This window comes from Amblyomma americanum, chromosome 1, assembly GCF_052857255.1.
Source record: "Amblyomma americanum isolate KBUSLIRL-KWMA chromosome 1, ASM5285725v1, whole genome shotgun sequence".
In the NCBI taxonomy this organism is placed as follows: domain Eukaryota; kingdom Metazoa; phylum Arthropoda; class Arachnida; order Ixodida; family Ixodidae; genus Amblyomma; species Amblyomma americanum.
The window spans coordinates 393,946,790-394,090,968 of record NC_135497.1 but is presented as its reverse complement, the minus strand read 5'-3'; the positions used below and the strand labels follow the sequence as shown (position 1 = coordinate 394,090,968).

Here is a 144,179-nt window from a genome sequence, read left to right as displayed (position 1 = left end):
TGAGCAAGTTGATTCCCTCTCCTCGGAAGGTGTTTCAGAGCCCCTTTAAAATTTACGTATAGCAGCAACAAACTGCAACTACTTATCAAGTAAACATCCGAAGGATCGTGTAAATGACTTCTATTTAGAAGATGAGTTTACTGCTGGTGGCAAGATTTGTCTCCACAAAAATGGCGGACGACGTGCTACCCCCCCTTGGTGTTTCGCAGAATATAATTTACTGTACATGTGATATGGCATCAAACAGTATAGCTTATTTTCCAGATGAAAGATGTGAAATTCATCTGAAACAAGGAATTGCTGACAGATAGCGCCCACTCAGAAAAAGCTGGGAGTTCAGTTTGTAAACAATTGTGCGCATAGCGTGTCAAAGAGTTTAGATACCCAGTACCGCGCAAATGGACACGAAGCTATTATTTTCTTGGGAGTGGCCCTAAGTTGAGGTATTTATTTATTTTATTTCATAAATACTGCCGACTGCCCTTTGGCGGTCAAGGCAGGAGTGCACAAAGGAAAAAAATACTACTCGTCCTCCAGTCCGCCTAAAGGAGAGCATATTTGTTGGAAAGAGGTTGCAACGAGGGTCAGAAAGGTTGGAATGTTTGCAGTTGTCTAAGGGAGAAAACACACTAAGATTATACTTTCTCAATAATGCGTTTGACCAGCACAGTTGCATGCTTTTGCAATTTGTGCTTCTGCAGCAGGAACTGCCTGGCGTCATCATGACGTCCGTTGCTCCTGAGGACTCTAGTTTGTCCTGTTCTGACCACTTCTTTCGTCAACCTGGCGAACTCCATATCGGGCTGTTTGTAGCTAAGCCAATCACAAGCATCGAGTACACATGCCAACTACGAGCGGGGAGCCTGCCTTCACATGTCAAGGACGCTGTAGGTTAAAACTGAGTCGCAAAAGTGGTCCACACAGTCCGCTCACATTTTGCGACTATTGTTGCAAGTCGGCATCTTTTCTGACTTTGTGAAAAACTTGTGAGAAGAGATTGCACGTCACGAAGAATGTTTATTAAAAAATTTAAATCTTACCTTACCGGCTTAGCGCATTATCATCAAAAGCTGATTGGCATTACCGGTCGGCAGGTCTGGAGTGGCAGGCCCGTTTTGGCGTTCCACAGGCGTCTCACAGGGCCGTTTTGACATCTATAGACGTGGGTATGCTCACGTACATACTCGGCCATGTTCCGCGTGCAGTCCGGTTCGATCACGATCCCGGAACTCTTCACGGATTCCGGCAACCTTTTGCACGAAACAAATAGTCTAGTTCCCAGTGTTCTGTTACTCGCTACCTAAAACCTCCATTCGTTCTTAGTAAAGGAAAGGCGCACAAATGGTTCACTGGGTGAGTGCAACCTCAGTCGCGTTGTGAGGTGAAGTCCATCTACAAACTGAGGCAGTTATGTGCCATTCCTTTCCTCAAAACCAACGGAGCATTTATACTCCGTTAGTTTTGAAGAAAGAAGAGTCGCATACATGGCTTCCTTGGTGAGTGGGCACCTTAATTGCGCTCTGAGTTTCGTGGCGGTGGTGTCCATCCACAAAGACTCGTTACGCGTAACTCTTTAGAAATGCAGATTGGGCTAGTTGGTGATGCATAGTGGTGGTTCAACAGCGCAAAAATACACACAGACTGTTGAACCACCACTATGCATCACCAACTAGCCCAATCTGCAGTTCTTCTACAGTTTATTTCTTATACATGGGCGTCTTTTATGTGTCACAATTTGGACTTGTCTAACCCAGCTGTCCTATCTTCGCTTATAGCTGTGTGTATCTGCCAGGCGCGCACTGCTTCGTGGCACTGTCGCAAGATATTTGCCCTCAGGATGTACAGGCACTTTGCAGTTGGCTGAGACCATCCACGGGGCACACGAAGAGAGTCTGCAAGATTCTTCGAAGTGAATGGATGCGCCAGGCAAGATTCTTCAAGGATGTGTTGTGGACAAGATGCGCCAGCGGGACACCTCGCCATAACCAGCGTGTTTTTCGTGATTGGTGTATGACTACTGACCAGCTTACGGAATTCCTGTGGAACGTCGTCCGGCCTTGTCTTCCCAAAGCCAAGAGGCGTTCTTCTGCGGGAGGGAAGCTTTTGGTACTTGGATACATCGCCGTGGATCCAAGGCGTGCACAAACTACGTGTTGGACCGACGTTTTGCCCAGAATCGGGCATGATGACTGTCGAAAGGTTGGCGCTTGCAGGAGATGTCTCTTCTAAAGCCCTAGCTGCAGATCGACCTAAGCGCGAGTCAGAGTCCATTGATGCTGTTTCTAGATGCGTTAGTTCGAAGGGGAAGTCTAAGCAGTTTCGCCCATTAGTCAACTATCTGTACGATAACCGCTTGCGCACAGCTCAGTCGGATAAGGAGGGTTTCTTTGTAGTAATGTCAGAAGACCAGTTTTCTGAAAAGACCCATGAAGCAGTTATGAAGAACTTCAAAAGTGTCACTAAGAATCCGGCGCAGAGCAAGCAGAAGGCGGTGACTATACTTGGGAAGTTTAAGCTAGAAGGAATAGCAAAGAAAGTGAAGGAAGCTGAACACTCAGTGCTAGAAATTCTCTTTAGTGCTAAGACGCACAAGCCTAGCGTTCCTTTCCGGGCAATCGTCTCTGAGAACAATTCTTGGCAGTTTGTTGTATCTTCCTACCTTTGGAAATATTTGTCGTCACTTCGCGTAAAGGATCCGTTTCTCGTTCCTAATTCTGAGGCAGTGGCTGATTTCTTCCGAAATGAGAGCCCGGCACTATGTAATGGTTTTAGCGTAGTTGTGGTTGATTTGTTTTATTCTCTTCCACACTATGAACTAATTCAATATGTTCAGCAATGTATTACGGAGGACAACGATGAATGCGTGTTCCAAAATGAGTGTGGAATCACAATAGGATCCTTTGTGGAACTGTTATCCTACTACCTGGGTAACATGTTTGTTGAGTAGGATGGCCGACTTTATATGCAAAAATCGGGTGTGTGCATATGTGCGAGAGTAGCCCCCATTCTCAGTAACATTTATCTAAGCCGGGTTGATATGAAAGTTGAGACATATCTAGCCGGTTGTTGTATACGCATTTTTCGTTATGTGGACGATTACCTAGTGCTGGCTAGGTCCGTGAATCCAGAATTTGTGTCAAATGTTCTTGATGTTTTTGCACGGAATGGGTCGGGGCTGAGGTTCACACATGAAGTCCCTGAGGAAACAGTCTTGTAATTTCTTGATTTAAAGCTGTCTTTCGAACCCAATCATGTCTGTTGGCAGTATTCACCGAGGAGTGAAGACTCTTGAATAACAGGTCCTTTCATTCAAAGCTTGTAAAAAGTGGTATCGTTACGGGATGCTTAGGCATGGCAGTAAAGAATACTTGTTATCATAAAATGATGCCCAGTCTCTTAGCCCAGGCAGACAGATGTAGGGAAGCTGGTTTCCCGGACTCAGTTCTCGTTTCGAGTGCAGACAAAGCCCGCCGTTCCCTGAAATCGTCTGCAAGTACCTCTGGGCTGGAAAAGGGTTTGGAAGAAGGGAGAAGAAGAGTAGGGGTTATGCCATAAGCTTTCGCATTGAATTAAATGAGTGGGGAGCAAGCATGGGGCAAAGGTTCTGTTCTCTGCACCTAATAAGCTAGAAGGAGTGGGGGCGGCGGTTCAAAGAAGGCATGAAGGGCGCAGAAGAAATGCTTGCAGCATAAATCATGAAAATAAATATGTTCCCTGCAAGACTGGCGTAGTGTATCAATTTCCCGGTCCTGTGGCCTTACATACATACGCCAGACTGGCCGCTGCATTAACGTGCGGCTCATGGAGCACTCTAATTCTTGAACAAAGAAAGAAACCAACCTAGCTAAACATTGTTTCACGTGCAAATGCACGCCGCTTTTTTGATGATACTGATGTCCTGTTCAGCCATTCTGACCAGCGCACTCGAGAAGTAGCTGAGGCATTTCATATGATCAGAAAAAGTGGAGGATGCGTGAGTGCGCCATCTGTTACATTATCGCCTCGAGGAATCAATATGCTACATAGTGGGCAGCGGTCCTGCGGATGCACACGTGCTTTAAAACTGTTTTTACCATGTACTAGCACTATGTGTCTTGTTGACATTGCGCATGTGCGCTGTTTTTTCGCGAATGTATCTATGACATGCTTCTTCCTAATAAAAAATCAGTCGTAAGTTCAGCGCTGGTTTGTGTGTCTCGTCTCCTACTTGGTCTGTGTGTGTTTTTGCGCTGTTGAACCACCACTATGCGTAACTCTTTACACGGCTACCGCTGTAACCCATATGGAGGTGTGTCACTGCGCCACGCCTCTCTAGGCGGATGCGGATTTAGCTGCCGGTGTCTGTCGTAGTAGGTGACGTGTTCGCTTGGTTTGGTTTATCGGGTTTAACGTCCCAAAGCGACTCAGGCTATGAGAGCCGCCGTAGTGAAGGGCTCCTGAAATTTCGACCACCTGGGGTTCTTAAAGCGCACTGACATCGCACAGTACACGGGCCTCTTGAATTTCGCCTCCCTCGAAGTTCGACCGCCAGGACCAGGATCGAAGCCGCGTCTTCCGGGTCGGTAGCAGAGCGCCATAACCACTGAGTCACCGCGGCGGCTATAACGCGTCTGTGTAATCGTGAACCAATTTCGCAATATCAGCCCACAACCGACCGACGGTCGTGCTGCATGGGCTCTCGTAAGCAGCCAGCTGCCATACCTGCCCACTCTTTAGTAAAGAACTCAATGCTTAGCAACCATGACTTTCTTGATTTTTTGCACGCTTATTCCAGGTGTGGTGTTTCGAAATGCCTAGAATGCGTCACCCTTCGAAAAGGGTGACGCTTAGCAAGCGTGAATTTCTTGAACTTTCCACGCTTATTTAAGGCGTGTTGTTTCTACACGCATGAACTTCACGCTTACTAGGTGTTATCACACACTCTTCTTCAGGCATTGTAGGCATAACAACGTGCCCCACTTCACGCTTGGCAGGCGCGAGGGGGAACCATCCGGCCATCCGACTATTGCAAATTACTTAGGAAATCAATGACATATAAAAGAAACATACGATACATGCAAGGCTTGCTGCTGGAGGTCTCTGCTAGAGCCAGAACGTTAACAGGCAACGCCAGTCCCCAATAAAAAGAAGTTCACCTGAAGGAATAGCTGTCTTTTATTATTCTATGCACTTCGCGGAAGAAAAATGCACTTCCAGCGTATTGACAAGTCAAGTGCAGCTTAATAATCAGTAGAAAAAAAATTAGATATCCCTATGGCTACCCACATTGGAAGAATGCGAAAGCGTTGACGCCTCGACACTCGTCGCCTTTCAAATTTGGTGCCATGGTTGTTTTCTCGTTCACTTAATTGATTGGTTATCGATTATCTCTTATTATACCCTCGTTTCATCCCCGCAACCATTTCGAGATTTCAGATTTTCCGCCCCGCTTAGTTCCCGCCTACTGACTATATACCCGTCGAGTCTATTTCATCATCATCAGCCTAACTGCATCCACTGCAGAGCAAAAAGGCCTCTCCCATGTGTCTCCAATTAACGCGGTCCAGTCTATTTACCCGTTCATTACCTTCTGCTTCTAATTAATTACCTAATAGCCTCTAATTTATCATTTTTTCTATCCCGTGGTTACGTATCGATTACTTATCACTGGTCACGTGATTGTACATTACGAGTTTTCAAACTTGTCGCCGCGCTTGAGCTCTGTCCACACTTCCGGTTTTTCAAATTTGGCGCTACGCTGTAGCTCCGCCTACTTCCGGCGTTTTCAAATTTCGCGCCACTTTTGCTCAGGCCTTGCCCACTTTTTAGACATTTTTGGGTCTAATTAATTAAATATTCATCCGATTTCAAAAAAATCTTTCTTCGGGCAGCATCCTCACATCACCCTATTTCCATTGCAACCACATGTTTGACGCTACCTTTTCTGAGATCCCCACAACTGCTGCGGACACATTTTGCGCACAGGATCACCGCCGACATAGCCTACTAAAGCTGTAGCTTGAATAATACGCTTATCATTATTCTGAGCCCAAACTGTGCATCACGGAGAGTAGGTGACACAGTTTTGTTTGCGCCCACGCGATCTCAGCGCTGCTGGTCGCCTTCTGGGCTGCTTGAATGGAGCCAAGGCGCTGCCTGTACACAGCTGGATAGGAGATGTTCTTGATGTGGAAACTTGTCGAGCATATCGTTAGTGCTCTTTCCAGTGAAGTATCTTGACTGAGCCGCCCAGTATATGACGAGGCTTATGAGCGCAAATGGTGCATCACACATCGCCCTACAGGATGCAACGTCCACAAGGTCTGTTGGCTGAGCCTGGCTACGAAAGTAAAGTTTAATCTAAGCGACGAGGCTGCAATGATATACTGGGTAGAATTTTAAACGAAAAATTCAGTGCACAACTACTGTTTGCATTTTGTAGGGCCAATGCTAAACATTCCTTGCTTGAGAGAGCTCCACCGTTAATTCGGACTCTACTCACCATGGAAATGGGAGCAGGCTTCACAAGTCTTGGCTGTAGTACTCCTGCACAAAAATGTATGTTGGTTCAGGAAGTTTGATCACTTTCTGTACCACCAAGGCGAGGTTTTTCAATCGTTTTAGCAGTCTCGCTTTCAAAGGCCAGCTGAAATGAAACAAATGCGGTGCCTATTCCACATATGCCTCTAAATATTGGTCAAGTGGGAAATATTGATTCAAATTGCTACGTTCTACATGTAAAACGTTCTTACGGAGCATGCTTGCACTGCATACTGCTACAAGAGGATGTAAATGCTTGGTTATCAAAAGCTTCAGAAAAATTACTTATCTGTTATTAGAAATGAAGATAAACATTCATGTATGAATAAATGACGGGTGCATTATTATGGCGCTCGTCGCTGCGGTTCCTCGGTGGTGAGAGCGCTCGATATCAGATCTTGAGGGCAGGAGCTCCGCACGACTATGTTTCGATGGAGGCAAAACGCAAGGTGCCCACGGACTCCGCGACGTCAGAGCTCGTTAAAGAACCCCAGGTGTTCGAAATATCAAGACGCCTCAACTATACACGGCATCCGTTATAGCCCATCTCGCTTCGAGACTTTAAACATTACTTAAGAGAAGTTCTTTTTGGGCTAGTTAGTAATTGATCATTGTAATTGAAAGGTGCCAAAATCACACACACAAACACAACTGGTTTAATTTGCAGAAACCACACACACACACACACACACACACACACACACACACACACACACACACACACACACACACACACACACACACACACACACACACACACACACACACACACACACACACACACACACACACACACACACACACACACACACACACACACACACACACACACACACACACACACACACACACACACACACACACACACACACACACACACACACACACACACACACACACACACACACACACACACACACACACACACACACACACACACACACACACACACACACACACACACACACACACACACACACACACACACACACACACACACACACACACACACACACACACACACAGTCAGCCAGCGCCTGCGCAAGGAGCATATTCACATATCAAGTCTTACACGATAAGCATCGCTGAAAAAATTTTTTTCCGCCTTATACCAAGACATAGGTAATTCGCTGACGCACCAAACTGCCTTTCTTGCTGATATTGAACGCTTCAATCAGTTCTCTGGCTTTCACATTGCTACTGCTGTGAAGAATCCGCACCTTTGAAAGACATGGCTCACAAGAACGTGAAGGGCAGGATCTAATATGTTTAGGTAAATTTGGGCCCTCTTTATTTTATTCAACGTTTTGTTTGTGTTCTCTGGTAAATTTGGGCCCTCTCTATTTTGATCCACGTTTCGTTCATGTTTTCTGACATTACACTCTTAACCACGTAACGTCTGTGTATATCTTCATCGGTCCTTAAGCTCTATCTTTGAAGTATAGACGGCTGCATGTTTTTATGTCTTCATTCTTTTCCAATGTTTAAAGGTTAGATGCTTGTTCACAGAGATGACAACTGACATTTAGACGTATACCTCAAGCGGTAACCTCTACAGCTGACCGATTGTGCGCCGTATAATTTTAAGCTTAACGAATAATGCTCTGCCAACACTCTGTGAGGGTTCGACTTAAGAGCGTTAGCTACGGGAACTTCAAGTGTTCACATCGGTGTGCTTAGCATATATGGAGAAGACCAAATCCAAACATCCGCGGATGTTTCTGAAAACATCCCTTCTAAGACACAAGCAGCGCCATCTACCTCATGCATTTTGCACTATTATTGCGATTTGCAGCCGCCTTCGGTATATCCAATATATTTCCTCTTTATATCAGTTAATATTTTAGAAAAGTGCGTATCACAACACGACAAATTTTTTGACATCATCTGGAACCCCTTGCGACAAACGGTTCGGCCGTAATGGACGTCTGAAGGTTGCGTTCGGCTTCTGAGCCGGGGTACCCGGGTTCGAACCCGACCGCGGCGACCGCGTTTCGATGGAGGCGAATAGCAAAGGCGTCCGTGTGCTTTGCGATGTCAGTGCATGTTAAGAATCCGCAGGTGGTCGAAATTATTCCGGAGCCCGTCACAACGGTACCTCTTTCGCTTTCTTTATTCACATATATTCCTCATTTCCCTTACGGCGCGGTAAGTGAGACAATTACAGCGCCATTTCCTTTCTAAAAAACAATTTGCGTCTGAAGATCCTAGGAATGGATGGATTGGGGGCGGAAAGGTCGTCGTTGCGAATCCCGCACTTATTTTTGGGCTTCATCTCAATTAGTAATTCAATACTGTGGAACATGTCAAGTCATTTGACACCACTTTGAACATCCTGCGTCAAACAAGTGGCGCCCAAATTTTATGCAAATTGTGGCCCCCGGGGGGAGGGTCCTACTTCGATGGCCGCTATATTTGCACATAAATAACGGGTCGCATATATAGGTATCAAATGAGGCGCTACACGCCCAACGTTGCTATGCGATCAGTGCGGCCACGTGGTAACTGTTTTGGTCTATTTTATCTTCACTGCACACAGACGCGTCCTTGACAAACGTTAGTAGTAAACACTAACGCTCTTAAAAGGGGGCGAGGGTTGTATAATTCGGCGAGGAGGCCGCGCCGCGCCGGTTTCGCCGGCGCAGGCGAGGGACCGCGTCTCTCCGCTATAGGGGAAAAACCCATGGCTTGGTTCGCACAGAAAACTTCAGCCTCGGTTCTCTATTGTTTCGTTTGAAGTATCTCCCCACTGCCTAAGCATTGCGCACGTGCCATTCGCTTTGGACATTGTGAGTTTGCGATGCCCGCCAGGTACAGACACGTTTTCGTGTTTTACGCGACCACTGCCATGAGCAGCAGTGCGACTGCAAGGGGGGTGCATAATGGTGTGTCCCCTCGACATGGCCGAGGAGCATAATTGATGCGACTGCTGTGATCACATCCCCAGCAGTCAGAGTAGAATCGCCAATCAAGCTAAGTATAGTTTCTTTCTGTAGCAATTGTATTCCAGATTATGTGCCCCGACAAGCTATGTTGCCTTTTGTATACGACAATTATGTCTCCTAGAAGCAAGACATTCCAAATTTTATAGTTGTTTTGTGTTATATTTTGTGTCACATTTTGTTTTCGCCTGCAGTTGACGAACTTTTCTCTCGTGCATGTATTACGTGCGCTGCTTTCACGTGCGCACGTATATAGCTTCTGTCGCTAAAGATATAAACGCCGCGAGGTACTTTTCAAGCAGGATGTTTTGACTGGTGTGGTGATTTGCGGTGCTGTTTGTGCTAAAGACGTCGGTCGCCAGCAGACTGTTTTGACACAGCAGTCAGGCGCATGTGCCTGACAAGAGATGGAAGCTCTTTGTTCTCTCTGCGTTTCATGTCTCTCGCCTCCCGCACTCGCCGCGTCCGCCTAGGCCTTGTCGCGTTTCCACGATCGCCGTCGGGAAAAGATGCTGGTATAAACGGATCGACTTTTGCTACTCTGCTCCTTCACCTGACAACCGAGTCGTCGGGAGCAAAACAAAAAGGTTGCTCCTGTGCTTTTCACCCAAGCGCAGTAGCCGAGACGGCGCACACGTGTCATATACTTGTTACTGCTGTGGAAAAAGTCTATAATCTGCTGTCAGTGGTTTCTGCTCATCTACAGGGTCAATCACACACAGCGGTAACACGGCTCTGCGTGGCCACTCACGTGTGGAGTGCCATTGCATCTTACGCGGTCATGAATCACTGCAGAATGGCGCAAGAGGAGAGCGACCTCGACGTGATGCTTCGCGTCATGCGCTCCTTCACGAGTTTGCTACCGGCTTCGCCGCAGTGGTGCTCCGCATGCGCCAGCCACGCGGAGCCGTGTTCGCAGTGTGTGTGACTGACTCTGTACTGCGTGTTTACTGTACTCCTGGCTCATGTGTTTGAGTTGCGCGAAACGCACGTACTTGCGGCTTGCAAACTTAACTGTAATTTACAGCGTCGAAACAGAATAATCTAGATGATCGAGTAAAGCATTGTCATGAAAAAAGAAGAGACGCCCAGATAAGCGCGGTCGAGTTTGATAGAAAATTCGTGAAATCTGAGGCCAAAAATCAAATTTGAGCATTTTCAGAAATTTCGTATTGACTGAAGGATACTTTTGTGCTGTATAGAAAATGCTGTTTTTTAAGCTGTCTCGCTCATTAGTCCTTGGAAAAATTTATGCAATTCCTTGAAAGTCCTTGAAAATCCTTCAACTTTTGCTCTCAATGCCAGCATGAACACCGCAAACACTCGTAAATGTGGAAAAAATCACGAAAAAACATCTGCGAGGAAAGAAAAACAAGCGAAAGAATTATTTTTCTCACAGCCTAGAAAAGATATCAGCCTGTGATTAGGAAACAAGGAGAGCATAAGCATAGTGCCAAGAAAACACACAGCAGACTAATTTCTACAGATTAAACAACAAACACCTGTATGACTAAAATAAAGCCACAATATCATCGTTATAATGATTGAGGAATGCTTTTACTGACAATGTTGAAAAGTTTAGTCGTTCAATTCACAGCTGAGCGCGTCGACGATAAATTGGGCGCAGAAAGCGCGCTGGCCGAGGTGGCGCCACGAAAAACCGGTTTGACCGGTTTGACCGGTTTGATCACGCGCGCTCCTTCCTCAGCACTGCTCGTCCGTACCGAGAGCTGCAACGGCAGAAACAGGGCCGTCGCTACCTTGACGTCACTGCGCTGCCCTAGACGCTTACAAGGTCGGTGTATAAGAACGCTTTGAGATGCGTACATTGCTTAGCAATCACCTTTATAAACCTTACACAGAATACTTACAAACCGATTCAATGGTAATAAAGAAGACATAGAGGCGGGCGCACAAATCCATTGTACTTACCGTAGCCGCAGCAGTGGCTCAGTGGTTATGGAGCTCGGCTGCTTCCCGAAAGACGCGGGTTCGATCCCTGCCGCGGCGGTCGAATTTCGATGGAGGCAAAATTCTTGAAGCCCGTGTGCTGTGCGATGTCTGTGCCCGTTAAAGAACCCTAGGTCGTCGAAATTTCCGGAGTTCTTCACAACGGCGTCCCTCATAGCCTCAGTGGCTTTGGGACCTTTAACCTTCATAAACCATAAACCACGCATTGTGCTTACTGAGATACTCGAACATTCCATGAGGAGCTAGAGAATGGCCGCGGTGGGTGCACCATCCAGCTGTTGTGTCATCAGTTGACGGCCTAGTGTCCCGTTGGTACTGAGCGCAGTCAAATAGCTTTTCTTGCATTGTACTCGCGAAACGCCAGAAATGTCGACATACCTAAGCATCCTGACGAAGTATCACAGCACTAAGTACAGACTTTCGAAAATGACTGCTCTGGTCAGGTTAGGTTTGCTTCCTGCACGCGCTAATCGAGTCAGACGGGAGAATAGACTGAGCTCATTCTGTCTGAACGAAGGAAAGTTCGCGTGTTCTGCTCAAGACGGAGGGAGCATGGACCAATTAACGCGTGACGGGAAAGACTACGGCACGAATCCAAGCGTGTGTTTTGCCTTCTTCGCGCGTAGGCTGTCGCCCAACGCTTGCAGACAGGTTGAGTGGACCGGAAACTGTGGTGCTCACGCTTGGAGGAAAGACGCACACGCGTATTTTCGCTCACGTGGTGCTTAAAACGCCCTTGGCGCCTTAACATGGCCATCATGCCTAAAACTGGGCGTAAGCGTGTGACCACTAGTGGCCTTTTTTTAGTCTGCACAGACAGATCTCGGCGTGCACTTCCCTCTGCTAAGGTAGACAAACTTGACAACCCAGGCTCGGTGCAGCAGCGAAGTCTTGTCTTTTGGTTTAAGCCATTTTCAAGCAGCATGCTTTCGGATTCAGGTATACAGGGTTGCTTTTGCCAAGGTATGGGTGAAGGGGAGTGGTTAAGATAAGGGTTTTAGTGGCATTGCGGTGTCCTTGCTTGGCTATTTCTCTGTGATTGAAGGCTCCAATGGGGGGTCTCTTTGCTCATTGAAAGGCTAAATGCATTCTCTGCGGATGTCATCCTGCATGGTCCTGGTAGTCCTTCGCAGTGAGAAACATTGTTGCTTGCGTTCCCTGCATGCACAGGTACCCACACGCTTGTCGCATAAATCTTTGCTCAGTAGCAGTTTTCTAAACGTGGAAAGATGATCATCGACCGCATTCAGGTATTGTGAACGGCGCCCGCTCACTCGCCTGCATGGTTTGCACGCGCAGCAATAGGTGGTGAAGAGATGGCATTCTTCACTTGTACCTTTCGGGAAGTAGCTTCTCGGAGAGAGAGAGAGAATAAACATTTGATATGTAAAAAATAAACCGTAGCGGAGAGTAGGTGGGGTCCTCAGTCCAAGACTCCAGTGGCTTCAGCCGACGCTTTGGCAATGGCGACTAGCGCTTCCTGGTCTTCCAGGGTGCCGCTGGCCAGCGTCACCTCCCACTGCTCCAGCGCCGCATTGTGCGGCTTTAAGTGGTGAAATAGAATATTTCACTCTACTAAGCATCAGTTAAGACGGCCATAGTGAAATAACTTCTTTCAACACTGCGAAAGCAGTTTGGCTATTTGTGAGTGTGCTAAGTTGTGTGTTTGCATGGAGCCCGATTTTTAAAGCAGTCTAAGTGATGTGCATCGTTGTGTGTGTGATTCAAGGACTCTATGTGCTACGCGTCAAATCATCGCGAGAGTCGAATTCCAGCCAGTTTGTGCGTGGACACCTCTGTTTCCTGGGTCACCTCATAAAATACATTGTATTTTGACATTAGCACACTCCATTTGCTCTACCTCACTCTTTCCGTTTATTCACAGCAGAGCAGGGTCACGTCAACCCTGTCCTCCATTCCTCTCATTAAACTTTACTTGCTCTGCACCTCTTGTCGATGTAGTGTAAATAAGCGAGACTCTCATTTGACGCATTATCAATTCTCTATTACTGAAAAGTTCTCAAAGGTGAATAGTGTAGTCCGAAATTCTTCATCAGCACTTCCCCCGAACACCGCCAAGACCACGAAGAATCCGGCCGCTCCACCTGGACCAAGCTGCATAGAAGAAAGATTAGACGGGCGGCGCTGATTCCCATTTAGAATGGTTTTAGTGCGAGTACACTCCAGTATAGTAGCCCAAAGCCACAGACAAAAATGACTTCAATGAGTAGATCCAGCAGATGCCGATACAACAATCGCACTTAAGTATATTCGTTTTTCACAAGAGTTCCAATATCTCATTTAAACTTCTCCTACAACACGGCTGTACAAACAAGAGTCACTTCAAAGTACGTCTAATCAAACAAACTTTAAAGGCGGTTTCTCATGTCGCTTAGAGGGCTTCCGAGTTTTTTTGTGTCCTTGCACGCGATCCTTCATGATCGAAAGGCCTGGCTTGCAACGTTGCCATCCATATTAGGCTTGTGCCCTTGCTGCTGAGTTAAAGGCCAGCTTCAGCATGCGTTCCCTTCAATGGAATCCACTACTTTGCTTTTGAATGGCCGTATTAGGTTACCGTGGTCACTCCATTATTTATTTATTTATTCATACTGCCGGCAGAGGCCATGGCAGGAGTTGCAGTTTTGCAAAGTACACATCTTGTTAGAACTTTTGCATGTAAAATACAATCAAAAACAGAAAACTCTTTGAACATTAGGAATTTTTGCACGTCACTGACGGCAGGAAAAAAAAAGAAAATATTTGAATAGCGCACAAAAACGTCAAACGCTGTGGTGCAATGTGAAGAACAAAAGGCGCGTGGCCGTAATAGCAAAGTACAACAATTGTAATTAAGAGTAGGTCCGACTGGCAAAAGTTAAATAAATGGATCATCGTTACCGACTCGCCCAAGTTTCCACCCTTGTGAAAAACAGAGAGCAATGTACATAGATCACTTAGAGGGTGACAGGTGACAAGGCTAGTATACAATACATTTTTTTATGCACTCAGAATATTCCCGTTGCATAGAATATTGGTCGATATGTAGTATAAATAGAAGAACCACATTGGGAAACCAGAGAAAGTAAAGCAATTGTGATGTCTTGTAGGAGACAAACGGATAATCCAAGCCACCAGCAGGAAAACGCATAGTAAACCAGAGCAGTGACAGCGTCGAGCGCAACTTCTCACCGAAATATGACGCTTCGTCCTGAGCAGCGCGCGGTAAAACTTGCGAGGCGTAAAAACTTTCATTTCGTTCGAATGAAGTAAGGCAGGCACGGGGAACCTCTAAAGCGTCGCCGATGCCATACAATAACGACAGTAGTTACCAACAGCGGCACAAACTGCATGGCTCTGCACTACGCGAAAAGGCGCTCCGGCTGCTTTCGCGAGCATATAGCTCAATTCTCGGCAGTCTTCGACGGCTCCTCCCAAAAGACGACGGCGAACGTTCCTTTTTGCGACGTCGCCCCGCTTGACGCGGTGATGGCGCGGCGAGACTCCTTGTTCATCTTTGTATGGGCCTCATCTGAAAATCTTTCATATGCAAAAGAAAAGGAGGATGTTACCGTTACGTAGTAAAAGTAGCAGCAGTCGAACTTTATGGTGAATGCATGAAGTGACCCGAAAGGCAGGAGCTTTCCAAAGTAGAGTGTTTCGTTTGGTTCTCTCAGTTCCTTTTCGGCGTTTACAGTTGGGTTTAAACCTTGGCCCGGCCATGATTCGCGTACTGGTCTAGGCACGAGTTGGGAGAGCGATATTTTGGCAAAGCGGGTTGATCTATAGTTGCGCAAATACCGTAGGTAAGATGATGCACGGTTAATATATATTGCACTAAAAACGGTTCTAAAACGGCGACCATGCTATATCCTTAAATCTTGCTCTAGCCTCAGCTTCTGTTAAATGGCACAATTCTGCCCTATATTGTTAGTTTGTCGAAATTAAAACACCCATTTTATTCTCCCTTTAGGCTTCAGGCTTTTTTAGGTGTATGAAAGACCACAATATTTTGATTACCGACCAGCTCATGCGACGGTTTAATGGGAGGAATACCTAGGCATAAAAAAGCCACCGAAGTCTTTATTCTTCACTCTTAGAAAAACCTGTCTAGTGAGATAAAAACTCGACATACGCCACCTAGAAGTGCACCGGTGCGCACGCTCCAGGCGTCACTAGCGTAATAACCTTGGCACTATGTCCGGCGCGCAGTAACGAGCAGCTTTCAAAGCAGGCCCGATTACACGAGTGAAACGTTGCACTGAAAACAGATTAGGAGTAATTCTGGAAGATAGGAAGAGTGAAAGCTGATAACCTCATTGCAGTTCAGTGAAGGTACAGGTGGCACTAAATGACTGAAAACTCACCTGGAATGCCACACACTACAGAGGGAGATAATGTCATCATCATCAGCCTGACCACATTCACTGCAGATAAAGGGCCTCTCCAATGCCTCTCCATTTAACCCGCTCTTTTGCCAGCTGCGGCCACCGTAACCCCGGAACTTCTTTATCTCATCCGCCCACCTAACTTTCCGCCGCCTGCTGCTTGCGTACTCTTGGAATCCACTGCGTTACCATTAACGACCAGCGGTTATCTGGCTTTCGCATTATACGCCTCGCTCATGCCCCTTTCTTCCTTTTGATTTCTACAAGAATGTCATGAACCGGCGTGTGCCCCCTCACACACTTTGTCTGGCTCCAGTCTCTTTACGTTACGCATTATTTTTCGTTCCGTAGCTCGCTGCATTGTTGTTTTCATTAACCTCCAAGTTTCTGCCCCTTTGGTAGGTACCGGCAAGATACAGGAACTGCATACTTTTCTCTTAAAGGGGCTGTGATGGGGGCTCTAATAAAGTTGCGGCATGCCTGGGATATTGAAGCACACTGCTTCACGAATAGCGTCCAGCAAGAATTTTTTAAATGCGCTTTGTAGAAGCTGATCTTTAGTTAAAATTTGAATTTCAGCGTCTTCGCGCTTTTCCCTCTTCTCTCGTCACTTTTTGCACGCTGGAAGGTAGGCGCTCCTTCGCCGACCCTCCCCCTTGAAGCGGAGCTTCCCGGACCGCCGGTGCTAAGCGGCTTATTGACCGCGGCCTCGGTAGCTGCCTGACGTCTGCAAGAATCTAACCAATGGCCACCTATCGCCATGTCTGCGCAGATGCGGGGGACGGAGGAGGGAGCGAGCATGAAAATGTCGCCGGAAAGGGCTCGTCAATTTCAACGCGTGATTGTGGGTCGACTGCTGCGTGTAGAAGAGTATTATTTGGCTCTGGCTTTCATGGCAACGCAGTGCAGTGATTAAGTAAGTTAATGTGCTCCCCTCGGAAGGCGTTTCAGAGCCCCTTTAAGGGATATTAGTAAACTGCCATTCACTATCTGCGAGAACCAGCTATATTCGCTCCACCCTGTTTATATTCTTCTGGTTGTTTCCCCTCTCATGATACGAATCAGCGGTCACTACCTGCCCTAAGTAGGTGTGTAACCTCACCACTTCCAGCCCCTGGCTGCCAATTGTGAACTGCTGTTCCCTTGCGAAACTGTTGAACACTACTTTGGTTTTCAGGATGCTAATTTTCAGACTCACCGTTCTGCTCTGTCTAACTAATTGATCATGACTTTTAGTAGATCATCTCTTGAGATAATTAGCAAGGCAATGTCATCAACGAATCACGGATTACTTACGTATTCTTCTTTACATCTTATGAACAAACTATTCCTGACCCAGGCCACGGAACACCTCCTGTAAGCAGGTGGCGAATAGTATTGGCGAGATCGTGTCTCCTGGCCTTCCTTATTCGAATTTTAATGCTGATTTTATGGAGGACTTTGGTAGAAATGCAGCCGTTATAAATATCTTCCACTATTTTCACATAAACTTCTTGTACACCCTGATTCCGGAATGCCTATATGAGTGCTGATGTTTACACTAAGTCAGCTGCATTCTCGCAAACAATAAAGGCTATATATAGGAGTTGGTTATGCTCTGCGCCTTTCTCAATCACCTGATGGATAGTGTGAACATGGTCTATTGTGGAGTATCTTTTACGAAAGCCTGCCTGATGCTTGGGTTGATTCAAGTCTAAAGTTATCCTGTCTGTATTGGCGATTGCCGTAGTAAATACCATGCAGGCAACGGACAAAAAGCTGGGTCAGTAATTTTTAAAGTTCTTGACACCTGCCTTCTCATGAATTAAGATAATGTTAGCATTCTTCGAAGCATCCGGTACGTTCGAAGTTATAAAGCATTGCGTACAGAGGGTGACTAGTTTTCGTATAACAATCTCCCCTCCGTCCTTCAACAGATATGCTGTTACGTGATCCTCACAGGCTGCTTTACCCTTTTGCATTCCTAATAAGGCTTTATTTACTTCCTCTTTACTTACTGGCGGGATACCAATGGATAGCTATGCGCTACCGCGTCTTTCATTATATTGATTCCGATTAAATTGGTTAATGTACACATTTCTGTGGAACTCTTCTTTTAGTTTAACTATCTTGTCCATATTGCTAATGACCTTGATCTCTTTGTATCTTAAGGCATACGTCTGGTTTTTATCTATGCCTAGTCTCCTCTTCACCGCTTTTAGGCTACATCCGTCCCTTTGGAACATGCTCAACTTTCCATATTGAACTTCCTTATGCCGGCTACCATGAGCTTATTTATTAGCTTTTCTTTATTAAACGTTTATTGACTCTATTAACAGTTTTTCTCTCTGTATGGTTAGACACTTTCATGCTTTGAAGTTTCTTAATGAGATCTTTCGTCTCCTGACATAGCTTGTCGGTATCTTTCCGAACCATCCTACCACATACCTCTAATGCGCACTGCCTAATGAAAGCTGCGAGATTGTCGTTCATTTTAACGTTAAGATCATCTTTCTAAATTAAAGCCAATTATCTATTGTGAGGGATATCATGAATTTGTCTACTTTCCCTTTTACCGCTAAGTAATTAATGAGGTTCAGATTCAATACTTTCTTCCGTTTCCTTTCGAGTCTGAGCTAATTTGAAACCTTACCATAGGACATCCACATCCTACACGATGCAATGCTGAGCGCATAGTATGAAGTCTATTTCGTTTTTACTTTTACCATTGGGACTCTTCTACATCTAATTCCCGTTTTCTCGTTCGCGAAACAAGGTATTCGTAAATTATTTCTCTCAGCGAACTCTACTAATAACTCGCCCGTGCTTTTAATAGAGCCAATGCTATAGCAACCTTCTGCCTCGTCCTTGCGTCCCTTCCCATTGAAGTCCCCTATCAGTACGCTGTTATGTGATTTTACTTTTTCATCGCCAAAATCACGTCTTCACAGAAGCTTTCAACGATCATGGCTGCATATAGGTGCTTAGGCCTGCACCACCTTCAACTGGTACCTGTTATTGAGCCTAATCACAAAAGCTGCCTCCCTCTCGTCAACACTCTAGAACTCATTTATGTTGCCAGCTACAACATCCTGACTGATTAGGAATCGCACACCTAGTTCTCGTTTCTCCGCTGATCCACGATAGCACACTACGTGCCCGCCCCTTGGTACTGTGTACGCCTCATCTGTCCTCACCTCATTAAGCCCTATGACATCCCATTTAATACAGCACAACTAGGCTAGCTTCATTAGATAATGTGCTGTCATTAAATGTTGCCAGGTTCAGGTTCCATGGGCGGTCTGTCCGGTGCCAGATATTCTTAACACCTTCCGCTGCGTCACAGGTCTGACCTCTGCTTTGGACAGTTCCTCCGCAGCCGCTGGGGGACTGGTCTCGGGAGGGAGCGCGTTGTCAGCTGTGGTCACCGCGATCAAGACGCACTCCTGGTCTGGTTGTGCAATTATATAGACATGCGGAGTTTTTTGTTTTGAAAATCTGGCGGAGACTTGCGTGTCACCGGGATGCGAGCCTTTGTCATCTTATACGCGAAGCGGATGCTCTACCTCTGCGCCATCACTGTATCTGAGATATATAATGAACTTTAGGCTAAGGTAGAAGGACACCTCCTTCGCCGCTACTGTGCAGCAAGATGTCAAAGACTGTAGGCGCTGCTTTCCTCTGGCGTCGACCATGTGCAAATGTAAAGGCGAGATGAAACTGCTTTCGAGGTCAAGGCGGCTTCTATGTTGCAAGCGAAATCATCGAAAAATTTAAAGATGTCCGAAAGCGCATGCTGATACTTTTCGCCCTCGGAGCTTTTAAATATGCCCACGAGCTAAAGGTCCCTCCTGCGGTTTGCTAACCGGCAACACACTCTTCTTTGGCATGCTTGAGACGCCCAAATCAACGCGAAGGAATTTCGCCAGACAGTGTGATGGTGATAGCAGCCGTTGCTGCCCCCTTTCCTTGTTCTTGAAACTGCTGTAACATCTGTATGCAGGCACCAGTTAGATGCGGACGCAGTGCGAATGCGCGCATTGCACGTACTCGCAGCGTACAGGCCGCAGCAGCATCACCGCAAATCCCCGTCCTAGGACCACCGCAGCTGAACGCGTTGTCCAGACCGGCGCGCCTTCAGCAGCGTGGTGGTGGTGGAGGTCGGCCACGCCAAGGCCATCATTAGCGGGGCCGCCACCACGTACACGGTGCTATGAAGGACGGAAACCATTTGTTTTGCGCTAGAAAAAGTAGCGGGCGTTGTCATGGTGGTGTGCTGAAACATAAAAGTTGTGACGATTTTTATGGCAACCTCTGCAACGAATACCTAATCGAGGCTATCTTAGCATAGGCGAAAGGCACCTGCGTTCTATTACAGAATCCGTAGTTTATAGATTGGACACTTGCGCTTGTCGGTGAATTTTTCTGTTTTACAAAACAGGTACTTCTCAATAAGGTGGCATTCTTAAGGAAGGAAAATCAGATTCTGTTTCATGTAATTTATTTCGTACGCGGTCGTTATAACGCGATTGCATTAAAGGACCCGTGTCGCATACATTCCGGCATCGTGGTTGGCGGCCGGCGTCAGCGGCCTCGACTGCGACCGAAAAACCCAGTCCAGCTAGATGACGCGATCTTTTGGCGTTATGGCAACCTTCCATCGGATTGTAAGAAAACTGGTCGGTAGAGGTTGCTCGGGAAGAGCCGTCGGTGTCGCGCGAGCCCTACCAGTGGCAGCACGTGTCATCGAAGGACAGTGGCACATCGCTTGACGGCAGGACCACTGTGCCAGAACTGGCATGAAGATTTCCGGTGATCTATGGATGTGAAGTTGAGAATGATCAATTGCGCGAATATGGGCGCGAATTCATTAGCGCAATTGCGTCATAGTCTTAAGGCGGAGTTTCACTGTACCCTCAATTTTTTTTAGTGCAGTAGCACTATAAGGCTCTTTTTTCAATTTCGGCCATGCGTACGTACACTTAGTAGAGTCGATCACACTCGTCTAGGGCGCTCTGGCGGTGTGCTGCGGAGTAAATGAATTCTTATCGCAGCTGCTTTCCTAGAGGTAAGTGCCCGTGCGGTTCACGTGTATTTTGCTACTCTCCAGCGCAATCATTATCAATGAAAGTCAATACCTGCTTTAGAATTCCGCTTTATTTCCGCCAGATGTCGCCTCTCGAGCACTCTAGACAAGTGCGATGGACTCTGCAGGTATTTACGTCCCTGAAGCCTGCTGTGGCAAGCGGCCACCTGCTCTCTGACTTGTGGGCAGCCTGCCAGGTGCTCACAACTGGCAGGCCTTCACGAGGGTGATGGCTTGGGTGAAGGCCTTGAAGGTAAATGCCTTGTGTGTAAACGCCTCCAGGTGAAAGGCCTTCAGCACGTAAGGACCTTAAGCGCATACCGTAACTAGTGCTACTGTATGATATTCCGCGCTTAGCCATGTTGAACCGTCTGCTATTTCTTTTTGTGTGTCAAACCCTTGCTTGAAGGAAAAACCAGCCTCTTTATCTGACAGAGAGCTGCCGCAGTGAGCAGTGAGCTCTTGATAGCAAGAGCGGTCTGCTTAAACTAAGGTCAAGGGGCCGCAAGGGCTCCTCCAGCAACCTTCTTCTCAAAGATGTGTATCGGCGACAATAGAGCAAAAAATGCTCAATAGATTTAGGCAGACAGCCAAATGCACTAAGGGGAGAGAGCGCCAAACCCGACCTGTGTAAATAGAAATTTAGAGGACGGATACGGCACCGCAGCCTCGTCAGAGATACTTCAAGCTGCTGAGATCGACAAACTTTCCTGTTCCAAGAATTTCTGAGGGGCTGATAATCCGCCGATGTTACAAGTGTTGTGTCTCGCGTGCATAAATGCACACGTCGCCGAAACCTAGATGCTGCAATATAGGCTGCAGCCCGGATGACAGGCAACAGGGGGCTGCTTAGGGAAGCCTTTGCGAGTGTATCAGCAATCTAATCGACTGTCACGCTGCTGTGATCGGGAACCCATACTAAATGAACAAGACTCAAATGCGAAGGAAGCAGGGACAAGAATGCGTTGAAAATAGGACCGTCATCATGCGCGGCGAGGGACGAACACAGAGATAAATTCGGTAATTACTGCCACGGCGGTAATAGAGGGGTGTATCTTGCTTAGAGCAAGTACTACTGCCAGAAACTCTGCTTGAAAAATAGGGGTGAAATCTGGAAGGCGCAGTGAAAAGGACCAGTCTAAATGCGAACAGAATATTCCCAGACCTGCCTTTTCATTGCACTGCGATGCGTCGGTTGCTATTGCAATATTTGTAAGTAGGGTCCTTAGATGATCGTCTAGTAGACCATATAGAATACAGGGTGGCAAAAGTTTTGCATTTTGGGGGAAAATATCGTCGAAAACAATGTGGACAGCGGGCCCTCTGCATAGCGCAGGAAGGATGTCATAAATTTTCACATCTAAAGGCTCAAGTAATATTTGCACAAACACTACCTGTGGGGTAGGAAAACGAGACCAGAGGGCACTACAAAAGGAGATCGGCTGGCAACAGAAAATGCTTTGTGAACGGTGTAAATGAAATTCGTAGATTCTTAAGTAAGTCTGCACAGTGAAAAATTGAAGTCGAGATAAGAGAGGGGGAATGCGGGCTTCAAGGTACCGCACATTGGTAGCCACAAATTTTGGGAGGCCGAGGCACATCCTAAGTGCTTCCCTCTCCAGAAGGAAGAGAGGACGAATTTTGTATGTAGCCGAGCCTGACAACAACACAGATCCAAATTCTGAAATGGACCTGACATACATTTTGTAAATCATTAATAGCGCATCTCTTTGTATGCCGTACCGGTGACTACATAGTCTACGTAACATGCGCACGGCACGAGCCCCTTTCACCACGACACGGTCAATGTGTGGTCGCCAGGTGAGTTTCTCGTCATAAATGACCCCTAGGTAATTTAGCGATTGAACCCGCGGTATTGGTTGTAAGTGGCAAATGAGAGAGACCACTACAGGATTCTGTAGAGGGAAAACAAGGATGGCGCACTTGCTAATATTTAACTTCAGCTGTAAACTGCTCAGACAGTGCTCAAGTGTACTCATATATGACTGCAACAGACCATACAGGGAATGCATATCCGGCACAGCCGCAAAAAACGCAATGTCGTCCGCAGAGACGTAAGAGCGTACATGGTATGGAGAGGAATTGAGCTGAACACAATATTAAAGAGCACAGGAGAAAGAACAGCTCCTTGCGTTACACCTCTCGTTTGTTTGTACCTCTCTGAATGCACACCATTATGGACGCAAAATAATTCCCTGTTATAAAGAAATGCACATATCCAAACAACTATATAATCTGGAAACTGAAGAGACTGTAGCCTATGTATTACGATTGAGTGTTCTACACTCTCGTAAGCTTTGGCAACGTCTAACGTAACCAAAGCCGCGTCCTGGCGTTGACGACAAGCAAGGAGAATTCTGTCTCAAGACAAGCGTGTGGATTCCATATCGAACACCGTGGCCGGAATCCGAGTTGACACGGGCTGAGTATATTTTTGCTGTTCACGAAGGCTGATTCCTGAATTAGTAACACCCTTTCTATTAGTTTTACCACGTTTGGTATTAAAGAAATTGGCCTAATATTATCCATTTCATAGACTGCACCTTGATTTTTCAGTAAAGGAATCACCTTGGCCAGCTTCCACTCAGGAGGTATCCAAGCGTGTTTGATATAGTAGTTTATGAGGTGCAATAAGGAGTCGGGAGACTCCTCATAGAGAATCTTGAGAATCCTTGTAGTGACACGATCAGGGTCAGCAGCAGCCGCTGGTAATCTCTGTTCAACATGGGAAAGCTGCGATAGATTAACTTGTGAGGCATTATTATTTTGCACCCCTGACGCAAAAAACATTGGTCTCAAAGGCAGTAGAGACGAAAACCACTTTTGCAGGCCCATGACAATTAACTCAACCGCCTGGATAGCTTCTTTAGGTGACATAACTAACGGCTGTAAATTACTTGAGGACGTGAGCAGTTTTCTAGACCATAGAAAGCCAAATAGTGCACGTCGGTTGCCCGACTTCGAAAGATAATCGAAATGTTCTGAGCCAAATTTTCCCTACGCACGAGCAACTGTGCGTTTAAAGGTGGCTGTAAAAAATTTATAATCACCCCGGTTATTTGGGCATTGGTTATGAAGAACCTTTTTCCATGATACCTTCCTCCGCCTGTAATCTCTTGTACAGTCCGCATTCCACCAGGTAGAATAATTCCCTTTTGTTGGCCGCACCAGAAACTCCAACTTTTTACGGCAATCTTCTATAACCAGGCATATGCTTGTTGACTGGTGGGCCTCGGCGATGTTAGACACTGAAGCAAGGGCAGAGCGCAACGCCGTATGAAATCTGTCATAATTTACATGTGACCGCAAATGAGAAGACGCAGGAGTTACACGACATACGATATCAAAATGAAATGAGGCGAGCGGGTGCAACGAACGCCACGAGGGAATCTTCTTTGCTTTCTGCTCCGTGTCCTTTGCGGCGCGTGTGCAAGATTTAATGCTGGGAATAACTGGGACGTGCAGGTAATACAACAAATTTTAAAAGCCTGAAGCAGGAAAAACCGAAGAGGAAAAAGAGAAGGTAGGTCTGTCATAAAAAGTGAAGGAAAATCCATGTTTAATCAGAATGCGTCTCTAATTTGATGACTGAGTGAAACACATCTTTTACTGAAAGTCCGCACGTCCACATTGATCGAGGCCCCTGTGCGCACTTGTGGCTCACAGTTGTCACGACGACGGAGACGAATTCTGACATTTCGCACAGTGAACTTAGCAATGTCTCCCTCTAATGGGCCGTGAAATATAAAGTAGCTTGTAAAGAATAATATAAATATGTGTGGAATCTCTTCCTCATATATGTACAGAAAATTGCGGGAGCAAAGTTTGTTTGCCAGCATGTTACAACATGAGTGCCATTTTTCACCACACAGGTTTGAAAAAGTGATGATTTTGATGCAACTCTGTAAACGTAGATATCAAATCAAGTTAGTAAACAGCACACCAAAAATGATATCGATCAAAATTTATGCATTAGAAGAGACAAGTGTTCCCATTGCTTTGCTGATGACTCAAGCAGCAGGCCTGCAATCAGCCATAGATATCACGTCGACTTTTGCTTCTTCAATTGGTTTGAAGCTTTCAGTGAGCAAAACCACGTTCGTGTCAGTCGCCAACCGCTGGGGACGCCGTAAACTGGCTGTAACACCAATTCGTCTCCATCAATCCGGAACTCCAATTCAAGAAAGTTCGACCGTAAAAATATTGGGCTTGACAATACACGAGTCAGGAACAGGTACTGATTGGCTTTCTCGGGCTAAAAAGCAAGCAATTCAGGCGTTGGGTCTGATTAGACGCATTGCTCCTAAAACAGGCGGAGCTCGCTCTCATGTTGCACGACAGTTGGTGCGGGCGGTTGTACAACCGCGCCTCATTTACCAAGCCCAATTCCAGCATTTGACGGGGGCTCAATGGGATCGTCTTGAAGCTGTTAATCGACAGGCAATGAGGGTCATCACTTGCCTTCCCCGCATTACCCCGATCGTGGCGCTCCAAGAACATGCGCAGCTGAATACACTGGATGAGCTGGTGCAGCAACGACGCGATGCTCGCCGCCTAGTCAATCCTTACACACACCACGTATGCACTCAGGGCATATGCTTCATCGCACTTCATTCTACAGCCGCCCCCGCCAGTTCTTCCTCCCTGGTGTTTTGTTCAGCTAAGTGACAACAAGCCAACTGATCTACGTCGGCCATCATCTACCCGCGCGGCATCGTCATTTCGCGACCGAATTATAGAGCAAGACGCCAATTTGCCTCATGGCTCCATCGTTATGCACGTTGACGCAAGCATTCAGGCCTGCGAAACAACAACAGCAGTTTACTGTCCTTGCAAGCCTGCATGCTCTGAACAAAACGTCAACGTTTCGCCTCTCAGAACCTCCTTCCTCCTTCTGTGCGGAGATGCTTGCGGTTCAAGAGGCACTTTGCTCTTTGGCCGCCGTTCCCATGCTGCCCACGACCCGCATTGTCATTCGCACCGATGCCCTTCACGCCATACGCTTACTACGACGAGTCAGTCGCACCCCAGAAATCTGCCAAGACATCCATCGTCTAGCGGCACGCATCCCGCAACAAATCCGTATTGAGTGGGTCCCGCGTGACCTCCTGAGCGCCCAAAGCCGCGCAGATTCTGCGACCCGCCTTTCGAGCCCAACCTCGTCTTTGCCTCGAGTCCTCACTCTGGATGACAGCACCCTCCTTTTAACAAGAAAGGAACACCTCCGGCGCTGCACACGTGCTCTAATCCCTCCGTGTGCGGTAACCTCCCCCGTGGTTTTACCCGTGCATAGGAGGTTGTGTTTCGGAGGATACGGGTCGGGGTTGCCCTAACTCCAGCTTTGACACGCAAGTGGCCGCATTTCAAGGATTTATATCCCCGCCTTGGGTGTCCAGTCTGCAAGAACAGAGACTGTGAGGCGGATATCCACCACCTGTTGTGGGACTGCCCGGCGCTGAAGCCGACGAGAATGCGGCTCCTGGCGTCAGTGGGACTCTCATCGGACAATCCGAACTCATATATTGCATGGACACAGGGTCCATATCATCGTTCACTTCTTGATTTCATCAGATCAGCTCAACTTTTTCATTTATTTAAGCATGTTACTCATCTTTCCCTTCATAGTTTGCATGCCCTGAGGAAATAAACATAGCTTGAATCAAAATATGTAACAGGTTCTTTTCCAGTACATTTGCAAAGACCCATTACAATGCCAGCTAGTTGCTTTCTGACCTGCTACGTAATGAAGCGTCGACCAAAGCTGGCCCTCACTGAAAGCTTAAAGCAGTTTGAGATGCGAAAAAAATTTACACTGAGATATAAACGCGCTAACTTTTTTCAATATGAGAAACTGTGATCTGGACATCTTGCATGGATTCAGTATAAATAACACCGCAAACGAAAGATTAACACGGAGGTGAGCACGCAGCCAAGGAAGTGCTGTTATTAATGAAGGATTATAGAGAGCAGGGCTTCGTGATTGTTATCTTTGGTCTTGGTTGCTCTGTCGTTCTTTCAAGCAGGGACAGCCACTTTCGCAATGGCGCACATTTCACGTTAGGTTACTGTCGAATGGTCCTCTTAGTAGCAACTGCCGCTTCACTGCCGCATTTTGCGCCTGAACTATATTTTAATGCATGTTAGTGTGTTTGGGAATGGGCAGAAGACATTTTAAAAATCTGTGCAGATTTTTCAGGACGACAAAGTTAAGGGTCACCAGTCACAATAGATCACACTCCCCAATGGTTTCTGCTTCGTGCGTCGAGCCTATTCAGACGCAATAGAGAAGAAACGATCCTCCAAGATTCACGATATGCAACTTCATACGTCCCACACCTTCTGAGAAGCGGAGTAAATACAAGGGCTAGGCGACGTCACCCAGGGCTGCGTGGTTGGCTCGCAAGCGCGAGAAGTGAATACCGTAGTGGTTACCGCCACCGCGTGCTCCTAGCGTTCAAATAAACGCGAACAAATTGTGAGACGAAGTGTAAATTCATTCATTCCACCACAACAGAGTGGAAGCCATATCCTCTCACTGTACTTGCATCAAGCAACACTGCCTGCTTCTCCAGAGTTATCCGGAGTTAGGCCTCGGCCGGAGCAGCCATCCGAGCTGCAGCCCATTACAGCCTCGTTGCCCGATTCAAGGACTCATCCGAAGCGCAGGGGCGCGCCGAGCCAGCCCAGACAGTGGACAGTGGCAGGAGCGAGGAACTCGCTGCGTCTGTAGAGAGACGCAGGGACCCCAGAACAGGGGGTGCAAGGGGGGCGGACGCCCCCCCCCCCCCCATCTTTCCAGAGGAGGCAGCGCCCCCCCCCCCCTCGGTCTCGAATTGTTTGCACTTGGTTGATTTCTGATAACTGAAACACGTCAATTAAAGCACTCTTTTAATGGAAACCACAGTGGGGCTGAGCTGCTTGGCTTCGTAGCCGGTTGTATAGCATTTCGTGTATGAGTAACCTAAACCAGGCATTCAGATCTTAGTGAGCGTGAGTCAGCTTCTTAGTTTCTTTTGGAAGCCTTTTAGTTGTCTTCCCGACTTCTGGAATGTCGTCACTACGAGGTGACAGTTTGCATCAGTCTTTAAACATTGAAAAAGAAAAATATTATAAAATGTACAATTTATTATGTAAATGAGCATTAAATAAATTAATAAATAAAAAATAGGCTTGAAGCCTTGCCCTTCCTCTGAAAAAGTTCTGGAGTGAAAAATAAAAATAATAAAAGTATAAAATTCATTAAGTAAATGAGCTATATTTAAATAAATAATTAAATAAGCTAGAGGTCTTGCCCTCCTGCTCAAAAAGAAATTTCCGGAGTCCCTGGAGAGACGGCGACCTCATAGCAGCGGCGGTAGGCAACGACACCCTCGTAGGAGCGCGACGATGGCATAGGCCCCCGAAGAAAGTCGCCCTTGGTAGACATCGCGACTTGACAATGCATAGATCTTGTCGCTAGAAAGCGATTGTTCCATTATATATTCCGTCTGTGTCGACAATATTCAAATAGCCTGCACGTCATCCAACGTAATAACATGCGAGAGGCAAATACTGATGACAATAAACAAACTAGAGACACGGGCAGACAAAAATGGGTTCCTTGTTATCCACACAGAAAACAGTGGGTGTTATGTTCTCAGTAAAACTAGGCCTATAATCCAACCCTACCTTGCACTTAAATGAACCACACTACCTGTGAAAAATGCAATAAAATTTCTAAGCCTTATTTTTCATAAAATACTCATATTCCTACCTCACAATAATGCTCCCAGAAAGAAAGCTTCCCTATCCTTAAACATATTTAAATTACTCTGCAAATTTATCGCTCTGTAGTACGATCTACCTTAGATTATCGACGTATAGTGTATGGGTCAGCGAGAGCGTCATATATTCAACGACCTGTTCCAGTGCATACTTTAGGTTGGCGTCTTTTCATTGGTGCTTGCAGGACATCTTCCATAAAAACCTCTATGTATAAACAAACGAACCATCACTTACAGACAGAAGAGCCATACTTACATGCTTGTACATTCTAAAAATCCGTTCGCTGCAGAAACGTCTATATTACCTTATAGCTACAAAGTCCCTATATCGAACGCTCTTTAACAAACCGCAAACTATAAGGCCACTCCTGCGTTTAGAAGAGACGTGCCAGAATTTTGGCGTAGTAAACACATCACCTGGTACTGTGCAAAGACGAGATCCACTGCCTCCACGGCGCAATATTCCTGCTATCCGCTATTTCACGCTTACATAGTTTTGTAAAAAACGAACTACACGACAACAAGAATTTCTTGCACTCAAGGAAAAGTACAGAACTTTCACAGCTTTTTATACCAATGGTTCAAAAACAGTTGTTTATCTTGGAATCACAGTGGTACAAGGGCATTGGAAGGAAATAGTAAGACTACCACAGTGTGCCTCTATTTTCACTGCCGAATGTTACACCATCTGTGTAGCCGTACAAAAATAGTAACCTAGAACATGCAATCACTCTGCTCTTTCGTGACATTATACACAAGATAAGAACAGCCACATCTCAGGGACAAAACAAAACTCTGCCGGGTATAACAAGCCATGTCGGAATAAAAGGCAACAAGAGAGCAGACTTGTGCGTTCCTCAAGCTCATTGCAAGCAAGTAAACAAAGTAAACATACCCTTTAAGAATTGCATGCACCTGGTACTCAGTAATTTAAGGAAAAAATGGCACCAAACTTGGAACACCAAAGCAAAAAACGAACAAAATCTATTAACACTAAATCTCATTTTCTATCATATACGAAAGTCGAAAAATGACGTAAAAAGTATTTGACACACTTCAATTCCAACCACATTCCTTTACACCCCATAATGCTATTGGGTAAATATTCAGTTGTTGACATCTCTTGTGTGTTATGTTTTTATGAGAAGAGAAGCAGGTTTTCTTGACAAACTCTAAATTTTTAACCACTGTTTCTCTCCATTTTTCGATGCATCTCATCCACCTTTTCGCTCCTGAGAAGAAGTCTGAGGTTTTTATTTGATGAATAGAGAGGCTCCAACATCCTTGCCCTGTCAAGGATGACTGCTGAGGCTACCTGAGCTTCTTTAAAGCTTGTATTTAAGCCATTTATAAAATTTCTTTACTCTGTCATCACTAGGTAATAAAAACTAATGTTGCAGGCCCTGTACATCCCCGATTATTTTATTTTTTCTATAAAACTCCGCTGGAAACAACCTCCATATACCTTGACCCTGGCGCATGATGGCCTTAGTTGCCATGTGCCATAAAACACAACACAACACATTTCTGAAATCTTTGCTCCTTAGCTTCACTGGGTAGTACAGAATAACTCTTTATGCACTTTACACTACCGTTCCTTTACACTTTTTCCAAAAATTCTGTGCAAAACAATTTTCTATACCTTGTCTTTGGCGCTTGACAGCCTTAGATGATTATGTGCCACTAAACCCAAGACAACACAACAGAAAGCGACAGCGTGGGATCGACAGGAAACACTTTCAATAAACTAAGAGGAACGTGAACTGCTCACAAGGACCAGCCCTAAACTTCGCACCGTGAGTCTTCGGACATAGTGGATGACATGTAGTGGATGACATTTCGTTATGGTAGTGCCGGAGACTATCAGTTTACCTTGCGTATCCACCACCGTTACTGCGAACGCTTGTTTCTGGGGATATTCTGTGGCATCTACATATACTGCATGCTCATCTTGGTTGTGTATGTTGTGTAGAGCTTTTGCCCTAGCCCTTCTACTGACATAAGCATCCTTCGACTGACGTAAGCATCCTGACGAAATGTAACAGCACTAATTACAGATCTTTCGAAAATAAATGCACTGGTCAAGCGAGGTTTGCTTCGCGCACGCGCGAATATAGAGTGCGAAGGGAGGGTCGACTCAGCTCCTTGTGTCTGAACAAAGGAAAGTAACCGTGTACAGCTCAAGGCGGTGGGAGTGTCGACCGACTAACAGGTGACGGGGAAGACTGTGGGGCGAATCTGAGCGTGTGTTTCGCGTTCGTCAGTCGTAGACTGGTGCCTCACACTTGCAGACAGCTTGAGCTGATCGCGAAGTGTCGAGCTCACGCTTGGAGGAAAGACCCTCCCGAATATTTTCGGTCAAGTGGCGCAGAAAACTCCTTTCACGTCTTAGCATGCGCATCACGCCTGACACTGTGGGTGAGTGCGGGTTTATCCGTGGCCTTTTTTCAGACAAACAGATCTCAGCGTACGCTTCCCTCTACTAAGGTAGGTAACCTTCACAACCAAGACAGTGCGGCAGCGATGCCTCGTCTGTTCGTCAAGCCATCTGAAGAAGGACAGTTCTGGGAGCCAGGTATAACGGATTACTTTTGCCAAATTATGGGAAGGTTATAGGAAGCCGGCCCATCGTTGGGTGGGACGAGAGGCATTAACTTAAAGTTAACTCGTGTCAACGCAGCGAAAGCTGTATGGCTACGAGGTTTGTGTGTGTGAGAATGTAAAAGACGGACTGCGTGTGCTAAAGTGAAATCGCTGTGAGTGTTGAATGCCAGCCAGTGCGTGCGTGGACATCTTTCTTGCCTGCAGGGGGACATCGTAATATTCATTGTATTGTGACATTATCCTCCTCGATTTGCTCTAGCTGTCTTTCCGTTTCTTCAAATTTCCTCTCTGTGTAGTAGCATGCCGGGGACATGTCAACCCCTGTCCGCCTTTCCTCTCATTAAACTATACTAGCTCTTACCTCTTGTAGAGGCAGTTTTAATAAGCGAGACTCATTTGATACATCAATCAATTCTGTATTACTGAAAATTTCTCAAAGGACAATAATATAGTCCAAAATTCTTCATCGGTGCTTCCCCGAATGCCGCCAAGACCACGAAGAAGCCGGTTGTTCCACCTGGCCCAAAGCTGCAAAGAAGTAAGAGTACAGATACGACGCTGATTCTCAGTAAGGAATGGTTCCAGTAAAAGTACCATTCTAATACAGTATCTCAATACCCAAGAAAAGAAAAGATTTTAGTTGAGTACTTGCAGCACATGCCAATACAAACATCACACTTGCGTACATTGCTGCATTTTTCATAACAGTTCCAATACCGCATCTAAAGTTCTCCTGCAACACGCCAGTACAAACAAGTCACTTCAGCGTACGTCTACTCAAACGAACTTAAAAGGTGATTTATCACATCATTAAGAATAGCCACGAGAACACGGAGCCCGCAATTATATACAAGGCTTACGAGATTTTTTTTTTTGGTCTTGACACGCGATCCTTCATAATTGAAGGGCCCGGCCTATACATAATAGGTGCTGTCTTGTGCTTTTTGCTATTAAAGAGAAGTACCCCTTTTATCATGCGTTCCCTGCAATGGAAGCTATTAGCTTTCCTTGGCCCCTAGGCTACTGTATTCACTTCAATATTGGTCGATGTGTAGTACAAATGGAGGCCCTAAATTCGCATAGCAGAAAAGGAAGAATAATACGAATGTTGTGTCAGAGAGAAACACAGGATCCAAGCCACCAGCTTTCAGTTAAGGCAATAAGCACAACGCATAGTACATCAGAGCTGTGACAGCATTGTGCTGAACTTTCCGACCGAATTGTGAAACTTGGTCCTGAGAAACACGCTAAAATACACGAGACGAAAGAGGCTTAATTTCGTTCGATTGAAGTTAGGCAGGCACAAGGAACGTTCGAAGCATCACCGATGCCGTACATTACCAGCAGTAGTCATCAACAGCGGCACAAAACGAATGTCGCAGTAGCACGCGAAAAGCACTACCTGTAGCACTACTTGGCTAAAGCATGTGTATTAGCTTACCTCTTCCAGCACCTCTCTTTCAATTGTGAACTGCAGTTCCATTGCGAGACTGTTCAATATTACTTTGGTTTGCTGCATGTTACTTTTTAGACCAACCATTCTACCAACTCATTGATCATGCTTTGCAGTTCACCTCCAAACTGACTTAGCAAGGCCATGCAATCAGCAAATCGCAGATCATTTATATATTCTCCTTTAACTCTTATCCCTAGCTGTTCCCAACCTAGGCCTCGGAATACCTAATGTAAACAGGTTGTGAACAACTTTGGCGAGATCGTGCCTCCCTGCTTGACACGCTTCTTTATTGGAATTTTATTGTTGACTTTATGGAGGAGTAAGGTAGATATCTTCCAATATTTTCTCATAAGATTCTTGTACACCCTGATTCCGCAATGCCTACACGTCTGCTGAGACTTCCACTGAGTCATCTGCATTCTCATAATCAAAGTAATGTACACGTGTTTCACCTAAGATTTTTAAAAATTTTAAAACAGGCTTTTTGAGTTAGAAGTTTTTCCGTCATTGCATTGTAAGCGGTGCCATGCATCATAATACAGCTAGGATGCGCTGACTAGCAGTCTGGTTATCTAATATTGAATGCTTAACTTTTAAACTCTTACTTCTAGGCTGTATAATCACCGACAGTCATTTAGGCCGGCGTAAGATCCCGATTAGTTTTTAGTTTCAAAAAGACGGTTACCCTTGCCGCTGTGGCCCTAGAAATCTTGGATCTTTCGATAACTTACATGCACTGGACAGGTTGCTTTCCTTGCAAGCATCTAATGTGCATGCATTATGCCGCGATGTATCCAAATATTTGTTCAGCTACAGTGTCCTCAGTAATTAGAGAGCCTAAAGTAATAGTAAGAAAGGTAGCTATTCATTATCAATTAACCGGCCTCAAATAGCACATCTTTTCTGTATTCTGGTGTACTGCACTGCTGACAATGCTTTGCCGAAAAACTGCTCTTCTAGCTTGTTTAAGGATTTCGGTGAAACACGCTGTATAGGGCATGGTTATATTCTGCGGACTTCTCTATCACCAGATTGCTTGTGTGAACATGGTGTGTTGTCGAATATACTTTGCTAAAGCCTGTCTGATCATTTGATTAATTGCAGTCTAGGATTGTCCTAACACTATTAGCAATTGTCTTAGTTATTATCTTGTAGGCAACAGACAGCAAGCTGATCAGTAATTTTTCAAGCCCGTGTTGTCTCCCTTCTCATAAATTAAGATAACTTCAGTGCACTTACAAACATCTGGTACGCTCGAGGTCGTAAGACAATATTTATGCAGGGCGGCGTGTTTCTAGGACAATCTCCCCTTCGTCCTTCAACAGACCTGCTGTTATGTGATCCTTACTGGCTGCGTTCCACCTTTGCTCCTAAGGCTGTCTTCCTGTTTCGTTTCTGCTGGGATATCCCATTGCTGTGAGCTTCTGCATCTCTGATTAACTTTCTTTTTATATTCGCTTCAGTATAAATCTGAGTAGAACTCTTCGGCTACTTTACCTATCATACCCTTAATCCTATTGACATTGCCCTCTGTCTCTGAACGCATACATCTGGCCTTTACCTATGCCTACTTTCCTCTTCGCCGCTTTTAGGCTACTTCTGTTCTTTTGAGCACACTCGATTTTCCCCATATGAAACTCCCTTATGTCAGCTATCTTCTTATTTATTAACATTTACAGCTCTGCCCTTTCTATTTTGTCTCTAGGGCTAGATGCCCTCAAGCTTTGGGGGTTCTTAATCAGATCTTCCATCTCCTGAGATAGCTTGCGGGTATCCCGTGGAACCATCCTACCTGCTACTTATAATGCACACTCTGTAATGATAGCAGTCAGATTATCGTTCATTGTTCGAATGTTAAGATCGTCTCCCTCAGTTAAAGGCGAATATTTGTTCTGCAGCGATATCCTGAATTTTTTTTCCCTCTAACTGAGAACTCGTTAATAGGCTTCCGCCTCACTCATTTCTGTTCCCTCTTCAAGCCTGAGCTAATTTGATACCTTACCATTCTGTGGTCGCTGCAAAGCACCTTTCCAAGGACCTCTGAATCCTGAACGATGCCAGTGTGAGCGCATAGTATGAAGTCTATTTCATTTTTATTGTCACCATTGGGGCTCTTCCCCGTCCACTACCTGTTATCTGGTTTGCGGAGGAACGTATGCATATTCCGCAAATTATTTCTCTCAGCGGACTCTACTAATAACTCCAGCCGGCTTCTTGCCGAACTTCTCATTGAAGTCCCCCATCACTACAGCATACAGTGATTTTACATTGTTCGTTGACTGTTTCACCATTTCACATCTTCATAGATTTCAACAATCATCCTGGCTGTATGTAGGCCTGCGCCACCTTCAGTTTGAACCTCGTATTAAGCTTAAGTATGATCTCGTTAATACTTAGAACTCATTTATTGTGCCAGCTATATAATGATTCATGAGGAATCCCACACGTTCTGCTTTGTGCTCTAATTGACGATAGCAAAGTACGTGCCCGCCCCTCTGTACTATATACGCTGCATCTGTCCTCTGCTCCCTAAAGGGCCTGTCACACTAGGCCAACAGTCGGCCGACTCGGTCTGCCAAAACCATGTCGTCGTGATGTCTGGCTCTATGTCACACTGCGCCGACGAAAACAGTCGGCCGACTGTCGGCGTCGGCTCCCTCTCGCTCGCCAAACAGGTGTTGGCCGATGGTCTGCAAACTCCCATGTCACACTAGCAAGACAACGCTCGGAAACCATCGGCCAACTCCGTGCCCTCTCTTCTCGCGTTATCACGAAAACGGCGCGCCGCAGTGGTAGTTTGTCACGTGACCTTCCCGGGGGAATTCCGCTCTCGCTGCCGCCCTTCTGCGCTTCGGCATCGACCAAAGCATCCACACTCCGGCAATCTCCGCGCGTCTGAAATGGAAGCTGAATCGGCGGCTGCTGTTGCTACAGCAGCTCTAGTAATACTGGAGCTGTTGGAGGAGCCGCCTGCAAAGAAGCCGCGGACTTCCTGGGTGTCGCCGTGGCTGCAGCGCAGGAAACAGCAGGGCGCCTATGAAAATCTGATGCGGGAGCTGGCCCTTGAAGACAGCGAAAATTATCGCCGCTGGATACGGATGGACACGGCCACCTTTGAAGAGCTCCTTGGTGAAGTAAGGCCGCACATCACCAAGAAAGGTACGCCTTTCAGGGAAGCTATTCAGGCAGGAGAACGGCTGGCCATTACTCTACGGTACCTTGCAACAGGTGAGCGATCGAGCGCGTCGCACGCTATGACATCCGGCACATTTTAAACTCAGCAGAGATTCAGGTGCCGGAGCTGGAGGCGACGTTTATTACCATTTGCGCTTTATGTCTAAAATCGCGTAAGAAATTTAGTTGAATGACATGATTTGCAGCATACTGCTCGATCGCTGCCGTTCAAGCGCTGTCATGTCTAAATTCCTCAAGGGCTTCCACTTGCGCATCAGCAGCAATCGGTTCCCTGTAATAAGTGCGCACAGTGATCATCACATGCACTTAAGCATCTTAATTATTGCTGTTAATGCTAATTAGTGTGACCCAGCCTAGCATTTTAATTACGTTTTCTGAGTGAGTTAATTGAAGTCAATTAAAGCGATTGTGGCGAATAAAAAAAAATCAAACAGTGCGATAGACTGCATTTATAGGGCCTACTGCAGAATATCATGGCGGGAGATACAAAATAACAGGGCTGAATTGTGTTTAGGGAAACAAGCCAGGCAGACGAATTTGACAGTTCGATCGGGACTCACCACTGCAACATAGTTTTGGCGTTAAAAGCATCTGCTGCCTGCATTTTTTTTGCCGTTTTCTGCAGGTTACATTTTAAATGGCATCTCAGCACCTGCACCTGCCAGCACTCGCACCTAAAGTTGTCTCTGGTATGCAGTGATTGAATGCTACTTCTTTGCAAGGACAGCTGGGAAGTTTTTTTTTTTTAACCATTTTCTGGTGTGTTTTGCAAGCTGGGTTAACAGATAATTTTGCCGTGTGTGTATGCCACATATTCAAATCCCCTTCTGGAGAAAATGTAGTTGTCCACATTACACTAATGCCCACATTCTCTCTTTCAGGAAACAGCGAAATGTCGCTGCAGTTCGCATTTTATGTGGCACATAATACCATATCCGGAATTATATCTGAGGTGTCTCAAGCAATACACAGAGTTCTGAAGCCAAAAGTGCTGAAGGTATGTGCACTTTACTGTAATTTTCAACACTTTACACATTATCAAGGATGGAAACCAATGCTGAAGTGTTGTCGTTTATGTAATGCTGCAGGCAATCTGCAGATGTACACATTCAATCAAAATACTTTGCTTTGCAAAGGTTCCTTGACAAGCAATAAAAAAGTGCAGGTGTATAAATTATGGACTACACTAAAAGAAGTTGTCATGGAGAGTACACTAATTTTTACAGTGAAATTGTGTGCGTCCACTAATATACAGTTGAGCAAAGCATGTCTCAACGTTGCACTTTTGGTTGTTTCCCTTCTACAGGCACCCACATGCCACGAAGAATGGCTACAAATAGCGCAAGGCTTTCAAGAACTGTGGCAGTTCCCACATTGCATAGGGGCACTGGATGGCAAGCATGTTGTCATCACGCCACCACCAGGGAGTGGAGCTGCGTACAGGAACTATAAGGGAACATTTAGTATAGTTCTCATGGCACTTGTGGATGCTGACCTCAACTTCATCTTTGCTTATGTTGGCAAAAACGGACGCCTAAATGACAGTGGGGTCTGGACCGAGGCAAAGCTGCGCTTAAGAATCGAGTCAGACCCAACATGCCTTCCCCCTCCTGAGCAGCTGCCCAACTCTTGTACCAGTGCTCCCTATGTAATTGTGGGAGACGAGGGATTTGGCCTCAAGCCATATCTCATGCGGCCATATCCAGTCGCCGAGCTGCAGCACGACAAGAGGATTTTTAACTACAGGTGCGGCCTGCGTAAAATCGTACACAATATCCATTCCTGCACCTGTTTTGGTCACTTAAGTTTATTTTTTGAAGGCGTACAATTATTTTCAAAAGTAGTTTCGCAGCAAAGGTACCTTCCTGGTGTGGGAATTGTTTGGATCTCGGGCAGAGGATGATGAGGGTCAGGGTGCGGGTTGCACAATGACGGAATTTGCTTTCATCCAGCTGATTCTCCATTTTTCCGGGTGCAGTTCGGGAGTGGTGGCCTTGCAACCTACTTAATTTGCATTGTAACCAACTTTCTTGCATCCAGACTATCTTGTAATGCAGTAAACCATGCTTCCGCTGTTCCTTTGGAATATTATGTACTTAATAGGAGCATTTACTGCCCAGTCACAGTGTCATGAACGGATGAAGCAGCTATGAAAGGGTTTTTTTTTTTTTTCACTTTTGTCCTCATTCTTGAACCCATTCATTTCAGGCTCTCTCGTGCCAGGCGCACTGCAGAAAACGCTTTCGGCATTTTAGCCAGCCGCTGGCAGATATACAGGGCGCCGATGCGACACAAGCCCCTCAAGGCAGTGCAACTTGTGCTTGCCACAGTTGCATTGCACAATTATCTTCGGTCAAGGGGGGCATCAAGACAACTGTATACTCCACCCGAGAGCCTTGATGTGGAAGATGTGCTAACAGGCAAGACACCACTTTCTCCTACTTTGCGAAATTCGTGGCAATCTTGGCTTGTGTCTTGAAGCTGTTGCACTGCTAGGAACGCACAAGGCCTGCCTAGTCTGTATAACTGTGTATGCCGTTGATGACTTGACAGAACACATTCTTATAAGCAGCAGTTTATTAATGCGCTTCCAAGTATTTATTTGGAATACTGATCATGAGAGTATGCACAGGGGCAGACATCAGTAAATGGAGCACTGTACCCTTTTGCAAGTGTGATCGTAGCTCACCTCTTCAAACAGCACCCGCAGGCTCTACCAGGCTATGCATCTGATACCTGCCAGTTTTAGACCATGTGTGAAAAAGGCAAGGAGGCCAATAGCCTGTCCTGTTCACCTCTGTTGAAACCTGTGCATATCTGTAATCATGGCAGCATACAGTGCTCTCCTTCTTTTACAAGTGATCAGGACAAAGAGCAGGAATGCTGTGCCTACAATAATTTTATGACTTGGAATAGATGTCACGCAACATTTTCCCAGCTTCTTTTTCTATTTATGCAACATACATGGGTCTGGTTTGTCAAGATTGCATATCTGAACGGCCCTCCGCTTCAGTGTTTCGGTTCGTCATGAACAACTACTTTCAACCCAACAGATCACTCCCGCTTGTGTACTGCTGTGTGCAGTGCCTCATTCAATATTTGAATTTGTTATATCTGTCTTCTCTACTTTGGAACGTTTATTCGTTTTGCAAGGTCTTGAAAGGAGGGCCACTGCCAAGCATTTACTCTGCAGTCAGATCAGCAGTGCCAGTCTTCAAAGTGCTGTGTGAGCTTTGCCAATGTGTAGGTTGAGTACAGTTGTGTCCTATTAATGCGACCCCAGTTAATGTGGACGATTCAAACTATGGGCAGCTTTTCTGGGGACCAAGGTTTTTCAGTATATTTTGTGCCTTGTTAATATGGAAGCTCGTCCAGGCAATGGACGGGGGGAAGTATAGCGCCCATTGCAGGTCATGTACTTTTGCCGGCTAATATAGAACTGAACTATCCATATTAACGAGCCACTGCTGTAGCAGAATGTTGACTGTTCAATCTGGAGCTTTCCAATATTTTGACCACAGGGTACTATTGAATGGCAGTGAGAAAGGGGAAATGTTTCTAGTCACGGCTTCTCTTTTGTGGTTTCATGCTTTAGGGTGCCAAGAGTCCAGTTGACACCCCTTACTGTCTGCTATATTCATTGAATGGCTGTGAAGACATCTCTGTCTACTTTATATGCTGCATATAAATTAGCTTTTAGCAGCTGTGAACTGACTGAGTACAGATGTGCACAGTGGTTTGAGAGATCTCAGCAGCCACAGTAGGAGGTGTATTATCACTGACACACACCTCATGGACCACTAGGTGCTTCAAACCGCACCACTTTAATTTAGTGTAACGGCTCTTTCGTTACTACAATTGGTGATCTGGAGATCTTAACCATAGAATTGTTTTCTTTTTCCTGAGCTTTTTTCCCTTCACAATTCACTGGACTGGCTGCTCTATGAACAGATTTGCTCAGCAACCAAATTGTTCACATTAACAAGGCTTGACTGTATTCCTGTCCGTGCAGTGTGACAGTCTGAATTTTTTTTCAAAAGAAATTTACTGACGATTACAATACTCGGTAATGCGAAGTTTGAGTTGTCCTTACATTGTGATCGCGTTAATGGTTCTTGTCTACGGCTCTTTTCAGATTTACGTTCACCTTAATGCACTTTGCTGCCTGCTTAATCACTACACCATTAAACTCCCTCTAAAAAGTATGAGATCACTGCGGCACCTGCATTGGAGGAATGCGCAAACATTGACTCCTCCTCGCACCTCCTTGCCTCTGTTTACTCAACTCGTCACCTCTCTTTCAAATTTGGCGCCACTTTCGCTGTGGCCCCGCCCACTTTTTCTTATAACTCAATTTGTTCGAACGTTATCGTGATGAGAAGCTCGTGAGGGCACAAAACCGCAAACATAGCCATAAAATGCTTACGCATTCAAATTCGCTCATTCTCATCTTACACATTATCTGAAACATACATTGAATACACTCGTAAACTAACGCACTGTGTGAAAGACCACCTGACCTAGATATAATGCCCCACTTTAACTAAGCTGTCCTAATGTCCATGCATGACCTAAGGGTTACATGTCTTATTCGGGATCCAAAACTGCCAGGTTCAAATTCAAGGAGGGGATTTCCATCTCTCCAATCTACCACCTGCTCGCCGTGGCATTTCGCTCTGCTACTACCTGCCACAGCTGGCAGGTGGCGTGTGAGGCCACTGACTAGGAATCTAGAAAAAGAAGCCTGAGCTACGCTTTAAATACAGCAGGAGTTAAGGAACGGCACCTAAGAGCTGAGCTCTAAAAACAGCAGTGTGTATTTCTGACCAAATGGCCTAACGTGTAAAGACAGAAGGATGATGCTTTCATTTAAAATGGAGATTATGCGTGTGTTAGAAATGTCATTAGTTATGCAAATAGTCACATTAACATTCTCCTCTGTAATGCCAAATGGCCCTGGGGGTATTAATAAAGGAAAAGAAATAAAAACACTTTATGAAAGAATAACGTTGACTTGGTGCACTTAAATTGCTATTTAAGTATTGCAAAAATATTTTAAGGTGGGTCCCTTGAAACAAAGCATGCACCATCATGTGGACGTTCTTATTAGCCTTGCCTAAGGTAGTGTTGTGTTCTTATGCTACAAGAAATGCTTCATGCTGCTGCCGTACATTGCATTCTTTGCTCATGCGCAGGACATGTCCATCAAGGATCCTGGCGCGACCGGGCAGACCCTTGTGGTGCCATGAAGCCGCTCTCAAAAACTGGCGGGAACTGCAGCAGGAGTGCTCGGGAAACTAGAGAAGTTTTCAAGAGCTACTTCTGCAATGAAGGCCAAGTTAGCTGGCAGTGGAAACTTGTGTCCAGGTGAAATAGAAATCTGTTTTTATTCCTGCATGTTGAGGACGTTTAACATTTCCACTGGAACACTGTGCCTAGATAAATTAATTTTTACAATTGCCTGATGGGCATTTAGCATGGCCAACTGACGGTCTGGGCCTGGCGGTATTTGGCGGACAGCATGCGCCATCATGCTGCCAAATGCGTCGCATTCATCATTGGCCGCCAGGCGTTGCTGACTTCTCTGTAATGTTTCCACCGCTGTTGTCAGCAGAACTTTCCTTTGTTCTGTCTCGTCATCATTTCGCCTTCTCTTTTTTCCAGGCCTTGAAGTCCCCTCTCCAATCTGCTGTGCTGGCAGACTTGGCTCTGCACAATTTTGTGACGAACAAGGAAAATCCATTTCTTGATCTGCGGATTCGTTGTTCCAGTGCTCGCACTGCCGTTCAGTCTCCTAAAACAAAAGGACACAAAATCTTAAGTCAAAACTACACAGGCTAAACTGTATCTTATTTAACGTATGGGGCCACAATTGAAACATAGTTATGCTTGTATTAAAATTCCCAAGGCGACTCAGGGACGCTACAGTGAAGGGCTTCGGAAATTTCTACGACCTTGGGTTTTTTAACGTACACTGTCACTGTAGTAAACAGCTGCTTTGCTTTTCGCCTCCATCGAAAAGCGGCCATGGCGGCTGGGATTCAGCCCGTATCCTTGGGTTCAGCAGTCGGGCACCCTAACCACTGAGCCATCATGGCAGTACTAGGATTTAATGACTAATTTATCCCATACAGTAATCCCCAATGCTCAAAGTTGCACATTGTCACATTTCATAGGCAGTTTAAAATAAAATTATGGAGGCAAGAGGTTGGCAATAAGGATAACGTGGATTAACCGAAGACTATAGAAGATGAAGAAGCATTCGGTAAGGTGGAGAGAGATGATTGGTGGAGAAGAGAAGAAGACGACAAGGCTTACATGGACTAACGCCAAGGCTATAAAAGGATGACGGAGAGTGAGGCACAAGGGGGAAGAACAGAGAAGCGGAGGCTCCGGCGGGTCAGGGACGCTTTGGCTTGAATAGTGCGACGCAGGCTACTGCTCCGGTGAGCTCGCGTTCTACGGCAATGCATCGTGGGCTTCCTGCTGTTCCTGAGCCCGTTCTGGGGAGTTAACTGAGGACGCTACCACCTGCTACAGCCAAGTGTGTCTCCAGCGCTGTTGCCACCCATTCGGGTGGTGCCCCCAACGCCAACAACACTGGCGTCACCTCCAAGGATGCTTGGACCGGGAGCTTATACGACACCGACGCCAGCCTCAGCACGTCGAATGCCATCTAGAAGCCGGCTACTGGACGCATGCAACGCCGCATCCGGACAGAACGAACAGTGAGCACGAACGCCGACCGTTAACAGTAGAGTGCTAGTAGTTGACGCTGGTAGCAGTGGTTCCGGGTCGTGTGTATTTACAGTCTGTTTTGTGTTAGTTTTGCGTGCTAGTGTGCATGCCACGTAGGGTGTATTAAATGTGCGTCTGTGTGGGCCCAGCTGTCGCCTAGTCCATTCTTTCGGTCCGAGTGTTCTCCGGGGAAATTCGTGACACAAATCGATTATGAGAAATGGTCTATTGCAGGGTTACTAATTAATTTTGACCACCCGAGCTCTTCTGCACTAGTATAACCCAGTAACATTGCCATTTTTATGTGCTGCTTTCCCCGAAATGCAGCAGCCGTGGCCAGAACTTGATCCTTCATCATTGGCCTCAGCAGCCATTTGCCACTGATAAAGATATTGAGATGAATACTGTGGATGTAGTCATGGAAAAACTGTACGATGTAAAGAAAAAAGGTTGAACATTAAAGCCATCTATGGAACAATGAGTTGATAATTGATAGACATCAATGTCTTTTGTATCCATTTGTAATCCTTTGTGACAAAAGCTCTTACTATGAGTAACCTGGCTCTCTGCCACCTATTTTAATGTACCCGGAGTACGGCTTTTGTTTCTGAAGTGAGCTACAGTATAACGCAAGACACAGTCTGTTAGATGCGGGCGTTGAAACAATCATTTATGAATAAATTTTTTGCAAAACAGTAAGAGATTCGGTTGCACCTCATGCGTTCATGTCTTTATTTCATTACCCTTTTTTACAGTTCATAGAGTTCTTGAGTATTGACTGGTTATGCTTTGTTAAACTTGTTTCCTTCACTATTGTTTGTGCATTTATTTTTGGGTGTAAGTTTCTTTATGCACTGTTATATCCATATTTTCTGTGTTTCTTTTCTTCTGCTGAGATCTTGTTTTTGAGGTGCACTGTAGTTGTTCAATCTTGATTATATAAAAAGCATCTGCTGTTCTCCTTACACAATGTTCTCTTTGTGGTTTTTAATGGAGTGTCCCATTGCTGTTACAGACTGTGGAACCCTTATCAGTACATCTTAAGGAGTGTGTGTGACTGGTACACCATAATTGCAATAAACAAAGGTGTACCTTGCGCTAACGTTACTCAAGCGCAGAAAGGTAAAACACAGTGCAAAGGCTTTTAATAGCTACACGGCATGATTACTGCAGTGTCACTGGACACATGTGAAAATGTCATAGTGCAAGTGGTCACATTCGTTGAGGATGTAATGCCGTAGAGAAACACCAGTATGTTGAATATTCAAGTTCTTTTTTTTTCATATTGAGCAATGCCTGTTCTGATGCTTTTTTTAAGAAATAATGCTAAAAGGCACACTTTTTGTTCTGTTCAACTTAACGTTTTGCAAATTTTCCATAAATGAATGGAACACTAGCCAATGAACGCCAAGAGAAGTCCATCGCCCCTAGCCGTCGGCCGGAATCCCTTGGGACACAGCAGCAGCAAAGACTTGACCAATGATGTCCTGCTGGAAGTTAGGGTCTGGGCTACAGAGCAAAGCCTCCCAAGGGTTCTAGAGTGCGCGAACTCTCGTACTTAGCCAGACACGTCCACACTATGTGGACCAATGTTGCTGCCTTGTCGCAAAATTTGCACTGTGATCTGAAGACTTCAGGGTGCCACTTGCTGTATAGTACTGGGTTGGGAAAAAACCCCGCCTGTAATTTTCTCCACACAACCTCCTCTTTCTTATTGAGCTTTCTGTCCACTGGCGGATGAATTTGTCGATTTAGTCTGTAGTATAGTGCGATTTCCTGGTACGAGCACATATCCTCTCTGCTGTTTATAGTTTCGGTGACTTGGGAGGTTCCAGGAGTCAACCGGCAATTGAGACTTCGGGCGACTAAATGAGCCTCCTCGTTTCCTCTAAGTCCTTGGTGAGCTGGTGCCCAAACCAGCAGAACCAGTTCTCTGGGTCCTCCTTCCCTGTTTAATATACGGACGGCAGTCTCCATCACCGTCCCCAATTCATTTACAACGTTTTTTGAATCACTGATGACCACCCTAAACCCCCTTAGCTCATGGCCAAGGCTATGGCCACTTCCTCTGCTTCTGCGGTCTCAGCGCCACAAACTGTGCAGCATGCCACCAGGGTTCAGTCTTCCTCCACAGGCGCGTATGCCACTTTGATCTCGTATACTACAGCGTCTGTATACAGGACATCCTGCCAACCTGTATACCTAGTTTGTAATGCATCCGTTCAGTCTTTACATCTGCCTTTGTGAAAGGCAGGGTGCATGTTTCTGGGCAGCGGAGCGATTTTAACCTTGTCCTTGATTTGTCGCGGTATGTCTCTTGAGTGCACATGCTACTGCTTAAGCTCGTACCCCAATCTGTCTAAAATTTTCCTCTCCATTTTAGATCCGAGTAGTCTTTCATGCTGCACTGTAACGGCAGCCTCAGTCAGCTCCACGAGAGTGTTCGAGACCCCTAGCTTCACGTCTGTCAGTAGACATGTTCAGGGGGAATCCGAGTGCCACCTTGATGCTTTTCCTGATAATAACATCTAGCTTGTTCCGTTCCACTGTGTTCAGATTGAAGTAGGCTGCCACATACACTATCTAACTGAATACGAAGGTTTGTGCAAGTCTCAAGAGATTCGCCTCCTTCATCCCAGCGTGCCTGTTTGCTATTCATCTGATAAGATGACGTGTTTGATTTGTGCTGGCTTCTAACCTAGCAAGCGTTTCGTGTTTCGTCTGTTCGCCTGAATTCTAAGCCCGAGGACGTGGATACTGATGACCGCGAGGATCTCTCCGCCGTTGACATACAAGCGGATGCCTGCCTCGTGCTTTTGGTGAAGCCGTCATTTTCCGAGGGGCATGAGGAACAATGCTTCCGGCTTTTCTGCTGAACATTTAACTCCTTTAGGTTTCAGGTACTCTTCAATGATGTCAATTGCATTTTGTAGAGAGCTTTCAATTTGCCGGTCGCCTATCTTGTTTATCCATAATGTTAAGTCATCTGTGTAACTGGTGTGGTTTAGATTTCCAATTTCCGCCAAATGGTCGGGGAGTCTCAACATTACAGTGTTGAAGAGGGTTGGTGATAACACCGAACCCTGTGGAGCCCCCCCTGTCACCCACTGTAATGTCCTCGATGGAGTCTTCCCCTAGCTTGAGAGCGGCTTTCCTGTTTGTAAGAAAGTCCTTGATGTAGTTGTTCACTCTCCTCCCGACATTAAGTGAGTTCAACTTCTCCAAGACCGACACGTGCCTCACATTGTCAAATGCCTTTGCCACATCCAACACCACGACCACTCGAGTCTCGGGTTTGCTTGTCTATGAATTGCTCCTTGAGCTGCAGCATCACGTTGCATGCTGACAGCTTTGGTCTGAAAACGATCATGGTGTCCGGGTACAGCCCACTGTCCTCTGTATACTTATTTAGCCGAGTCTGAAAGATGTGCTCCATAAGCTTACCCATGCAGGAGGTTAGCGATATCGGTCCGATGTTCTCGGAGCCCGGTTTCTTCCCTGACTTGGGAATTAAATAAGGTTTCTGAGTTTACACTCCTGCGGTATCGTCCCCTTCTCCCAGCAGTCCTGCATGTATGTTGAGAGGTTGGAGAAAGACCTGTCGTCTAAATTACGCAACATTCTGTTTCTCACTCTATCAGGCCCTGTTGCTGACTTATACCCTGTTACACGGGCACCGCAAAGGCCTTTGAGAGTCAGGTCTTTATATCCAAAGTCATAAGGAGTGCAGCTACACGGCACAAATGTTGTGCCTTTGCTGCTAAGGGCCTTGGCCCGTCCAAGACCTTTGGAGCCCAAAGGCGCGGCCTTCGAGAACCTGTGATCGCAGTGCCATCCAATGTGAAAAAGTAAAATAAATTAAAAAAGAACGTAGATGCAGCCAAAAATGTTTGAAAACATCTTCAAGAAATACGAAAGGTGTGTCTGGCTTTGCTTTTTGTACGGGTGTTTATCTTTTATGCCCAGATTTCAAGACAGTGAAAGTGTTGCAGAACACCGAGTGCCCCTGGTGGCCAAGGCAATGCACAAAACCTGCTGCTGCTGATGAGAGTAGCTGTTGCAGTCCTTTTAAGGAAGCAATCAGAATAAAAAAAATTGCCTGAGCTCAACGAATGAACAGAATACCCCACTTTAATTTTAAAACATTCACTTAAGCCGCCTCGAGCACAGCAGCGGGTGCTAAGTCTGAATGGCTGTTCCACCTTTGGGCTGCACCGTGTAGCTGCGTCACTGCTCCTTTAAGCTTTCGCTCCTTTGGTGAAAAAAGGTGCCTTTGCTGGAAAGGCCTTCGAGGAATGCCGTGTGACAGGGGTATTAGCCCAATATCTGTTTCTGTGCATAGGGGACGGCAGTGAAGCGGTGATTAGTCAAAAGCTGGGAAGTTCCAAGTGTGTTATTGTGGTTGCCATTACTTTTAAAATATTTAGATACAGTTCGATGTGCTCCTGAAGGAGGCTTTGATGTAACAAAGCAGCACAGAGGACAGTAACTCATGCAACATGGCAAATGATGGGGCCTTCCGGCCAAGCACCATGATACTGAAAAGCACTAAACCAAAGAACAGCCATCATGCTAGCTTTTTTACTCCTTTGCGGTGGTGTTCAGCAATAAAACACAAGAATAGAAATACTTGTCAGGGGAAGTCGATATTGTGTTCTCAGTGCTATTAATTTTAATGCGACAAGATTTCCAAGAGGCTGTGCGCACTTTCACCCTGTTTACCGTCTGGGCAATGAGTTTCCATTAACAAGGTTAAAATGAATGCAAAAATTTGGGTTTTTAAGAAAATGCTCATAACTTGAGCCGCGCATGTTAAAGAATATTGTATTGATGGGGCACAACTGTACACCAGTGTAGACATAATGTAATATTGCCTGCAGCAAATTTCGGTTGTCTGTGTAGGCCACGATTTGCTTCAGGCCAGCTTGATTGAAGATGTGATGCACTGTTGATTTCAAAAAGCATGCCAGTTTTCATCCTGTAACATGCTTTATCAGAATGAGTTTTGAACATTATTTAAAGATTCGGTGACATAACACTTTATCCTGGATGCTCAAAAAACAGATGTACTCAAAATGCAGCTTCAATACAACACATTTAGAAATGCCCCTGCATACTCGCCAGCTATCAAGGAATAAACACAACATACCTCCTCTTCTTCCTGCGTGTGGAGTGTCGAAAAACTTGGCTGCGAGGAGCAGGAGGTATCCAGGAACATCAGGCTTTTGTAATGAGCCCACTTTGGCTGGTAGAGCTCGTCCGGGCTTGCGCCAGAGCGGGCCTTGATCTTGCGCCTCTCGCGCATAAATTGTGTGCGCAAGTTAGCGAACCGCACGTGCACTTGGGCAACTGAAAAGTAACGTCAGAAAAGGGAGCATCGGTACAGCGTGGCAGTCAAATAAAGTTTTGTGGCTGCTGTTTGACTTCTCGTGCGGACGACGCCAAGCCACATAGTTAATGCAATCGACGGTCGGGAAGTCACGACGCCACACTAACCATAAGCAGTGCTAAAAAAAACAGCAGACACCACAGCATCAGATATAGTCTCCGATACTCCGCGCAACGTGGTATGTTCCCGTACGTACCGGTGAATTGGCCTCCCAGTGCCTCGCATACCTCCGCGTATGCTACTTCTTTAAAGTCGCGGCGGTGGTAATGGGGATGTTTAACGTCCCATATCAGGCGACGCTCTTCTATTAGAGAGATCAGCTCCGTCTCCACTTCCAAGGAAAATGCTGCAGCAGTCATTCTCGTGCGAGGTGGCGATTGAAATGACCAGCGCACGCTTAAAAACCTGACCAAAGGAGGGTTAAAGCAATGTGGACACGATGTCAATTCGGCTGTCATAATAATTTGAACGTTTTGTGAGCGCCGAAATGTATCCGAAATTTATTCTCCGCAGGCTGGATATGGAAGCAGGGCCTTGTTTCGGTAATGTTTTTGCTCGGCGACCGATCTCGCGACGACACGGTCGGCAGACTGGTTTTGTCGGCGTCGCGGTCGTCAAAGCTTGTCACACTACGAAGACATCCGGTCGTCGGCCGCGTTGGTGTCGTAGTCGGCCTAGTGTGACAGCTCGGTCTGCCACAGACAAGGTCGGCCGACCGGGTTGGCCGATCTTTGGTGTCTTTGTCGTGTCGGCGTCGGCGGCGTGTCGGGCTAGTGTGACAGGGCCCTAGGCAGTAAGATATCGCATTTAATGTCCGCCATTCCACACTAGCTCAGTATGTGCCCGCCCTTTGCTCTGTATATGCCTCATCTATCCCAACCTCAGGAAGCCCTTTGACATACCATTTATTACATGCTAGTAACAGCACTGCTAGGCTAGAATCACTGGATAAGGTTTTAGCATTAACCTTTGGCAGGTGTAGTTTCCAATGGCGGTCTGTCCGGAGCCAGAGATACTCTTCACCCTCCGCCGCGTCACAGGTTTGAGCCCCCCACCTTGGTCAGTTGCTCCGGAGCCGCTGGGAAGTCGGGGCCGATGGTTAATTGGTTTGATCATAGAAGGTTGTGGCCGACTACTACACAGAGTGGCCAAATCCTGCTCTGGTAAGGGAGTGTGTCATCGACTCTGTTCACCGTGATCAGGTCACACACGTCCTGGTTGTGCAATTATAAGGACAAGTGGAGTTTTCTTTTTCAAATTCGGTGAAGACTTGCGAGGCATCAGGATTTGAACCCCAGTAATATTATTTGCGAGGCGGATGCTTCATCTCTACGCCATTGTTGCGGCAGAGACAATGGACTTTGGGGCTAAGATAGAAGAAGGCCTCCTTCTCAACCACTACTGTGTAGCAGGATAACAGACAACAGGCACTGCTCCCACCTGGTTTCGTTTATATGCAAATGTAAGGACGAAATGAAAGTTTTCGAGGTAAGAGCTGCTTCCACGTCGCTAGCGGGACCATCGGAAAATTGAACTAAGAGGTACAAAAGCACATGCTCGTACTTTTCAGCCTTAAAGCTTGCAGATACACCAAAAAATTTAAGGACTCTCTAGCTATTTGCTACCTCACGGCACACACTTCTTTGGCACAACTGCTTCTGGGTTTTAGGGCGCAAGCACATGACCCTTTACCTGGACCATCTGAACACCACTGAACCCTCAATCAAGTTCACTGTTGAGGAAGAAAGCAACGGCTGCCACCCAATCCTGGACACCACGGTATCCACTCACCTCTGGGGCATTGTACCAGCACTGCGCAGGCTCAAGCAGCTAGCTCGATGACCTGCGTCCGCCACGAGATGCAAACATGGGAGCCACCTGTCCCAGCTGTCTCTGCTCTGCACAGCCCCTGGTCAGCAAGTTGCTGTCCGTCGTGAGCATCACCATATGATTGCTGCCAGAGGCTATCTGTGGAAACACAATACAGCATAGACCATTTATAACGCATACCGCAGGCACTCTGGAAGATACATTTTGGTTCTTTTCACCCAGTCACTCACAAACAGCCTGTGGTTGTCTCCCTGATCAACCAAGCCAGACAAGTCTGCAGTCAAAACAACAATCTAAAAAGTGAAATGAAAAGAATAGAGTCCGACCTGCAATCAAACGCAACCCTCTTTCCTTCACCAGGAACACCGAAAGAAGAATGCCAGCAAAACAGCCTGCCTCTGAAGCGAGAGCACCGAAAAACCAACAAAAAAACAGCCTCCTGTCCCATACATAGCGGGAATTAGCGAAGCGCTTGCACAGATTTTCCGCAAGCATGGCATCAACATCACGCACGTTGCAGCTGGGTAGGTGAGAACAGAACTGGTGAAAGTGAAGGACAAGCTCCTTCGTGAAAGATTTAAAGGCATCATGTACGAAATGGACTGCGCCGTTTGCTGATCAATATATATTGGTGAACCAACAAAGGCGTTCAGGAGATGCTAGAGAAAGCACCAGAACAACGTCCGAAACCAAAAATGTAAAAATCCCATCGCCGAGCATGTGCAAGAAACCAGCCACGAGATCAACTGGTATCAAGTGAAGATATCAACAACAGAAAAGAACACATCAGCACAGCAATCTTGAGTCTCTTATCATATAGACATTTTCGAACACACTAAACAGGAAAGACTAAACTCTACATTCCATTTATGCTAAATCATTAAACACGCTGCTGGGTGCTACAAAAGAATGGATCCGTGCACTGATTCCTTCATAGTGACCAAGGGAGCTGCAGTGCTCTCAAAATGTCTTTCCATCTTTAGTGAGTTTAGCTGGTGACCAGTAAAATTATCAAAGTGGCAGATGCGCAGAGGAACCACGAGGAGGTGCTTCGCATCCTCAGCTGTAGCACTCGAGGGTGCACTGGCCTCATCGACTGAATAGAGCACGCAGATGACTACAAGTGTCCAATATATGCCTCTCAACACCTGCGCCGGTTTTCTTCGTCATGTGCCCGCAGCGGCTGCACTGGCACACAAGAGCGCACTCGCATGTTCACCCTAAAATAATGCTCGAGAGGCGCGTGAAGCTTCCGGCATTTAAATCAAAGAGGCGTTCACTCGGTACATAAGAACAAAAACTAATTATGAAAATGTCACGAGTCCAAATATGGCACGTGCAAACACTTCATCGATCAAAACAGAAGTCTATTGGACCCTGTTCATGAGACGACAAAAACACCTTGACCAGGTTCAGGACGCTTACTCATCGCACTTAGCCACTAGAGATGGTGGAAATCGCAGTAAACTATCGAGCAAAAAATGTTGAAGCTTTCCCGTGAACGCCATGACGCGATATGTAGATGTAGAGTGGGGAGACGGATATCTCACAAGATCAATGGAGAATGTCCTGTAAATGTACCGGCACCCGCTGACTTAACCCGAATGCACGAACACGTGGCTTGGACTGACAGTAGTGCGACTGATCTTCGGTCGGTGGGCCCAAAACAATTTTAGGGTAGATGATGAGCTGCCACAAACATACCGAGCATAAACTCCTAATGGGCACTGAAACTTCTTTGGATGTTCTAAGGATGTTTGAGACGTCCTGCAGACGTTCAAACCAAGTGGCCATGGGAGCTCAGACAAGGTGCCAGCGCTCAGCGGCACAAGCCAGTCAAATCCGCACCCTTGATCATGCGTGTCAGTTCTGCGCATCCACACAGAATTGGTTCGTAGCTTTCGTGGTTTCTGATTTGTTGCTCTCCCAGTGCGTGAGCAAACCTTGTAGGACCCAGGTACTGCAACTGAACGAAGCGCACATTTCGATGCTCTAATGATACTGGGACAGGGGCACGGCTCTGAGCTTCCGATTATCTAATGCGGGCAACCTGCAGCAACAGGTTTTTTTTTCCGGAAACTGCAAGAACTGTACACGACAGGACCGAACTAACGACACGACAGGAACGAACAAACGACTGGAATGTGAATATGTCACTGAAATTGCCACAGGGATTAAACATAGCACGTATGCTCTAAAGAGCAGAAAAAAGCATTTCTTATCCTAGTGTACCGAACGAAGAAGTGGCAGGGGTATTTCTACGAACCTGATGAAAAGACGCCGGCGTCGAGATGACGGGTTTGGAGGTGGCCCTCTGACTCCCTCAACTCGTGCCATCGCGCATCTTCCTGCTGAGCCTGGCAGTCACGGTTGTCCCACACTCGGGCTGTGTGTGGCCCCTGGAGTCAAGCCGGCTGGGCAACTCATGGTAGCGGAGCGCACAAGAGACGCAGCCTGAAAGCAAAAGCGTGTACGCCGCTTTTCACGCAGTTCGAACGCCAGGAGGTGCGGTGGCGATAGTGGTGGTGATGATAGCGGGAGATTTGTTTAATCTACCCCAATTACAACGGAGCTATTAAAAGCTTTCCTATGTGCGTCATATCCCTTTTTATTGAGGTTGATTCTTTCGACTCCATTATCAGCTCAGTCTAAGCTGGGGCCAGCAAACGCTGATAAACAGCGGGCAAGGCCAGATGCCGTATCAAAGGCATGTCTGAATAACCAAGGAAGAAAAAATGTGCCGAATTGTTACAAAGTTACGGCTGGCCTCTCCTTCGGGTTCATTTTTTTTTCAGTTCTATTTTGTTCTAGAACTTATATGCGTAAAATTCTGCAGCTTATCTATGTCTCTACTATCATTTGTTTGGCACTGAAGCAACAAGAACAAATCATTATTGTTTTTGTTATGACTACATTGGTCTAAAGGAGAGACAAAGAAATAGGCACAGAGAAAGAGAAGGGATTTCGGGCACGCATGTCTCTGGGTCCCCGCATGACCCTACTGCACTACACGTTCACGAGTTTATGGAGCTCTAGAGGAGTGCCGATCGAGAAGCGAGAAAATTGAACAAATTACACATTGCACACTTACCCGTAGCAACAGAGCTGCTCCCAGTTGAAAGGGATCGCCCCAGAATATCGCCCGTGAAGGAGATGTCAAGGTTGACTCCTGCCAACGACGTAGCTGAGAAGATTCCTTCTTGTTAGTTCATCTCTGAGCGCGCACAGTGATCGGTATTTCAGTGACGAACACTACAGAAACACCCAACAGCTGGCCATATGACCTCCCGAGAGCAGGAATACTAACTGTGTCGCTGATTTTTCTTTTCAAGCGCTTAGGAAATGAAAATTTCTTGGATGACAAGATTGCCTTGATTCATTTCGAATTTTGACTGCGGGCTTGGAAATGACCAATATGGAGACGAGTACGAAATTTTAGAAGTGTATAGAAAAATTAGAGATTGCTCTACACTGAAATGTGCATTTATGCTCGTTCGTTGCACTGATAGTGTTATTATCCTGACATTTCTTTACTGCCTCATTGTGAAAAAGCTGTTTTTTTTAACACGCCTGTGAAACATGCTTGCAGTGACCTTCACCTTCCTGAGAGCTTGAAAGAAGGGAATGATCTGACTTTGAGGACACTTGCTAAATGCCACTGCAGGTACCAAATGTCTGATAAAGGAGTTTTCCAAGCTTTCTCTCACTCCGTGGCTGCCACATTTGCAATCACATGCTCGTTTACATTGCACTAGTATTTTGTAGCCATAATCAAGAAGCTGTCTCACCGTCCTTTTACAGTGCTTCATCCTATATCCTGCGCTTCGCGTTGATCTTGTTGATACTGGCGAAATTATGTGTAGTAGTGTAGAACTGTAGTTATGAAGATATGGTCTCGTCAAGCACAGGAATTTCTGCTGCATCGTTTTTCTGCTGTTTTAACGAGAAAGATTTCAGCGGCACCGAAAGACTCAGTGCTATACTTAGGCAATAGACCCACGAAGAGACTTCGCCCAACTGACTTGAGCGACATGTGGTAAAGCTCTCCTTTCCAACTCCCTTACACAACACAAAACACACACAACGCACTATGCACATATTCATCACCATAAACAGCTTCAGCAGAGCCGTGGGTGTCTAGAGTTACGAGATATTATGTCACTGTTTCCCCCGTGGAATGTCCACATGTCGATAGCTTTAACAAATTTCGTCCAATATTTTACCAGAAAAGGTTTACCACACTTTGACTGGCTGTGTACAGCCTAGGTGGATATATGTATTGTGAAGGTCCTCTAGCATCCTGTTCTTACGTCTTGCTCACGCAGAGGCAGATACAAATGTACAGATACTAGCGAAGGTGCTGCTTTGGTGACTTCACCTGCCAGAAGTGCGTAATTCCGCCAATCACACTCAAGGAAGGCTGAAAATATTCTGGTTTTGTTTATGGTTTCAGGGGGTTTAACGCCCTAAAGCGACTCAGACTATAAGAGATGCCGTAGTGAATTAGGGCTTAGGAAATTTCGACCACCTGAGGCTCTTAGACATGCACTGACATCGTACTACTGTGCACGGGCCTCTACAATTTCACCTCCATCGAAATTCGACCGCTGCAGCCAAAAAATATTCTGTAATTACCCAATACAACTGGTTTTCTATAAAAGGTGTTCGCTAGTTACGCTCTGCGTATTTGTTGTTTAAAGAAAGTTTTTATGTACTTCACTCATGTAATGTCTATTGGAAGCTATCCTACGAAAGCGCTTGTCTCGTGCCGGTGGTTTTCTTTATGGGGCTTCTTGTCCACCAATAAGTGCCGGCTCAGCAATGTGCTCAAAAATTCAATGCTGCTAGAAGCGGTGCATTTCTTCAACCCTTCCAAATATGTCGTTATTTTGAACATGCCTACAGGGAGCGTATCGTACGGCATGTTTTAATATCATCCGCCTCACGTCCAATGCAGGACAAACGCCACCAGCTTCTTTCCAATAAACCCTGCCCTGTGCCAGCAGCGGCGACTCTATATCTCAAGCTTCATCTCATCCTCCGACCTAACTTTCTACCGCCCTCTGCTACGCTTACCTTCATTGGAATTACATAAAAGACTATCGGTTATCTTCCTTTGACATTATATGGCCTGGCCGTGCCCATTTCTTTATTTTGGCAAGGATGTCATCAACTCGCGTCTGCTCCTTGATCCATTCTGCTCTCTTCGTGTATCTTAGCTTTAATCTATCATTATTCTTTCTTTAGCTTTCCGCGTTCTCAACTGAAGGTGAACCATTTTCGTAAGCCATCACACATCTGCTCCGTAGGTGAGTTCCGGAGGTATGCACCATTTATCTGCAGTATTAATAGATGTATTTTCTAATTACGGTACTTAATCACTACAAGTGATGCATCTCCAACACAAAGAGTATGTATTGGGTTAAAACAGTAGCCCGGTACACATTACAATTCGAATGTCGAGAGTGAGAAATACTTCTTCAACTTGAAATTATAATCCCCATTTGGCAAAAGGAGCCTCACTGACGACAATGCACACATGGATGGTTGACCACTACACTTTGAAGCGTAGTGGCGGGGACACCGCAGAGCTAGAGTGGCTAATTTCTTTGCGCTTTTCTGCTCTTAGATTCCATGGTGCTGACAAAGTACAGAATACCGTATGTACACGATTGTAAGTCGACAATTTTTTTTAAATTTAAAATTCCGAAGTGGGGGGTCGACTTACATTTGAAACGAAACCTTGAACTGCCAATAAAAGCAAGAAAAACAATCTATCAGGGACGCTACAGCTATGTTAGAAGTTTTTGTTTGCTCTACGGCTCCAAGCGTAGCATTCAGGTATTCCGCGGGCTTTTTGGCCAGGATTTCTCATTTTTTATTTTTACTGCACACATAGTTACCCACCGCGATGGTTCAGTGCTACTGAACAGGATACCCGGGTTAGAACCCGACAGCGGCGGCAGCGTTTCGATGAAAGCGAAACGCAAAGGCGCCCGTTAGCTGCGCGATGTCAGTACAGCAGGTTAAAGATCCCCAGGTGGTCGAAATTATTCGGAAGCCCTTCACTACAGCACCTCATTCTTCCTTTATTCTTTCACTCCCTCCTTTATCTCTTCCTTTACAACTGGGTTTCGCCAATATTTGAGACAAATACTGCACCACTTCCTTTCCTCCAAAACCACTTTCATTTCATTTCACTCGCGGGAAGGGCCACTGTCCCGCTGTTCCAATCGCGGAGTCTGCGCCAGTGCCCGGGAGTGTCGCTAGCTGATGGAAGAGCCGCTATTTCAGTTGGTTGCGCAATACCTGACAGCGGCACTTCTGGGGAATGCCGATGTTTGCTGGAAGAGCCGACGCCGATTACTCTTTGTTTGGCAGTGCTTCGAGTTGGTGCTTTTGACTTGACTGCCGGTCGCGTGCTTCGCCATGAGCTCTCCAGGTTCGAAAAGCATTCGGCGCTCATTCACTGCAGCGTTTAAGAGGGAGGCCATCATTTACGCCGAAGAAACCAACAAATGCGCGGCGGGCCGCAAGTTCGACGTTTCTGAACGGTTGGTGCGGGAGTAGTGAAAGCAGAGAGACAAAATTTTCGATTGCGACTCCAAGCGAAGAGGTTTCCGCGGGCCGAAGTCTGGACGCTTTCTGGAGCTGGAGGTCAAGCTTGCAGCGTATGTCACCGAAATACGTGATCGGTCCCTTCCAGTGACATGCGAAATGATCACGCAACAAGCCCTGCTCTTTGCTGCAGAAGCTGGAATACTCCGAACAGACTTCAAAGCCAGCAGGGCTTGGGGTTCGAAATTTATGGAGGGCTGGCTTCTCTCTTCGTCGGCGTACTAGTGTATGCCAGCCAGAAGCTGCCTGCTGCTTACGAGAAGAAAGTTCTCGCCTTCCATAGGCACAACCTCAAGCTCCGCGACTCGCGGCGATACCTGCTTGTCAAATCGGCAATGCGGACCAGACTCCCGTCTACTTTGACATGACGAGCAACACAACAGTGAGCGTGAGCGGAGCTCGGGAGGTTAAGCTTCTCACGACAGGAAACGAGAAACTTCGGTTCACTGTTATGCTATCACGCTTGGCAGATGGCACTAAGCTCCGAACGTACATCGTCTTCAAATGAAAAACTATGCCAAAGGAAATGTTCCCGAAAGGAGTTATTGTGCGAGTGAACGAAAAAGGTTTTATGACGAATGACTTAGTTATTGACTGGTACCGCCGGGTGTGGCTTTTGAGGCCAGGGGCATCCCTCAAAAATTGCAATCCGAACCTCCTCGTGCTGGATTCATTTCGCGGCCGCCTTACCGCGAAAGTGAAGGCAGAGCTCCGAAATGAAGATACAGATATGCTGGTGATTCCCAGCGGTCTGACGGGGCAGCCGCAGCCCCCAGACGTTGGCATTAACAAGCCATTCAAGGACTTGCTCTGGCATGAGTACGAGTGGCTGGCGGCAGAAGGGCGGGAACTTATTCCAACGGGTACATTAACTTCATGAGTAATCATTTTTTTTACAACTTCATCACACTTACACCTTTGACATTTTTGTTATTAATGCTTCCATGGATGGAATAATACTTTTTGTTTTGCTTTGCAGGGAAACAGATAGGGAACATCTAAATGAAATCCACTGCTCAAGATTTCCTCCAAAATTTTTAGTACTCAGTGTCTAAAAGTTAAATGTGATTTTCGCAGGTTCATGTTTTTGGACATCATCACCAGCATTATGGAACTTTTCATTATGTTCTGAAGATGCACTTTTAATAAACTTTACACCGTTGACCTTGGAAAGAATTGAAATGTGGAGCTATGCTATTATGTGGAAAAGTGAACATATCAAATTTTGTTAACAATAACACCAGCAATTAATATTCTAGATTTGTAATGCATCAACATAATTGAACATTTTTCTAGGGGTGCGCGAATACTGAAATTTTCGAATACGAATCGAATCCGAATATGTAGAAAAAATGGCTTCGAATATCGAATATATGGTCAGCACACAAAATAAATTCAGAAAAGATAAACAAGCAAACATTGCTGCTCATATTTTTTTCAAAATAGTGAATGGCCTTTGCAACTGCAATAAACAAAACTACACTGCCTGAGCACCGTATAAAAAAAAAATTCATGATGTGCGCAGAAATGCATACTACTTAATTGAACAGCATAACAGTATCCAACCTGCAACGTGGTCAGGCAAAATGAAATCCATAGCATGACAGGACTGGAAACAAAAATAACACGATGCAGTGGTGGAACTGACAACTGGCTTCTTGTAGCAGCTATTGTAGCAGACGAAATTGCAGTTTGTAGCAGCAATTTCAAGTTTTGTAGCAGGAAAAATGGCATTTTGTAGCAGATATTTGAGCTTTTGTAGGAGGAAAAAAACTTTCTTAGCAAAATTTCATGTCTCGAAGCACTTAAATAAAGAAGGCTTGTTTTATTTCTGGAACAGTCAATTGCTCCGGTGTTTATGACGACCATAGCCATGCAAAAACAAGCTTCAATCCCAAATTCAGTCTAAATTTTGTTCTTTCCTTAAAAAGCTGCAAAAATATGCAAACAGGAGATTTTGCTAAGAATAAAGCCTTTTTTATTCATATGGACGACATAACGAGATATGCAACAAAGCTATAAAAAATTATACCATTCTTAGAACTGCAAAATTAAGGTACTATTTCTTTTTTTTCCTTGATGACTCCATCTCAGACAGTGCCGCTGCGAGCCTTTCCTGTCCATTCTTCAGAAGGGCTTGCAACATCTGCAAAATTTTTAGACTTGACGCCTGTTGCGAAAAGCAGCTCGGCATTCGTGATCATATTCCTGGCCAGCCTGATCTTTTCCAGTACCTTCTCTTCATTCTGACCTCTTTTCTGGGTGTCCTTGTGCGGTACAGCAGCCTTTTGCTTGTTTTGCACATGTCTCCTCTGCTGCATCTGCCTCCAACCACTGCAGCTGTCACTTCCGCGATACTTTCAGCGCTCCGATTAATCGTTGTGTCTTGGGAATGGCAGCTGGATTTCGGCCGAAACGCTGGCAATATGTCATTAAAGACCTAAGCCCATTTACAATTTGTATTGAAAAGGACGATCGCCCTCTCAGCACTTGCCGATTTTCACTGAAGCCCCTCTCCAAATGAGCATTGCTGTGCGAGAGGCACAGAAGTGCTTTTACGGGTGCTGCCAACAAGGGATATTTTCGAGCCCCATCGTCTTGCTTGAGTTCGAAAAATTTTTGCCAGAAGTCATTTTGCCAAGTCATTCGGATTGTCTGGCTAATATCTTCCGAGACACAAAGACTAAACTCATCCATCAAGGCGGAGACCTCGTGAACTGCGATGACCTCCGGCAGCGATGACAAGCATGGATGAAGATGGACACTTTCGTCCCGCCATTTTCTTCCAATCAGCACAGGTTTTGAACAGTGCTGCCGGCAGATGTCGGGTTCCGCGACAGTGAATTTCGGTTCTGCTCTCGGCAGAGTTATTCAGCGGCGTTTTGGCGCAGACGTGGCGCAAAAGTAGGCAAAAAATCGATTTTGTAGCAGCATGTAGCAGGATTTCTGATTTGGCGCAGTTTGGCGCAACCGGCGCAACAGTTCCACCACTGCATGATGGCTAGTAAAGCCTCATTAATTCGAAGTTCAAAGAACCGACACAAACGCCCGGGTTATTCGAAGGTCGATTTATAAAATGCCCCGCGGTCCCGGAAAAAAAAAAACTAACGAAAATGCGGTAGTCTTATGAGGCGGCTCTATCGTGAAAGCACCTGTAATCATGTGACGAGCACAGAGTTTCGGCATGCTGGAAGACATCGCGAACGTAAGCGAGATGGGAATGCACATTGACATCGGAATGGCCAGACTGCTTCTAAAAAGGAAAAAAAAAATTGACCAGCGACGCGTCAGTCAGCGTCTGAAAGCGGCACGGTGCTGAGATTGGACTACTGGCGAATGCACGGACCGACAGTTGCCACTGCCACGGGCAAGAGGCAAAACTCAGAAACCAAAACTACGCGGCCAGGTTACTTTTTTGACCTAGTGACAGGGGCCCTCCAAAAGTTGTCACGCCTGCCGTTACGCCCACTTAAGAGCTGCATGGGTTACAGTGCACCATGCAATAAATAGGCGGGATTTTTACAGGATCGCTTGCCCTGTTGTGACACCTCGACTCGCCCCTTCGGGACCCTCACGTGAAATTCCGCAAGTAGGCTTTCCCGCATAGCGTAGTTGACCAAAACAAGATGGCGGTGGTCACGGTCGGAGAGTTAAGGTGAAAAAACGAATGTCATAGGTGTAGGCAATAATTAGATAACACATTACAGAAGGATAAAAAAAGTTAACGTGCTTTCGCGTTGCAATTGTTAGAAGCGGGTTGTCCTCCATCTTGTTTGCAGCACGTGTGGTATGTGGGAAAGCCCACTTGCGGAATTGCGCACAAGGTCAAGCCTGGCGGCATCGGAATGCGATCGGTCCACGCGATAAACCATGGAGAAGAAAGAGAACAGGGCCTTTATATTGTTTTCCTAGAACTTTAAACTCTATATTCAGATAATTTGCCCAGATACTGCGCATTTGCCAAAATCAAATTAACAAAAGTCGGCGCGGTATACGATCGCTGCCGGGTATTTGGGAATTTTCGAATATTCGGAAAATCACGAATATCATTTCTCGAATACGAATATGAACCGAATATGAAACATATTCGATTCGTATTCGAAATATCGAATATTCGCACACCCCTAATGATGATGTACCTTAATAACAATATAAATAGAATAGCTCATGTCAGGTTTCAGCTATGGCTACAAATGTTGAGGGAAAGTGTCTTAATGACCCGTAAGAAATTACCTAATTAGGCTTCAGTTAATTTCTCAAAAGTAGAGAAGTAATTGAGATAAGCTGAAACTAATTACGCTTTTGAAAACAGAAAGAAGAAATACATATGCATACCCAATTTCGTGACAATATCTCTAATAAAATTTTTGTTTTAAGACCAGTGTCTCCCCTTAACAAGGTAAAAGCCATTATCCCCGAAGACAACGGCATGCTTGTTTCTTTCGATCTCTGATCACTCTTTACCAGCGTACCGGTCAACCTGGACATTGAAGCTTGCAGGCAAAGTCTCGAAGATGAGGACTCATGGCAAGATGGGACCACTTTCGAAGCAGCACAGCTATGAGACTTATTGCGCTTCTGTCTCGCTAAGACCCATCTTACATATAATGGCGACTTTTACCAACAGATTTTCGGCACAGCAATGAGAGGAGCATTCTCGGTCCCAGCGGCGAACATCACGATAGAAGTCATTGAAAACAAAGCCTTAACCACTTTCCAGCCGAGACCAATAATATTTCTCGGGTACGCGGACGACTGCTTCAGTGTTCTAGAGCGCAAGCACACAGCCCTTTTTCTGGACCACCTGAACACCACTGAACCATCAATCAAGTTCACTGTTGAGGAAGAAACCGACGGCTGCCTCCCATTCCTGGACACCACAGTATACACTCACCTGTGGGGCGTTGCACCGTCACTGTGCCAGGCTCAAGCAGGCAGGTGAATGACCTGCGTCCACCACGCGATGTGAACATGGGAGCCACTCGTCCCAGCTGTCCCTGCTCTGCACATCCCACGGTCACCAAGTTTCGGTCCGCTCTCAGCATCACCACAATGTCGTTGCCAGAGGCTATCTGCGGAAACACAATACAGCACAGACCACTTACAGAGTACACAGCGGGCACTCTGGAAGATACATTTGGGTCTGTTCACCCAGTCACTCACAAACGGTCTGTGGTTGTCTCCCTGATCAACCGTGCAAGACACGTCTGCAGCCAAGACGCTAATCTAAAGAGCGAAATACTAAAAAGAAAAGAGACCGAGCTGCGGAGACACGGCTACATTCTTTCCTTCATCAGGAACACCGAAAGAAGAATGCCAGCAAAACACCTGTCTCTGAAGAAAGCGAGAGCACCGAAAAAACCAGAAGGAAAACGAGCTCTTGTCGAATACGTAGCAGGAATTAGTGAAGCGCTAGGAAGTATTTTCCGCAAGGATGTCAACATCGCGCACGTCTCCACTGGCAAAGTGTGAACAGAACTGGTGAAAGTGAAGGACAAACTCCCTCGTGAAAGATTTCCAGGCATTGTGTACGAAATAGGCTGCGCCGAACGACATAGCTGAAAAGATCCCTTCTTGTTAGTTGATCCCTGAGCGTGCACAGTGAATGGTATTTCATTGACGAACGCTACGGAAACACCCTACAGCTGGCCATATGACCTCCCGAGAGCAGGAATAATGTGTCGCTGATTTTTCTTTTCAAGCGCTTAGGAAATGAAAATTTCTTGGATGACAATATTGTCCTGCTTCATTTCGAATTTTGCCTGCGGGTTTGGAAATGACCATTACGGAGACAAGCATGAAATTTTAGAAGTATATAGAAAAATTAGAACCTGCTCTACACTGAAATGTGCATTTACGCTTGTTCGTTGCACTGATAAAGTGTTATTCTCCTGACATGTTCTTTACGGCATCATTGAAAATGCAAGTGAAAAAGCTAAGTTCTTTTTTAACACACCCGTGAAACAAGCTCGCAGTGACCTTCCCCTTATTGAGAGCTTGAAAGAAGGAAAACGATTTGAATTTGAGCATGCTTGTTAATGCCACTGCAGGTATCAAATGTGTCTGATAAAGGAGTTTTTCGGTGCGAAATCTCATTCCATGGCTGCTGCATTTGCGATCCCTTGCTCGTTTACATGGTACAAGTATTTTGTAGCCATGATCAGGAAGATTTCTCGTCCTTTTACAGTGTTTCATCCTGCGCTTTGCACCGCGTTGAAACGAATGAAATTATGTGCAGTACTGTAGAACTGTAGTTATGACGATATGGTCTCGCCAAGCACAGGAATCTCTGTCGCACCATTTTTCTGCTGTTTTCATGACAAAGATTTTAGTAGCACCGAAAGACTCCGTGCTAGTTATGCAATAGAGCCGCGACGAGACTTCGCCCAAATGACAGGAGTAGCATGTGGTAAAGCTCCCATTTCAAACTCCTTTACACAACACAAAACACACATATTTTTCACCATTCACAGCTTCGTCCCAGCCATGAGTCTTGAGTTAAAAGATATTATGTCACCATTTCCCCTATGGAATGTTCACATGTCAATAGCTTTAACATATTTCGTCAAATATTTTACAGAAAAGGTTTACCACACACTTTGACTGGCTGTACCCCCTTGGGTGTATATATGTATCATGGTTCTTTAGAAACCTGTTCTTACATTTCTTGCTCAGGCAGAGGAAAAGACAAAAATTTACCGATACTAGCACGGGTGCCGCTTTTTTCACTCCACCTGCCACAAGTGCATAATTTTACCAATCACACTCAAGGAAGGCAAGAAATATTCTGGTTTGGTTTATAGTTTAATGCCCCACTGTGACTCAGGCTATGTATGAGAGATGCCGTAATGAATTAGGGCTTAAGAATTTTCAACCACCTGGGGGCCTTTAACATGAACCGACATTGCACAGTGTACGGGCCTTTAGAATTTCACCTCCATCGAATTTGGAGCGCCACTGCCGAAACCAATAATATTCTGTAATTACCAAATACAAGTGCTCTTTTATAAAACGTGTTCGCTAGTTATGTTCTGCGTATTTGTTGTTTTATAGAAAGTTTTCATGTACCGTATAAACCGGAATATATGTCGAGATTTTTTCTTAAAAACAGCGAGCGAAAGTCGCCCCTCCTCTTATAAAGCGGCCTTAGCAGAATGTGAGTCGCAGTCTGGCAACCCACGGAGCCTGTTCGCGAACGGATAGCCAAAGCCGTATCGACATCCAAACGCGATTGCTTTTGATGTTTTCTTTTCGTTCAGAGCCACCGGATTGTTGGTCTTTGCGTGCACTGCTTTGTTTGACCTCGTGCGCAATTCCATGTTAGCAATGAGTACCAGCGGCACGCGGAGGCAGTTCACAGTGGCTTTCAAGAATTCGCTGAAGCGAACGGGAACATGGCCGCTAAGCGCATGTTCGGCATTTCGGAGAAGAGCGTGCGGTATTGGCGCAGACAGAACGATAAGTTGTTCGCATGCAAACCAAGCAAAATGTCCTTTCGCGGATGTCGTGCAGTGCATCCAAAACTTGAGGACGCACTTGCGGACTTTGTGCGGCACCTTCGTGCGCGGTAACTACCCGTGACTGTGCATTCCATTAAATGCAAAGCTTTGGACCCTGCGCGGGAAGCTGGACTACACCAAGAAGAGTTCAGTGCACCGAAGTCATGGGTGTGCCGTTTTTGAGGCGCAAGGAATTTTCTCTCCGTCGCCGCACATCCATATGCCAGAAGCTGCCAGAGGAGTTCGCCGATAAGATCGTCAGCTTCCAGCGGTATGTGATTCGGCTTCGAGAGGAGCACGATTACATGCTCGGACAAACTGCGAACGCTGACGAGACCCCTGTCTGGTTTGATATGCCTTCGGCTACCACAGTCGGCGAACGCGGCGCCAAAGAAGTAAAACTTCTGTCGACAGGATGTGAGCACTCGCGCTTTACTGTCATGCTTGCGTGGACGGCAGATGGCAGAAAGTTGCCTCCTGTTGTCATTTTCAAAAGGAAAACCATGCCGAAGGAAGCCTTCCCTTCAAATGTTGTGCACGTGAATGAGATAGGGTACATGGACGAGGCTATGATGATTGATTGGATTCTTGTGGTGTGGAATCGTCGGCCCGGTGCATTGCTGCATCATGTGAGCACGCTGGTTTTGGATGCCTTTCGCGGCCACGTCTACCCTTCAGCCACTTGACGTTGCACTCAACAAGCCCTTTAAGGACCGAGTGCGACAGGAGTACAATGAGTGAATGTCCGGCGACAATCCAAAGATGCCGACGGGCCGCCTGCAAAGGCCTCCGATTGCGACCGTCTACACCTGGGTGTTGTCGGCCTGGCGTTCTTTGCCAGATGCCATGGAGCAAAAGGCTTTCAAGAAGTGCTGCATAAGCAACACGCTGAATGGAACTGAGGACGATGCACTGTGGGAGGCGGTGAGCAACAAGGAATCGTCTTCCGACGACACTGATGAAAGTTCGGAGTGAAGTCGCTGCTCCGGTGGTCCAGGGACGCAGCCGACGTTGCAAATAAATGCGTTTCGGCAATATTTGCTTCTCTATTTTTTCTATTTTCTTCACTTCAAGGTAAGGGGGTCGACCTATATTCCCATTCGACCTATATACGGTTTATACGGTACTTCACCACTCGCGTAATGTATACAGAAGCTATCCTACGAAAGCGCTTGTGTCGTCCCGGTGGTTTTGTTTTACGGGGCTTCTTGGCCACCAATACGTGCTGGCTCTGCTATCTGCTCACTAATTCAACGCTGCTAGAAGCGATGCGTTTCTTCAACCCTTCGAAACATGTCTTTAATTATTCGAAACATGCCTACAGTCAGCGTATCATACGGACCGCTGTTTTAACGTTATCATCAGCCTCACGTCAATTGCAGGACAAACGGCTCTACCTTCTTTAAAATAAACCCTGCCCTGTACCAGCTACGGCCACCCTATATCTATTCCGTTACATTTAAAGACTACTGGTTCAGTACAGTTCAGTTTATTTACCCTAAAAGCCCCCTTGTATCGGGGGTATTACATAAGGGGTGGGATTTTAATGAAATGAGCAAACAAAACAGCGAATATTATTTAGCACTGAAGGTGATCGGTTACATGTTCTTGAAAAGTAGAGGATGAAGCGATGTTGACAATGTCACGGGGTAGGCCGTTCCAGTCCGTTGCTGCTCGAAAGAAAAATGAAGCAGAAAAGGTGGCAGTATGCGATGGCGGCCGGGCAACTTGTAGGGGATGACTGGTGCGGTGAGATATGCGTGCGGCAGTTGTGATATACGGTGACCGATTGAGTGAAGAATAAAATAATTTGTGATAAAGGGTGAGACTTGAAATGCGATGACAGAACGAAAGGGGCGGTAGTCCTGATAATGCTTTCAATGAAGAAATGCTGACGTCATATGAGTATGAAGAGTGGATGAATCGAGTGGCACGGTTTTGGACAGCTTCTAATGCATTAATTAAATTATCTTCCCTTCACATTACATGGCCTTTCCGAGCCCATTTCTTTATTTTAGCTAGGATGTCATCAACTCGCATTTGTTCCTTGATACACTCTGCTCTCTTCATGTATCTTAATTTTGAGCTATCATTTTTCTCTCTTTAGCTTTCAGACTTGTCCTCAAAAGTGAACCATTTTCGTCAGCCATCACATATCTGCTTTATAGGTGAGTTTCAGAGGTATGCACCATTTATCTGTTTTATTAATGGATGTATGTTCTTATTAAAGTATTCCACCACTACAAGTGACGCATTTCCAACACGAAGAGTACGTACTGGGTTAAAACAGTAACAGGGTACACATCACATTTTGGATGCCTATATTGAGAATTAAAACTTCTTCAACTTTAAATTATATTCCGCATACGCAAGAAGGCATCTAAAAGGTGCCTCACTGACAACAACGCATCAATGTATGGTTGACCACCACACCGCAGAGCTAGAGCGGTTAGAGTTCCTTCGCGCTTTTCTGCACTTCGTGTATCTTCAGTTCCAACAAAATACACAATATTTTCTTACATGTGAATCAGGGCCAAGAAATTAAGTAGCCTAAAAATATGCAAAGCTATGCCAAAATTCTTCTCCAAAGCACAAGTCCCACGCAGTGAACCTTACTGTGTGGCATATGCATTTGAAGTATTCCTGATGCCGCTTGCGGAATGTCACGAAATCTTCAAGAGGAGGGAATGGACGTGGGTCTCTGCACGGCAGCAAGTACGGCGCCCGGCTCTTTCGGCTCAGGAGCGACCTCTGCAAACGTCTCCTGAGCAGTCCGCAAGGTTAAAATGCATCACATAAAGTGCTTTTATGATTCGCGATGTGCCGCACAGATGACCGAAGACCAATACAAGGAGGACCTGAACCACTACTGTCGTTTTGTAAGTGCACGTACAGCACCGTCCATTCTTGATGTGAACACACGAGCGCATGGCTGCACTCCACAGACTGCAAGCAAAGCCGTACATTGAAGCAAAGTGGTACATGTAGTCGAGGTTTTACGGCATACGTCCCCGCTGGCAAGGTGCGAACAGAATTGGTGAACGTGAAGGACTAGCTCCTTCGTGAAAGATTTCCAGGCATTGTGTACAAAATTGACTGCGCCGGTTGCTCATCAATACATATTGGTGAAAAAGACTTCAGGAGATGCCTGACAAAGCACCAGAACGACCACCGAAACCAAAAAACCTATTTTACATATAATGGCAACTTTTACCAAGAGCCTTTCAGCAACAATGGGAGCAGCAATCTTTGTCCCAGTGGCAAACATCACGATGCAAGTCATTGAAAACAAAGACCTAACCACTTTCCAGCCGAGACCAAAAATATTTCTAAGGTACGTGGACGACTGCTTCTGTCTGTGTCCTAGAGCGCAAGCACACTGCCCTTTTTCTGGACCACCTGAACAACACTGAACCATCAATCAAGTTCACTTTTGAGGAAGAAACCGACGGCTGCCTCCCATTCCTAGACACCACGGATCCACTCACCTCTGGGGCATTGCAGCCTCACTGTGCCAGGCTCAAGCAGGCAGGTGGATGAGCTGCGTTCGCCACGCGATGCGAACATGGGAGCCACCCGTCCCAGCTATCCCTGCTCTGCATATCCCATGGTCACCAAGTTTCCGTCCGCCGTCAGCATCACCACAATGTCGTTGCCTGAGGCTATCTGCGGAAACACAATACAGCACAGACCGCTTATAGTGTATACAGTGGGCACTCTGGAAGATACATTTGGGTCTGTTCACCCAGTCACTCACAAACGGTCTGTGGTTGTCTCCCTGATCAACCGTGCAAGACACGTCTGCAACCAAGACGCTAATCTAAAGAGCGAAATAAAAAGAATAGAGACCGACCAGCAAAGACACGGCTAGCCTCTTTCCTTCATCAGGAACACCGAAAGACGATTGCCACCAAAACAGCCTGCCCATATGTAGCGGGAATTAGTGAAGTGCTTGCATGTATTTTCTATAAGCATGTCGTCAACATCGCACACGTCCCCCGCTGGCAAGGTGCAAACAAGACTGGGGAAAGTGAAGGACAAGCTCCCTCGCAAAAGATTTTTCAGGCATTGTGTACAAAATGAACTGCGCCGGTTGCCCATCAATATATATTGGTGAAACAAAGGACTTCAGCAGATGCTTGAGAAAGCACCAGAAGGACGTCCGAAAACAAGAATATAACAAGAAACGCCATCGCCAAGCTTGTGCAAGAAACCGGCCACGAGATTTACAGGGATCAAGTAAAAAATATTGAGAACAGAAAGGAACACATCAGCATGGCAGAATCTTGAGTCTCCTATCATACAGACATTGTCGAACACACTAAACAAGAACGACAACTCTACAGCCTATCTATGCTAAATCATAAAAAACACCGCTGGGTGCTACGAAAGAACGGATCCGCAAGACGATTGCTTCACAGTGAACAACGGAGCAGCAGTGCTCCCGAAACGTCTTTGCATCTTTACTGACTGGCCAGTGACCAGTTCTCCTGATCACCATGATTCCTCACAAGACGCTATGCCATCAAACCCTCAACTACATCAATCTGTGCCACCAGTTTGAACAACTGGCCAACACCGGAATTCATAGTTTTGTAAGGATCTCCGTGAGACTCGCTGCATTCTGCACGCATTTGCACTTCAACCTAAATTGCAAGTTTTTTCAAGTAATCCCGAAATCATTGCGCCTGAAGAAACCCATCAAAACCCGCTTCGGTCTCCAGGTCATCGCAAAAGCCGAACGTCAAATCCTTCAAGCACGGATAGAAGAATGCAAGCTAACAAAGAAACGCTGGAAACGGACTTGTTCTTCGCAAAACGTCAGCTGGAGTTCATCGCTCCGCACATTCTTTCCAGCGTTCAATTACTTTCCAACCAGAAAATGGGCAGAACAGAGGAAAAGCACTCGAAATCACAAGAACAGAATTTGCCAGCATTACTTGCTGTAAAAGAAACAGGCACCACGTCAGCTATGATCTTCGAAACAAAGAACTTGTAATCCTACAGTCTGAAACCTGCTGAGGCCAGGTTACTAAGCCGAGGTTTGAACTTCAACCAAGGGAATGTTCCCAACCCACGAAAGGCTGCTTCAGCCGTCGGAGGAGTGGTGCGATTTCTCGACCTAGACGTTCAACACAAAGTTAGAACGAATGCATCTCATATGAAGAAGCCGTCAAATGACTAGCCCCTGACTCATGACGAATGCAAGGCAATGCACAGCCTATAGGCCAACGATGAAATTGTAATCCTACCTGCGGATAAAGGCAGTCAAGAGTAATCCTTGCCCACTCTTCCTACCAGGAAAAATTGGAACCCTTGCTGCAGCACGAGAATACCTATCGTAGACCACCAAAACACCCCAAGTCAAAAGGTGCAGGCGTCTCTACAGAAAATGCTCGAAAAAATCTTCCAAGGGCCTTCCACTATCCATGAGATGCCTCTACCATCAGCTACTATCTACGAACTGCTCGGCACCCGCCACATACGGGCTTCCAAAGGTTCATAAAGAAGGCACCCCTCTATGCCCAATTGTACACTTCAGGAGGTCTCCGCTGCATTCGCTGCCGCAGTACTTTCATGGTGTATTGGCTCCACTGGTTGGAAATACAGAAACGAATGTCAAGCACTCCTCCGATTTTATTAACAAGCTACAAGCCATTGTCCCTCAAGATAACGACATGGTTGTTTCTTTCGATGTCTGCTCACTGTCTACCAGTGTACCAGTCAATCAGGCTGCTGATGCTTGCAGGGAGCGTCTCGAAGATGAGGACTAATGGCAAGATCGGACCCCTTTCGACGCAGCAACTGTGCGAGTTATTGCGGTTCTGTCTCGCTAAAACCTATTTTACATATAATGGCAACAAAAGCTATTTTACAAATAATGGCAACCTTTATCAACAGCCTTTCGGCACAGCAATGGGAGCAGCAATCTTTGTCCCAGCGGCGAACATCACGATGGAAGTCATTGAAAACAAAGCCCTAACCACTTTCCAGCCGAGCCCAAAAATATTTCGACGACTGCTTCAGTGTCCTAAAGCGCAAGCACATGGCCCTTTTTCTGGACCACCTGAACACCACTGAACCCTCAATGAAGTTCACTGCTGAGGAAGAAAGCAATGGCTGCCTCCCATTCCTGGACACCACGATATCCACTCACCTCCGGGCATTGAACCCTCACTGTGCCAGGCTCAAGGAGGTAGGCAGATGACCTGCGTCCGCCACAAGATGCAAACATGGGAGCCACCCATCCCAGCTGTCCCAGCTCTGCACAGCCCCTGGTCACCAAGTTGCCCTCCGTCGTCAGTATCACCATATGGTTGCTGCCAGAGGCTATCTGTGGAAACAAAATACAGCATAGAATGCTTATAAGGCACACTGTGGGCACTCTAGAAGATACATTTCGGTTCTGTTCACCAAGTCACTCACAAACGGCCTGTGATTGTCTCCCTGATAAACCGTGGCAGACAGCTCTGCAGTCAGGACTCCAATCTAAAGAGCGAAATGATAAGAGTCCGACCTGCAATGAAATGGTACCCTCTTTCCTTCATCAGGAACACCGAAAGAAGAATGCCAGCAAAACAGCCTGCCTCTGAAGAGAGAGCACCGAAAAACCAACAAAAAAACGTCCTCCTGTCCCATACGTAGCGGGAATTAGCGAAGCGCTTGCATAGATTTTCCGCTAGCATGTCGTCAACATCGCGCACGTCCCCGCTGGCAAGGTGAGAACAGAACTGGTGAAAGTAAAGGACAAGCTCCCTCGTAAAAGATTGATTTAAAGGCATTGTGTACGAAATGGACTGCGCCGGTTGCTCGTCAATATATATTGGTGAACCCACAAAGGAGTTCAGGAGATGCTAGAGAAAGCACTAGAACGACGTCCGGAACCAAAAATGTAACAACATACGCTATCGCCAAACATGTGCAAGAAACAGCCCACAAAATTAACTGGTATCAAGTGAAGATTATGACAACACAAAAGAACACATCAGCACGGCACAATCTTGAGTCTCTTATCATATAGACATTGCCTAACACACTAAACAGGAAAGACGAAACTCTACAACCTATCTATGCTAAATCATTAAAAACGCTGCTGGGTGCTACAAAAGAACGGATCCGTGCACCAATTGCTTCAGAGTGACCAAGGGAGCTGCAGTGCTCTCAAAATGTCTTTCCATCTTTAGTGAGTTTAGCCGGTGACCAGTACTAATTATCAAAGTGGCACATGCGCAGAGGAACCACGAGGAGGTGCTTCGCATCCTCAGCTGTAGCGCTCGAGGGTGCACTGGCCTCATCGACTGAATAGAGCACGCAGATGACTACAAGTGTCCAATATATGCCTCTCAACACCTGCGCCGGTTTTCTTCGTCATGTGCCCGCAGCGGCTGCACTGGCACACAAGAGCGCGCTCGCATGTTCACCCTCAAATAATGCTCGAGAGGCGCGTGAAGCTTCCGGCATTTAAATCAAAGAGGCGTTCACTCGGTACATAAGAACAAAAACTAATTATGAAAATGTCACGAGTCCAAATATGGCACGTGCAAACACTTCATCGATCAAAACAGAAGTCTACTGGACCCTGTTCATGAGAGGACAAAAACACCTTGACCAGGTTCAGTACGCTTACTGATCGTACTTAGCCACTAGAGATGGTGGAAATCGCAGTAAACTATCGAGCAAAAAATGTTGAAGCTTTCCCGTGAACGCCATGACGCAATATGTAGATGTAGAGTGGGGAGAGGGATATCTCACAAGATCAAAGGAGAATGTCCTATAAATGTACCGCCGCCCGCTGACTTAACCCGAATGCACGAACACGTGGATTGGACTGACAGTAGTGCCACTGAGCTTCGGTCGGTGGGCCCAAGACAATTTTAGGGCGGATGATGAGCTGCCACAAACATATAGAGCATAAACTCCTAATGGGCACTGAAACTTCTTTGGACGTTCTAAGGATGTTTGAGACGTCCTGCAGACATTCAAACCAAGTGGCCATGGGAGCTCAGACAAGGTGCCAGTGCTCAGCGGCACGAGCCAGTCAAATCCGCACCCTTGAGCATGCGTGTCAGTTCTGCGCATCCACACAGAATTGGTTCGTAGCTTTCGTGGGTTCTGATGGGTTGCTCTCCCAGTGCGTGAGCAAACCTTCTAGGACCCAGGTACTGCAACTGAACGAAGCGCACATTTCGATGCTCTAATGATACTGGGACAGGGGCACGGCTCTGAGCTTCCGATTATCTCATGCGGGCAACCTGCAGCAACAGGTTTTTTTTTTCAGGAAACTGCAAGAACTGTACACGACAGGACCGAACTAACGACACGACAGGAACGAACAAACGACTGGAATGTGAATATGTCACTGAAATTGCTGCAGGGATTAAACATAGCACGTATGCTCTAAAGAGCAGAAAAAAGCATTTCTTATCCTAGTGTACCGAACGAACAAGTGGCAGGGGTATTTCTACCAACCTGATGAAAAGACGCCGGTGTCGAGATGACGGGTTTGGAGGTGGCCCTCTGACTCCCTCAACTCGTGCCATCGCGCATCTTCCTGCTGAGCCTGGCAGTCACGGTTGTCCCACACCCAGGCTGTGTGTGGCCCCTGGAGTCAAGCCGGCTGGGCAACTCATGGTAGCGGAGCGCACAAGAGACGCAGCCTGAAAGCAAGAGCGTGTACGCCGCTTTTCACGCAGTTCGAACGCCAGGAGGTGCGGTGGCGATAGTGGTGGTGATGATAGCGGGAGAATTGTTTAATCTACCCCAATTACAACGGAGCCATTAAAAGCTTTCCTATGTGCGTCATATCCCTTTTTATTGAGGTTGATTCTTTTGACTCCATTATCAGCTGCAGTCTAAGCTGGCGCCAGCAAACGCTGATAAACAGCAGGCAAGGCCAGATGCCGTATCAAAGGCATGTCTGAATAACCAAGGAAGAAAGAATGTGCCGAATTGTTACAAAGTTATGGCTGGCCTCTCCTTCGGGTTCATTTTTTTTCAGTTCTATTTTGTTCTAGAACTTATATGCGTAAAATTCTGCAGCTTATCTATGTCTCTACTATCATCTGTTTGGCACTGAAGCAACAAGAACAAATCATTATTTTGTTATGACTACATTGGTCTAAAGGAGAGACGAAGAAATAGGCACAGAGAAAGAGAAGGGATTTCGGGCACGCATGTCTCTGGGTCCCCGCATGACCCTACTGCACTACACGTTCACGAGTTTATGGAGCTCTAGAGGAGTGCCGATCGAGAAGCGAGAAAATTGAACAAATTACACATTGCTCACTTACCCGTAGCAACAGAGCTGCTCCCAGTTGAAAGGGCTCGCCCCAGAATATCGCCCGTGAAGGAGATGTCAAGGTTGACTCCTGCGAACGACGTAGCTGAAAAGATTCCTTCTTGTTAGTTCATCTCTGAACGCGCACATTGATTGGTATTTCAGTGACGAACACTACAGAAACACCCAACAGCTGGCCATATGACCTCCCGAGAGCAGGAATACTAACTGTGTCGCTGATTTTTCTTTTCAAGCGCTTAGGAAATGAAAATTTCTTGGATGACAAGATTGCCTTGATTCATTTCGAATTTTGACTGCGGGCTTGGAAACGACCAATATGGAGACGAGTACGAAATTTTAGAAGTGTATAGAAAAATTAGAGATTGCTCTACACTGAAATGTGCATTTATGCTCGTTCGTTGCACTGATAGTGTTATTATCCTGACATTTCTTTACTGCCTCATTGTGAAAAAGCTAAGTTTTTTTTAACACGCCTGTGAAACAAGCTTGCAGTGACCTTCACCTTCCTGAGAGCTTGAAAGAAGGGAATGATCTGACTTTGAGGACACTTGCTAAATGCCACTGCAGGTATCAAATGTCTGATAAAGGAGTTTTCCAAGCTTTCTCTCACTCCGTGGCTGCCACATTTGCAATCACATGCTCGTTTACATTGTACTAGTATTTTGTAGTCATAATCAAGAAGCTATCTCACCGTCCTTTTACAGTGCTTCATCCTATATCCTGCGCTTCGCGTTGATCTTGTTGATACTGGCGAAATTATGTGTAGTAGTGTAGAACTGTAGTTATGAAGATATGGTCTCGTCAAGCACAGGAATTTCTGCTGCATCGTTTTTCTGCTGTTTTAACGAGAAAGATTTCAGTGGCACCGAAAGACTCAGTGCTATACTTAGGCAATAGACCCACGAAGAGACTTTGCCCAATTGACCTGAGCGACATGTGGTAAAGCTCTCCTTTCCAACTCCCTTACACAACACAAAACACACACAACGCACTATGCACATATTCATCACCATAAACAGCTTCACCAGAGCCGTGGGTGTCTAGAGTTACGAGATATTATGTCACTGTTTCCCCCGTGGAATGTCCACATGTCGATAGCTTTAACAAATTTCGTCCAATATTTTACCAGAAAAGGTTTACCACACTTTGACTGGCTGTACAGCCTAGGTGGATATATGTATTGTGAAGGTCCTCTAGCATCCTGTTCTTACGTCTTGCTCACGCAGAGGCAGATACAAATGTACAGATACTAGCGAAGGTGCTGCTTTGGTTACTTCACCTGCCAGAAGTGCGTAATTCCACCAATCACACTCAAGGAAGGCTGAAAATATTCTGGTTTTGTTTATGGTTTCAGGGGGTTTAACGCCCTAAAGCGACTCAGACTATAAGAGATGCCGTAGTGAATTAGGGCTTAGGAAATTTCGACCACCTGAGGCTCTTTGACATGCACTGACATCGTACTGTGCACGGGCCTCTACAATTTCACCTCCATCGAAATTCGACCGCTGCAGCCAAAAAATATTCTGTAATTACCCAATACAACTGGTTTTCTATAAAAGGTGTTCGCTAGTTACGCTCTGCGTATTTGTTGTTTAAAGAAAGTTTTTATGTACTTCACTCATGTAATGTCTATTGGAAGCTATCCTACGAAAGCGCTTGTCTCGTGCCGGTGGTTTTCTTTATGGGGCTTCTTGTCCACCAATAAGTGCCGGCTCAGCAATGTGCTCAAAAATTCAATGCTGCTAAAAGCGGTGCATTTCTTCAACCCTTCCAAATATGTCGTTATTTTGAACATGCCTACAGGGAGCGTATCGTACGGCATGTTTTAATATCATCCGCCTCACGTCCAATGCAGGACAAACGCCACCAGCTTCTTTCCAATAAACCCTGCCCTGTGCCAGCAGCGGCGACTCTATATCTCAAGCTTCATCTCATCCTCCGACCTAACTTTCTACCGCCCTCTGCTACGCTTACCTTCATTGGAATTACATAAAAGACTATCGGTTATCTTCCTTTGACATTATATGGCCTGGCCGTGCCCATTTCTTTATTTTGGCAAGGATGTCATCAACTCGCGTCTGCTCCTTGATCCATTCTGCTCTCTTCGTGTATCTTAGCTTTAATCTATCATTATTCTTTCTTTAACTTTCCGCGTTCTCAACTGAAGGTGAACCATTTCGTAAGCCATCACACATCTGCTCCGTAGGTGAGTTCCGGAGGTATGCACCATTTATCTGCAGTATTAATAGATGTATTTTCTAATTACGGTACTTAATCACTACAAGTGATGCATCTCCAACACAAAGAGTATGTATTGGGTTAAAACAGTAGCCCGGTACACATTACAATTCGAATGTCGAGAGTGAGAAATACTTCTTCAACTTGAAATTATAATCCCCATTTGGCAAAAGGAGCCTCACTGACGACAATGCACACATGGATGGTTGACCACTACACTTTGAAGCGTAGTGGCGGGGACACCGCAGAGCTAGAGTGGCTAATTTCTTTGTGCTTTTCTGCTCTTAGATTCCATGGTGCTGACAAAGTACAGAATACCGTATGTACACGATTGTAAGTCGACAATTTTTTTTAAATTTAAAATTCCGAAGTGGGGGGTCGACTTACATTTGAAACGAAACCTTGAACTGCCAATAAAAGCAAGAAAAACAATCTATCAGGGACGCTACAGCTATGTTAGAAGTTTTTGTTTGCTCTACGGCTCCAAGCGTAGCATTCAGGTATTCCGCGGGCTTTTTGGCCAGGATTTCTCATTTTTTTATTTTTACTGCACACATAGTTACCCACCGCGATGGTTCAGTGCTACTGAACAGGATACCCGGGTTAGAACCCGACAGCGGCGGCAGCGTTTCGATGAAAGCGAAACGCAAAGGCGCCCGTTAGCTGCGCGATGTCAGTACAGCAGGTTAAAGATCCCCAGGTGGTCGAAATTATTCGGAAGCCCTTCACTACAGCACCTCATTCTTCCTTTATTCTTTCACTCCCTCCTTTATCTCTTCCTTTACAACTGGGTTTCGCCAATATTTGAGACAAATACTGCACCACTTCCTTTCCCCCAAAACCACTTTCATTTCATTTCACTCGCGGGAAGGGCCACTGTCCCGCTGTTCCAATCGCGGAGTCTGCGCCAGTGCCCGGGAGTGTCGCTAGCTGATGGAAGAGCCGCTATTTCAGTTGGTTGCGCAATACGTGACAGCGGCACTTCTGGGGAATGCCGATGTTTGCTGGAAGAGCCGACGCCGATTACTCTTTGTTTGGCAGTGCTTCGAGTTGGTGCTTTTGACTCGACTGCCGGTCGCGTGCTTCGCCATGAGCTCTCCAGGTTCGAAAAGCATTCGGCGCTCATTCACTGCAGCGTTTAAGAGGGAGGCCATCATTTACGCCGAAGAAACCAACAAATGCGCGGCGGGCCGCAAGTTCGACGTTTCTGAACGGTTGGTGCGGGAGTAGTGAAAGCAGAGAGACAAAATTTTCGATTGCGACTCCAAGCGAAGAGGTTTCCGCGGGCCGAAGTCTGGACGCTTTCTGGAGCTGGAGGTCAAGCTTGCAGCGTATGTCACCGAAATACGTGATCGGTCCCTTCCAGTGACATGCGAAATGATCACGCAACAAGCCCTGCTCTTTGCTGCAGAAGCTGGAATACTCCGAACAGACTTCAAAGCCAGCAGGGCTTGGGGTTCGAAATTTATGGAGGGCTGGCTTCTCTCTTCGTCGGCGTACTAGTGTATGCCAGCCAGAAGCTGCCTGCTGCTTACGAGAAGAAAGTTCTCGCCTTCCATAGGCACAACCTCAAGCTCCGCGACTCGCGGCGATACCTGCTTGTCAAATCGGCAATGCGGACCAGACTCCCGTCTACTTTGACATGACGAGCAACACAACAGTGAGCGTGAGCGGAGCTCGGGAGGTTAAGCTTCTCACGACAGGAAACGAGAAACTTCGGTTCACTGTTATGCTATCACGCTTGGCAGATGGCACTAAGCTCCGAACGTACATCGTCTTCAAATGAAAAACTATGCCAAAGGAAATGTTCCCGAAAGGAGTTATTGTGCGAGTGAACGAAAAAGGTTTTATGACGAATGACTTAGTTATTGACTGGTACCGCCGGGTGCGGCTTTTGAGGCCAGGGGCATCCCTCAAAAATTGCAATCCGAACCTCCTCGTGCTGGATTCATTTCGCGGCCGCCTTACCGCGAAAGTGAAGGCAGAGCTCCGAAATGAAGATACAGATATGCTGGTGATTCCCAGCGGTCTGACGGGGCAGCCGCAGCCCCCAGACGTTGGCATTAACAAGCCATTCAAGGACTTGCTCTGGCATGAGTACGAGTGGCTGGCGGCAGAAGGGCGGGAACTTATTCCAACGGGTACATTAACTTCATGAGTAATCATTTTTTTTACAACTTCATCACACTTACACCTTTGACATTTTTGTTATTAATGCTTCCATGGATGGAATAATACTTTTTGTTTTGCTTTGCAGGGAAACAGATAGGGAACATCTAAATGAAATCCACTGCTCAAGATTTCCTCCAAAATTTTTAGTACTCAGTGTCTAAAAGTTAAATGTGATTTTCGCAGGTTCATGTTTTTGGACATCATCACCAGCATTATGGAACTTTTCATTATGTTCTGAAGATGCACTTTTAATAAACTTTACACCGTTGACCTTGGAAAGAATTGAAATGTGGAGCTATGCTATTATGTGGAAAAGTGAACATATCAAATTTTGTTAACAATAACACCAGCAATTAATATTCTAGATTTGTAATGCATCAACATAATTGAACATTTTTCTAGGGGTGCGCGAATACTGAAATTTTCGAATACGAATCGAATCCGAATATGTAGAAAAAATGGCTTCGAATATCGAATATATGGTCAGCACACAAAATAAATTCAGAAAAGATAAACAAGCAAACATTGCTGCTCATATTTTTTTCAAAATAGTGAATGGCCTTTGCAACTGCAATAAACAAAACTACACTGCCTGAGCACCGTATAAAAAAAAATTCATGATGTGCGCAGAAATGCATACTACTTAATTGAACAGCATAACAGTATCCAACCTGCAACGTGGTCAGGCAAAATGAAATCCATAGCATGACAGGACTGGAAACAAAAATAACCTGATGCAGTGGTGGAACTGACAACTGGCTTCTTGTAGCAGCTATTGCAGCAGACGAAATTGCAGTTTGTAGCAGCAATTTCAAGTTTTGTAGCAGGAAAAATGGCATTTTGTAGCAGATATTTGAGCTTTTGTAGGAGGAAAAAAACTTTCTTAGCAAAATTTCATGTCTCGAAGCACTTAAATAAAGAAGGCTTGTTTTATTTCTGGAACAGTCAATTGCTGCGGTGTTCATGACGACCATAGCCATGCAAAAACAAGCTTCAATCCCAAATTCAGTCTAAATTTTGTTCTTTCCTTAAAAAGCTGCAAAAATATGCAAACAGGAGATTTTGCTAAAAATAAAGCCTTTTTTATTCATATGGACGACATAACGAGATATGCAACAAAGCTATAAAAAATTATACCATTCTTAGAACTGCAAAATTAAGGTACTATTTCTTTTTTTTCCTTGATGACTCCATCTCAGACAGTGCCGCTGCGAGCCTTTCCTGTCCAATCTTCAGAAGGGCTTGCAACATCTGCAAAATTTTTAGACTTGACGCCTGTTGCGAAAAGCAGCTCGGCATTCGTGATCATATTCCTGGCCAGCCTGATCTTTTCCAGTACCTTCTCTTCATTCTGACCTCTTTTCTGGGTGTCCTTGTGCGGTACAGCAGCCTTTTGCTTGTTTTGCACATGTCTCCTCTGCTGCATCTGCCTCCAACCACTGCAGCTGTCACTTCCGCGATACTTTCAGCGCTCCGATTAATCGTTGTGTCTTGGGAATGGCAGCTGGATTTCGGCCGAAACGCTGGCAATATGTCATTAAAGACCTAAGCCCATTTACAATTTGTATTGAAAAGGACGATCGCCCTCTCAGCACTTGCCGATTTTCACTGAAGCCCCTCTCCAAATGAGCATTGCTGTGCGAGAGGCACAGAAGTGCTTTTACGGGTGCTGCCAACAAGGGATATTTTCGAGCCCCATCGTCTTGCTTGAGTTCGAAAAATTTTTGCCAGAAGTCATTTTGCCAAGTCATTCGGATTGTCTGGCTAATATCTTCCGAGACACAAAGACTAAACTCATCCATCAAGGCGGAGACCTCGTGAACTGCGATGACCTCCGGCAGCGATGACAAGCATGGATGAAGATGGACACTTTCGTCCCGCCATTTTCTTCCAATCAGCACAGGTTTTGAACAGTGCTGCCGGCAGATGTCGGGTTCCGCGACAGTGAATTTCGGTTCTGCTCTCGGCAGAGTTATTCAGCGGCGTTTTGGCGCAGACGTGGCGCAAAAGTAGGCAAAAAATCGATTTTGTAGCAGCATGTAGCAGGATTTCTGATTTGGCGCAGTTTGGCGCAACCGGCGCAACAGTTCCACCACTGCATGATGGCTAGTAAAGCCTCATTAATTCGAAGTTCAATGAACCGACACAAACGCCCGGGTTATTCGAAGGTCGATTTATAAAATGCCCCGCGGTCCCGGAAAAAAAAAAAAACTAACGAAAATGCGGTAGTCTTATGAGGCGGCTCTATCGTGAAAGCACCTGTAATCATGTGACGAGCACAGAGTTTCGGCATGCTGGAAGACATCGCGAACGTAAGCGAGATGGGAATGCACATTGACATCGGAATGGCCAGACTGCTTCTAAAAAGGAAAAAAAAAATTGACCAGCGACGCGTCAGTCAGCGTCTGAAAGCGGCACGGTGCTGAGATTGGACTACTGGCGAATGCACGGACCGACAGTTGCCACTGCCACGGGCGAGTGGCAAAGCTCAGAAACCAAAACTACGCGGCCAGGTTACTTTTTTGACCTAGTGACAGGGGCCCTCCAAATGTTGTCACGCCTGCCGTTACGCCCACTTAAGAGCTGCATGGGTTAAAGTGCACCATGCAATAAATAGGTGGGATTTTTACAGGATCGCTTGCCCTGTTGTGACACCTCGACTCGCCCCTTCGGGACCCTCACGTGAAATTCCGCAAGTAGGCTTTCCCGCATAGCGTAGTTGACCAAAACAAGATGGCGGTGGTCACGGTCGGAGAGTTAAGGTGAAAAAACGAATGTCATAGGTGTAGGCAATAATTAGATAACACATTACAGAAGGATAAAAAAAGTTAACGTGCTTTCGCGTTGCAATTGTTAGAAGCGGGTTGTCCTCCATCTTGTTTGCAGCACGTGTGGTATGTGGGAAAGCCCACTTGCGGAATTGCGCACAAGGTCAAGCCTGGCGGCATCGGAATGCGATCGGTCCACGCGATAAACCATGGAGAAGAAAGAGAACAGGGCCTTTATATTGTTTTCCTAGAACTTTAAACTCTATATTCAGATAATTTGCCCAGATACTGCGCATTTGCCAAAATCAAATTAACAAAAGTCGGCGCGGTATACGATCGCTGCCGGGTATTTGGGAATTTTCGAATATTCGGAAAATCACGAATATCATTTCTCGAATACGAATATGAACCGAATATGAAACATATTCGATTCGTATTCGAAATATCGAATATTCGCACACCCCTAATGATGATGTACCTTAATAACAATATAAATAGAATAGCTCATGTCAGGTTTCAGCTATGGCTACAAATGTTGAGGGAAAGTGTCTTAATGACCCGTAAGAAATTACCTAATTAGGCTTCAGTTAATTTCTCAAAAGTAGAGAAGTAATTGAGATAAGCTGAAACTAATTACGCTTTTGAAAACAGAAAGAAGAAATACATATGCATACCCAATTTCGTGATAATATCTCTAATAAAATTTTTGTTTTAAGACCAGTGTCTCCCCTTAACAAGGTAAAAGCCATTATCCCCGAAGACAACGGCATGCTTGTTTCTTTCGATCTCTGATCACTCTTTACCAGCGTACCGGTCAACCTGGACATTGAAGCTTGCAGGCAAAGTCTCGAAGATGAGGACTCATGGCAAGATGGGACCACTTTCGAAGCAGCACAGCTATGAGACTTATTGCGCTTCTGTCTCGCTAAGACCCATCTTACATATAATGGCGACTTTTACCAACAGATTTTCGGCACAGCAATGAGAGGAGCATTCTCGGTCCCAGCGGCGAACATCACGATAGAAGTCATTGAAAACAAAGCCTTAACCACTTTCCAGCCGAGACCAATAATATTTCTCGGGTACGCGGACGACTGCTTCAGTGTTCTAGAGCGCAAGCACACAGCCCTTTTTCTGGACCACCTGAACACCACTGAACCATCAATCAAGTTCACTGTTGAGGAAGAAACCGACGGCTGCCTCCCATTCCTGGACACCACAGTATACACTCACCTGTGGGGCGTTGCACCGTCACTGTGCCAGGCTCAAGCAGGCAGGTGAATGACCTGCGTCCACCACGCGATGTGAACATGGGAGCCACTCGTCCCAGCTGTCCCTGCTCTGCACATCCCACGGTCACCAAGTTTCGGTCCGCTCTCAGCATCACCACAATGTCGTTGCCAGAGGCTATCTGCGGAAACACAATACAGCACAGACCACTTACAGAGTACACAGCGGGCACTCTGGAAGATACATTTGGGTCTGTTCACCCAGTCACTCACAAACGGTCTGTGGTTGTCTCCCTGATCAACCGTGCAAGACACGTCTGCAGCCAAGACGCTAATCTAAAGAGCGAAATACTAAAAAGAAAAGAGACCGAGCTGCGGAGACACGGCTACATTCTTTCCTTCATCAGGAACACCGAAAGAAGAATGCCAGCAAAACACCTGTCTCTGAAGAAAGCGAGAGCACCGAAAAAACCAGAAGGAAAACGAGCTCTTGTCGAATACGTAGCAGGAATTAGTGAAGCGCTAGGAAGTATTTTCCGCAAGGATGTCAACATCGCGCACGTCCCCACTGGCAAAGTGTGAACAGAACTGGTGAAAGTGAAGGACAAACTCCCTCGTGAAAGATTTCCAGGCATTGTGTACGAAATAGGCTGCACCGAACGACATAGCTGAAAAGATCCCTTCTTGTTAGTTGATCCCTGAGCGTGCACAGTGAATGGTATTTCATTGACGAACGCTACGGAAACACCCTACAGCTGGCCATATGACCTCCCGAGAGCAGGAATAATGTGTCGCTGATTTTTCTTTTCAAGCGCTTAGGAAATGAAAATTTCTTGGATGACAATATTGTCCTGCTTCATTTCGAATTTTGCCTGCGGGTTTGGAAATGACCATTACGGAGACAAGCATGAAATTTTAGAAGTATATAGAAAAATTAGAACCTGCTCTACACTGAAATGTGCATTTACGCTTGTTCGTTGCACTGATAAAGTGTTATTCTCCTGACATGTTCTTTACGGCATCATTGAAAATGCAAGTGAAAAAGCTAAGTTCCTTTTTAACACACCCGTGAAACGTGCTCGCAGTGACCTTCCCCTTATTGAGAGCTTGAAAGAAGGAAAACGATTTGAATTTGAGCATGCTTGTTAATGCCACTGCAGGTATCAAATGTGTCTGATAAAGGAGTTTTTCGGTGCGAAATCTCATTCCATGGCTGCTGCATTTGCGATCCCTTGCTCGTTTACATGGTACAAGTATTTTGTAGCCATGATCAGGAAGATTTCTCAACGTCCTTTTACAGTGTTTCATCCTGCGCTTTGCACCGCGTTGAAACGAATGAAATTATGTGCAGTACTGTAGAACTGTAGTTATGACGATATGGTCTCGCCAAGCACAGGAATTTCTGTTGCACCATTTTTCTGCTGTTTTCATGACAAAGATTTTAGTAGCACCGAAAGACTCCGTGCTAGTTATGCAATAGAGCCGCGACGAGACTTCGCCCAAATGACAGGAGTAGCATGTGGTAAAGCTCCCATTTCAAACTCCTTTACACAACACAAAACACACATATTTTTCACCATTCACAGCTTCGTCCCAGCCATGAGTCTTGAGTTAAAAGATATTATGTCACCATTTCCCCTATGGAATGTTCACATGTCAATAGATTTAACATATTTCATCAAATATTTTACAGAAAAGGTTTACCACACACTTTGACTGGCTGTACCCCCTTGGGTGTATATATGTATCATGGTTCTTTAGAAACCTGTTCTTACATTTCTTGCTCAGGCAGAGGAAAAGACAAAAATTTATCGATACTAGCACGGGTGCCGCTTTTTTCACTCCACCTGCCACAAGTGCATAATTTTACCAATCACACTCAAGGAAGGCAAGAAATATTCTGGTTTGGTTTATAGTTTAATGCCCCACTGTGACTCAGGCTATGTATGAGAGATGCCGTAATGAATTAGGGCTTAAGAATTTTCAACCACCTGGGGGTCTTTAACATGAACCGACATTGCACAGTGTACGGGCCTTTAGAATTTCGCCTCCATCGAATTTGGAGCGCCACTGCCGAAACCAATAATATTCTGTAATTACCAAATACAAGTGCTCTTTTATAAAACGTGTTCGCTAGTTATGTTCTGCGTATTTGTTGTTTTATAGAAAGTTTTCATGTACCGTATAAACCGGAATATATGTCGAGATTTTTTCTTAAAAACAGCGAGCGAAAGTCGCCCCTCCTCTTATAAAGCGGCCTTAGCAGAATGTGAGTCGCAGTCTGGCAACCCACGGAGCCTGTTCGCGAACGGATAGCCAAAGCCGTATCGACATCCAAACGCGATTGCTTTTGATGTTTTCTTTTCGTTGAGAGCCACCGGATTGTTGGTCTTTGCGTGCACTGCTTTGTTTGACCTCGTGCGCAATTCCATGTTAGCAATGAGTACCAGCGGCACGCGGAGGCAGTTCACAGTGGCTTTCAAGAATTCGCTGAAGCGAACGGGAACATGGCCGCTAAGCGCATGTTCGGCATTTCGGAGAAGAGCGTGCGGTATTGGCGCAGACAGAACGATAAGTTGTTCGCATGCAAACCAAGCAAAATGTCCTTTCGCGGACGTCGTGCAGTGCATCCAAAACTTGAGGACGCACTTGCGGACTTTGTGCGGCACCTTCGTGCGCGGTAACTACCCGTGACTGTGCATTCCATTAAATGCAAAGCTTTGGACCCTGCGCGGGAAGCTGGACTACACCAAGAAGAGTTCAGTGCACCGAAGTCATGGGTGTGCCGTTTTTGAGGCGCAAGGAATTTTCTCTCCGTCGCCGCACATCCATATGCCAGAAGCTGCCAGAGGAGTTCGCCGATAAGATCGTCAGCTTCCAGCGGTATGTGATTCGGCTTCGAGAGGAGCACGATTACATGCTCGGACAAACTGCGAACGCTGACGAGACCCCTGTCTGGTTTGATATGCCTTCGGCTACCACAGTCAGCGAACGCGGCGCCAAAGAAGTAAAACTTCTGTCGACAGGATGTGAGCACTCGCGCTTTACTGTCATGCTTGCGTCGACGGCAGATGTCAGAAAGTTGCCTCCTTTTGTCATTTTCAAAAGGAAAACCATGCCGAAGGAAGCCTTCCCTTCAAATGTTGTGCACGTGAATGAGATAGGGTACATAGACGAGGCTATGATGATTGATTGGATTCTTGTGGTGTGGAATCGTCGGCCCGGTGCATTGCTGCGTCATCTGAGCACGCTGGTTTTGGATGCCTTTCGCGGCCACGTCTACCCTTCAGCCACTTGACGTGGCACTCAACAAGCCCTTTAAGGACAGAGTGCGACAGGAGTACAATGAGTGAATGTCCGGCGACAATCCAAAGATGCCGACGGGCCGCCTGCAAAGGCCTCCGCTTGCGACCGTCTACACCTGGGTGTTGTCGGCCTGGCATTCTTTGCCAGATGCCATGGAGCAAAAGGCTTTCAAGAAGTGCTGCATAAGCAACACGCTGAATGGAACTGAGGACGATGCACTGTGGGAGGCGGTGAGCAACAAGGAATCGTCTTCCGACGACACTGATGAAAGTTCGGAGTGAAGTCGCTGCTCCGGTGGTCCAGGGACGCAGCCGACGTTGCAAATAAATGCGTTTCGGCAATATTTGCTTCTCTATTTTTTCTATTTTCTTCACTTCAAGGTAAGGGGGTCGACCTATATTCCCACTCGACCTATATACGGTTTATACGGTACTTCACCACTCGCGTAATGTATACAGAAGCTATCCTACGAAAGCGCTTGTGTCGTCCCGGTGGTTTTGTTTTACGGGGCTTCTTGGCCACCAATACGTGCTGGCTCTGCTATCTGCTCACTAATTCAACGCTGCTAGAAGCGATGCGTTTCTTCAACCCTTCGAAACATGTCTTTAATTATTCGAAACATGCCTACAGTCAGCGTATCATACGGACCGCTGTTTTAACGTTATCATCAGCCTCACGTCAATTGCAGGACAAACGGCTCTACCTTCTTTAAAATAAACCCTGCCCTGTACCAGCTACGGCCACCCTATATCTATTCCGTTACATTTAAAGACTATTGGTTCAGTACAGTTCAGTTTATTTACCTTAAAGGCCCCCTTGTATCGGGGGTATTACATAAGGGGTGGGATTTTAATGAAATGAGCAAACAAAACAGCGAATATTATTTAGCACTGAAGGTGATCGGTTACATGTTCTTGAAAAGTAGAGGATGAAGACAATTTCACGGGGTAGGCCGTTCCAGTCCGTTGCTGCTCGAAAGAAAAATGAAGCAGAAAAGGTGGCAGTATGCGATGGCGGCCGGGCAACTTGTAGGGGATGACTGGTGCGGTGAGATATGCGTGCGGCAGTTGTGATATACGGTGACCGATTGAGTGAAGAATAAAATAATTTGTGATAAAGGGTGAGACTTGAAATGCGATGACAGAACGAAAGGGGCGGTAGTCCTGATAATGCTTTCAATGAAGAAATGCTGACGTCACATGAGTATGAAGAGTGGATGAATCGAGTGGCACGGTTTTGGACAGCTTCTAATGCATTAATTAACTTATCTTCCCTTCACATTACATGGCCTTTCCGAGCCCATTTCTTTATTTTAGCTAGGATGTCATCAACTCGCATTTGTTCCTTGATACACTCTGCTCTCTTCATGTATCTTAATTTTGAGCTATCATTTTTCTCTCTTTAGCTTTCAGACTTGTCCTCAACTGAAAGTGAACCATTTTCGTCAGCCATCACATATCTGCTTTATAGGTGAGTTTCAGAGGTATGCACCATTTATCTGTTTTATTAATGGATGTATGTTCTTATTAAAGTATTCCACCACTACAAGTGACGCATTTACAACACGAAGAGTACGTACTGGGTTAAAACAGTAACAGGGTACACATCACAATTTGGATGCCTATATTGAGAATTAAAACTTCTTCAACTTTAAATTATATTCCGCATACGCAAGAAGGCATCTAGAAGGTGCCTCACTGACAACAACGCATCAATGTATGGTTGACCACCACACCGCAGAGCTAGAGCGGTTAGAGTTCCTTCGGACTTTTCTGCACTTCGTGTATCTTCAGTTCCAACAAAGTACACAATATTTTCTTACATGTGAATCAGGGCCAAGAAATTAAGTAGCCTAAAAATATGCAAAGCTATGCCAAAATTTTTCTCGAAAGCACAAGTCCCACGCAGTGAACCTTACTGTGTGGCATATGCATTTGAAGTATTCCTGATGCCGCTTGCGGAATGTCACGAAATCTTCAAGAGGAGGGAATGGACGTGGGTCTCTGCACGGCAGCAAGTACGGCGCCCGGCTCTTTCGGCTCAGGAGCGACCTCTGCAAACGTCTCCTGAGCAGTCCGCAAGGTTAAAATGCATCACATAAAGTGCTTTTATGATTCGCGATGTGCCGCACAGATGACCGAAGACCAATACAAGGAGGACCTGAACCACTACTGTCGTTTTGTAAGTGCACGTACAGCACCGTCCATTCTTGATGTGAACACACGAGCGCATGGCTGCACTCCACAGACTGCAAGCAAAGCCGTACATTGAAGCAAAGTGGTACATGTAGTCGAGGTTTTACGGCATACGTCCCCGCTGGCAAGGTGCGAACAGAATTGGTGAACGTGAAGGACTAGCTCCTTCGTGAAAGATTTCCAGGCATTGTGTACAAAATTGACTGCGCCGGTTGCTCATCAATACATATTGGTGAAAAAGACTTCAGGAGATGCCTGAGAGAGCACCAGAACGACCACCGAAACCAAAAAACCTATTTTACATATAATGGCAACTTTTACCAAGAGCCTTTCAGCACAACAATGGGAACAGCAATCTTTGTCCCAGTGGCAAACATCACGATGCAAGTCATTGAAAACAAAGACCTAACCACTTTCCAGCCGAGACCAAAAATATTTCTAAGGTACGTGGACGACTGCTTCTGTCTGTGTCCTAGAGCGCAAGCACACGGCCCTTTTTCTGGACCACCTGAACAACACTGAACCATCAATCAAGTTCACTTTTGAGGAAGAAACCGACGGCTGCCTCCCATTCCTAGACACCACGGATCCACTCACCTCTGGGGCATTGCAGCCTCACTGTGCCAAGCTCAAGCAGGCAGGTGGATGAGCTGCGTTCGCCACGCGATGCGAACATGGGAGCCACCCGTCCCAGCTATCCCTGCTCTGCATATCCCATGGTCACCAAGTTTCCGTCCGCCGTCAGCATCACCACAATGTCGTTGCCTGAGGCTATCTGCGGAAACACAATACAGCACAGACCGCTTATAGTGTATACAGTGGGCACTCTGGAAGATACATTTGGGTCTGTTCACCCAGTCACTCACAAACGGTCTGAGGTTGTCTCCCTGATCAACCGTGCAAGACACGTCTGCAACCAAGACGCTAATCTAAAGAGCGAAATAAAAAGAATAGAGACCGACCAGCAAAGACACGGCTAGCCTCTTTCCTTCATCAGGAACACCGAAAGACAATTGCCACCAAAACAGCCTGCCTCCGAAGAAAGCGACAGCACAGAAACACCAGAAGAAAAACGAGCCCCTGGCCCATATGTAGCGGGAATTAGTGAGGTGCTTGCATGTATTTTCTGCAAGCATGTCGTCAACATCGCACACGTCCCCCACTGGCAAGGTGCAAACAAGACTGGGGAAAGTGAAGGACAAGCTCCCTCGTAAAAGATTTTCAGGCGTTGTGTACAAAATGAACTGCGCCGGTTGCCCATCAATATATATTGGTGAAACAAAGGACTTCAGCAGATGCTTGAGAAAGCACCAGAAGGACGTCCGAAAACAAGAATATAACAACAAACGCCATCGCCAAGCTTGTGCAAGAAACCGGCCACGAGATTTACAGGGATCAAGTAAAAAATATTGAGAACAGAAAGGAACACATCAGCATGGCAGAATCTTGAGTCTCCTATCATATAGACATTGTCGAACACACTAAACAAGAACGACAACTCTACAGCCTATCTATGCTAAATCATAAAAAACACCGCTGGGTGCTACGAAAGAACGGATCCGCAAGACGATTGCTTCACAGTGAACAACGGAGCAGCCGTGCTCCCGAAACGTCTTTGCATCTTTACTGACTGGCCAGTGACCAGTTCTCCTGATCACCATGATTCCTCACAAGACGCTATGCCATCAAACCCTCAACTACATCAATCTGTGCCACCAGTTTGAACAACTGGCCAACACCGGAATTCATAGTTTTGTAAGGATCTCCGTGAGACTCGCTGCATTCTGGACGCATTTGCACTTCAACCTAAATTGCATGTTTTTTCAAGTAATCCCGGAATCATTGCGCCTGAAGAAACCCATCAAAACCCGCTTCGGTCTCCAGGTCATCGCAAAGGCCGAACGTCAACTCCTTCAAGCACGGATAGAAGAATGCAAGCTAACAAAGAAACGCTGGAAACGGACTTGTTCTTCGCAAAACGTCAGCTGGAGTTCATCGCTCCGCACATTCTTTCCAGCGTTCAATTACTTTCCAACCAGAAAATGGGCAGAACAGAGGAAAAGCACTCGAAATCACAAGAACAGAATTTGCAAGCATTACTTGCTGTAAAAGAAACAGGCACCACGTCAGCTATGATCTTCGAAACAAAGAACTTGTAATCCTACAGTCTGAAACCTGCTGAGGCCAAGTTACTCAGCCGAGGTTTGAACTTCAACCAAGGGAATGTTCCCAACCCACGAAAGGCTGCTTCAGCCGTCGGAGGAGTGGTGCGATTTCTCGACCTAGACGTTCAACACAAAGTTAGAACGAATGCATCTCATATGAAGAAGCCGTCAAATGACTAGCCCCTGACTCATGACGAATGCAAGGCAATGCACAGCCTATAGGCCAACGATGAAATTGTAATCCTACCTGCGGATAAAGGCAGTCACGGTAATCCTTGCCCACTCTTCCTACCAGGAAAAATTGGAACCCTTGCTGCAGCACGAGAATACCTATCGTAGACCACCAAAACACCCCAAGTCAAAAGGTGCAGGCGTCTCTACAGAAAATGCTTGAAAAAATCTTCCAAGGGCCTTCCACCATCCATGAGATGCCTCTACCATCAGCTACTATCTACGAACTGCTCGGCACCCGCCACATACGGGCTTCCAAAGGTTCATAAAGAAGGCACCCCTCTATGCCCAATTGTACACTTCAGGAGGTCTCCGCTGCATTCGCTGCCGCAGTACTTTCATGGTGTATTGGCTCCACTGGTTGGAAATACAGAAACGAATGTCAAGCACTCCTCCGATTTTATTAACAAGCTACAAGCCATTGTCCCTCAAGATAACGACATGGTTGTTTCTTTCGATGTCTGCTCACTGTCTACCAGTGTACCAGTCAATCAGGCTGCTGATGCTTGCAGGGAGCGTCTCGAAGATGAGGACTAATGGCAAGATCGGACCCCTTTCGACGCAGCAACTGTGCGAGTTATTGCGGTTCTGTCTCGCTAAAACCTATTTTACATATAATGGCAACAAAAGCTATTTTACAAATAATGGCAACCTTTATCAACAGCCTTTCGGCACAGCAATGGGAGCAGCAATCTTTGTCCCAGCGGCAAACATCACGATGGAAGTCATTCAAAACAAAGCCCTAACCACTTTCCAGCCGAGCCCAAAAATATTTCGACGACTGCTTCAGTGTCCTAAAGCGCAAGCACATGGCCCTTTTTCTGGACCACCTGAACACCACTGAACCCTCAATGAAGTTCACTGCTGAGGAAGAAAGCAATGGCTGCCTCCCATTCCTGGACACCACGGTATCCACTCACCTCCGGGCATTGAACCCTCACTGTGCCAGGCTCAAGGAGGTAGGCAGATGACCTGCGTCCGCCACAAGATGCAAACATGGGAGCCACCCATCCCAGCTGTCCCAGCTCTGCACAGCCCCTGGTCAGCAAGTTGCCCTCCGTCATCAGTATCACCATATGGTTGCTGCCAGAGGCTATCTGTGGAAACAAAATACAGCATAGAATGCTTATAAGGCACACTGTGGGCACTCTAGAAGATACATTTCGGTTCTGTTCACCAAGTCACTCACAAACGGCCTGTGATTGTCTCCCTGATAAACCGTGGCAGACAGCTCTGCAGTCAGGACTCCAATCTAAAGAGCGAAATGATAAGAGTCCGACCTGCAATGAAATGGTACCCTCTTTCCTTCATCAGGAACACCGAAAGAAGAATGCCAGCAAAACAGCCTGCCTCTGAAGAGAGAGCACCGAAAAACCAACAAAAAAACGTCCTCCTGTCCCATACGTAGCGGGAATTAGCGAAGCGCTTGCATAGATTTTCCGCTAGCATGTCGTCAACATCGCGCACGTCCCCGCTGGCAAGGTGAGAAAAGAACTGGTGAAAGTAAAGGACAAGCTCCCTCGTGAAAGATTGATTTAAAGGCATTGTGTACGAAATGGACTGCGCCGGTTGCTCGTCAATATATATTGGTGAACCAACAAAGGAGTTCAGGAGATGCTAGAGAAAGCACTAGAACGACGTCCGGAACCAAAAATGTAACAACATACGCTATCGCCAAACATGTGCAAGAAACAGCCCACAAAATTAACTGGTATCAAGTGAAGATTATGACAACACAAAAGAACACATCAGCACGGCACAATCTTGAGTCTCTTATCATATAGACATTGCCTAACACACTAAACAGGAAAGACGAAACTCTACAACCTATCTATGCTAAATCATTAAAAACGCTGCTGGGTGCTACAAAAGAACGGATCCGTGCACCAATTGCTTCAGAGTGACCAAGGGAGCTGCAGTGCTCTCAAAATGTCTTTCCATCTTTAGTGAGTTTAGCCGGTGACCAGTACTAATTATCAAAGTGGCACATGCGCAGAGGAACCACGAGGAGGTGCTTCGCATCCTCAGCTGTAGCGCTCGAGGGTGCACTGGCCTCATCGACTGAATAGAGCACGCAGATGACTACAAGTGTCCAATATATGCCTCTCAACACCTGCGCCGGTTTTCTTCGTCATGTGCCCGCAGCGGCTGCACTGGCACACAAGAGCGCGCTCGCATGTTCACCCTCAAATAATGCTCGAGAGGCGCGTGAAGCTTCCGGCATTTAAATCAAAGAGGCGTTCACTCGGTACATAAGAACAAAAACTAATTATGAAAATGTCACGAGTCCAAATATGGCACGTGCAAACACTTCATCGATCAAAACAGAAGTCTATTGGACCCTGTTCATGAGACGACAAAAACACCTTGACCAGGTTCAGGACGCTTACTGATCGTACTTAGCCACTAGAGATGGTGGAAATCGCAGTAAACTATCGAGCAAAAAATGTTGAAGCTTTTCCGTGAACGCCATGATGCGATATGTAGATGTAGAGTGGGGAGAGGGATATCTCACAAGATCAAAGGAGAATGTCCTATAAATGTACCGCCGCCCGCTGACTTAACCCGAATGCACGAACACGTGGATTGGACTGACAGTAGTGCCACTGAGCTTCGGTCGGTGGGCCCAAGACAATTTTAGGGTGGATGATGAGCTGCCACAAACATATAGAGCATAAACTCCTAATGGGCACTGAAACTTCTTTGGACGTTCTAAGGATGTTTGAGACGTCCTGCAGACATTCAAACCAAGTGGCCATGGGAGCTCAGACAAGGTGCCAGTGCTCAGCGGCACGAGCCAGTCAAATCCGCACCCTTGAGCATGCGTGTCAGTTCTGCGCATCCACACAGAATTGGTTCGTAGCTTTCGTGGGTTCTGATGGGTTGCTCTCCCAGTGCGTGAGCAAACCTTGTAGGACCCAGGTACTGCAACTGAACGAAGCGCACATTTCGATGCTCTAATGATACTGGGACAGGGGCACGGCTCTGAGCTTCCGATTATCTCATGCGGGCAACCTGCAGCAACAGGTTTTTTTTTTTCAGGAAACTGCAAGAACTGAACACGACAGGACCGAACTAACGACACGACAGGAACGAACAAACGACTGGAATGTGAATATGTCACTGAAATTGCCGCAGGGATTAAACATAGCACGTATGCTCTAAAGAGCAGAAAAAAGCATTTCTTATCCTAGTGTACCGAACGAACAAGTGGCAGGGGTATTTCTACGAACCTGATGAAAAGACGCCGGCGTCGAGATGACGGGTTTGGAGGTGGCCCTCTGACTCCCTCAACTCGTGCCATCGCGCATCTTCCTGCTGAGCCTGGCAGTCACGGTTGTCCCACACCCAGGCTGTGTGTGGCCCCTGGAGTCAAGCCGGCTGGGCAACTCATGGTAGCGGAGCGCACAAGAGACGCAGCCTGAAAGCAAGAGCGTGTACGCAGCTTTTCACGCAGTTCGAACGCCAGGAGGTGCGGTGGCGATAGTGGTGGTGATGATAGCGGGAGATTTGTTTACCCCAATTACAACGGAGCCATTAAAAGCTTTCCTATGTGCGTCATATCCCTTTTTATTGAGGTTGATTCTTTTGACTCCATTATCAGCTGCAGTCTAAGCTGGCGCCAGCAAACGCTGATAAACAGCAGGCAAGGCCAGATGCCGTATCAAAGGCATGTCTGAATAACCAAGGAAGAAGAAATGTGCCGAATTGTTACAAAGTTACGGCTAGCCTCTCCTTCGGGTTCATTTTTTTTCAGTTCTATTTTGTTCTAGAACTTATATGCGTAAAATTCTGCAGCTTATCTATGTCTCTACTATCATTTGTTTGGCACTGAAGCAACAAGAACAAATCATTATTGTTTTTGTTATGACTACATTGGTCTAAAGGAGAGACGAAGAAATAGGCACAGAGAAAGAGAAGGGATTTCGGGCACGCATGTCTCTGGGTCCCCGCATGACCCTACTGCACTACACGTTCACGAGTTTATGGAGCTCTAGAGGAGTGCCGATCGAGAAGCGAGAAAATTGAACAAATTACACATTGCTCACTTACCCGTAGCAACAGAGCTGCTCCCAGTTGAAAGGGCTCGCCCCAGAATATCGCCCGTGAAGGAGATGTCAAGGTTGACTCCTGCGAACGACGTAGCTGAAAAGATTCCTTCTTGTTAGTTCATCTCTGAGCGTGCACAGTGATCGGTATTTCAGTGACGAACACTACAGAAACACCCAACAGCTGGCAATATGACCTCCCGAGAGCAGGAATACTAACTGTGTCGCTGATTTTTCTTTTCAAGCGCTTAGGAAATGAAAATTTCTTGGATGACAAGATTGCCTTGATTCATTTCGAATTTTGACTGCGGGCTTGGAAATGACCAATATGGAGACGAGTACGAAATTTTAGAAGTGTATAGAAAAGTTGGAGATTGCTCTACACTGAAATGTGCATTTATGCTCGTTCGTTGCACTGATAGTGTTATTATCCTGACATTTCTTTACTGCCTCATTGTGAAAAAGCTAAGTTTTTTTTAACACGCCTGTGAAACAAGCTTGCAGTGACCTTCACCTTCCTGAGAGCTTGAAAGAAGGGAATGATCTGACTTTGAGGACACTTGCTAAATGCCACTGCAGGTATCAAATGTCTGATGAAGGAGTTTTCCAAGCTTTCTCTCACTCCGTGGCTGCCACATTTGCAATCAGATGCTCGTTTACATTGTACTAGTATTTTGTAGCCATAATCAAGAAGCTATCTCACCGTCCTTTTACAGTGCTTCATCCTATATCCTGCGCTTCGCGTTGATCTTGTTGATACTGGCGAAATTATGTGTAGTAGTGTAGAACTGTAGTTATGAAGATATGGTCTCGTCAAGCACAGGAATTTCTGCTGCATCGTTTTTCTGCTGTTTTAACGAGAAAGATTTCAGTGGCACCGAAAGACTCAGTGCTATACTTAGGCAATAGACCCACGAAGAGACTTCGCCCAATTCACTTGAGCAACATGTGGTAAAGCTCTCCTTTCCAACTCCCTTACACAACACAAAACACACACAACGCACTATGCACATATTCATCACCATAAACAGCTTCACCAGAGCCGTGGGTGTCTAGAGTTACGAGATATTATGTCACTGTTTCCCCCGTGGAATGTCCACATGTCGATAGCTTTAACAAATTTCGTCCAATATTTTACCAGAAAAGGTTTACCACACTTTGACTGGCTGTACAGCCTAGGTGGATATATGTATTGTGAAGGTCCTCTAGCATCCTGTTCTTACGTCTTGCTCACGCAGAGGCAGATACAAATGTACAGATACTAGCGAAGGTGCTGCTTTGGTCACTTCACCTGCCAGAAGTGCGTAATTCCACCAATCACACTCAAGGAAGGCTGAAAATATTCTGGTTTTGTTTATGGTTTCAGGGGGTTTAACGCCCTAAAGCGACTGAGACTATAAGAGATGCCGTAGTGAATTAGGGCTTAGGAAATTTCGACCACCTGAGGCTCTTTGACATGCACTGACATCGTACAGTGCACGGGCCTCTACAATTTCACCTCCATCGAAATTCGACCGCTGCAGCCAAAAAATATTCTGTAATTACCCAATACAACTGGTTTTCTATAAAAGGTGTTCGCTAGTTACGCTCTGCGTATTTGTTGTTTAAAGAAAGTTTTTATGTACTTCACTCATGTAATGTCTATTGGAAGCTATCCTACGAAAGCGCTTGTCTCGTGCCGGTGGTTTTCTTTATGGGGCTTCTTGGCCACCAATAAGTGCCGGCTCAGCAATGTGCTCAAAAATTCAGAGCTGCTAGAAGCGGTGCATTTCTTCTACCCTTCCAAATATGTCGTTATTTTGAACATGCCCACAGGGAGCGTATCGTACGGCATGTTTTAATATCATCCGCCTCACGTCCAATGCAGGACAAACGCCACCAGCTTCTTTCCAATAAACCCTGCCCTGTGCCAGCAGCGGCGACTCTATATCGCAAGCTTCATCTCATCCTCCGACCTAACTTTCTACCGCCCTCTATCGGTTATCTTCCCTTGACATTATATGGCCTGGCCGTGCCCATTTCTTTATTTTGGCAAGGATGTCATCAACTCGCGTCTGCTCCTTGATCCATTCTGCTCTCTTCGTGTATCTTAACTTTAATCTATCATTATTCTTTCTTTAGCTTTCCGCGTTCTCAACTGAAGGTGAACCATTTTCGTAAGCCATCACACATCTGCTCCGTAGGTGAGTTCCGGAGGTATGCACTATTTATCTGCAGTATTAATAGATGTATTTTCTAATTACGGTACTCCATCACTACAAGTGATACATCTCCAATACAAAGAGTATGTATTGAGTTAAAACAGTAGCCCGGTACACATTACAATTCGAATGTCGAGACTGAGAAATACTTCTTCAACTTGAAATTATAATCGCCATTTGGCAAAAGGCGCCTCACTGACGACAATGCACACATGGATGGTTGACCACTACACTTTGAAGCGTAGTGGCGGGGACACCGCAGAGCTAGAGTGGCTAATTTCTTTGCGCTTTTCTGCTCTTAGATTCCATGGTGCTGACAAAGTACAGAATACCGTATGTACACGATTGTAAGTCGACAATTTTTTTGAAATTTAAAATTCCTAAGTGGGGGGTCGACTTACATTTGAAACGAAACCTTGAACTGCCAATAAAAGCAAGAAAAACAATCTATCAGGGACGCTACAGCGATGTTAGAAGTTTTTGTTTGCTCTACGGCTCCAAGCGTAGCATTCAGGTATTCCGCGGGCTTTTTGGCCAGGATTTCTCACTTTTTATTTTTACTGCACACATAGTTACCCACCGCGATGGTTCAGTGCTACTGAACAGGATACCCGGGTCAGAACCCGACAGCGGCGGCAGCGTTTCGATGAAAGCGAAACGCAAAGGCGCCCGTTAGCTGTGCGATGTCAGTACAGCAGGTTAAAGATTCCCAGGTGGTCGAAATTATTCGGAAGCCCTTCACTACAGCACCTCATTCTTCCTTTATTCTTTCACTCCCTCCTTTATCTCTTCCTTTACAACTGGGTTTCGCCAATATTTGAGACAAATACTGCACCACTTCCTTTCCCCCAAAACCACTTTCATTTCATTTCACTCGCGGGAAGGGCCACTGTCCCGCTGTTCCAATCGCGGAGTCTGCGCCAGTGCCCGGGAGTGTCGCTAGCTGATGGAAGAGCCACTATTTCAGTTGGTTACGCAATACATGACAGCGGCAATTCTGGGGAATGCCGATGTTTGCTGGAAGAGCCGACGCCGATTACTCTTTGTTTGGCAGTGCTTCGAGTTGGTGCTTTTGACTCGACTGCCGGCCGCGTGCTTCGCCATGAGCTCTCCAGGTTTGAAAAGCATTCGGCACTCATTCACTGCAGCGTTTAAGAGGGAGGCCATCATTTACGCCGAAGAAACCAACAAATGCGCGGCGGGCCGCAAGTTCGACGTTTCTGAATGGTTGGTGCGGGAGTAGTGAAAGCAGAGAGACAAAATTTTCGATTGCGACTCCAAGCGAAGAGGTTTCCACGGGGCGAAGTCGGGACGCTTTCTGGAGCTGGAGGTCAAGCTTGCAGCGTATGTCACCGAAATACGTGATCGGTCCCTTCCAGTGACATGCGAAATGATCACGCAACAAGCCCTGCTCTTTGCTGCAGAAGCTGGAATACTCCGAACAGACTTCAAAGCCAGCAGGGCTTGGGCTTCGAAATTTATGGAGGGCTGGCTTCTCTCTTCGTCGGCGTACTAGTGTATGCCAGCCAGAAGCTGCCTGCTGCTTACGAGGAGAAAGTTCTCGCCTTCCATAGGCACAACCTCAAGCTCCGCGACTCGCGGCGATACCTGCTTGTCAAATCGGCAATGCGGACCAGACTCCCGTCTACTTTGACATGACGAGCAACACAACAGTGAGCGTGAGCGGAGCTCGGGAGGTTAAGCTTCTCACGACAGGAAACGAGAAACTTCGGTTCACTGTTATGCTATCACGCTTGGCAGATGGCACTAAGCTCCGAACGTACATCGTCTTCAAATGAAAAACTATGCCAAAGGAAATGTTCCCGAAAGGAGTTATTGTGCGAGTGAACGAAAAAGGTTTTATGACGAATGACTTAGTTATTGACTGGTACCGCCGGGTGTGGCTTTTGAGGCCAGGGGCATCCCTCAAAAATTGCAATCCGAACCTCCTCGTGCTGGATTCATTTCGCGGCCGCCTTACCGCGAAAGTGAAGGCAGAGCTCCGAAATGAAGATACAGATATGCTGGTGATTCCCAGCGGTCTGACGGGGCAGCCGCAGCCCCCAGACGTTGGCATTAACAAGCCATTCAAGGACTTGCTCTGGCATGAGTACGAGTGGCTGGCGGCAGAAGGGCGGGAACTTATTCCAACGGGTACATTAACTTCATGAGTAATCATTTTTTTTACAACTTCATCACACTTACACCTTCGACACTTTTGTTATTAATGCTTCCATGGATGGAATAATACTTTTTGTTTTGCTTTGCAGGGAAACGGATAGGGAACATCTAAATGAAATCCACTGCTCAAGATTTCCTCCAAAATTTTTAGTAGTCAGTGTCTAAAAGTTAAATGTGATTTTCGCAGGTTCATGTTTTTGGACATCATCACTAGCATTATGGAACTTTTCATTATGTTCTGAAGATGCACTTTTAATAAACTTTACACCGTTGACCTTAGAAAGAATTGAAATGTGGAGCTATGCTATTATGTGGCCAAGTGAACATATCCAATTTTGTTAACAATAACACCAGCAATTAATATTCTAGATTTGTAATGCATCAACATAATTGAACATTTTTCTAGGGGTGCGCGAATACTGAAATTTTCAAAAACGAATCGAATCGGAATATGTAGAAAAAAATGGCTTCGAATATCGAATCGAATATCGAATATATGGTCAGCACACAAAATAAATTCAGAAAAGATAAACAAGCAAACATTGCTGCTCATATTTTTTTCAAAATAGTGAATGGCCTTTGCAACTGCAATAAACAAAACTACACTGCCTGAGCACCGTATAAAAAAAATTCATGATGTGCGCAGAAATGCATACTACTTAATTGAACAGCATAACAGTATCCAACCTGCAACGTGGTCAGGCAAAATGAAATCCATAGCATGACAGGACTGGAAACAAAAATAACACGATGCAGTGGTGGAACTGACAACTGGCTTCTTGTAGCAGCTATTGTAGCAGACGAAATTGCAGTTTGTAGCAGCAATTTCAAGTTTTGTAGCAGATATTTGAGCTTTTGTAGGAGGAAAAAAACTTTCTTAGCAAAATTTCATGTCTCGAAGCACTTAAATAAAGAAGGCTTGTTTTATTTCTGGAACAGTCAATTGCTCCGGTGTTTATGACGACCATAGCCATGCAAAAACAAGCTTCAATCCCAAATTCAGTCTAAATTCTGTTCTTTCCTTAAAAAGCTGCAAAAATATGCAAACAGGAGATTTTGCTAAGAATAAAGCCTTTTTTATTCATATGGACGACATAACGAGATATGCAACAAAGCTATAAAAAATTATACCATTCTTAGAACTGCAAAATTAAGGTACTATTTCTTTTTTTTCCTTGATGACTCCATCTCAGACAGTGCCGCTGCGAGCCTTTCCTGTCCAATCTTCAGAAGGGCTTGCAACATCTGCAAAATTTTTAGACTTGACGCCTGTTGCGAAAAGCAGCTCGGCATTCGTGATCATATTCCTGGTCAGCCTGATCTTTTCCAGTACCTTCTCTTCCTTCTGACCTCTTTTCTGGGTGTCCTTGTGCGGTACACCAGCCTTTTGCTTGTTTTGCACATATCTCCTCTGCTGCATCTGCCTCCAACCACTGCAGCTGTCACTTCCGCGATACTTTCAGCGCTCCGATTAATCGTTGTGTCTTGGGAATGGCAGCTGGATTTCGGCCGAAACGCTGGCAATATGTCATTAAAGACCTAAGCCCATTTATAATTTGTATTGAAAAGGACGATCGCCCTCTCAGCACTTGCTGATTTTCACTGAAGCCCCTCTCCAAATGAGCATTGCTGTGCGAGAGGCACAGAAGTGCTTTTACGGGTGCTGCCAACAAGGGATATTTTCGAGCCCCATCGTCTTGCTTGAGTTCGAAAAATTTTTGCCAGAAGTCATTTTGCCAAGTCATTCGGATTGTCTGGCTAATATCTTCCGAGACACAAAGACTAAACTCATCCATCAAGGCGGAGACCTCGTGAACTGCGATGACCTCCGGCAGCGATGACAAGCATGGATGAAGATGGACACTTTCGTCCCGCCATTTTCTTCCAATCAGCACAGGTTTTGAACAGTGTTGCCGGCAGATGTCGGGTTCCGCGACAGTGAATTTCGGTTCTGCTCTCGGCAGAGTTATTCAGCGGCGTTTTGGCGCAGACGTGGCGCAAAAGTAGGCAAAAAATCGATTTTGTAGCAGCATGTAGCAGGATTTCTGATTTGGCGCAGTTTGGCGCAACCGGCGCAACAGTTCCACCACTGCATGATGGCTAGTAAAACCTCATTAATTCGAAGTTCAAAGAACCGACACAAACGCCCGGGTTATTCGAAGGTCGATTTATAAAATGCCCCGCGGCCTCGAAAAAAAAAAACTAACGAAAATGCGGTAGTCTTATGAGGCGGCTCTATCGTGAAAGCACCTGTAATCATGTGACGAGCACCGAGTTTCGGCATGCTGGAAGACATTGCGAACGTAAGCGAGATGGGAATGCACATTGACATCGGAATGGCCAGACTGCTTCTAAAAAGGAAAAAGAAATTGACCAGCGACGCGTCAGTCAGCGTCTGAAAGCGGCACGGTGCTGAGATTGGACTACTGGCGAATGCACGGACCGACAGTTGCCACTGCCACGGGCGAGTGGCAAAGCTCAGAAACCAAAACTACGCGGCCAGGTTACTTTTTTGACCTAGTGACCGGGGCCCTCCAAATGTTGTCACGCCTGCCGTTACGCCCACTTAAAAGCTGCATGGGTTACAGTGCACCATGCAATAAATAGGTGGGATTTTTACAGGATCGCTTGCCCTGTTGTGACACCTCGACTCGCCCCTTCGGGACCCTCACGTGAAATTCCGCAAGTAGGCTTTTCCGCATAGCGTAGTTGACCAAAACAAGATGGCGGTGGTCACGGTCGGAGAGTTAAGGTGAAAAAACGAATGTCATAGGTGTAGGCAATAATTAGATAACACATTACAGAAGGATAAAAAAGGTTAACGTGCTTTCGCGTTGCAATTGTTAGAAGCGGGTTGTCCTCCATCATGTTTGCAGCACGTGTGGTATGTGGGAAAGCCCACTTGCAGAATTGCGCACAAGGTCAAGCCTGGCGGCATCGGAATGCGATCGGTCCACGCGATAAACCATGGAGAAGAAAGAGAACAGGGCCTTTATATTGTTTTCCTAGAACTTTAAACTCTATATTCAGATAATTTGCCCAGATACTGCGCATTTGCCACAATCAAATTAACAAAAGTCGGCGCGGTATACGATCGCTGCCGGGTATTTGGGAATTTTCGAATATTCGGAAAATCACGAATATCATTTCTCGAATACGAATATGAACCGAATATGAAACATATTCGATTCGTATTCGAAATATCGAATATTCGCACACCCCTAATGATGATGTACCTTAATAACAATATAAATAGAATAGCTCATGTCAGGTTTCAGCTATGGCTACAAATGTTGAGGGAAAGTGTCTTAATGACCCGTAAGAAATTACCTAATTAGGCTTCAGTTAATTTCTCAAAAGTAGAGAAGTAATTGAGATAAGCTGAAACTCATTACGCTTTTGAAAACAGAACGAAGAAATACATATGCATACCCAATTTCGTGACAATATCTCTAATAAAATTTTTGTTTTAAGACCAGTGTCTCCCCTTAACAAGGTAAAAGCCATTATCCATGAAGACAACGGCATGCTTGTTTCTTTCGATCTCTGATCACTCTTTACCAGCGTACCGGTCAACCTGGACATTGAAGCTTGCAGGCAAAGTCTCGAAGATGAGGACTCATGGCAAGATGGGACCACTTTCGAAGCAGAACAGCTATGAGACTTATTGCGCTACTGTCTCGCTAAGACCCATCTTACATATAATGGCGACTTTTACCAACAGATTTTCGGCACAGCAATGAGAGGAGCATTCTCAGTCCCAGCGGCGAACATCACGATAGAAGTCATTGAAAACAAAGCCTTAACCACTTTCCAGCCGAGACCAATAATATTTCTCGGGTGCGCGGAAGACTGCTTCAGTGTTCTAGAGCGCAAGCACACAGCCCTTTTTCTGGACCACCTGAACACCACTGAACCATCAATCAAGTTCACAGTTGAGGAAGAAACCGACGGCTGCCTCCCATTCCTGGACACCACAGTATACACTCACCTGTGGGGCGTTGCACCCTCACTGTGCCAGGCTCAAGCAGGCAGGTGAATGACCCGCGTCCACCACGCGATGTGAACATGGGAGCCACTCGTCCCAGCTGTCCCTGCTCTGCACACCGCATGGTCACCAAGTTTCGGTCCGCTCTCAGCATCACCACAATGTCGTTGCCAGAGGCTATCTGCGGAAACACAATACAGCACAGACCACTTACAGTGTATACAGTGGGCACTCTGGAAGATACATTTGGGTCTGTTCACCCAGTCACTCACAAACGGTCTGTGGTTGTCTCCCTGATCAACCGTGCAAGACACGTCTGCAGCCAAGACGCTAATCTAAAGAGCGAAATACTAAAAAGAAAAGAGACCGAGCTGCGGAGACACGGCTACATTCTTTCCTTCATCAGGAACACCGAAAGAAGAATGCCAGCAAAACCCCTGTCTCTGAAGAAAGCGAGAGCACCGAAAAACCAGAAGGAAAACGAGCTCTTGTCGAATACGTAGCAAGAATTAGTGAAGCGCTAGGAAGTATTTTCCGCAAGCATGTCAACATCGCGCACGTCCCCCCTGGCAAGGTGCGAACAGAACTGGTGAAAGTGAAGGACAAACTCCCTCGTGAAAGATTTCCAGGCATTGTGTACGAAATAGGCTGCGCCGAACGACATAGCTGAAAAGATCCCTTCTTGTTAGTTGATCCCTGAGCGTGCACAGTGAATGGTATTTCATTGACGAACGCTACGAAAACACCCTACAGCTGGCCATATGACCTCCCGAGAGCAGGAATAATGTGTCGCTGATTTTTCTTTTCAAGCGCTTAGGAAATGAAAATTTCTTGGATGACAATATTGTCCTGCTTCATTTCGAATTTTGCCTGCGGGTTTGGAAATGACCATTACGGAGACAAGCATGAAATTTTAGAAGTATATAGAAAAATTAGAACCTGCTCTACACTGAAATGTGCATTTACGCTTGTTCGTTGCACTGATAAAGTGTTATTCTCCTGACATGTTCTTTACGGCATCATTGAAAATGCAAGTGAAAAAGCTAAGTTCCTTTTTAACACACCCGTGAAACGTGCTCGCAGTGACCTTCCCCTTATTGAGAGCTTGAAAGAAGGAAAACGATTTGAATTTGAGCATGCTTGTTAATGCCACTGCAGGTATCAAATGTGTCTGATAAAGGAGTTTTTCGGTGCGAAATCTCATTCCATGGCTGCCGCATTTGCGATCCCTTGCTCGTTTACATGGTACAAGTATTTTGTAGCCATGATCAGGAAGATTTCTCAACGTCCTTTTACAGTGCTTCATCCTGCATCCTGCGCTTTGCACCGCGTTGAAACGAAATTATGTGCAGTACTGTAGAACTGTAGTTATGACGATATGGTCTCGCCAAGCACAGGAATTTCTGTCGCACCATTTTTCTGCTGTTTTCATGAAAAAGATTTTAGTAACACCGAAAGACTCCGTGCTAGTTATGCAATAGAGCCGCGACGAGACTTCGCCCAAATGACAGGAGTAGCATGTGGTAAAGCTCACATTTTAAACTCCTTTACACAACACAAAACACACATATTTTTCACCATTCACAGCTTCGTCCCAGCCATGAGTCTTGAGTTAAAAGATATTATGTCACCGTTTCCCCTATGGAATGTTCACATGTCAATCTTTAACATATTTCATCAAATATTTTACAGAAAAGGTTTACCACACACTTTGACTGGCTGTACCCCCTTGGGTGTATATATGTATCATGGTTCTTTAGAAACCTGTTCTTACATTTCTTGCTCAGGCAGAAGAAAAGACAAAAATTTACCGATACTAGAACGGGTGCCGCTTTTTTCACTCCACCTGCCACAAGTGCCTAATTTTACCAATCACACTCAAGGAAGGCAAAAAATATTCTGGTTTGGTTTATAGTTTAATGCCCCACTGTGACTCAGGCTATGTATGAGAGATGCCGTAATGAATTAGGGCTTAAGAATTTTCAACCACCTGGGGGTCTTTAACATGAACCAACATTGCACAGTGCACGGGCCTTTAGAATTTCGCCTCCATCGAATTTGGACCGCCACTGCCGAAACCAATAATATTCTGTAATTACCAAATACAAGTGCTCTTTTATAAAACGTGTTCGCTAGTTATGTTCTGCGTATTTGTTGTTTTATAGAAAGTTTTCATGTACCGTATAAACCGGAATATATGTCGAGATTTTTTCTAAAAACAGCGAGCGAAAGTCGCCCCTCCTCTTATAAAGCGGCCTTAGCAGAATGTGAGTCGCAGTCTGGCAACCCACGGAGCCTGTTCGCGAACGGATGTTTTCTTTTCGTTCAGAGCCACCGGATTGTTGGTCTTTGCGTGCACTGCTTTGTTTGACCTCGTGCGCAATTCCATGTTAGCAATGAGTACCAGCGGCACGCGGAGGCAGTTCACAGTGGCTTTCAAGAATTCGCTGAAGCGAACGGGAACATGGCCGCTAAGCGAATGTTCGGCATTTCGGAGAAGAGCGTGCGGTATTGGCGCAGACAAAAAGATAAGTTGTTCGCATGCAAGCCAAGCAAAATGTCCTTTCGCGGACGTCGTGCAGTGCATCCAAAACTTGAGGACGCACTTGCGGACTTTGTGCGGCACCTTCGTGCGCGGTAACTACCCGTGACTGTGCATTCCATTAAATGCAAAGCTTTGGACCCTGCGCGGGAAGCTGGACTACACCAAGAAGAGTTCAGTGCACCGAAGTCATGGGTGTGCCGTTTTTGAGGCGCAAGGAATTTTCTCTCCGTCGCCGCACATCCATATGCCAGAAGCTGCCAGAGGAGTTCACCGATAAGATCGCCAGCTTCCAGCGGTATGTGATTCGGCTTCGAGAGGAGCACGATTACATGCTTGGACAAACTGCGAACGCTGACGAGACCCCTGTCTGGTTTGATATGCCTTCGGCTACCACAGTCAGCGAACGCGGCGCCAAAGAAGTAAAACTTCTGTCGACAGGAAGTGAGCACTCGCGCTTTACTGTCATGCTTGCGTGGACGGCAGATGGCAGAAAGTTGCCTCCTTTTGTCATTTTCAAAAGGAAAACCATGCTGAAGGAAGCCTTCCCTTCAAATGTTGTGCACGTGAATGAGAAAGGGTACGTGGACGAGGCTATGATGATTGATTGGATTCTTGTGGTGTGGAATCGTCATCGGAGCACGCTGGTTTTGGATGCCTTTCGCGGCCACGTCTACCCTTCAGCCACTTGACGTGGCACTCAACAAGCCCTTTAAGGACAGAGTGCGACAGGAGTACAATGAGTGAATGTCCGGCGACAATCCGAAGATGCCGACGGGCCGCCTGCAAAGGCCTCCGCTTGCGACCGTCTACACCTGGGTGTTGTCGGCCTGGCGTTCTTTGCCAGATGCCATGGAGCAAAAGGCTTTCAAGAAGTGCTGCATAAGCAACACGCTGAATGGAACTGAGGACGATGCACTGTGGGAGGCGGTGAGCAACAAGGAATCGTCTTCCGACGACACTGATGAAAGTTCGGAGTGAAGTCGCTGCTCCGGTGGTCCAGGGACACAGCCGACGATGCAAGTAAATGTGTTTCGGCAATATTTGCTTCTCTATTTTTTCTATTTTCTTCACTTCAAGGTAAGGGGGTCGACCTATATTCCCACTCGACCTATATACGGTTTATACGGTACTTCACCACTCGCGTAATGTATACAGAAGCTATCCTACGAAAGCGCTTGTGTCGTCCCGGTGGTTTTGTTTTACGGGGCTTCTTGGCCACTAATACGTGCTGGCTCTGCTATCTGCTCACTAATTCAACGCTGCTAGAAGCGATGCGTTTCTTCAACCCTTCGAAACATGTCTTTAATTATTTGAAACATGCCTACAGTCAGCGTATCATACGGACCGCTGTTTTAACGTTATCATCAGCCTCACGTCAATTGCAGGACAAACGGCTCTACCTTCTTTAAAATAAACCCTGCCCTGTACCAGCTACGCCAACCTTTATCTATTCCGTTACATTTAAAGACTATTGGTTCAGTACAGTTCAGTTTATTTACCTTAAAGGCCCCCTTTTATCGGGGGTATTACATAAGGGGTGGGATTTTAATGAAATGAGCAAACAAAACAGCGAATATTATTTAGCACTGAAGGTGATCGGTTACATGTTCTTGAAAAGTAGAGGATGAAGACAATTTCACGGGGTAGGCCGTTCCAGTCCGTTGCTGCTCGAAAGAAAAATGAAGCAGAAAAGGTGGCAGTATGCGATGGCGGCCGGGCAACTTGTAGGGGATGACTGGTGCGGTGAGATATGCGTGCGGCAGTTGTGATATACGGTGACCGATTGAGTGAAGAATAAAATAATTTGTGATAAAGGGTGAGACTTGAAATGCGATGACAGAACGAAAGGGGCGGTAGTCCTGATAATGCTTTCAATGAAGAAATGCTGACGTCATATGAGTATGAAGAGTGGATGAATCGAGTGGCACGGTTTTGGACAGCTTCTAATGCATTAATTAAATTATCTTCCCTTCACATTACACGGCCTTTCCGAGCCCATTTCTTTATTTTAGCTAGGATGTCATCAACTCGCATTTGTTCCTTGATACACTCTGCTCTCTTCATGTATCTTAATTTTGAGCTATCATTTTTCTCTCTTTAGCTTTCAGACTTGTCCTCAACTGAAAGTGAACCATTTTCGTCAGCCATCACATATCTGCTTTATAGGTGAGTTTCAGAGGTATGCACCATTTATCTGTTTTATTAATGGATGTATGTTCTTATTAAAGTATTCCACCACTACAAGTGACGCATTTCCAACACGAAGAGTACGTACTGGGTTAAAACAGTAACAGGGTACACATCACAATTTGGATGCCTATATTGAGAATTAAAACTTCTTCAACTTTAAATTATATTCCGCATACGCAAGAAGGCATCTAGAAGGTGCCTCACTGACAACAACGCATCAATGTATGGTTGACCACCACACCGCAGAGCTAGAGCGGTTAGAGTTCCTTCGCGCTTTTCTGCACTTCGTGTATCTTCAGTTCCAACAAAGTACCCAATATTTTCTTACATGTGAATCAGGGCCAAGAAATTAAGTAGCCTAAAAATATGCAAAGCTATGCCAAAATTTTTCTCGAAAGCACAAGTCCCACGCAGTGAACCTTACTGTGTGGCATATGCATTTGAAGTATTCCTGATGCCGCTTGCGGAATGTCGCGAAATCTTCAAGAGGAGGGAATGGACGTGGGTCTCTGCACGGCAGCAAGTACGACGCCGGGCTCTTTCGGCTCAGGAGCGACCTCTGCAAACGTCTCCTGAGCAGTCCGCAAGGTTAAAATGCATCACATAAAGTGGTTTTATGATTCGCGATGTGCCGCACAGATGACCGAAGACCAATACAAGGAGGACCTGAACCACTACTGTCGTTTTGTAAGTGCACGTACAGCACCGTCCATTCTTGATGTGAACACACGAGCGCATGGCTGCACTCCACAGACTGCAAGCAAAGCCGTACATTGAAGCAAAGTGGTACATGTAGTCGAGGTTTTACGGCATACGTCCCCGCTGGCAAGGTGCGAACAGAATTGGTGAACGTGAAGGACTAGCTCATTCGTGAAAGATTTCCAGGCATTTTGTACAAAATTGACTGCGCCGGTTGCTCATCAATATATATTGGTGAAAAAGACTTCAGGAGATGCCTGAGAAAGCACCAGAACGACCACCGAAACCAAAAAACCGATTTTACATATAATGGCAACTTTTACCAAAAGCCTTTCAGCACAACAATGGGAGCAGCAATCTTTGTCCCAGTGGCAAACATCTCAGCAAGTCATTGAAAACAAAGACCTAACCACTTCCAGCCGAGACCAAAAATATTTCTCGGGTACATGGACGACTGCTTCAGTGTTCTAGAGCGCAAGCACACGGCAATTTTTCTGGACCACCTGAACACCACTGAACCATCAACCATCAATCAAGTTCACTGTTGAGGAAGAAACCGACGGCTGCCTCCCATTCCTGGACACCACGGTATCCACTCACCTGTGGGGCATTGCACCCTCACTGTGCCAGGCTCAAGCAGGCAGGTGAATGACCTGCATCCACCACGTGATGTGAACATGGGAGCCACTCGTCCCAGCTGTCCCTGCTCTGCACATCCCATGGTCACCAAGTTTCCGTCCGCTCTCAGCATCACCACAATGTCGTTGCCAGAGGCTATCTGCAGAAACACAATACAGCACAGACCGCTTATAGTGTATACAGCGGGCAGTCTGGAAGATACATTTGGGTCTGTTCACCAAGTCACTCACAAACGGTCTGTGGTTGTCTCCCTGATCAACCGTGCAAGACACGTCTGCAGCCAAGACGCTAATCTAAAGAGCGAAATACTAAAAAGAAAAGAGACCGAGCTGCGAAGACATGGCTACACTCTTTCCTTCATCAGGAACACCAAAAGAAGAAGGCCAGCAAGACAGCCTGCCTCTGAAGAAAGCGAGAGCACCGAAAAACCAGAAGGAAAACGAGCTCCTGTCGAATACGTAGCAGGAATTAGTGAAGCGCTAGGAAGTATTTTCCGCAAGCATGTCGTCAACATCGTGCACGTCCCCGCTGGCAAGGTGCGAACAGAAATGGTGAACGTGAAGGACAACTCCCTCGTGAAAGATTTCCATGCGTTGTGCATGAAATTTACTGTGCCGGTTGCTCATCAACATATAGTGGTGAAAAAAGGGACTTAAGGAAATGCCAGAGAAACCACCAGAACGACGTCTGAAACCTGAAATGTAACAACAAACGCCATCGCCGAGCATGTGCAAGAAACCGGCCACGAGATTAACTGGGATCAAGTAAAGATATTGACAACAGAAAGGAACACATCAGCAAGGCAGAATCTTGAGTCTCTTATCATACAGACATTATCTAACACACTAAACAAGAACGACGGAACTCTACATCCTATCTATGCTAAATCATTAAAAACACTGCTGGGTGCTACAAAAGAACACATCCGTGAGACGACTGCTTTATAGTGAACAAGAGAGCCGTGGTGCTCCCGAAACGTATTTGCATCCTTACTGACTTTGGCCAGTGACCAGTTCTCATCGCCATGATTCCTCACCAGACGGTATGCCGTCAAACCCTCGACTACATCAATCTGTGCCATCAGTTTGGACAACTGGCCAACGCCAGAATTCGTAGTTTTGCAAGGATCTCCGTGAGCCACGCTGCATTCTGCACGCATTTGCACTTCAACCTAAATTGCACGTTTTCTCAAGTTATCCCAAAATCAAGTTATCCCAAAATCATTGCGTCTGAAGAAACCTGTCAGAACCTGCTTCGGTCTCCAAGTCATCGCAAAGGCCGAACGTCAACTGCTTCAAACACGGATAGAAGAATGCAAGCTAACAAAGAAACACCTAGAAACAGAATTGTTCTTCGCAAAACGTGAGCTGGAGTTCATTGCTTCTGACATTCTTGCCAGCGTTCAATTAGTTTCCAACCAGGAAATGCGCACAAGAGAGAAAAAACTCGAAATCACAAGAACAGAGGATGCGCGCATTTCTTGTTGAAAAAAAAAAACAGGCACCACGTCAACAATGATCTTCGAAACAAAGAACTTGTTATCCTAGTCTGAAACCTGCTGAGGCCAACTTACTCAGCCGAGGTTTGAACTTCGACCAAGGGAAAGTTCCCAACCCATGAAAGGCTGCTTGTGCCGTCGAAGGAGTGGTGCGATTACTGTACCTAGGCGTTCAACACGAAGTTAGGGCGAAGGCAGCTCGTATGAAGGCGTCCCCTGACTACTCCCTGCCTCAAGATGAACGCACGGCAATTCGTAGCCTATAGGTAAAAGATCAAATTGCAATCCTATCTGCGGATAAAGGCAATGTCAAGGTAATCCTTGACCACTCTTCGTACCGGGTATAAATGGAAGCCTTGCTGCAGGACGAGAATACCTATCGCAGACTACCAAAATACCCCACGTCAAATGTGCAGACGTCTCTTCAGAAAATGCTTGCAAAAGTCTTCAAGGACATTCCACCATCCATGAAACGCCTCTACTATCACCTACTATGTATGAACGGCTCGGCACCTGCCATACACGAGCTTCTATAGGTTCATAAAGAAGGCGCCCCTCTACGCCCAATTGTAGACTTCAGGAGGTCTCCGGTGCATTCACTGTCGCAGTACCTACACGATGTTTTGGCTCCACTGGCTGGAAATACAGAAACAAACGTCAAGAAGTCGTCCAACTTTATCAACAAGGTAAAAGGCATTGTCCCTGAAGACGACATGCTTGTTTCTTTAGATGTCTGCTCACTGTTTACCAGCGTACCGGTCAATCTGGCTGTTGAAGCTTGCAGGCAATGCCTCGAAGATGAGGACTCATGGCAAGAACGAACCCCTTTCGGCGCAGCAGAGCTATGCAAGTTATTGCGCTTCTATCTCACTAAAACCTAATTTACATATAATGGCAACCTTTACCAACAGCGTTTCGGCATAGCAATGGGAGCAGCAATCTCTGTCCCAGCGGCAAACATCACGATGGAAGTCACTGAAAACAAAGCCCTGACCACTTTCCAGCCAAGGCCAAAAATATTTCTAAGGTACGTAGACGACTGCTTCTGTGTCCTAGAGCGCAAGCACACGGCCGTTTTTCTGGACCACCTGAACAACACTGAACCATCAATCAAGTTCACTGGTGAGGAAGAAACCGACGGCTGCCTCCCATTCCTGGACACCACGGTATCCACTCACCTCTGGGGCATTGCACCCTCACTGTGCCAGGCTCAAGCAGGCAGGTGGATGAGCTGCGTCCACCATGCGATGCGAACATGGGAGCCACCTATCCCAGCTGTCCCTGCTCTGCACACGCCCTGGACACCAATTGTCGTCTGCTGTCAGCATCACCATATGGTCGCTGCCAGAGGCTATCTGTGGAAACGCAATACAGCATAGACCGATTATAACGCATACCGCAGGCACTCTGGAAGATACATTTCGGTTCTGTTCACCCAGTCACTCACAAACAGGCTGTGGTTGTCTCCCTGATCAACCGTGCAAGACACGTCTGTAGTCAAGACTCCAATCAAAATAGCGAAATGAAAAGAATAGAGTCCGACCTGCAATGAAATGGCTACCCACTTTCCTTCATCAGGAACACCAAAAGAAGAATGCCAGCAAAACATCCTGCCTCTGAAGAAAGCGAGAGCACCAAAAAACCAAAAGAAAAACGTGCTCCTGTCCTACACGTAGCAGGAATTAGCGAAGCGCTTGCACAGATTTTCTGCAAGCATGGCATCAACATCGCGCAAGTCACCGCTGGCAAGGTGTGAACAGAACTGGTGAATGTGAAGGACTAGCTCCTTCTTGAAAGATTTCCAGGCATTGTGTACAAAATTGACTGCGCCGGTTGCTAATCAATATACATTGGTGAAAAAAAAGGACTTCATGAGACGCCTGAGAAAGCACCAGAACGGCGTCTGAAACCAAAAATGTAACGCCATCGCCGAGCATGTGCAAGAAACCGGCTACGAGATTAACTGGTGTCAAGTGAAGATATTGACAACAGAAAAGAACACATCAGCATGGCACAATCTTGAGTCTCTTATCATACAGAGATCACCTAACACACCAAACAGGAATTACGAAGCTCTACATCCTATCTATGCTAAATCATTAAAAACGCTGCTAGGTGTTACAAAAGAATGGATCCGTGCACCAATTGCTTCATAGTGAACAAGGGAGCTGTAAAACTCTCAAAATGTCTTTCCATCTTTATTGACTTTGGCCAGTGACCAGTACTAATTATCAAAGTGGCACATGCGCAAAGGAACCTCGAGGAAGTGCTTCGCATCGTTGGCTGTAGCACTCGAGGGTGCACTGGCCTCATCGCTTCAATAGAGCGTGCAGACGACTGCAAGTGTCCCATATATGCCCCTCTACACCTGCGCCTGTTTGCTTACCCAGGCAGCACAAGCCATTGGCCCAATATTGGGATTGTGATGGCAAATGGTGGTCCTACATAGGACCACCATCACCACTATTACCCCAATATAGGCAATGCCTCTTTCCGACAGTTCCAATGATGGCCCCACATGTTCTATGTGTCCCCGATATTGGCAGTGCCGCTTAGTTACATCGCCAGCAATGGCCCAAGCTTGGCAGTATTTTCCCGATATGGGCATTGCCACTCACTTACATTTCCAATAATGGCCCCAGTTGGCCACTATGTCCCCCATAATGGCTTTGCCACTCAGTTACATTCCCAATAATGGCCCCAGTTGGCCATTATTTTCCCCATAATGGCTTTGCCACTCAGTTACATATCCAATAATGGCCCCATTTGACCATTATTTTCCCCATATTGTCATTACCACTCAGTTACATTCCCAATAATGGCCCTGGATGGTCACTATTTTCCCCATATAGGCAGTGCCACTCTGTTACATTTCCATTAATGGCCCCTCGTTGTGTAGTATTTCCCCAGGATTGGCAACGCCACTTCAATAGGCAGAACGATATCGGTCATTGTTTGCCACTAATTCTCCACCATTCCAGTGCATTTATTATCACCCACGAAATTTGTGGGTGATAATCCATGAGGATTTGCTTGGGGCAGTTATTGGATTTACACAAAAATCTTAGGCAAATCGATCGAAAGATCGAACTATAATATATATGCGCGTTAGTTCTTTAAAAATCTCTCACAAATCCCGATATGTAAACAATGCGGGCTGGCGCGAACCATAGGAAATGGGTCGATTATACATACGCGTGTGTGCGCGCTAATTGGTAATCAAGAAAATTAATTCTTTGTCCGTGAGACTCCGTGCACAGCACACGCGCAATACGGGAGAGCCTGCAGCGCACTAATTTTAAGTGGAATGAATAAACTGCTTGGCAGGAACACGTATCTTCAATGACGAATGTCTCTTAAGAGAATGATATGTGTGGTGCAGATGGTCTAGTTCACTCGATCGATTCCAAGCGAAGGGTTTATAAGCAATTTTCAGCTTATTCTGATTAGCATCGCCGCAAGCTATATATGGCCTCAGCCGTCGCGTTTTCCATATGAATTTCGAGAATTTGGGGGAAAAAATCACGACTGCAGTGTACACAGCCGGCGTTAGCAAGATATGCAAAAAATTCAGGAGGGCGCACACTTTGTTGACCTAAGTGCGGTAGTCGAATGCCTTGAGCGCGGTGTTACTGCTTGTGTCACTGATGTGTGGTTAAGATGTTAAGTACACAATTATTTTGAATATTATTCTGGAGACATTGGAGGGTGTTTGGGAGGCATATCCGTCTGATTCGGCGCCTTTCCGCACTCTCCGGCGTCATATATTAGTGTAGGCACAGAATAATCAAGAAAATATATATTTGAGAAGTAGAACCGGTTCCGTGTTGGAAAGAAGTAGTGTAGTGGGTAGTATGCTCGGCTGCTGAACTCAAGGATGGTGGTTCGAATCCCGCCGTGCACAAAAAGTTTTTCTTTTTTTTTAGCGAGTTGTCATTTATTTATTGACTTCTATAGTGGGACAGATTTCGCGGCAGGACGGACAATGATGACCCATTAAAGGCTTTCTCCTTAAAATAGATCTCTCTTAAAAACACTATAGTTCACGCATCGAAGCAGCTCGCACTGTACCAGCGCACACGGGAAATTTACACGATCGACCTGTGATGAGACACCATGAAATTGGAAAGGAAAAGGACGAGACGGCTTCTTAAAACCGATGTCGTCCCGTTCATCGCTGTGCGCAACAATATATATATACATATGCATATTCATCTTTCACCTTTCTCTCGTTGAAACATTCCAAATTTGCTAGCGGATTATAAATAGCTGTTATCATTCACAATTCTGTTGTATATATAGTTACTCAAAAAGTATAGCAAAGTAAAGCAATGCTATTATATTTCATTATCTTAAGTAAACACATCAGTGGTTATTGCTGAGCCTTTCACTGACATTTGTTCAGCAAAGCAAATGCAATACCTTATGTTGTGGGTTACACAGCATAAAGCCATGGAGGTGCACGACTATATATAATGTGTATGCCCAAGAGCAAAATTTAGCCACTCTGCCTACTATTGCGCCAGTGTCGACATACTTGCAAAGGCTTGCATGTGACTGTTCACACCAAACGAACTGTTGCTATTGCAATGAAATATATACAACATCAGCAGTATGGGAGAAAATTTAGGAGTATAGAGTTGAGAGCATTTCGTATTTTTCATATCTTTTATTGGCCTGTGCAATACAAAATTGTTACTTCACGCATTAGTATAGTCAGTTAGGTATAGTACCAGTTCACGCAATACAGCATGATGCTGATTGCATTGTCACTGACATTCACAGAACACTGCTGTCATAAATAAAATTATCCTGCAATCTAATTACTTATACAGTTTGGATATCTCATCACATGGCTTTATGCTTCACAGACCTCAGCCTTTGTGCTATAGGGTTGGAGGAGTTACATACTCCAAAGTACTAACATCTACGATATATCAGATTTAAAGTACTTTAATTACCTTTCTCCATTTCTGTACAATTTACTGCTTCTGCAATGGTCAGGAACAAATATGCTTGTAATACCCGCATAGTCCAAATACGACAGCACAATAATTAAATAAGGATATACACTATCTTATACACAGAACAGATATTGATTTCCTGAAGTGGCTGAAGGTGACAGACAGCTACGGAAACGAGCTTTTGAAAACTGCAAATATAGAGAGTAGCAATTTGGACTAGCATAAGACCAGGCTATAGTTGCACGCAACTGATATGGTACGACCCTTTTTCTTCCACTAGGCATAATATGTATGGCAATGACAATAAATTTCTCTTGAGCTGTACAATTCTTCACTTAGGCCATGCACTACACTTCAAGGCTGTATTTAACTTTAGTGCTGTGCCAAATATTCACTGTTGTACTAATTCCTCAACTTTAAATGCAAGAGTGAAGTCACACTATTTCTAGATGCAAAATTATAGTACGAGAATGCCTTCACCAGGATATTCTCTTTATTTTTCACTTTCAATACACATAAAAGATCCTTCATTCAAACATCCTTAATTAAATAGTCAACCCAAGCCTACTTCAGAATGTGCTAAACTTTACAGAGCGAGGTGACCCTATAGATATACATCATGGCAAAGGCCAGCTAATATTTGCACTTGCTCTTGGCAGGCTAGAATTGCATGTCCACAAACTTTTCTTCAGTCTTATTTTGGCTTGTCTTTTGTGCCCCTCTTCTCTTTACTAAATTCTCGTTCATGGAATGTTGCAATCATTGGAACATAATCAAATAATAAATGGATTGTTGTTGTAGTGGGATGCTGGTACTGTTTTTGTTTTTTTCAATGACCAGCGCCTAAATTAGATCGGGATGGTACGTGTTAGGCAGGTATGAAGGCTGCACATGTTTGAATAAAGAAACGTACCCCTGAAGTTTTCAATTTTCTGGAAAAGAACTACAACAAATATGCAAAGCAAATCGAGGAGGACGAGGAGGAGGAAAGGAAGATAGGTTAACCAGGGGCCGGGGAAAGGGGTGAGGGGATAAAAAGATCAAGGAGAAAGCAAAACAATATGTATTATTAATGACATGAGCTAGTAGCATAACCTATCGTTTCCTGTTGCAATAGTTCAAGTAATCTCAATAACCTGAACGGGTGTCCATAGGACCGTCGATCATCTCACGACCAAGAAATTGTGGTGTAAAAGCAAGTTACACTACCACATTAACTCCAACAACACATAGCCATTTCCTGCGTTCTCAAGATAAATGGTAGAAAATACACAATGAGCTCTCTAACTTTTTGCAGTGTGAAAAAAATGACGGTATAGGCATACCTGTATGCAGAAGGAAGTGCACTCTCAGTTTTTACTGCAGCAAAAATGCTATCAAAGAAGAAACCTAAAAGCCTGATCTTTCAACCCTAGGATTAATGAGCCCAGAAAAAATTTGATGAATGAAAAATTGCTATGCGAGTGCTCTCAGGAACAATAACTCATCTTTAAGCACAAACAAAGTTCATGAAAGAGCTAAGGCATTTCATGTCTCAAAAGGAGGCAGCACAAGCATAAAAGCCCCTTAATTCCCACTGCACTCTCAGATTCAGAAATTCCTTGACTGCTCATGCATTAAGCGAGTGAGATCAAAGTAACTTTTCTTCTATTCTTATGTATTTATCTTTTTTTGTAATGCTTGGCTGCAAAGCCAAGTGTTTCACATACTCGGTTCCTTCTTCACCAAGTTTCTCGTTGCAATAACCAGTTAACTGTGAGTAGGCTTTATGTGCAAGTTTTTTTTTTCATGTTTCGAAGAAGTGTGATTGTCTACCAACTTGCCTAGACTGCAACTCTAATCAAGCTATAAGTGTAAATGGAAATTATTCTCAGGCTTATAAGACTATTGCCAGGAGTTTGACAACTAACAAACCATTAATTGTCGACCAGCCACCATGCAGCCAGTTTACCACTGCATAAAATGCATGTAAAGGGCTGGACTGGAAACACACTTGGCCCCTTTTATGCCCACAAACGGTGGATCCAGTTCAGTCATTAAGGACAAAGAAGAATATGGCACCTCTGTGTGCCTCCTTTTGGCGAAATGAAAACAACACGTACGGCAGAAGCACCAGCTTTAAAGGGGCATGGAGGATATGACTTCAACCTATTGCTTTCTTATAATCGATTCCAAGGCTCTTGCTTTCTGTGTTGTTAGTTCTTGCAGATAAAATCATAATTTTAAATTTTTGTCCTCTCTCAATTCATAACAATAGCAAAAAAAACTGCTAACTACCATTTATAATTGAATGGCGCATCACCACAGATCCAGTGAAAGAACCCGTCTTTTTTAACTACACTTTTCTTGCAAAAATCTCTAATGATGACAGCAAATGTATCTAAATTTTTGCAACTTCCCTTTTAAAGCGTTATGATGTGTAAGTATCTTTTTTGTTTTCAGACAGCAGTAATCCATCAGATTTGTCCTTGGCATCCCTTAAAGTAGCAGCAGCTTCGAATTTTTTGCTACAAACCTGATGCTGTATGGTACTTTTATTCAGTATAAATAGCCCAAGCCTCATGTCATGAGCAGACATATATATGGTTACACAGCTAGATTATTCAATTTCTTTTTAAAGCAATATATAGTCATGTTAAATTAAAGTGCTGAAAATATGATGTGTCTCGTGCTAATTCAGTGACGTAATTCAAAGACTGCATTGAAACAAGTGTTTGAAGGGAGCTCCTTCCTAGAAACAGATCTACTTTCTGGTGTGGCTCGTACCAAGTGTTGATGCACTTCATCCTCAGCATATTTACAACATGGGTGAAACTGCATTTACGAAAGTTAAGTGTGCAGTTTTATAGGCTCATCTTAGCAGCCCGAAATTAGGTGGCATGAGAAAAGAGCTGCAGGGGACACAAACAGTTAAGGGCGCCCATCACAGCAGATGCCACTTCACTACATAGTGACAGAAATCTGTTTTTGCTGGTGGACACTAAGAAGTGGTGCACTGCTTAGAAGCAGGTCATTTCAAACTTATTATTCGATGCAACAACTTTCCGTGCCATGAAGTGACTTCCAGAGGTGAGTGAGCATCCCTTCTCTCCTATGATGTTTGAACTCTAGGTTTGTCAAGTTAAATTTCCATATTATCTTTTTTGTAATCATGTCAGTAATGCATCACTTACAAGCAGTTAAGCTGCATGCACTAGTCTTACCTAACATTTAACATAAATGCGTGTTAATTCAGCCTTGCATTCTCAATATCTTTCTTTGCCCACTACTCTGCAGTCTGTTATATACTAACAAGTTGAGAGTATACTTTTTTATTTATTTATTTATTATTTATTTATTCACGTTGCCTCACAGGCTCCAAGCATGGAGTATTGTGTGAGGGGGGGGTTACATAAATAGGGGTAATAACAGGAGCATGAATGACACGATTATATAATGCTGATTGACTGTTACTACTCATTAAACAGGCAGGCGCTCACGGGAACAAGAGGGTTCTGGAGTTTCTGGAGGCGCAGCAACGATCCTGCCAGTAAATTTGGGTGGCCCTGAAGAGGGCCATTATAGCTTCAAAGTTGATGTTCCCCAAAAGATGAAATTCCAAGTGCTTCAATGCAGATCTAGTATGCAACGGTGGCTCAGTGGTTATGGTGCTTGGCTGCCGACTTGAAAGATTCAGATTCCATCCGGGCTGCAGCAGTCACATTTTGATGAGCATTGAATACTATAGAGGCCTTTGTACAGTGCGATGTCAGTGCATGTTAAAGAACTGCATGGCGGTCGAAATTTCTGGACCCCTCAACTATGGCGTCTGTCATAGCCTGAGTCGCTATGGGATGTTAAGCCCCATACAACCAAATCCAAACCATGCAAAGGATGGTGATGTAGAAGTTGCTGTCTTCAGCACCAATTAACACTTCAAGCAAGATGCTGCAATCTGCAGCTATCTTAATAGAGGCACATAATCCTTCAGGCACCACAGAAATGTAAAGCCTCACTGAAGGTGAAGCAAAGGGAAAACGACATGCCCCCTCTTGTACTGAAGCTTTATACATCGAACTTTATTCTTGATGTACGAAATGGGCCAGATTTTGGTTTCTTGACCAAGAGCACTGTAGCGACGCACGTCCATCCTTGAAGAGTCAATTGGGACTCTAAAAAACTCTCTGCCATTTGGCAAGATGCCAGCTTTGGCATTGCCCCCCAGGAGATCAACAATGACTACAGCGCAGTTATCCACCAGAAAGCAGTCACCGACTTTCACGTCACCACCCACTTGTCCTGTAGAGAGCGGTGTGCACGCCCTCACCTCTGACATTCGTCGGCTGAGTTGCGCCAGAGGCTTATTTGTCGTCCGCAGTCTCTTCTTTACCTTTCCTAGGTAACTTTCAAATGGAAATGCACTGAACTCATCGACAGTGCCATGCTCCAGGCATTGCTCTGCCAAGTGTGCAAGGGTGTGCACATTGTACACGAGTTGTTTTTGTCCGTACAGTCTGCCAAATTCTTGCACAAAGTACCGCAGCAGGTCGTGAGCAAACTGGTTGAGGTCTCTGTGATGCTGAGGAGAGGCAAGTACCCTAACAGATACATGCAAATATAAAAAATGCTTATAAAGCTCATCAGGCAGGATGGATTTCAGGAGAACAGGCCCCAGGTATAGTAAAAAAGTCCTGAACTCTGTGGCCTTCCATCTGTCGAGTTCTTCGGTGCCCCTTGGTTTCCTCTGAAAGTACTTTGGAAATGCAGTTGCTGCTTCTCGCAGCTTGTCGTTGAGTGCACTCCTGTCAGCCCGGCTCAGCCTGGCAGCGTGCCCCTTGCATATCCAATTCCTAAGGAGCCGCCGCATAACCCCCAAACAGACTAAATGCATATACTCTGTAGGAAAGCATTTCACCATATCTACGTTCAGAGATGTAAATGGTGAAACACCAGTGTGATGGCGCCGATCCTCTTGCGAACGAAAAGAGTAGTCTGTTCGCTGTGGTGCATGCAGGTCAGGGAAAGTCATCCTGTTTTCCAGATAGTGCCCTTTTTGGCTGCAACGTTCACAGGCATGATAGCCTGTGTGGCCAGTGATTGCCTTCACGAAACTCCTTGCTGGAGCGTCACAGATCACGGCTTTTAAGCACACATTGACGTGCACCCCTTTCACCATCAGTCCGTTGCAACTAAGGTTGCGCACTTCATCAATGAAAGGCCTGAGGTATTCCTGGAGGCACGGAGGTTTCCCTGCACCGCAGTACGCACTGACCATAAATGGATCAGATTTCTTGATGTTAATTACTCTGCACAGAATTGGCCAGAGTGCAGTCTGGCTACTCCTATGCAGAGGCAGCCCATCAATATTTGCGTGCAGCTCGACATTCTCAGGCGCTGGGCCTTGGCCAACAGCATGCTGAATTCCCTCAGCAAGGCCAAAATGCACAAACGAGTCGCCGTGTTCTAAATTAGCTTTCCGCTCCGTCTGCATGATGGTCCTTGCATCTTTCGGGAGCTCTACAATCCCACGCCGACGGCAGAAGTCCAGCAAATCGTTGATGCAGGCGTGCGTCAAATTGTGCTTGCTAGCTATGCTAGCTAACTCCTGCGCTGTCGAGAGATGGCGATAACAAAGCTCAGGAGACTCCTCACGAGGCTGGCCCATTTCCACGTTCTCAGCAGTAAGGCTGTTCGTGGACGAGGTCTCATCGCTTGAGTCGCACGAGGTAGCGGTATGCTCGCTAGAAAGGCTTTCAGCGCAACTCTCGGACACATAAGCCTGCTCGTTGAGCTCGCTCTGAACAGATGGCATCGACGGGTCTGCAGGTAGCGACGAAGTAGCTCGTCCGCTGCCACTAGCGCAAGCGCCGCTTGCGTAGGCTTCGCTATTCGGCCGTTTGCTTGCTCCGGACGGTAGCGGGAGTGGAGGGGCGCTGACGACGTCCAAGGCCGCTTCGCCGCCCGTTCTCTTGCTTCCGGAGGATTTCAGATGCGTAGACGGTGGCCGTCGGATACCGAGCTCTCCTAAAAGTTCCCTGTACTCTTTTTCGATGATACGGTACCTCCGCCACTTGCTCATGACCTCCGTCTCCATGCTCATGACGGAGCGCTAAAGATCAGAGTGACGAACAATCAACAAACCTAACCGCTCAGAGCTACAGTTAAAAACGAAAAGAGGCCTAACAATGAAGATACTCGCAGCGCACAAAAGCACAAACATCACAAAAAGGCGTTAACACTGTGCATAAAAAAGACCTCCGGTTGCGAATTATTCGGTATTATATTAGGTCACTATCTTTAGTAAATAAAAAAAATAGTTGAGTTGTTTTTATTTTTAATTCACGGAGAAAATAAGTGGCCGCAGCGGCACGTCTTAGTAGAATGCGTGTAAAATACGGTCGTGCCGCACCTCCATATTTACCACCACTCGCTAATAACTGTTCAGGTCATATAGCCTCCTTGACTCGCTCATCCATCCACTCCAGTGAGAGCTACACTCTACTGTAGTTGCCGGAGCAAATGTAGTCACTGTCTGTAATTTATATTTTTTTGTGATTTGTTTACAGCCTTTCTCGGCTTTGTGCCAGTGATCGATGCAGATCGAGGCTATTTTCTCTATTTAAGCGCTGATAGCTGGTAGAAAACTTGTCGTGAAATATTGTGTGGGCCTCGGGACAGACGGGGCATCAGCCCAACAGCCTTTACACAAAACTCAAGGCACAAAATGCGTGGTTCTAGCGTGGTCCTAAAGTGCGTGGGCTACCCCCACATTGACTGCTTTTCATATAATGTACTAGAATCCTTTACGTCAGGCTTTCAAATGAAGCACAGGTACTCCAAAACGGCAGCATGAGTACGGAGAAACGTACGCCGGCCTCATGTGACGCCGCTGATTATTCGTAATATAGTCCGAGGTGATGGCGGCCGTGCTAGACATCTTATCTTCCCGCATACACCTAACGGCTTGTGTGCGTCAAGTTGGCTCAGCATAGCACCTGCCTTGCGATTAATTGTGAATAAATTGGCTATACTGGAAGGCCGCTTTAAACGGTGCATTGAAAAGTAGAGAACGCTGCTACGCAGAAAGAATACATATGGAAATATACACCGATGATCAAAATTTGCCTTTTGTTGGATTTGTAATCGGTGAAATTAATTTGAGCGAATGAACAAGGGCTTCGGTGGAAGACCCCGGCCCCTGTCCGGCGAGCTTTAGCTCTACCGTACGGTAACTACGCCAATTCTTTTGCGAAAACGCTGAGTTGCGTGCAGCTACGCAGAACGACAACACCGAATGGGAGCAGCACATATGTTACATTTCAGGGCATGCGGTAGGGTTTTTTCTAGACAGCCCCGAAATATCTTCCCCTGATCAGCATCTCTGACAAACGTTTCCTGCTGGATAGGTGCCGCAGCGTTTCTTCTTTTTTTTCCTGCATTAAATGTGAGCTGAAGAGGCATTACTGCGAACCTAAAGCTTCTGAGTGACCGGCGCCGACCCGAACTCCATCGGTTTTGTCTATTGTCCATTCGGTGATTTCGTAGCAACAAAGTCAATTTATGCAATCGAATCTGACAATCGCGTGCTCAAACGAAAGTTGACGATCTGTCAGACAATACCCGGTTCTGCGTGATAAATGCAAAAAATGTTGGAAAGCCGATAGACGTTCCCGCTGATGAAGTTGAAGGTCACATGACCGCGCATGTCGAGATGATGAGCCGTACGTATGGGTTCAGAAACGTCTATCGTAACCTGGACATGGTCAGTGACTTTCAAATTCATCAGTATATCATGCCTCCAGACGGACTTTCCCATTGATGTCTGAGCTGGCACTCTCTTTGTTGTCACTGCCGTCATCAAACGCAGCCGTCAAACAAATGCTCAGCTATGTCTTAGGGCTGAGACGGGACAAAAATTCTTGGCCGGTTTAAAATCCTAGCAGCCTCCATTCCCGGCCATACCAAACTTCACGTACATGGAGGAGCGCTTGCAAAGTCTTGTTATAGATCTACATTCTATTTCGCAGGTAGGTTTTATAGTGAACGAGACCTGGCTGAACATTTGTTCGGTGGCTGCGTTTGATGACGGTAGGGACAACAAAGATAATGCCAGCTCAGACATCAATGGGAACACATATATGCTAGGGCTCGACGAAAGTTCGTCTCCATGGTCAGGCATGATACTGATGAATTTGAAGGTCACTGACCATGTATGGGCCAAACTTTTCCCCTTCGAATCAGGTCACGATGCCTGAGATCCCTCTCTAGACTACTTCCGTCTATTGTGCTATATCTTGTCTAGCCGCAACCTCTGTACTAGAGTTTGTCTTGGAATTTATTGTAGTGTATTTATTTTATTGTGTTTAGTGAAAATGTCGTGAGCTGTACCTATATGCATTGCTGAATGCATATCATTACTGAGTGAGTTTATTGTGCGATGTTTTTTGCGTGTTGTTATTTTCCCGATACTGCTATGCTTTGAGAAAAAAATAAAACACGACGTTTATGATAAACACCACATTTGCTTAATCATGAACTCGCTTGCAGGCAAGCCTTGCGCTACTTCTAATAGTATTATGTAGATATACTTGCGAAAAATAGTTTAATATGGCTAAGGAGTTTTCCATGCAAAAACAATGTTTTTTGGCTTTATTTGGGCTACTACGGAGGCCAGCTTGGCTACCTGTGCTTGGAGCTATCTGGCAACCCTTGCTGCCCGTCCGACCGCTCCGACGGATGCCATCTCTTTCTTTGTTCGGTCGTCGCTGTGTATACATCGTGTTTTCCCGTGATCTTCAAGCCCGCCACTTGCGTAAGTATTTACGCTTTTTTGTTAGTAGCTTCTTTTGTTTCCTCATGAGCCTACTGTCATGAGTAGCAATAAGGGGAGAGGCGTCATTTGTTGCCCTGTTCTGTAATTGTACTATTTTATACTCATGTGGGAGGCTAGCTTGCCACATGGGTTCGGACCGACATGTGCACCTTCAATTGTATGCCTTTTTCATGCACTTATTTTCTTAACGCTGCGTTGTATTGCTTCTGAGATGTGTCGCGAGACCTTCGTGCGAGAGGAACATGAGAATAGGGCGAGCGAGCTTGTGAAAAATCAGTTTACGCACTAATCTTTGTTTGCATCGCTTTACTCCTTGCAGCATGCCACCAAAACCGTTTGCGGTCGTGAAGTTCCCGATGGAGGACGACAGCTTGGCTGTCGTCCCTTTCGGGTGGCTGTCCCACGACTGGCAGCATTGCCACTGGCCGAAAAGGCGAGCCGCGGAGGTAATCCGCCTCGCTCGAGAGGAGGCGGACCCATCCGCCCCAGGGTGCGAGTGGTTCCGCTGCCCAGTCGCTGTCGTCACAACATGCAGTAAGTGGTTTTATTGCCGGGATAACGCTATGTGTGCAATTGTGAATTGTGGTGTCTAGCATCCCGAAGCGACGCATGGGCTGTGACGGGCGCTGTATTGGAGGGTCCCGGATTTTTTAACCGGCTTTAACGTGCGCCAACACTTCACAGCACACGGGCGCCTTTTGCTAGCCTGTCAAGTGACTAATCTTTTCAAAACTCGGAGGCTAATGAATGATGCACACATGCATTTGTGAGCTGATATCATTGCTTCATCTGCATCAAAAGCGATTGCCAGTCCAAATTCGCATGTGATCTCAAACACTGCAATGCCTTGTTTTATGGTGATATCCAGTTTTCCAGGTCACTGGACTCTACAGGTTTGAAAACATTTAGGACTGACTGTGCTTTGTTCTTGTCCAAGTTTATCGCTCGTGATTGAAAAGATATCTCTATCACATGGGCATTTCAATGACTTTCAAACCAATTGTCTACGACTCAGGAGATGAACACTAGTTGCTGCACAGTTAGCTGCAGCAGCAATTGAGTCAATATATGGCTTGCTCGTGACGTGACTTCTGCTCCTATCAAGCGCTGGCGGCCATGCCGCCAAACCACTCGATCCCAGACCGTCCGCCTTGCGTGGCCTGACTGCTCCTTAGATGCTTTGGATTATTTCCTTATCCTTTCAGGCGTGATGCTGCCTCCACAGGGGAATTGGCTATTCAATGCAGGCTATTACTTTGAACTTGCTGGATCGGTGCATGTGCGCTGCACAAAAAAGGTGGAAATGTGCGACAATATGCATGCATACATAGTGTGGCCGGGTTACGATGCAATGATAGATGATGATGTGGTCTGAAGTGACCCACAGGGATCGTGAACTATCTAGTTTACTCTTCCAGCTTTGTGACATTAGAAAGAATGGAAACCTCAAATCATTGGAGGTACAAAAATATTTCACGAGCTGCTGGTCGAGGATCCTGTCTGCAACGAGTCTACGATACCTAAAGCTCGGCCTCAGCATGCTGTCCTTTCTGCCGTTGTTGCTGGCTGTGGCCGTGGTGATGAACCACTTTGCCTAGTGCTGTAGCCAAGGTATATGCAGTGACGCAGGGCCCAGTCTGTGTTTGGGTTGTCAAACAAGTCAGATGGCTTCACTCGAAACAAAAACATTCACTTCTTCAGGGTGTAGTCCTTGCTCACCATAGCTTTGCAGACATTAAGTTCACGACCCAAACCTCTTATCTGTCACAAAGTGCACTCTGTACTCTTGTAAATTGAGACTCTTGGGGTCCAAATTGTCTTGCTTAGTCCGAGCCAGCCACAACCTGCAGCTCTTTGTGCTCTGGGATCTTGGAGTTCTTGTGCTAAGTTCATGTTAGTCTGCTTCTTCTTGTGCCTGTACCTGTCGCTATGATTGGAGCCACTGAGGATAATGCACAAAACCATAGTGAAGCTGCGGATGGACGGGAATCAACTCTGTGTGAGCAAACAGAGGCAGCGGTAAGCTAGAGGCAGTCTGGCAGTGGTTCAGCACAGCATGGCCGCCTGGCAACCGATGGGCACTGAATGCGACATGCGGGCCATGTATAATGTATTGAGACAGTGAAGCAGCACGAAACTTGGTGGTGATTTCGAAGGCCTTCAAGAGCGGCAGTGTGCGCTCTTGAATTTGGAAATCAGAGCCTTATATTTGGCGAATAATTGCTGATGTTTAAAAATATTCAGTTGAACCTTGCTGTAACGAAGGAAACCCCAAAATGTCTGTTTTAGCCGTTCCATTTTTATGGCAGTCATCGACCTTTGTTGCAAATGGATTTCATGCTAACCAGCTTATCTACTACAATGTTTTGCTAATGTGCATGAAATTTGACTCCACATTGCAGTGGCACTGTGAACTAGTCGAAGAAAGATAGGTGTACAGAATCGGGTGGTTTGCTTTGTCACTTGAAGGCTCCACTGGTACTTTCTTGCATCACTTTTGCTGTGACAATATATATTTGTAACGCTGTTCCACGAATTGCTTGAAAGTAATGAGATAGAAGAGCTGCTGATATCATTATGAAATTTTTCTGCTGCCAGCAAGCAGCACAGAGAAATCATACAAACAGGAGGATGTCTCTCTGCATTGCAACATTTGCTGCACCATGACAGTGCAGTTATCAGGAACCCAGTCTATATAATAATGTTCAATTATCGAGTGATTTCTTCAGTAGGGTTATATGCTAAACTGACGGGACCAAAATATGCTTCACTTCTAATTAACTGGAAATTCCAATTAAGCGGCTTAAAAATATCGGGAGTCAACTGTATAAATTATTTAGCGGTTTTAGGCGAATAATACGCAGTGATCTGTGTATACACTGATGTCTACCGCATCATTTGAAAGTGCGCACCAACAAGCTGTGGTGTCAGTCGATGCATGCGCATGTACCTGTTAGTTTTAAGTAAGCAAAAGCATTGGGCGCACAAGACAGGGGCAGCTTTGAAACCAAAATTACTGCACGTGGTTGGTGATCAGTCATTAAAAGCCTTACAAAAAATTAACACAGATTTTGTCTTTTATACACAGATAGCTTAGTGTGTCACCAGTGTGCGTTGCGGGAGCTTTCAACACACACAAGTGCCTGCCTCATGCCCTAATTTAAGTAGATCAACTGAATGTCAGCCTTGCCAACGCTTGCCTGTTTCTTGCAGAGCCCACATGAGAACGGCTAGCTGTCTTCCCACAGGCCTAATCGCCTGCATGTAGTCATAATGACCAGGCAGTGGAAAGCTTCTGTGAAATGTAGAATTGGCAATGGGGAAAGTAAAAATGCAGTATTCTGTACTAATGGGAGGCTTCAGTGCCAATGTTGGCAAAAAGCAGGCTGGAGACCAGGCAGTAGATGAATATGGCATTGGCACTAGGAATAGCAGAAGGTAGGTATTGAGTTCGCTGAACGCAATAACTTGAGAATCATGAATACTTTCTTCAGAAAACGGAAGAGCCGAAAGTGGACATCGAAAAGCCCTAACGAGGAGACTAAAAATAAAATTGACTTCAAACTGTGTTCTAACCCTGGCATTGTGCAGCATGTGGAAGTAATCAGAAAGGTGTGATGCAGTGACCACAGATTGGTAAGGTCTCAAATTAGTCTGGACTTGAAGAGGGAACGGAAAAGACTAGTAAAGAAGTCCATCAACAAATTAGCGGTAAGAGGGGAGGTAGAATAATTCAGGATTTCGCTACAGAACACATATTCAGCTTTAACCGAGGAAGACAACCTCAGTGTAGACGCAGTGAACAATAAAATTTCAGAGATATTACCGAGTGCAGTGAAGAAGTAGTTCAGGGGGAGGAGTGCAGGGAAGAAGTTCTTTACCAGTAAACTATCCAAGCAGATGAAAGATTTGATTAAGACATGAGAAAGTGTGAAAGCCTCCAACCCAACAGACAAGATAGAACTGGCAGAGCTATCAAAGCTGATCAACAGGCGTAAAGTATACGACATAAGGAAGTATAATATGGAGAAAATCGAGCATTCTTAAAGAACTGTGGCAGCCTGGAAGCAGTGACAAGAAGATTAGGCGTAGGCAGAGATCAGATATATAGGCGCTTAGGGACAATTAAGGGGGCAATGTCATTACTAATATGGACAAGTTTGTCAAAGTAGCAGAGCAGTTCTATACTGACCTATACATTATTCAGAGTAGTGAGGACAATGAGATTGGCAGTAGAGAAGAGCAATCAAACGTTCTGCCAGTAACGAAGACCGAGGTTAAGAAAGCTTTAGAAGCTATGAAAAAGGGGAAAGCAGCTGCGTAGGACGCGGTAACAACAGATTTGTTGAAGGATGGTGGGGCTATTGTGCTAGAAAAACTGGCCACCCTGTATAAGCAGTGCCTCTTGGCATCGACGGTACCGCAGTGAAACTGCCCACATTCAGGGCCACTGCACAGAATGCCTCCACGACAAAGTAGTCCGTTGTTAAAAGTTCTTTCAGCGCAAGCTAGAAGCTAATCACAGGAAAAACTTATAAGGTCTGTATTCTAGAATTTTGGTGCCTGGCTGGTTTCATAATTCAATATAGTTGCATTATCGTTTACCACCTTCCAGCCTAGCAGGAAATAAACCACATATGCAGCAAAGGCCACTGATGCTACCACAGAGGCTGTGTGCTTGGCCACCAAGGTCACATGATAATCTACATCCCTTCCCTACATTTCCTTTCATAGCCCACAGGCTGCTTCAAGATGCCTACTGTAAAGTGTTTGTGTTTGCAATAGCCAGGAATTATTGCATTAAAAGTAATATCCAGGAATTGTTGCATTAAATGTTTGCCTTATTTTCATGTGAAGCAGCAATTTTAGTGTGGACTGCACTTGAGTTGGGTGTTTGATCTCTAACCTTTTGCAGGATCATTCAAGAATGCAGAGAAAAAAGCTAAGAAATATGAGATGAGCTCTGCAGTGGAAAGCTCTGCAATTTCTGGTAAGTGGAAAATCCTAAATTTTTAAACATTAGTAAAATTAATGCATATTCAAAATATGCACGCATTTTTCTGTTTTAGGCAATGAAGGTCCGGATGGGCCTGACGTCCGGCTGCCATCGCCACCACCCCGGCTGCCATCGCCACCACCCCGGCTGCCGTCGCCACCACCCCGGCTCCCGTCGCCACCACCCCAGCTGCCATCGCCACCCCGGCTGATATCACCACCCTGTAAGCCTTTATCTGTGTTTAGCCTTTAGATTTGCATTGTTTCAGTTATGGCTTAGTGAATTTATGGTAATATCACATAGGAGAAAGGGGGGACACCCACCCTCTAGCCGTGCCTGCTTTTTATTGATCGCAAAAAATGCATATGGGTGACTCATGAATTTGAGCTCAATTAAGACCCTGTTGCAAAACTGCATTAAGTCTGCTTTCCTGCATAGCAAAAACCCTTTTACCACAGAGTCCATGCGAGTCCTTGAAAACCTTTCAAGAGGGAGAAGTTATTTTCAAGGGCTGAAGAACAATTTGAGGTGAAGGCAACGGAACAGATTCTTTCAGTTGTCAACACGTGTGCCCTATCCTTAGACGATGTCATGGCCAGTTGATGATACAGTGTTAGGTGGTAGCTTTAGAGATCACTTCTTGGTTTTTATCGTTGTTACAATGTTCTTTTTGGTGCCTTTAAAATCACCAGTCACACCTGTGTAGGCATGCGCTGTACCCTCAGAAGACCGAAGCATGCGGTGATTGATGTCAGACATTCTTTCTGAGAAAAATGTACCCGGGCGTTGTTTACGGCGTCCCGTGTTCCGAATGTGACAGTGTCTACATTGGCGAGACTGGCAATTTTAAAAGGCACCTAAAAAAACATTGCAACGATAGGTTTGCCGAGAAGAGCAATTGTAGTGAGGTACTGTAAAAATTGAGTCATGAAGTTTAGCATTTCATTGTTTTCAAGCAAAGGATGGAAGGTAGAATATAGTTTTTGTACTGAAAATTTAAAAGTGCACAGAAGACAGGGACAAGAGGACTGGATGGGACAAACGCTGCTCACAACTGGGTTTATAAACATTTTTCATTAACAGCCCACCTGTGAAGTCATAGTCAGCATTGACTTGCACAATGTAACTGCCAAAGGCAGGAGAGAATTTTAAAATTGTAATTCATCAGAATGTAATCAATTGCCAGCAGAATAAGCAAGGCTAATCCCACCTGTAGCATACAACTCAACTCTGCGGTTCTCTCATTCGAGTTGTTCTTGTGCTTTAAAATTTGCAGCATGATACCAGCTGGGGCAGCATACAGCTTCGTTAAGGCTTTTTGTGTTTTTGAGGGTCCGCCAGAATAAAGGAGCAGTTTAAATTACTAAATCTGGTAGAATGAGATGACACCCTGAACAAGCATGGTCTTAATGAATGGGAGCTCATAAATGCTTAATGCTAATTCTGTACGAGGCAGTTACGGTGTATATATATGTATCCTTTCAGCAGAAGTGCTGATGTAGCATTTTGGCATTATCTGTGTAGCATTACCTGTGTTATACTGAGTAATTTTTCCGTTCTTCCTGCATCAACACTAATGCTTCATGTTCGTGTCCAACTTCAGCCCTGCTTAGCAGCCACTCAATGGAGGCGGCCACACCAGCTGCTGCAAATTGCACTGCGGGCTGCCCGGCTGGTTCGGCCTCCACTGCAGGTGACCTTGAGGATGTGGAGGAAGCAACTAGCGATCGTAAGGCTTTTCGCTTTCTTTACTTGTATATGAAGAGCCTGAAAAGACGAGAATGCAGTGAGGATAGGATGAGAATCTATTTTTTTGAAGTATGAGCCTAAACAGGCCTTGGTAGAAGTTCTGTTTTGCCTTAAAGGAGACCTAGTTGGTGGATATTTCAAAACGTGTGCTTTGAAAATGACCACTGTTTGTATAAATATGCCTGCTGCAAGTAATTCTTAATAGAAGTACTGAACCTAAGCGGTGATAAAATTTGCTACTTGACACTTCCACAGCTCTATCTCATTCCTACTAACTAGTTGCAGTGTGTTTTCCCGGCGAGTAGCAGTTTGTTTCCTTTAATTTCTTTTTTTGGTTCTGGATTGCGGTTTTGGTTCTGTTATTGTTGTTTCCCTTGGCCTATGCCACTAGAAAGCCACAACCTTTTAAAGACGGACCAATAGAAATAAAACAAACATTACAGATTGTGGCTCAGGACTGCAAAGTGGTCACTGTACTCTATACAGTTTCTCTAGTTTTTGTGCATATATTTTTTATGTGCCCAGCCTGCTGTGCTTTCTCACTACCACTGGCAGCTGTTGTCACAATGGAAGAATACACTTATGGCTGTTTCCATCCTTGCCATGATGTGACGGCAATCAAAATGGCAACCAAGCTGAATAGAAAACTGGTGGTACATAGAAGGAACAGTATTCAGAGCAGCTATTTTTAACTAAGGCATTGTCAGTGCATGGTGCATTTTTGATATATAGATCTGCAAGGGATAGAGCAGCTGTACCTTGTGGTGGAATCAATGGCAATTTAGTAGCTTAATGCAGAGCATGTTGACGCCCAGTGTTGGTTTACATTACCATCATCGATGCTGCAGTCCCACAGGGTGTTAATTGTTCTGACGTCCAGTGAAATCTTCCACAGCAGTTCATCATCCTGCAGAATCTCGCACTTCACAAACAACCTCACCATGACATCGTGTAGAACAGCCACAAATATGCTCCCTCGAGGCATCCACCACATTTGCATTACCCGTCCTGATATGTCAAACTTGCGGCCAGGTGCGCAGTTGTTCTCTGAAGGATGACAGCCATCTTGAACATATTCGTGAAGAAGCACCGAATGCTTAAGGGGCATTCACTCTTGGACACTCGGCGGAGAGAGCAAGCGAAATCCTCTGCCACCGAAAAAGCTGCATCGTTCACACTTCCCAACCACCTCGTCTGCGCTCATCGTCTGTGTGTCGTCTGCTCAAGGCGTACACAGATATGGCAAGAGGTTAATCCATGCTGTCTACGTACAATAACTGTATGCACGCTTACTTACGCTAAATGCAGCTATTTTGCCAGACGTTACGCCATTTCTAGCATTGTCGCTTTTAAATACATAAGATTAGCCTAGTGGCGCCATCTGGTGGTTACTCTCAAGCCTTTTTAAAAAAGGAAAGGATCGTCACCTAAAATAAAAAAAGAACACATTTATCACTCACACTTTTTTTATGGGTGAGATGAGACAAAGCGAAAGAGCGCTGGCGCTTTTATGGGCATTGAACGCGCTCAAACAGGCAGTAACAGCGACGAATTCAGTCCCAAACGAGGCGTCCCGCACCGAAGGGCGTCGCCATGTTTGTTGCCGAACTTCGTACTCTCCTTCCTATTGGCTGACGGGATTCGGCGGATTTTTTTCCGGTGGCAGAATTCGGTCCTGGACCGATCAGGCTTACCGCTTGGTATTTCGGCGCAATCTCTGCCGCGGCAGCGGATTCCGCTCGTTCTCTCTGCCGAATGTCCACCAAGTGTGAACGCGCCATTACTTGGCCCTGAGCACAATTGATGAAGCACCGCATTACAAACTGGTAAAATATGTAGCCAGGAGACATTACATGCATCAAACAGCCACAGAGAAACTGTGTGCGTGGCATCAGCTCTTTTGTCAGCTGCAGAAGAACCAACAACAGAGTGAGCTGGTGCATCAGTGAAGAACCAAAAACAGCGCTCGCCCATCTTCTAGTCTGTCTTTATGGCGCTGTTTTTAGGTTTTCATCAGGTACCGGCACTCCCTGCAAGCGTTGCTGTTCTGAGTGGCAGTTCCACTGCAATTGGAACAGTGCCCCTTTCATCAACTATCAACACTCCCAAGAGTGCTGAGCATACAGCTAAAAGTAGAAAGGAAAACGAAAAATCGTTCTCAAGAACCATGCAGAAAATTCTGGGCAGAGCTGTGGAGCAAACATAAAATTTCATTTACCGCATCATCCCTGATGCTAGTTTGTCTCCCCTTTATTTATGGTGCCATGCTCTGATTTTCGATTGCAAGCCAACACCCGCATTTCGGATTTTCAAATTTGAAAACAATAGGTCGACTTGCAAGCGTGTAAATGCAGTATATTGCTCATATTGCGTCCTTGAGGTGTAAATATATACATCTGCTGTGAAAGCCTGCCCTCACTGGAAACCTTGCTCGTTTCAGCGACAATGCTCAAGGTGCTGCGGCTGCTGCTAGAAATACGGCAGCAGCAGCGGGAAATCCTGCAGAGGGTGAGCCGGCTGGAGCAAGCTCGGCAAGAACCGAGGACACGGTCGCCGTCTCCTCCTGTGAGCTCCCTCCCGCCACTGTGCCCTCAGCTGCCAGCCTTCAGTATTGAAGATTTTGAGGCGGCAGAAGCTGCTGTCAGAGATGACAGAGTAGCAGCTGCCCTGGTAATTTAATTTTTCATTCAATGTTTTATTACAGTAGTCTGTTGGGTGCTTAATGTATATAGTTGAGATATTTATTGAAAAATCTGAGCCCCAGAAGTAGATGCTTGCCATGCCTAAGCCATAATCATGCTGTTCTTGTATAAGTTTTCAGCTAATATAGTGGGAATGGATGAATTTTGAAAAGTCCGCACATAGTAGGGTTACTGTGACATTGTTAATAGTCTGTTTTATTACAACTGAAAATTCCGGAAACAGTCGCGCCCACTTATACCGAACATGACAGTTGCATAGATTACTTTATACTAAGTCTAATTCCTGTATTACAGTGAAAAATCCAAACTCTCGTACAGAATTACATTTGTTTCTTTTTTATTCGAAATAAGTGCCTTAATTGTTTTTGCTTCTTCTACATTTGAAAGGAATGCATTGTTTCTGTTCCTTCTAAAATCGGATTGAACGTTTCTTCAAAATAGACCCTATTTAATGCACTTTATAAGCTCCCAAGCGCAGCCGTGTGCTCCTTATCAAGATCCTTGGCTATAAGCGGACTGCAGGCACTATGCAATTAATCCCCATTGCCGCTTTCACGGCAGCTAGTGGTAGGTCAGGCCTGTTGTCATTAGCTTCCTACTAGTTCAGTGCTTGTAGTTCACATGGCATATTCGTTTAAAAGCATGAACTATAGGGTTCATGACCTCTGCAACAAAGCACACAAGATGGTACAAAGGAAAGAAATTAACACGGACAGCACAGCTGTATCGGGGTATATAGCACAATTTCAGCTGATGGAAAAGGTGCGAAGGAAACAGGGCGAGAATTAACAAGAGTAATTAACATTTTGATTAGTAATTATATGCTGTCATTGACATATAGCACATTCTTGGCCACATGAGCAAGTTCTTCACTGATACTGATGGGGTACTAAGGCAAGGTTTACCTGCTTGGATATATGAGGGTGCAACTCTGATGATTCAGACGAAAATCTCTGTTACCTTGAAGTTTGAATTACAGAGTACTGTATCTGTGCTGCTAACAATGCTTTCAAGAGATATTTTAAGGCTGTCTTGATTTATTTAATCACAGGACTATGTTATGCTCTACTATACTATTTGTGGCACATTCCATCAAAGTATTGAGCCTCATGAAGCTAGTGAAGAGTGTAATGTTAAGTCTATTTTTTGGTATGTATTTTGTTCACAAAGTTTGGCTGAGTTAAGGTGGCACACAAATTATTTTAATTATTGGTTTGAGACGATTGACTGGGAGTGCTGTTTCGGAGCTAATTTTTTACATTATTCGTTGTTTTCCAATTAAGGAGACAGCTTTGATCAGTCTTTTGCCTGGCTATTGCTTTTTATGCCTTTCATTAATTGAAGTGCAGTACTCCACTCCAACCAGGACAGTTTCAAGAACCATAGATGCTAATTTTAGTTGTATATTTTCCCTGTAGTGATGCATAAGACATGAATCACCGGGGAGTATTCCCTTACGAGTGCTAAACAATTTAATATTGAACTTCTTGATGCTGTTACGGTGGTCAAAATGTAAGAAGTGTTTCACATGAGGTGTAAAAAAAACACTATAATTGCTGCTGTGTTGTAGCAGGTATACTACGATTACTTTCGAAGTCACACCGTTGTCTTTGCTATTGCGTTCTACAAGTTAAGTGGTTATAGAATGTGATTTTTCATGTGAAATAACCGTTGGGCAACTGCAAATTTTTCCTTTCAGAAGAAGCAGCTTCTCCGCCTAGGCGGAAACAATTTAAAGGAGGTGGCGGCGAATGTCATGGGTGCTGTGATGGGGGTGGCTGTACAGAGACTATTCAGCCTGCGGGGGAGGAAAGGAAAACGGCCATTCGTTGGCACAAAGCTGTGCAGGGTGGCAACAGGTATACCTGATTTTGAATTGTTGTAGCTTTTAATTTAGAAATATTGAGATTCCTGCTTTTAAACATGTACAAGTTTTTCCAAGCTATTTTCTTGCTGTATCTTACTGTAATTTTTTATAACAGCTGATGAATATTCTGTTGCTGTGTTTATGTGATTAGTTTGGGGGTCTTAGTCATAAAACTCCATAAAGAAGCAGCAGATGCCCTCAATCAAACCAATCATTTCCATTTGTCATATTGTAATCCATTGTCATGAACTTCCCTGCAATGGCCACTTTGACGTTGACTGCAGTGCCTTCATGATAGCTCATTTTTTTTGCATTTCACTACTGTACAGTACTTGTGTTGTTTGTTGGGATACCTTGCGTGTCAATAACGTGTGGTTTTTCTGTGTCAAATCATGAACTTGGATTTCCATATGCTTGCAGGAAGTGTATCGTTTTAAAAGTTGCATTTCTTGGTCTTAATGCACACTCACCTTGCACAGATGCCATCTGCGAGAGGCAGGGTGTCGACATCCTGGCAGCACAGGGTTTTATTGGCAGGTGGCTGCCCGGTGCGTGCGACCGAGGGGGCGGCCGAAAGAGGCGCTATGCCCAAACTTTAGAGCCTCCTGAGTCTCACGCTCAAGCGCCACCTGCTAACCCCTGTGCTGGGTCAGCACCCTGCCCAGGCGCGCCCTCAGCCTCCTGCCCTGCAACCCCTCCAGGCATGGCCATCCTGTCCCCCTCAGGGGTCCACCCAAGCTCTGCCCCCCCCACAGCCTCCTCCTCACGCCCAGCCACCCTCCACCCAAGCTCTGCCCCTTCCCCTGCCCCCCCCACAGCCTCCTCGTCACGCCCAGCCACCCCACGTAGCACCCTTGCCACATGGGTTATTGCCCCACGGGCACATGAGAAATAAAAAAACATTTTTCTGAAATTCCTGTTTGCTTGATTCATTTGGTAGCTGCTGGACATTAAGTAAAAAATGTGCATGAAATATTGTTTGCAAATCAAAATACATATGCAATGAAAATACTGCATGCAGTTTTGAAATTTTAATGGGAGTTCGAACCAATTGCATATATATACAGCTAGAAGTCGCACGGTATTGAAAGCCACGGACGGGACCTCTAAATGCATGCGATAATTCTGCACTGGTCTCGGAAAATAATGGAAATGCCTAGAGGTAGCCAAGATATGCCGGTATCCGAAAGGCCACTATTCGGCCATATTGGGGCCACTATTCGGCCATATTGGAGCCACTATTCGGCCATATTGGAGCCACTATTCGGCCATATTGGAGCCACTATTCGGCCATATTGGAGCCACTATTCGGCCATACTGGAGCCATATTGGGCCCTATATTGGCAGTGATGTTTGGGCCATTCTTGGCATTCAGATTGGCTGAACATCGGCCCAATCTTGGCGGGAATGTTGGGCCATGCTTGGAAAGAGTTGCGATTTGCCTAAATGCCAATGAAGGGCCGATATTCGCGCCAATTTTCGCCAATGATATGCCAACGGTGGCCCGATATTGGCGTGCTGCTTGGGTAGTTACGCGTTCGCAGGGGTTGCACTGGCGCGCCAGAGCGAGCTTGCGTGTTCACCCTAAATAAATGCGCGAGAGGTGCATGAAGCTTCTGGAATTTAAATAAAAGAGGTAGGCGTTCATTCAGATCATAAGAACAAAAATTAACTAATTATGAAGCTCAAACACTTGATCGATCAAGAAAGGAGAAGTCTATTGGACCCTGTTCATGACACAACAAAAACACCTTGAGCAGGTGCAGGATGCTTACTGATCATACTTAGCCACTAGAGATGGTGGAAATCACAGTAAACTATCGAGCAAAAAATGTTGAAGCTTTCCCGTGAACGCCAAGATGCGATGTAGATGTAGGGTGGGAAGAGGGATATCTCACAAGATCGAAAGAGAATGTCCTATAAATGTACCACCAACCGCTGACTTAATCCGAATGCACGAACACAGCTTGGACCGACATTAGCACCGCTGAGCTTTGGTCGGTGGGCCAGAGGACATTTTAGGGTGGTTGACGAGCCGTCACAAACACATCGAGCATGTCCTCTTAATGGGATCTGAAACTTTCTTGGACATCGTAAGGACATTTGCCACGTCCAACCAAGTGCCCATTGGGAGCTTGGACAAGGTGCCAGAGCTCAGCGGCGCGAAAGTCAGTCAAATCCCTACCCTCGAGCATGCGTGTCAGTTCTGCGGACGGGGGCACAAGTGCATCCACACAGAATTGGTTCCTAGCTTTGGTGGGTTCTGATGGGTTGCTCTCCCAGCCCGTGAGCGAGCCTTGTAGGAACCAGGTACTACAACTGAACGACGCGCACGTTTGGATTCTCTGCTGATACTGGGACCGGGGCACGGTTCCCTGAGCTTCCGATTATGTCATGCGGACGGCCTGCAGTGACAGGTTTTTTTTTTCAGGAAACTGCAGGAACTACACGACTGGAAACGACAGGTGTTTGACTGGAACGTGAATATGTTATTGAAGTCGCCACAGTGAATAAACATAGCTTGTATACTGTAAAAGCAGAAAAAAGCACTTCTTATCCTAGTGTACCGAACGAAGAAGTGGCAGGCGAATTTTCACGAACCTACTCCGGAGACGACTGCCTCGGAAAGATGATGGGTTTGCAGGCGGCCCTCTCCCTTCAACTCTTGCCATCGCGCATCCTCCTGCTGAGCCTGGCAGTCGCTGTCGTCCCTCAGGCTATGTGTGGCCCCTGGAATCAAGCCAGCCGGGCAACTCATGGCAGCGGAAGACAGCTGAGAAGCAGTCTGAAAGGAAGAGTGCGTATGCCGCTCTTTACGTGGTTAGAACGCTAGCTCGTATCACGGCGATAGTGGTGATAGTGATAGTGGGAGATTTGTTTTATCTAGCATAATTATGACGGACCGATTAAAAGCTGTCCTACGGGCGTCGTATTGCTTTACCTTGAGATTAATTTTGACTTCATTATCAGTTGTTGTCTATGCATCTGCTGGCAAACGATAAATAGCAGGCAAGGCCAGACGCCGTATCAAAGGCATGGCTGACTAAAGGCGAAGTAAGGAATAAAAAAGTGCCGAATTAATCGTTACAAAGTTACGGCTGGCCTCTCTTTTGGGTTCAATTTTTTTGTTCTACTTTATTCTCGAGCTTATATGTGTAAAATCCTGCAGGTTATCTAAGTCTCTACTCGCCAAGCACTGACCAATTCCCTCTCGTGAATGTATTATGAGGACATGAAAAGCAACAACAAATCGTTATTCTTTTTGTTATGACTACATTGGTCTAAAGGAAAGACGTCAGAGAGACGGGGAGCAAGAGAGAGAAATAACCTTATTTGACCAAGGAATTTCGGGCACGCCGGTCCCTGGGTTCCCAATGACCCTACTGCACTACACATTCTTGAGCTTTTATAACTCTGGAGGTGTATCGATTGAAAGGTGAGAGATGCTCCTCTCTTCTGCCGCGAAGGCCCGTATGAGTCGGCCTTTCCACCATGAGCTGCTCGGAACGCCTCCCAAGACTGGCAGAGATGCTGTGGTGATGCTTCTGGTTGGACTGACGGGTATGGTGGCAGTGTCAATGTTGAGTGCAGTGCAGTGTTGAGGCACAGTAACTGTCACATATCTCGGCGGACACCCAAACCAAGATGTGAGAATTTTTTTCTCCACAGTTCCTTGATCGAGAATTTTGCATTCTTCTTTGCCCAAAGATTAAATCTGATTAATTACGAAAAAGGTTAATGGGCATGTTATGTGACTGCCTTTGAGCCTTGTCTACTTAAATGTCAACTGGCAATGCATGGCTACATCAACTTTACCTAGCGTAGTGAACCTTTTGCTTGAAGAGCTAGCCCGCCAGCTGGTTATATTCAAGCAAGGAGTGTTTACAGCTCAATTCACGACACCTAATATTCCAACGGCTAGGTGAAAGCTGCTAAGGCTTTTTTAAGACAAACGCGCCTCTGGCCTGTTATCTCGGAGTATTGTAAATATGTTTCCGCCTACGGATCAGTGTTAATGTATTTTTAGCTGATGAATTGTTGAGAATTGTGCCAGGGTCGAAGCGATGAAGCTTTATAGTTTTATGGTTTATGGATGCTTAACGTCCAAAAACGACTCGGGCGATAAGGGACGCTGTAGTGAAGGGCACTAGAAATTTCAACCCCCTGGGGTTCTTCAACGTGTACTGACATCGCACAGTACACGGACCTCTAGAATTTCACCTCGATGAAATGTGACCGAGGCGACTAGGATCGAACCCGCACCTTTCGGGTAAGTAGCTGAGCGCCATAACCACTGAGTCACCGTGGCGTCTCTTCAGTTTTGCAACCAAACTAAGTTGCAACAATGCTTATGCTCAACCAAAGACCAAGGAACTAGGTAAGAAGAAGACAACTCTACATGGGGAGCTATACTACCCAGTAGTATCTTTCTATATGCCTTGAATTGCTCCTCCACATTGCGGAAGTATCGTTAAACAAATGGTGGATGATTTAGCGCAGTTAGCCCGGTTAGCGGTTAAAGAGCCCCATATGCTTCAAATTATTCCACAGCACTCCACTGAGGGCAAAAATTCTCATGGACCACAACCTGCTCACGGAAACTGCTTCAGTCCGCTTCTTTTATTATTGAAGTTTTCAGTAATGCCAAGAGTTTATAGTTGGTTTTATGGGGCTTAACGTTCCAGAGGGACTCAGGCTATGAGGGACGCCGTAGTGGAAGGCTCTGGATAATGTTCTTTAACATGCGCTGACACTGCAGAGTGCCCAGGCATCTAACATTTTGGCTCCATAGAAATGTGACTGCCCACGGCCGGGATCAAACCCAGATCTTTCTGGCCAGCAGCCGAGCACCAGAACGACTTCGCTACCCCGACGGCTGCAAGGGTTCATGGCCTGTTATGTAAAGGCTAAATATACAAGCAGAGAGAGCTCCACAAAGTGCAAATTAACATGATTAAGTAAAAGCTGTATTTTAAGTGCGAAACCTTCACGTGCGTTATGGCATAGCTTAATAGAAGGCTCTCCGTTATTTTGTGTACTCAGCTCACACTGGAAGTGACACAGTCTTTACATTTAAACATAAATGCCAGTAGGTGCAGACCTAAGGTTCACTGCGCATAACGTAGCCACCATGCTACATTTCAGGTAGTCAATTATGAAAACATAATCAGCATAAACAAACACTTCAAGTGCAAGCATTACCATTTTCATGTATGCTGAATACCTCCCCCTCCAAATCACTCCAGAAGCCCTAAACAGTCATGCCCAAAGTTTGGTGTCAGGTTATTTCTGTCTTTCATTGCAAGAGATGGGCAAAGCAGTGCAACATTGGTAGTATTAAGTTATACAGATTTTTCACTTGCTCAGTATAAAACTGATGTTTAATAGACTTAACTTCAGTGACTATCAAGTTTCCTACAACAAAGCACTCTCCTTTAAAAATCGGAAACCATTAGCATACACCAGATATATTGGTAAACTTGACAAAGCTGTTTGTGGACAAGGTTCACAAGGTTTTACTTTCCCATACTGCCATTTAGTTTAAAACGGACTCTGGTCCTTCTTTCAATCCTTCTGACACATATGAAAGCACACTTGCAAAACCAATAATTGCAAACCTGTGCACATCTAGATAAGAATATCTTAAGTGGCTTCAACAGCCATATAATGGTCTCAATAAAGCAGCAATTAGAAGCAGCGGGTGCATACTGACAGAGTCTATGCTAATGGCTGGCCATAGCAGATTTCATTTGTATAAATATATTTATTCATGTAAAATCAGACCGAGAAAAAATGCTATAAAATATATTGCCTTCCTTTTAAAGTCTGCAGCCTCTCCTAGAACAGTGAGAGCAAAATTTGGCGTGCAGCTCAAGATCACAGCATAGATCACAGCAAGAAAAAAACGTACATAGAAACTGTGCTAAAAACTTGTGTACAACTCCTTCAATGTATATATTGAGAAAACCAAGTCACCAAAACCGAGAACGGCATAAGGAAATGCTTCTTTTTAATTTTTTGCTGTTATCAATGAGCAATTAGTAGTGTAATTATTTTATAGCTGATGGAGAACTGACATCAAACTACAATAAAAAAATGTAAGATCCCTAAACGTATGACATACTGTCATGACTACAGTGTCCATCAGCGTAGTACATTCTTGACAGGCAATGATGCACAGTACTGTAAAAACACTCGCCGTCGGCGAAAGCATTATCTCTGATCTGTGAGGTATGTCGTTCAGCTTGTCATGCTCAAGAGAAGGTACACATAAGTGATGCAAAATTAAATGAATATACCAAGTTACTTTAGAATAGCTGTCATGATACAATAAGAAAGCATTTGAGATAGTACTAACATGAAATAAACCTTTTCTTTATACCCAAAATACATACAATATACAGCCCACATGCAAAAGCCTATGACTTTGTAGCTTCAGAGCAAAAAATTCTTGTATCACTGTGTTCAGGACGTTATCTATTTGTACATTCTCAAAACTAAAGAACTGATTGCACGACACATTGACAGTAGCTACCACAATGAAATGTTAGTCCAAAGAAGGTTTTCCCGTTTTTTATGGGGGTTAATGAGCCACGAGAACTCAGGCTAAACCGTGTGCTGTGCAATGTAAGTCAGTGTGCTTTGAAGATCCCCAGGTGGTCAAAATTATTCTGGAGCCCTGCCCTACGGCACTTTTTTTCTTCATTCTCTCCCTTCTTTATCCATTCCTTTACATCACAGGTCAGGTGTCCACCAAGATGTTTGACAGTTTCTCCACTATTTCCTTTCCTCAAAAACCAATTTTCAATTATTCAATGATGCAGGTTTAAGGCAGAGATACAAACTGTGTAGTATAACCATAAGACATGGCAATAAACCAGCAATACATCTATGCTAACAGGTGCAGCTTGCCAAGTGCTCTGCAAGGACGTTATGACATACAAGGATTGGTGTCATCATGCAATGTTACATTACTGAGTGACATTTTGGTCTATGCACCAGAAATACCGGAAAAGCATCGTTGTAGAACACAATGATTTTAAAGAGATTCAAGAACATTTTCATCCATTGAGGACACGTATGCATAAGATGCAACAGGTGTCTAATGGTCACTGCACCTAGAGTGGGCCCAACTCCTTTATGTTAAAGCAGTTCAGTCAAGAACTACGTGAGCAACTGTATTTCATAGAAATCTGCAGTGCATGTAATAACAAAGATGGGTACTGCTGTGAGGCACATGCAGAGTTCTGCACGCATTTCTAAACCCGGCTGCGAGCCTATGTCGAAAATACCTAAAGAGGCAGGCATGACAAAAATGAACAGATTGCACATAATTCACCCATATACATTCTTTGATGACAGCCAGGATGACTGTCATAACAACACTGAAAGATGAGCTGGCTGGAGTACCACTATTTTTATGCGTGATGAAAAGAGGCTAACTATTCGAATATAGGATGCACAGGTTTTCGTCAATTCCCATAAGGGTGCCTTGCACCAGCGTCTAAGGTATTCTTAAATTGAACGCTGCAACTTGTCTTCCTTGCATAAATGAGAAGAGAGAATGGAAAAAAGCATGCTTTCATTAGCAGGAAGCCTGATATCTCATGTCACAGCTTGGCATCATACGAAAATTGGTACCGCCATTTAACAAATCTGCACACAATTAAAAACTGCAAAAAATTTGTCGAGTGGCAATGCAAGTAGGGGCATGAGAAACAAAAAATTCCTAATAAAACTGGTTAGTGTGGTGCACTGAGGTCTCTGGGTACGGTCTCGTGCCGGAGAAGAGTTCCACGCTCGGGGAATCGCCGGCAACACAGCTAATGGCAGGCAACCAAGAATATATAACAATTTGAAAATAAATAAACGATTGCGGCACTGCCAATGGCGAACGACTTAAGAGCGGGCCGCACAAGCGAGGCATACAGCAAAAAGCTTGAAATCTTAAATAAGTGATCCATGGTATGTGAGTGTAGCGCAAAACGGGTCAAAGAAAGACGCACACAACACAGGCGCTAAGTTCCGACTGACAGAAACCCATGCGACCATGACGAACGCGATCCGTTGTCTGTTCGCAACTGGCCTAGCGGAGCGCTCTGTCGCGCGGCACTGCCCGCACATCGTCTTCTAAGTAGCACAAATCCATCCGGTAGGCACCAGCCGCGAGCAAAAAATCGACCGTCGTTCGTTCTCTTGGCTGCTCGCAGAAGGCCTAGCGCGAAAGTTATACAGCGTGGCACTGCCCGCTCATCGTCATGTTCTACGCAGTACAAATACATGCTTTCGCACTGACTCGAATACAATAAACATTCTCTGCATAGTTTTTTCAAAGCGATAGCAAGCAACAGCGTAACTCTGTTGTGATATCTAGTGGCATTTTTATTTACCACGGCACCTGAGTACTAAACGCACATGGAGACTATGAGCAACACTGTCACGCAGGCTATACGCCCGTTCTTTTTTGGCAACGCATTTTAGCTGATTCAACCGCACGCAGACTATCGCCACTCCCATCCTTGTATAGCCGCATACTAATAACGCGTGTGAATACAGATCAGTAGTAGAGAAACGTAGAGCGGGACTCACCGGTCATGCGATTCATCCAGGCTTAGTAATACAACGCAGGAGTCTTCATTGCCTTCCCAGATGACATGGTGCAGCGCTGCCTTTCATAGTTTTACCCGTTCAAACTCGCCAGTGTTGACAGGGCGTAACTCTTGTCGTTGACTTCCAAAACTCACTTTTGTTCTTCATACATGTCCGCCGCGCAATGCCACGAAGAGCCAAATAACACAAAACGGGATGCGTTAATTGCGCTGTCATGGCGCCGACGGCTGCGCTTTTGCGTCGTTGAAAATGTGCAACTTACCAGCGCCTGAACATAGGCACCTCTATTTTTTTTCATGCCCGCTCAACCGCGGGGAACGCCGTTCGCGCTAGTACGCGTAGCTGCCGACGAGTAGCGCGCGCAGCCCTGGATGGAGCAGACGACGCGGCAGGAGTTGCACGCAGCGTAAAATGCGGCGCACAATTCTGCTACTGCGTATACTCCTCTTCTTTTAGTAAGAGTGATATGCACGGTCGTTAAAGTGCTAAGTTGGTTTTGTTAAGCCATGTGCACATGTACTTTAATAAAAGCTGCTCATCAAGGAAATTATGAAAGCGGCGGCCGGGCATACAGATCGAACGTTGCTGCAGTGGCTAGATGAATGCCTCAGTTTTCAGCTTTATCGACGGTAATTATTAATGTGCTTCTTTGTACAAAACACGCATTCTCAGCACAAGTCGTAGTACAGTATTGTGCGTTTTTTATCGTGAAGATTTTCACAAGTTTCCCTGCCTCAACTGCTGGCTCATTTGCGATGAAGCCGCACACAGAGCTTGCGTATTATGGTAACTTTTGTATCGTAGCAAGTTTGACAACGGTACTTACTTACTTGAGCCGTGCATGATGCGAAAACGTAATCGTCTGCGTAGAGAATGGCGAACAAAAACCCGC

The 144,179-nt window shown here is 45.6% G+C and overlaps 3 protein-coding genes across 9 annotated transcripts; 1 reads left to right on the top strand and 2 right to left on the bottom strand.

Moving 5' to 3' along the window:
* Window positions 1–30,338: 30,338 nt before the first annotated feature.
* LOC144115726 (regulator of chromosome condensation-like) lies at window positions 30,339–143,562 on the bottom strand. 7 transcript variants are annotated; one of them, XM_077650208.1, is made up of 14 exons: window positions 143,267–143,562; window positions 137,279–137,462; window positions 110,766–110,942; window positions 108,051–108,228; window positions 102,020–102,197; window positions 93,651–93,743; window positions 92,831–93,018; window positions 90,518–90,694; window positions 81,705–81,882; window positions 73,286–73,378; window positions 72,465–72,652; window positions 70,153–70,329; window positions 67,484–67,661; window positions 61,433–61,568 (listed from the first exon to the last, which is right to left on the bottom strand). In XM_077650208.1, exons 8-11 carry the CDS (start codon window positions 90,671–90,673, stop codon window positions 72,522–72,524), a joined length of 558 nt encoding a protein of 185 aa, XP_077506334.1. In that variant the 5' UTR covers window positions 90,674–90,694; window positions 92,831–93,018; window positions 93,651–93,743; window positions 102,020–102,197; window positions 108,051–108,228; window positions 110,766–110,942; window positions 137,279–137,462; window positions 143,267–143,562; the 3' UTR covers window positions 61,433–61,568; window positions 67,484–67,661; window positions 70,153–70,329; window positions 72,465–72,521. The 7 variants fall into 7 exon arrangements, with proteins under 7 accessions (XP_077506337.1, XP_077506338.1, XP_077506336.1 ...); XM_077650209.1 differs by having other exon boundaries at window positions 137,279–137,407; XM_077650210.1 differs by lacking the exons at window positions 67,484–67,661; window positions 73,286–73,378; window positions 81,705–81,882; ... (6 more) ...; window positions 137,279–137,462; window positions 143,267–143,562 and adding exons at window positions 41,288–41,715; window positions 47,809–48,008; window positions 49,840–50,016; window positions 52,145–52,332; window positions 52,970–53,062 and having other exon boundaries at window positions 61,391–61,568; window positions 72,465–72,604.
* On the bottom strand, window positions 117,570–121,565 carry LOC144115725 (uncharacterized). Its single transcript, XM_077650205.1, has one exon. The coding sequence runs from the start codon at window positions 120,628–120,630 to the stop codon at window positions 118,543–118,545; it is 2,088 nt and encodes a 695-aa protein (XP_077506331.1). The 5' UTR covers window positions 120,631–121,565; the 3' UTR covers window positions 117,570–118,542.
* On the top strand, window positions 127,514–135,597 carry LOC144123388 (uncharacterized). Its single transcript, XM_077656231.1, has 7 exons — window positions 127,514–127,574; window positions 128,279–128,353; window positions 128,433–128,582; window positions 129,963–130,088; window positions 132,549–132,778; window positions 134,510–134,669; window positions 135,157–135,597. The coding sequence occupies exons 1-7, from the start codon at window positions 127,514–127,516 to the stop codon at window positions 135,570–135,572; spliced, it is 1,218 nt and encodes a 405-aa protein (XP_077512357.1). The 3' UTR covers window positions 135,573–135,597.
* Window positions 143,563–144,179: the final 617 nt, after the last annotated feature.

Bases quoted from the DNA above. Each gene is read 5' to 3' on its own strand.
- LOC144115726 (XM_077650207.1), bottom strand. From the start codon at position 47,964: ATGCGCGAGAGGCGCAAGATCAAGGCCCGCTCTGGCGCAAGCCCGGAC. The intron at 41,716-47,808 runs GTATGTTGTGTT...CTTTTGTTTTAG, and splicing joins ACACGCAGGAAGAAGAGGAG to GAGACTGAACGGCAGTGCGA.
- LOC144115725 (XM_077650205.1), bottom strand. From the start codon at position 120,630: ATGAGCATGGAGACGGAGGTCATGAGCAAGTGGCGGAGGTACCGTATC.
- LOC144123388 (XM_077656231.1), top strand. From the start codon at position 127,514: ATGGACAAGTTTGTCAAAGTAGCAGAGCAGTTCTATACTGACCTATAC. The intron at 128,354-128,432 runs GTAAGTGGAAAA...TTTCTGTTTTAG, and splicing joins GGAAAGCTCTGCAATTTCTG to GCAATGAAGGTCCGGATGGG. The intron at 132,779-134,509 runs GTAATTTAATTT...TTTTCCTTTCAG, and splicing joins ACAGAGTAGCAGCTGCCCTG to AAGAAGCAGCTTCTCCGCCT.